The sequence below is a fragment of the Rousettus aegyptiacus genome, unplaced genomic scaffold, assembly GCF_014176215.1.
Source record: "Rousettus aegyptiacus isolate mRouAeg1 unplaced genomic scaffold, mRouAeg1.p scaffold_m13_p_5, whole genome shotgun sequence".
Classification (NCBI taxonomy): Eukaryota; Metazoa; Chordata; class Mammalia; order Chiroptera; family Pteropodidae; genus Rousettus; species Rousettus aegyptiacus.
This window is the reverse complement of record NW_023416308.1, coordinates 88,450,942-88,595,120: the sequence shown is the minus strand read 5'-3', so window position 1 is coordinate 88,595,120 and position 144,179 is coordinate 88,450,942. Positions and strand designations below refer to the sequence as shown.

At 35.7% G+C, this 144,179-nt stretch overlaps 2 protein-coding genes, 3 non-coding genes and 4 pseudogenes across 5 annotated transcripts; 8 read left to right on the top strand and 1 right to left on the bottom strand.

The window, feature by feature from the left end:
- Positions 1–22,362: 22,362 nt before the first annotated feature.
- On the top strand, positions 22,363–23,114 carry LOC107508017 (annotated as a pseudogene).
- A 6,524-nt stretch (positions 23,115–29,638) lies between these two features.
- LOC118603261 lies at positions 29,639–29,745 on the bottom strand. The gene has a single exon (XR_004951143.1). It is a non-coding gene; the product is annotated as a U6 spliceosomal RNA (small nuclear RNA).
- A 20,115-nt stretch (positions 29,746–49,860) lies between these two features.
- On the top strand, positions 49,861–135,978 carry PIK3C2A (phosphatidylinositol-4-phosphate 3-kinase catalytic subunit type 2 alpha). Its single transcript, XM_016139536.2, has 33 exons — positions 49,861–50,002; positions 70,108–71,248; positions 83,948–84,051; positions 89,577–89,734; positions 91,592–91,712; positions 92,450–92,561; positions 93,748–93,827; positions 93,960–94,023; positions 99,714–99,857; positions 101,129–101,177; positions 101,258–101,468; positions 103,062–103,184; positions 104,536–104,703; positions 107,475–107,586; positions 107,964–108,109; positions 110,235–110,423; positions 110,914–111,007; positions 111,493–111,587; positions 111,940–112,120; positions 114,687–114,791; positions 115,930–116,022; positions 117,218–117,347; positions 120,727–120,863; positions 124,452–124,621; positions 125,151–125,307; positions 125,999–126,108; positions 127,946–128,153; positions 129,291–129,415; positions 130,378–130,495; positions 130,581–130,653; positions 130,994–131,106; positions 131,195–131,320; positions 132,851–135,978. The coding sequence occupies exons 2-33, from the start codon at positions 70,172–70,174 to the stop codon at positions 133,031–133,033; spliced, it is 5,076 nt and encodes a 1,691-aa protein (XP_015995022.2). The 5' UTR covers positions 49,861–50,002; positions 70,108–70,171; the 3' UTR covers positions 133,034–135,978.
- LOC118602765 lies at positions 84,065–89,568 on the top strand (annotated as a pseudogene).
- Positions 96,033–96,151, top strand: LOC118603352 (annotated as a pseudogene).
- Positions 135,979–139,093: 3,115 nt separating the features above from the next.
- On the top strand, positions 139,094–142,039 carry RPS13 (ribosomal protein S13). The gene is made up of 6 exons (XM_016139537.2): positions 139,094–139,206; positions 139,351–139,399; positions 139,591–139,669; positions 140,669–140,838; positions 141,246–141,346; positions 141,962–142,039. The coding sequence occupies exons 1-6, from the start codon at positions 139,184–139,186 to the stop codon at positions 141,993–141,995; spliced, it is 456 nt and encodes a 151-aa protein (XP_015995023.1). The 5' UTR covers positions 139,094–139,183; the 3' UTR covers positions 141,996–142,039.
- Positions 140,421–140,510, top strand: LOC118603258. Its single transcript, XR_004951140.1, has one exon. It is a non-coding gene; the product is annotated as a small nucleolar RNA SNORD14 (small nucleolar RNA).
- On the top strand, positions 141,684–141,774 carry LOC118603259. The gene has a single exon (XR_004951141.1). It is a non-coding gene; the product is annotated as a small nucleolar RNA SNORD14 (small nucleolar RNA).
- Positions 142,040–143,798: 1,759 nt separating the features above from the next.
- LOC118603281 lies at positions 143,799–143,919 on the top strand (annotated as a pseudogene).
- The last annotated feature ends 260 nt before the right edge of the window (positions 143,920–144,179 follow it).

The window sequence follows — 144,179 nt, the reverse complement described above, 5'->3', positions numbered from 1 at the left end:
GCCAAAACTTCTGGTCCCTGAATCAACTTGATCCCATAAGGCTTTTTTAATTTTCTTTTTCTTTAATTGAAATATAATTGACACATAACATTAGTCTCAGGTATATATCATAATGTTTCAATATTACTTATTCAATATGTGTATATTGCAAAATGATCACTATAATAAGTCTAGTTAACATCCATCACCATACATAGTTATAATTCCCTTCTGTAATGGGGCCTCTTAAGATTTACTCTCTTAGCAGTTTTCAAATATGCAGTGCAGTATTTTTAACTACAGTTAATATGCCGTACTTTACATCCTTGGGACTTATTTATTTTATAACTGGAAGTTTGTACATTTTGACCACCCTCAACCATTTCACCCAATCCCCAGCCCTGCCTCTGGCAATCACCAATATGTTCTCTGTAACTATGACTTGGCTTGTTTGATTTTTTCCTTTAGATTCTATATATAAGTAAGATCATATGGTTTTTGTCTTTCTCTGTTTGACTTATTTCACTTAGCATAATGCCCTAAAGTTCCATTCATGTTGTCACAAATGGCAGAATTTTCTTCTTTTTGTGGGTAAATAATATTTCATTACATATATACATATGTATGTACACATAACATTTTCTTTATCCATTCATCCATTGATAGAAATTTAGGTTATTTCTATGTCATGGCGATTGTAAATAATGCTGCAGTGAACATGGGGTTGCAGATATCTTTTTTAGTTACTGTTTTCATTTCCTTGGGATAAATACCCAGAAGGAGAAATACTGGATCATATGGTAGTTCTATTGTTAATTTTGGGGGGAACCTGCATACTGTTTTCCATAGTGGCTACAGCAATGTACATTCTCACCAACAAAGCACTGGGATTCCCGGTTCTCCACATCCTTGACAACTCTTATTTCTTGTCTTTTTAATAATAGACATTCTAACAGGTGTGAGATGATATCTCATTGTGGTTTTGATTTACATTTTTCTGACGATTAGTGATGTTGAATATATTTTCATGTACCTGTTTTTGGCCATTTGATTATCTTCTTTGGAAAAATGTCTATTCAGTTCCTTTGCCTACTTACAAATTGAATTATTGGAGGTCTTTTTTTGTTTGTTTGTTTTGTTTTTTGCTATTAAGTTGTATAAGTTCTTTGTATATTTGGATATCAACCCCTTATCAGATATATGCCTTGCAAATATTTCCTCTCATTCTGTAGGTTGCCTTTTTATTTTGTGGATGGTTTCTTTTGTTGTGCAGAAGTTTTTTAGTTTGATGGTACCACTTGTTTGTTTTTGCTTTTGTTGCATTCACATTTGATTTCAAATCCAAAAAGCATTGCCAAGACTGATGTTAAGGAGTATAATGCCTATGGTGAAGTTCTTCTAGTAGTTTTATGGGTTTAAGTCTTACACTCATGTTTTAATCCATTTTCAGTTCATTTTTATGTATGATGTGAGCTAGGGTCCAATTTCATTCTTTTGAATGTCACTATCCAGTTTTCCAAACACCATTTATTGAAGAAACTGTCCTTTCTCCATCAGATATTCTTAACTCTTTTGTCATAAATTAATTGACCATATATGGGTGAATTTATTTCTGGGCTCTCTATTCTGTTCCATTGACTTATTGTTTCTGTTTTTATGGCAATACCATACTCTTTTGATTACTATAGTCTTTAAATATATTTTGAAATCAGAAAGTGTGTTGGCTCTGGTTTTATTCTTCTTTCTCAAGATTGGCTTCAGAAAGGTTGGCTATTCAAGGTTTGGAGTGTTTACATACAAATTTTAGGATTGTTTGTTCTATTACCATAGGGATTGCTTTGAACCCATAGATTGCTTTGAGTAGTATGGACATTTTAACAATATTAATTCTTCCAGTCCATGAACATAGACTATCTTTACATTTATTTGTGTCTTCTTCAATTTATTTTATCTATGTCTTTTAGCTTTCAGTATATGGGACTTTCATTCCTTGGTTAAATGTATTGCTAGGTGTATTATTCTTGATTTAATTGTAAATGGAATTGTTTTCTTAATTGTTATTTCCCATTAGTTTTATTATCGATTCTTTCTTGTTATCCTTTCCCTCATTATCCACCTTAATTTCTCTGGTTCATCAGTAAAATAAGCCCCATACCAATATCAACTTCCTTGTCTTTCTTTCCCTCTGTTGCTCTCACTAGACAAAAACCCAGATGAACCTGAAACATGCCTCTCCTCTCTGTACCAATATAGCTCTACATTTCAGGAGAAATATCATTAGAGCCATGCTTTAAACTCATGGTCACTAACCTCAGACAGACTATCACCACTACCCAGCAATCCTCCAGTGTTTCTTCAGCATACTCTCTCTTACATTCTCTTTGCTCCAGACTTCCCATTCTTCTTTCCCACTCATTTTCAGTTGACCCTAAGTCTGCTTTGTTGAGAATCATCCTTATACAAGTTAAAGAACTTTTATTTTAAAGTAGCGCTATTGACATGTTGAGCCAAATATGTTTTGTTAGGGGGAATTGTCCTATGCATTATAAGATGTTAGCAGCATCCCTGGCATCTACATTCTAGATGCCAATAACACCCACCCCTAGTTGAGTCAATCAAAAATATCTCCAGAAGTTGCCAAATATCCTTTGAGGAATAAAATCTCTCTTAGTTAAGAACCACTGCTTTAAAGCAACAGAAACCAATTTCTAGCTAACTCAAAGAAAAAGGGGGTTCATTGAGAGGATAGTGGACTAACTCATAGACAGACTGAGTGGGAAAAGAATCCCCGGGACAAGAGATTTTTGGGACTTCTTTCTAGAATTGATAATTAGGTTATCTCCTTCTGTCTTTGGGTATTCTTAATTCAATCTAAAATCCTCAGTAGGAAGATCTAAGTCCTGTTTAGGTCAGGTATTCACTCCTGTGGCCTGCAATATAGAGTCTATAATCAGAATCAAGCTAGAAAGAGGTATTCAGCAGGAAAAAGAAATAGCCACCATACTGTCCTCATATTCTGTATTTATATTCAGCTAAAGTGATATAAAACTTGACTACATAGGCTTTAAAAAATTAGTGTTTATTTTTCTATGATAAAAATACATCTGGAGTTAGGTAGTTGTTGGCATTTCTTCAGCTACTAAGCAGTATCATCACAGCCTCTTTCCTTTCCTCAGCTCTAGCTTTTCATCTTCAAACTTACTGAAGGTTGAAAGAAGGCTATTGTACTTCCTGACATTGTGAATCATGAGCACATTTAGAAGTAAAAAACAACACAGTCGTGGGGTCAAGAGGCCACAAAAGGACCTTTAAGTGAGAAGTTCCCTCTCCTTTTATCAGAAAGGAAAGCTTTCACTAAAGTCCCCTCAGCAAACAACCTTTAAGTTCCATTGACCGGAAATAGATTATATGGCTATTCTCTTAGTTACAAGATAAAGGGAAAGTTAGTATCTGGCAAAGGAGAATGCAATAGTCATGATTGGCATAGACTAATCACTATTAATCCCTTGGGTCTAGGCCCATTGATACCAAATTTTGGCTTCTATTAGCGAGAGAAGAGGGTCTAAGCTATTAACTAGTCAACAGTATAGTTTCTGCCACATTTTTCCCAGTGTCGAATCCATAAACCTACATGATTCTGTAACCACTTCCACTTTCTTCCCTTCTGTAACAACAAAAGGTAACCCTTTTACCTGTGTACTCTGAATCCCATTTCCCTCACCTAGTTTTGAAGGACTTTATTTTTTCACCTGGCTATCCCCTTTCTTTCCTGTATCATTGTATCATGAATCTTCCCTAAAAATTGAATCACAATCTAGGCACCCAAACATGCTCTAGGAGTGTTTTCCATCTTTAAAAATTGTTTCCTTGTGGATAGATTAAAAGATGTCATAAAGCAAGTATGGTAAAATGTTATTTATAGAATTTAGTGATATTTACTGCAAAATTCTTTCAACTTTCCAGTACATTTAAGACTTTCATAACAAAATATTGGAAATAAAATTCTTTCCTTGACTCCAAATCACCCCCCAACTTCTTTTCTCTGCTTAGTGTTCTTTCAAATTCCTTAAAAAAAAATTCCTTTCTCTACTTGCTCCCTTCTCTTTTACTATCAGTTTATGCCTATCTGGCTTCTATCTCCACCATTTCTCTAAGATTGTTCTCATTAAGCTCACCTTTGAGTGGATAATTTTCGATCCTCATCTTATTTAACTGTTCGGCAGCGTTCTTTGCTGCTGTCTTTTCTCTCCTTGAAACACTGAATTCTTGGCATCTGATACCACTCTCTTCTATTTTCCTTTCTACCTTTCTAGACACTCTTTTTCAGTCTACTTTGCCCCCTTCTTCTCCATTACCCAGCTTCTAAAAGTTGGAATGTCCCAAGGGTTGGTTCTGGGACCACTTCTCTGTCTACAGCCAATTTTCCACAGAGGCATTGTCAGCATTTTATAGTAGACACTTCTTCATTGGGCAGGATTTCCCATGCATTTCAGGATATTTTACATTTATAGACCTTACCCACTAAATGCCAGTAGTGTCCTGCTTGTTTCTCTAATCAATGTGACAACCCAGATTTCCTTTAAAAAGTCCTAGAGAAGTGATACTGTTCAGGGTTAAAAACCATTCTGTCTCTAAGTGGGTAATCCCAGCCAATAACTTTTAATATTTTATATATATATATATATATATATATATATATATATATATACTCACACACTATCAAATATCTCTGCTCCAAACATCTCTTTTGAACTCTAGCCTGCCTTCAGCTATGTGTATGGAATTTCTGTTTGAATGGCCTATTGTAGAAGCTCAACAAATATTTGAGAAATGAATGATCTAATTAACTATCTTAGCTCCCCTCTTGTCTAAAGCTAAATTCTTTTCTTACCTGTTGTTTCCTGGGGGAGACATGGAGATGTGCTGTTCACATTTCCCTTTGGGAAAGGACTGGCTTCCCAGCTGTGAGGAGTATGGTTAGCTGACAGCCTCCTCCTCATATCTTCGTCAGGGTCCACCTCAGCCAAATATACACTCTCATTCTTGGGGAGGATCCCAGCCAATGAATGAGCAGGGTGGTAATAGAAGGGCCTACATAGAACTAGTCCAACACAGAACTCCACTAACTAGCAATCTTTGCTCTGGAGCTCACCATTGGGCTGGCAGAGACTTTGTCAGGGTGCATCACTGTCTGCAACCTCCTCCTACATAATTTGGCTTCTGCCTCTTTTTCTTTCACAAGCGTTATTCCTGATAAACCTTTTGCACACCTAACTGCCTCAGCACCTGCTTCCCAGAGAACCTAGTCAGTAAATGACATGCACCCAGTTTCTCAGGCCAAAACCCTATGAGTGTTTTCTGATTCTTAGTTTTCCTTCATTCTACATATCTAATGCATCATCAAGGTTCTTCATAATAACCTCTATCTTTCTGTTCAACCTCATTTCTCACTACTCTCTCAATCACTATACCCTAGTTATGTTGATTTTTTGTTCTTGGAAACTATTCCCAGCTAAGGCCTTTGTCCAAGCTGTACCCATTTCATTAGACGACTATTTTTCAAATTTTTCACATGGCTAGATTTTTCTCATTCATTAGAACTCAAATCAAGTGCACTGCCTTAGAAAAACCCGCCATGACTACTCGATCTAAAGTAATTCCTCTCCTTCCCATTATTCTCCTTAATGAATAGTATGTGTGTATGTACATATATATGAAATTTACTTACATATATAGACATATATACATATGTACTTCTTTCATTAATCACTTTTTAAATTTTTATTTTTCAATTTCATTAACTGTTTTTTTGTCTGTCTCTCTCACTAAACCACAAGATCTATGAGAGTATAAAACATGTTTAGTTTGTTTATTACCAAATACGTATCAATACGTATTTGCTGAATGAAAGAAAGAATGAATGAATGAGAATGAAAGGAGAATTATCTAATCATTTTAGGTTCTCCTGTTGTGAGGATTTTTTTCCCCCAGTATGGCAGAGGGATTTTGGCAGAGGGATTTGATTTTCTTTTTTATTTTTCTTTTTTTCCTTTAGAAAGATAATAAAAATTGTATCCTTTTCCTGCTGTTATTATAGTGATGTAACATTAAGAAAATAAATATTAATAAAAGTAAATCATAATATATAGATCCATGTTACAATGACCATAATTTTAAGAGTCCTTTAGCTTAAAAATTAAGCTATCCTGTTTATAATGTTCTAAGAACAATAATCTACTCCTACTTAGCAATTTTCATTTTAAAAAGAATAAAATAGAAACAAACTAGTAGGAAGAAACCTGAAGTATATATTTCATGGATTATAAGAATTTAGTGAGATTAAAGTTCAGTCATTTTGCAGTAAAGGACATTATCAAATAAATATTGGGTGCTACATTAATAATTTTTGTTTCCTTCCAGCAAAAAACCTTTAAAATGTGCCATGACTGTAGTTATATAAATCTTATTCCTAATCTCTGTATTTTTATTCCATGAAGTTAAAAGAAGATAGCTTCTTACTCCCCCTGAAGAATAGGCAGTTCATCCAGAGAAGAGAGTCTCTTTAGAGATCTCCTATAAAACTACTGTGATGAATTTGATCGAAATACTTGGAAAACTGAGTTTATATCTTTTATTCACTTTAAAGAGGTATAAATATAGTAGTTATATGTCCTTCTCTAACTTTTATGATTCTTTTCAAAATCTCTGTTAATGAAGACATAGTCTTCTGACATCATGAACTTTCCCAAACAACCTCATCCTTTTGTGATGTCATACAGATTGTATCTTCCCATTCTCCACTCCAGGTTGCAGCCCTGGGATGATGTTAACATGTGATGTCACAAGGGGATGATACAAAGAAATAGGCAAAAAAATACAGTGGTATGGAGGAATACTCATTCCAAGGTAGTAGGGCAATTCATGTTGTCATAAAGGGTGTGGCCAAGCAACCTTCGATAGAAGGAGAAGATTGTTGATATAGTTCATGATATCACAAGGAAAGGGGTAAAACTTGATGCTTCAATGGGTGGACAAACTCTTAAATCTCACAGAAAACTAGGAAAGTTTTAGGACAAAGGTCACAAACTGGTGCCCAAAGAATCAACCCATAGACATGTTTTGCTGGCTAGTCTTAGTTTGGGTTGGATTTTTTTTCCCAATTAGTTATCACATAGGAGTTTCCATAAAAAAGAAACAGAATTTCTAGCTTCTCTTGAAAATGTCGGAGTTTTGACAACCCTTGACCTATATTCGTACATGGCAGTTACTTTCTCGAGCAAAGTAACAGCTTCCCTCTTTGGATAAGGCATATACTCTTAGTTTACCAGTCTTCATTTAGCCAGCCTCATTCATATTGTCATGTAGCATTTGTAGGCATTTGAGTTTGTGATACTGGTTTGTGGAATTCCGTATAACAAAGAGGTGAGTCAATGTTGAGGAAATATGTTGTAGGATGGAAGGTAATCTATGACATAAGAAGGTATGCAGACCTTGGAAAACTCTTGTGATAAGGAGAGAAGCAGTAGGATTTTATATCCTGCCATTTTATATTCTGCTATCTCAAGAACATTCTTTCTGATCCTGCCACTCTGATCTCAGACCTTTTTGCCTCCATTGTGTAATCAATGTATTTTATTGCATTGAATTGCATTCTATGCATTCAATTGCAGTCTGTGCATTAATCAAGGAATTAATTTATAATATACATTCCAAAAATTCACTAATTTTGGCATAATTCTTGTTATATATTTGTTGTCAAATATCCCCAGTGTCAAACATCCCTGAGTCAGGTTTAAAACAAATCTCATTATACCCAAGTGGTATAAACCATCATGTCTCCAAAGGATAAGATATTCCATAACATCATCTACTATATGTCTTTGGAGCACCTTATTTTCCTTACTGTCTTCATGCCCTAGGTCAGACAGCTTCTCTTCTTAGACTATCTTTCTCTCTCACTAAATTCCTAGTCATTCTTTAAAGAACAATGGAGAAATCACTTCCCCTAACCACATCCTCCTAGCATTAAGAAAGAACTGCTCCGTTAGGCTCTAATAGAATTTTGAAGATGCCTTTATTAAAGAACTTACACCTTTATTACAGAACTGCAGTTCTGTTTTAATTTATTAACTTCCTTAGATGCAATTAAAGAATGTGAGTTACTTAAATACGGTATTTTTGTATATCCAGGACCTGGTATCAAAAGACATTTACTAAATATTTGTTGCATAAATGGTCATAAACAAGTGTGAAAATCTGCTAGGTCAAAAGGTTATGGGGTGGGGTGATGATAAGACATGCTTCTGTGTAATAAAACCTGTCATAAGGGGATGAAACAGAATATGATGTCATGAGAAAAATCTTTGAGAATTTATCTTATGACACTAGAAGTGTTGACTACAACAGGAGGAGGAGCCGGACACTGCATTTAGGCCATTAGGGCGAGGCAAGCCTCTCGGGATTCTTCCCATGTCCAGATAAGCATTAACACCTAGCACAGTGCCTAGAACAAAGTAGGTGTACAATAAAGACTTGTTTAATGAACTAATGAATGCATGGGTCTGGGAATGAGCTAACATTTTCTGGGCTCGGGGCCATCCTATTAGAACTTTGATTCTAATCTGGGTTAGTCAGAAGTGGTTTGGTTTCTATGTCAATCTGGACTGGCAGGCACATAACTATGTTTTGAGTTGGGTTGATCTCTTAACTGAGGACAACACGGTTGTCTATCTATGTTGACACAACTTCAGGTACTACATTGTATTGAGATGGCACTGACTGGGATTCTGATTGGACAGTAAACTAGTTTCTGAACTAATATGCTTGGACTGGTCACAGATCTGATCTTAGATATGGGTTCCAGTTTGGGCTATGGATTAGTTTGGCACTTTCCTTGGCTATAGAATTAGTCTTTGATTGAGATCACGAGCAATTTCAAAACATGGAGTATGCTCATAATTCAAGGATAAAAGAACGAACCCAAATAACTTTCAAATACACTGTTTTGGCAGGTATATACTTAGGCTAAAGATCAAAAGACCTACAAGTAAAATTCTTTTTTAATTTTTATCTTTATTGAAGTATGATTGACATGTAAAAGACTACATATTTAATGTATACAACTTGATGAGTTTGAAGATAAATATACACTCATGAAACCACCATCAAGGCAACAGACCTATCCATCATCTCCCAAAGTTTCCTCCCACCCTTTTTTTATTGTCATTATTATTTTTATTATTTTATTATTATTATTGTTATTTCATATTTCTTATTGTTGTTGTGTGTGGTGAAAACACTTAACATAAGATCTACCCTCATCAAATTTTAAATATATAATACAATATTGTTAACTATGGGCACTGTGCTGTATAATAAGTAGATCATCAGTTTTTATTTATCTTGCATAACTGAAACTTTGTACTCTTTGACCAACAACACCCCATTTCCCTTTTCCCCAGCCTCTGGTAGCCATCATTCTACTCTCTCCTTCTATGAGTCAACTATTTTAGAGTCCATATAAGATCATTCGGTATTTGTCTGGCTTATTTCACTTAGGGTAATGTCCTCCAGGTCCATCCATGTTGTGCAAATGCAGGATTTCTTTTTTTTTTTTTTAAGGCTGAGTTATATTTCATTGTATGTATATACTACATCTTCTTTATTTCTTTATTTATTCATCGATTGATAGATATTTAGGTTGTTTCCATGTCTTGGCTATTTTAAATAATGTTTCAGTGAACATGGCAGTGCAGTTCTCTCTTCAAAATTCTGATTTCAATTTATTTGGATAAATACTCAGAAGTAGAATTTCTGGATCACATGATAGCTCTATTTTCATTTGTTTGAGGAACCTCCATACTATTGATCATAATAGCTGTACCAGTTTACATTTCCACCAACATCCTTGCCAACACTGATCTTTTGTTTTTTAAATAATAGCCATTCTAACAGGTGTGAGATGCCATCTCATTGTGGTTTTAATTTGTATTTCTCTGATAACTAATGGTGTCTGAGCATCTTTTCATATAACTGTCAGCCATTTGTATGTTTTCTCTGGAGAAATATCTATTCAAGCCTTCATTCATTTTTTAATTGAGTTATTTAGTTTTTTGCTGTTGAGTTGAATGAATTCCTTATATATTTTCGATATTAACCCCTTATCAGATATATGATTTGCAAATATTTTCTCCCATTCTGTAAGTTGCCTTTTTACTTTGTGGATGGTTTCTTTTGCTGTGCAGAAGCTTATTAGTTTGATGTAGTACCATTTATTTATTTTTGTGCTTATTGCCTGATATACTTAAATTGCCACATCAAGGAATAATGTCATAAACGCAAGCTCATCAACACAGAGTGAACTTTATTAAAAAGTTACCCATTTTATAGCTTCTTTTCAAACTCAGGTAGTACAAACCAAAGTGCTATGGTCTAAATTATTTGTGTCTCCCAAAAATTCATATTTTAAAATCCTAATCCCCAAAGATGATAGTATTAAGAGGTGGAATCTTTGGGAGGTGTTTAAGTCATAAGGGTGGAGTACTCATTATTGGGATTAGTATCCTTATAAAAGAGGCTCCAGAGAAATCACTAGCCCTTTTCATCACATTAGCACACAGTGAGAAGGTGCCCTCTGTAAATCAGAAAGAGGGCCCTTATGCTGGCACCTTGATCTTGGACCTTCCAGCCTCTCTAACTGTGAGCAATAAATTTCTGTTATTTATAAGCTGCTCAGTCTGTGGCATTTTGTCATAGCAGCCCAAATGGACTAAGAAGATACAGAGCAAATAAAATTAACTTTTTAAGTTTTATCCTGTATTATGCTCTTTAATATTCTGGAACAAACTAACATTTTACTAATGTTTAGGGCAATGGTTCTCAGGCACATGAAGTCAATGCTATTTTATAATAATACCATGGTGTTACTTAAGTTAACACACAATGGATTCATCATTGCTAACTTTAAGTAAATCAATAAAAAAGTTTTTAAAATTTCCTTGTTTTAATTTCCAATGTAAAAATATAAGTGTTAAGGAATCTGGAGACCAAAACCATGAGAATTTTTACTTTAGGACTAACATTATTCTTTTATCTTAAAAAAAAAAAAAAGAAAAGAAAGAAAAAGACAACATATTTGTATTTCTCTGTTACTGTTGCTCCTAGAATAGAACTTTTAACCAAAGTAATTAACTTCTATTATACAGAGAAAACTTGGGGATGGACCAGTGAGAATTGTACCAGTGAGTACAGGAGCATTAAAATACTAGTAGAGTAGCAAAGCTCACAAACACATATTATACAACTTTCTACAGCCATACATATTTTTTTCAACTACTTAAAGTGGCAAAAATGAACATATTTATTAGCATGATCCAAACTTATAGTCTTTCTAGCATATAAAAATAAAAGGCAAAATTACATATATTTAAAACTATGCTTAATAATAATTAATGATTCAGTATTCTACATTACTTAGAAGTTATCTAGGTTTTCAGTGATTACCCATTAATTAACTTAATATCAGTCTAATGTTTTATGTTAAAGAACTTGGAAATTAACTTCAGGTTACTACAAAGTATAATAACTATGAAATAAGTTTATCAGTATAGTGTTTCAATTTATAGTGTTTCAAAAAAAGTTGAAATAAACTTTTATTTCATAATCTTTAGCACGTTTAATGTTTTCCAACCAAAACTACCAGGAACACTCCTGCAGTTGGACAAGTTTGGTTTATAACTCATTGCAATAGGAGAGAATACACACTATGGGAAACAGTGGGGTGGCTCAAGAAAAGGGTATTAGAAAGGACTTACTTATAGGACTTGAGAGTTGGTTGGGTGATTTTGGAGAAGATACAGGAAGTGGGGAGAATCCTATAAATATCTCAATAAATCTTATTCAGAGGGAGAGCAAACTAAAGCAAGCCTAGAGCTATAATTGGTAAAACAGCATCCATCACTTATACTAGCTGGTATAGGGAGATCTTCGGTATTTTACAGCTTAGGCAATGTTCTTGTTTTCTCTGTGTTCAGGCATGATTATTGGAGCAGACTTATTTTTGTCTTAATGAACCTTGATCACAGAGTGACCTTGTCTGGTGTTAATGTTCTATGAAATAGTTCATGTGAAGTAGAACATCAAGACCTAGCTGTGAGTGCCAGGCCAGCTGATAGCAACTCCAAGGCCCAGCAATTGATAATACCAGGCCAGCTCCTGAATCACGAGGGCCTGTTTTTTTTCTTTATTAACATTACATAGAAGTAATGCTAGCTTATTTGGTCAATAAACCTCCACATGTTTAGGAAAAAATAAATTAAAGTAAAACAAAACATATATTTGTATTATACTTAACACTGATAAATCAGAAAAGAGATAGCTATTTTCTAAAACCGAAATTATTAAACGAATCTTCAGAGAATTCAGAGCAAGCCTCCTCAAAATATACTGCTTTGGGCTACTGATTATTTTGAACTAAAGGAACCTGCAATGCAAGATGGGTGCTCTGATGCAAAAAGGATACTCTGATCTCTAATCATCATCTTGGGTCAAGCAGACTTATTCATCTGCAGTGCCTGGCACATGCCTTACCTCCCTTGCATATTTGCACTATTTCTAGTGTTCATCATACTCATCTGGCAGGAAAGAGTCAGACTGAGACAAACATGGGCTTCCACAGGTATTGAGGCCTGAAAGATGCCCTAGAGAGCCCTGGTGGGAGCCACAGCATGGTGTACATTAGCCAGTGGGGAGGACACAGCCTTTGTAGGGAAGAAAAAAAATTTCTAGGGCCTCTGACTTGACCTGAAAATTAAACTGACAAAGATAAATTAATAGGGAAAAAGCATACTAATTTATTTAATATAAGTTTTACATGACACAAAGGCTTTCATAAGAAAAGGAAGACCCAAAGAAACAGTTAGACCTGAGTAGTTTATGCTAGGTTTGATGGAGAGAGGATAGTTGTGAAGGAATATGATAGGTTAAGTAAGGAGTATGAGGTAAGTATAGTAAACTGGGAAAAACTTAGTAAAGCCTGTTCATTAGGACTCTTCTCAGCATCCCTTTATCTTCAGGATAAGGATGTTCCTTTCCTCTGGGTATAGGAAGGGCACCTCTCACATTAGGGTTTTATGACTTATTTCAGGGTAGAAGGGCAAAAGGAAGGTAAAAGTGACCTTATTCTGCTATTTTCTCAAAATTCCTTCAGCTTAAAATATTCAATATGCCATGGTGCCACATTTTAGGATAGTATCAGCCTCAGTGGACCACTGCTGCCACAGCTTTCTAGAAATCCAATAACTCAGACCTCTGAAGATTCTGAGTGGTCACTCAGCCAGAAGACATGGACCTATGTAATTCCTGGCACTCAGACTTGGGAGCTGTCCCTGGAGTCATGTAATGTGGAGGACAGCATGACTGTGTCAGCATGGAAAACTTAATTCCTTAAAATTATGAAAGTTCAATAGTGTTTGACTTTGCCTTTTCTCTGTATTAGTAAGAGAATCCATAGATTGTTTTATTACTATGAGATTCTATGATCAAGAAAGGTAGCAGCTGGCATATAGGCCTAAGTTCCCAGACTACTCCTTTATCTTTGGAGAGAAGGACAAAGCTCCTGTTTGTGAGCCTGGGAAAATTCCCATTTGCAAGGTTGTGTGGTCCTCAGAGTCCCTGGCAAGGAATGAGAAAACTTTTAATCTTAAGGAACATCAAGCTGTCGATTTCTGTCAGAACAGATTCTTTCTTTGACTTCAGAGGCATTACATGATCCCCAGAAAGGTTAGGTAAATATGTGTGTCAAAGATTTTAAAAAGATATGAGCACTTACTGTATTAGATCCTATACTGAACATTTCATGTGTGTATGAGAGAAAAGTGAGTTAGGACATTACCTATGAATTTTGTTCACCACTCGGCCTCCATTTCCTCCAGGGATGAGCATACTTATACAGTCTTCAGCCAATAAAAAGTATAAGACAGTCTGATATGTCATAATCTACAATATATATTATTAAATGAAAAAAAGAAAGGAGAAAAGTACATTTGTGATGACATGGAGTGGGAGCATGCAGGGAAGAGAGTGGGAGAGATGATGCATCTAATGCCTTAGTTTCTCAGCTTCTCAGTTCCTTGAATTATAATTATCTTTCATGAATGTGTCTGGAGGAAACTCTATAATCAATCATGCTAATTGATTTATTCGATTTTGAATTTCTGACCACAATCTTCAAGTGAGTGTTCAGTGGTACCCAGCAACCCTAATAATTTCCCTAGACAATTCACTGCCACACTCCCCTAACATATCATTTAACTCCTCCTCCTTCTCAAATCTGTGATACCCTTTGCCACGCCTACTCTCAGCAGATGACATTGCTTTTTATTGCACTGAGGAAACTGAAGGAACCAAAGAGAATTTCTGTATCCTTTCACCAAGAAAATCTACAACCGACTTTGTCTCTATGTACCTATGTGTTTTATCGTCCCCATTAACAGTGGCTGCTTTATTCAAGCTCCCATCTAAAGCCAATCATTCCATTTGTGTGATGGCTCTCACCCCCTCACATCTAACTGGTTGGACTTAAGACTCATTAAATGGAATTTGAGATCCAACAAATTCAAGAAACCAAGAACTATAAGGAAGCACATACTACAAATTAAGGAAACTATGAGTGGACTCCTAAGTATAAGGCAAGAGTAGAGGCCCCCAAGAATTTCCATAAGAGGATCAACTGGGCTAAGAATCAGGAGGTCTATTAGAGGGTATTGGAAGAGTTGTAATGGCTATTATGAACTTGGGCAAGTTACTTAGATTCATGAACTTAGGAGAGATTTGGGGAGGTCACACACAGTCAAGGCCAGAAGAAAGACCTTTTGACCCTTCTACATACTCTGAATTAATCAGGTTCTTGCAAGCAACGGAAATCAACTCAGCTAAGCAGAGAAGATCTTTATTATAAGAATATTGGTGGTTCGCATAATCCATAAGAGAGCTGGGAAACCAGGATTGGAGGTTCTGCAGCTAGGAAACAAGCGCAAAAGCATTCCCTAGACCTGATCTGGTAAAAACACCACAGCTACCAGTAGGCCCAAACACTATAGCTTGTCATGGAGATTGCTCAGTGGCCGAAGCTCTGACCAGTGGCATAATGAAAATTATTTAAGTCAATTTTTCTCTCTGCTTCTGAAATCTGAAATTTGAGAAAATACTGAAAGATTTGCTGGTTGGCTGCAGAGGGAAATATGAGAAGAAATACCAAGAGAAATGTAAGAGAGACAAAAAAAAATCCCAAATAATGGGGTAATAAGTAACAAAAGAAACAAAATAACCTGAGCCCCAGGCTAGCCTTGCATTCTGAAGGATGGCTGCCCTGAGATTTCTGTGAAATTCTCTTTCCCTTAGTGCTGTGTGTATCCTGCTTGAGTGATAACTACAAAAATTATCAATGTATTAGTTCAAAACTGTCCTTTTCTCTTGCCTCCTAAAAAGAGTTCGGTTTTCTCAGCTTGATTTCCAAGCTTCTGCATTACAGAATCAAGGCAAGGAATAGAGAGACAGATGGAGGAGGAGGAATCTACACCTAAGAGACTGAAATTTTATTTCTGGAGAGCATATTGAAGATAGACTGAAAGAAAGGCTAAGAGCAGCAGAGTCTCCAGCTACACAAACTAGGTTTGAGTTGTTTTATGTTTAAAGTTGAAGATGAGGGGAAAAGTCAGCGAGCAGCTGCCGTAGGGTACTACTGCAGTGGCAGAGATAGGGAGAGGAAATTTTAAAGATTTTTTTTTCTGAATTCTTTTCAATTGTAATTACATCTTGATTGATAGGTTTGTTTCTCATCGTGTGACACACAGAGATCAAGCCAGTTCAATCAGTATGAAGCCTTATTGGCCCAACTAGACCATGAAAGACTTTGTTAGCTGGCTTGCTGAAATCAAGACATTCTTAATTCCCGAAATAATAAGCATTCAATAAACAGTTGTTGTAGTGAACTGAACTATGTCTACTTAACCTCCCTCACTTTATAGCAGTGTGTTCTCGTACAGGTTTCCCTCTCTGGGCATCAATTTCCTCATCCGTAAAATAGGATGCTATGGGAAATGACAGTTGCAGACCTTTATTGAGAGATCTCTCTGTTCCATGTGTTATGTTTTACCTGTGTTGTCCTGTATAATTCTTACAACGATCTGATAGATGGTACTATTATTATTTTCATTTTACACATGAGAAATTTGAAGTACAAAGAGGTTAGGCCTCTTATCAAGGGTTAGTACCAGGATTCAAAGCCGGGTACTCAGCCTCCAAAGCCCCGTACTAACACTCTTCTTTCTCTGTGGTGCCTAAAACGATTATAGCGCCATGCCCACTGCAGCTACCACTCCCTCCAGAGAAGATTTTCTATGGCTTTTCTTTCGATTATCATTAGCTCTAAATTCAAACTCAGTAGTGCGTCTGAATGGCTGAGCCTGAGCATATGCTGGTAAATGAGTACCGGCCACTTTGTTTTTAGAATGAGAAGTGACTCTGCCTCTCTCAAGTCTCACCAAGATTCCCCTGACGTAAGAAGTATGTCCAGGAGCCAAGCAGCTAAAAGGACAAATGTCCACTCTTACTACTTGCTCTGTGGTCTTTTCTTAAGAAGAACGCAAAGTATGGACTTGGCAGAAGACTACCCAGGCTCTGCCACTTACTAGCTGTATGACCTCAGACAAGTTATTTATCCTTTCCATGCCTCAGTTTCCTCATTTGTAAAATAGAGATAACAATAGCACATTCCTCATAGAGTTGTTATGAGGATTAAATGACAACATTTATTTGGAAAGTACTTATATAACAGTGCCGGGCACCTATTAAGTGCTATATAAACATTTCATAAAGATTTGTGAACAATTTCACTATCTAGTTTATCCATTTTTAAGTAATATGTTAAGATTCACTAATGCTAAGTATATAATGATGTTACAATTTCTCTAAGGAAGAAGAGTGAGGAGAGACAGAGTGTATCTACAAAAAAGGATGGGGTTTATTTTTCTCACCATCCCCACTTCCACATCCCCTAGGTGTGTGGAAGTTTTCCTGAAGACACCTAACAGCCCTGTGCATGTGCCTGTGCAGAGGACAGACTTCTGCCCTGGTTCCATTGTAAGATCTCTTTCCACAGCCTGCGTTGCTCTCCTGAGAGCACCCTCCCTTTCAGTTCCCCTTTCTAACTCTGCAGATCTGCTCCTTTGCCCCAGCCCCACCCCACAGCCCTGCACTAGTGCCAGGACCTCCTAGCTGCAGAATGCTTGCCTTGCTAATCACACAGGTCAGCCAGGCATGGCCTCAGCCCTCAGGTTGCTCACAGATGGAGAGGATAAGTACGTGTAATCTTGAAACTAACCACTGGGGCTATCTATGAGAACCTGACTTACTTTCATGTGGTTCTCTAGCATAATTTATAACTACACCTGTGACCATAATTAGCCAGTTATGACTTGTATTAAGCTGCCCAGAAAAATAATCATTTCCATAGAGGATATTATGTTAGACCAACATCTTCTATGGTTTATTCTGGTGTGTTTTCATTTTGATAGCAGAAATGATCACGTCTAGAAAGAATTTTAAGTTGCATGATATTGGAGAAAGTATCCCCAGCTAGAAGTCGGGCCTCCTGGGAGTTTAATCCTAGTTCTGCCTTTATGACACTGAAGTTGAGTCGCTTCACCTCTCTTGTAGGTTCCCACTTCCTAAGACATTCAGTGGTATGGAAAATGGCAATACTGTCCGATGTTCTCAGGATCAAATATAGGCTTCCACTGACTCAATGGAACGCTGGGACTGGATACCAACTAGTCTAATCCCTCATTTTACAGAGAAGAAAATGAGGCCAATAATGATAAAGTGGCTTGCCAATGTCAGATATCTAGCTGAGATCAAAGACTACGTGACAAACTGCAAGCAGGTGCTGAGGCATTTGTTTTACTGCTGGAAGCTGGAGAAAAAAACATTTGCTGTTATTCACCATGCACAATATCAGAACAAGTGATGCTTTGCTTTCACACTTCATGCTTGATGGCTTCAAGGATCAAGATCAATCCTTTCGACCAGAGGAAAAATAAATCCAAGGGAACTTAATTTGTGGCCTATTACTGCTCAAAGTTGAATGTCTGTACTTTTATTCTATTCTGGTTTCTCTATAAGTTTTTAAATGCTAAGATTTATTATTAAAATTTAGAATTTTGATGCCTAACCTTCAGATCATGAATGTTCCTTTCAGCCGGTAAATGGCAATGGAAAGAAAGTCAATCTCATATTTGAATTTTGGTTAATACACTCACAAGCTAGGTAACATTAGGAATGTTACTTAACTTCACTGAGCCTCAGTTACCTACCTCTTAAAAGATGTTAATAAACTCTTAAAAGAGTTCTTATATTTTAGAGATACATACTAAATGAAATGATACGATGATTGAGATTTGCTTCAAAATAATTCAAGTATCGGGGAGAAGATGGTGGGTATACAGTTTAAACAAAACTGTCCATGTGTTGATAATCATTGAAGCCGTGTAATGGGTAGCCAGGGATAATACTACTCTCTAATTTAACATATGTTTGAAATTTTTCAATTAAAAGATGGGAAAATGACCTTATAGGTTTATGTGGAAGTGTTTTAGTCTGGAATAATAGCAGTCATTTTTCAAGCATTTACCACATGTCAAATACCATTCAGAATACTTTACATATATTATTTCATTTAATTGACACAACAGTTGCATGTATTAGATATTGTTATTATTCCCATTTTAGAGAATTTGAAAATGAGACGCAAACAATCTAAGAAACTCACCCATGGTCACATAGCTAATAAGAACCAGAGCCAGCATTCAAATCTTAGTTGGCTCTAGAGTCCATGCTACATTGTCTCTCACGTGATAAGCATTTGAGTTATAGCCAATAATAGCTACAATTTTTGTTGTGTTCCAAACATACTAGGCATAGTCTTAAATGCTTCCTCTACATTATCTCTAATTTGTTCATTTGTTTTCCTTTTATTCTGTCTGCCCACCATTTAAAAGTATCTGTCCTAAAAGTTGGAGAAACAAAATAATCCCCTTGAAGCCATTTAGTTAACAATTAAAAGTATTGGCATAAAGCTAGGTCGGAAATATAAATATAAATATTTCCCAGAGGGGAAAGATTGGCACGGCTTAAAGGAGTAAGACAAACTCTTTTGGATTTGGAGTTTCAGCATCCCATATCCCCTTTGGGAAGTTGATTAAATCCCTGGATTTCCTCCCTCAGAGAAAGCATACATATACATACACAAAACTTTACATTTCATTTCAAGAGGCTTGTGAATCCTCTACAAAATCCTGGCCTAAGTAAGAGGAGGAAGAATATTCCAGGCAGAGGTCACAGGACTATTAGCAGCAGAGAGGTGAGGAGAGCGATCTGCTGGGTGGGCTATTACATATAAGGAAACAGGGAAACCAGACCAGAGAGGTGATGGTAACCGGTTAATAGAGGGCAATGAGGAGCACACTGTGCTTACACTTTGAACCCACCTCTGGGAATTTATTTTAAGGAAAAATTCATATAATCATTATATACAACACTGAAATAGCTACATAAAATAATACGAAAATACCATCTAAAAATAAATAGAAAAAACTGGAAACAACCTAAATTTCAATAATAGAAAAATATTTAAAAATGAGGGTGCTTCAAATTACTGGAATAGTATACAGCCATTAAGCATAATAATTGTAAAGCTTCTGCATAAAAAAATGTCTAGAAAAAGTGGCCAAAATATGAAAATAGGATGAAGAGATTACTGATGTTCTTTCAGTGGAATGCTAGGCATTGTCTAGCAAACAAACCGGAAGTAATTTGATTCTATAATAAGGATGTGCATCTTGGATCGTCTTTCTTTTAATTAGGCTATTTTACAATTCTTTGGGAAAGTAAACTGTAGAAAACTGATGGTAATGCAAAGGATTCTTGCCCACAGAAATACACATGTATTTTGTCTTACATAAATATAATTAATTATGCTCTGTAAAAATATGACCCAAAACATTGTATTTTTTGTCCTATAAGACGTTAATCAGATTTGGATCTCTTAGCAAATTTATGTCAGCATTTCTAATTGCCTGTCTCTCTTTCTCTATTTAACTATTCTTCAAATTCTTATTTGAATTGGTCCTAATATCATACTGATTCTCTTATTAACTAATTGAATAAAATTATGAGTACCTGTATTAGTTATCTATTGCTATGTAACAAACCATCCCAAAACTTAGTGGCTAAAACAGCAGGCATATACTATGTCACAATTTCTGTGAGCCAAGAATCTGTGAGTAGCTTGGCTGGGTGATTCTAGGTCAGGGTCTCTCATGAGGCTAAAGTCTTCCTAAGACTTGCCTCAGGAAGACTCTACTTCCAAGCTCATTCACGTGGCTGTTGACAGGCCCCAAAGGATCTGTCTGTAAACTCACTCAAGTGGGCCTCTTCATAGGGCTATCTCAAGGGGAAGGGATTACACAAGGGTGTGAATAGTAGAAGGTGAATTACTGGGGCCATCTTAAGGGTTGCCTTCCACAACAGATTTCCACAAAAGCTATGCATTTAAGTCTCTGAAAATTATACTTTAACATAAGGGAAAGACTTATGATATAAATTTACATAAAAAGAGCAAACTGTGAAAATGAATATATCTCATATATATACCATTATTTCAACTATAGAAATAATATTATGCATATGGATAAATGCTGAAGCGGGGAGGGGGGGGAGAGAGAGAGAGAGAGAGAGAAAGAGAGAGAGAGAGAGATGTTTAAGAGTATAACAGCTGTATAGGGGTGGAGGCTAAAATCTGGGGTCGTTCATTTTCGCTCATTCATTCTTTTTTTGCTTTCTTTAAAATCATCTGAAATATTATCTGGTGTTTTTTTCCCAACACAAAAGAAAAAAAAACAAAAGAGGGCTAAAACTCCTTGGGACCCAAAATAGAAGGTCTTAAATTCATCAAATAGGAGTGCATCAGGATGAAAGTAAGAATTTTTTAAGTGGGAGAATAAAAACTGCATTTTTCGGGGGAGGGGAGGCGGGGTGAGGGAGGAAGCAATCAAAGGGTAATCACTTGAGATTTGAATATGAAGAAAGAAAATGAAGAGAGAAAAAGTGCTGTGTTGTAAGAATCCTTCTTCTTAGCAAACTTGCTTGAGTCAGAACTATATGCAGATTGGAGTAGTCAAGAAACAGGAGATTCCCTGGGGAGCTGCGGGACTCAGAGTGCTGGAAGCTGTCAACCCCAGAACACCTGTGATCACCTCTAACACATTCTCTCACCAAAGATGCATAAGGAATCCAAGCAGGGAAATGGAAATCATGATGACACAAACTGTGAAAACAGCAATTCCTTTGGAATCTGTTCACTGATTTCATACTGCAGAGTTCAATGACTTTCAGATGCAAAACCACTGCTGCTGCTCCAAAGTCACTTTTGAAGACAATTCTCAACAAAAATACTAGCAAACCAAATTCAATAGCACATTAAAAGATTATACACCATGATCAAGTGGGATTTATACCAGGGATGCAAGAGTGGTTCAACATCCACAAGAAAAAGTAATGTGATTTATTACATCAACAAAACCAAGGATAAAAACCACATGATTATCTCAATAGGTGCAGAAAAAGCATTTAATAATATTCAACATAATTTATGATTTAAAGAAAAATCTCAACAAAGTGGGCATAGAAGGAACTTAATTCAACCTGATAAAGGCTATATATGACAAGCTCACAGTTAACATTATACTCAATAGTGAAAAGCTGAACGCTTTTCCTCTAAGATCAGGAACAAGACAAGGATGCCCATTCTCACCATTATTCAACAAACCATTGGAAGTCCTAGCCACAGCAATCAGACAAGAAAATGAAATAAAAGGCATCCAAATAGGAAAGGAAGAAGTAACACCATCACTATTTGCACATGACATGATACTATATATAGAAACCCCTAAAGAATCCACCAAAAATTTAATAGAATTAATAAAAGAATTGAGTAAAGTAGCAAGATACAAAATTAGTATACAGGAATCTGTCACATTCCTATTCACTAATAAGGAACAATTGGAAGGAGAAATGAAGAAAATAATCCCATTTACAATTGCATCAAAAAAGAATAAAATACCTAAGAATAAACTTAACCAAGGAGGTGAAAGACCTGTACTCTAAAAACTATAAGACATTGAAGAAATTAAAGAAGACTGTCCCGTGGTACTCAGAATGGGGCCCATATGGTATTGTTCTTGGTTCCCAAGGGTATCATGCTAAGTAACCTAAAGGGAAACTTTTGATGTCCTGCAAATAAAGGAGGAGAATGTCCTCCAATTCCTTGCAGCAGGAACCCACTTAGGTGGGACCAACCTTGACTTCCAAATGGAACAGTACATCTGTAAAAGGAAAAGTGACAGCATCTACATCATAACTTTGAAGAGAATCTGGAAGAAGTTTCTGCTGGAAGCTCATGCCATTGTTGCCATTGGAAACCCAGCTGATGTCAGTGTCATATTTTCTGGGAATATTGGCCAATGAGCTGTGCTGAAGTTTGCTGCTGCCACTGGAACCTCTCCTGTTGCTGGTTGCTTCACTCCTGGAATCTTCACTAACCAGATTCAGGCAGCCTTCTGGGAACCAAGACTCCTGGTAGTTCCCAATCCCAGCCCTGACCACCAGCCTCTCACAGAGGCATCTTATGTTAACCTGCCAACCATCACCTTGTGTAACACTCTCTTCTCTGCTATCCCTTACAACAACAAGAGAGCTCACTCAGTGGGTCCGATGTGGTGATGCTGGCCCAGGAAGTCCTGCGCGTATGTGGCACCTTCTCCCGTGAACACCCATGGGAGGTCATGTCTGATCTCCATGTCTGCAGAGATCCTGAAGAGATTGAAAAGAAAGAGCAGGCCACTGCTGAAAAGGCTGAGACCGAGGAGGAGTTTCAGGGTGAATGGGCTGCTCTAGCTCCTGAGTTAACTGCTGCTCAACCTGAAGTCACAGACTGGTCTGAAGATGTTCAGTTGCCTTCTGTGCCTATTCAGCGGTTTCCTACTGAAGACTGGAGAGCTCAGCCTCCCACTGAAGACTAGTCTGCAGCCTCCACTGCTCAGGCCACTGAATGCGTAGGAACAACCAAAGCGGTCTTATGTTGTTCTTCTGCAAACCCTTAAACAAAATGGAAATAAGGTTGATGGAAAATAAACAGTTTCTTAAAAAAAAAAAAAGTTGAAGAGGACACAAATAAATGGATGAATATACCGAGCTAATGGGTTGAAAGGATTAATAGTGTTAAAATGAACCATACTACCCAAAGCACTTTATAGATTTAATACAATTCCTATCAAAATAGTAATGTTATTCTTTTCAGAACTAGAACAAATAGTCCTAAAATTTATATGGAGACACAAAAGACCCTGAATAGCCAAAGCAATCTTTAGAAAAAACAAAGTTGGAGGTATCACACTCCCTGATCTCAAGCTATATTATATAGCTGTAATAACCAAAACAGTATGGTACTGGCACAAAAACACTTTTTCAATAACTTTTCTATGTGATCCTTAACCCCAGCTGTTTATACAATTTTTTTTAAATCACACTTTTCTGCTTTATAGTTTTCCTGAGCCTTCTTCTCATATCTTCACTGGAATGCAGAGGTCAGGGATTGATGTGCTCACTACTAATGTCTAATCGCACATGGATTGACTAACTGTTCTGGTTTGCCCCAGGACTGAAAAGATTCTTGGGTTGTGATTTAGTTTTCAAACCGAGAAAGTACTCAGCAAACTCAGTTTTAACAGTGGAAGTCTCATGTACTGGGAACTCCCTTAGTCCCGCGATTGGTCATCCTCTCAGCTTCTCTTCTCATTGCCTATGTTGATATTGTGTGTGTTTGTGTGTGTGTGTGCACATGCACACTCATGTGTCTGGGTGTGCTATTTCTGTATAGTCAAGGGCTCAGCTGAGCAGAAGAGAGTGAGATGCCAGGTGTACAACAAGCCAAAAATGAAAGTAACAGTCAAAACTTTCATCACTTACTGTGATAGTATAAACAAGAGGCTAAAACCAGAGAAAGTTCTGACTCCCTACTGCTGCATTTTCCCCTCTGGAATATCACAAGTCAGGTGGATAAGCACAGATGTGGGGTTTGGATAGGAATGGGAGAATTAAATGAGGGGTAGGAGTGGAAAAGTACTAAGTACTGAGTATTGAGTAGGAAGGCAGAAAAGTGTCTTCAAGGTTTATCCCACCCTTTGCCTCCATCAATAAGAAGGCCTGCTCTAGAGGACTCAGGAGAGCGCTATTAAGGGGCACCAAAGGAAGGTGGAGCCAGAATACTTTGGAAATTGGAAAGCATTTTTTAAACAGTGGTTTTTTTGGTTTGGAGGTTTTTTGCCTTTGAGCAGCATGGACCTTGCTCCCCCTGCTGGATCTAAAGTAAAATGCTGCTTTAAAAGTCCATTTATGTAAAGCTGAGGAAACAAAACTTGGAACATACTTAAAATAGTATCTAGAGCTTTCATCAAGTTTTTTGTTACAGATGGCATAATTATCGCTGACATCCCAGCATTCCTATAATGACTAGCTGCATAATAATTACAGTTGCCCCATCTATTTGGAGGAAGAGATATGGCTTTGAAATCTAAGTCTAGGACTATAGGCCAGAAAGTCCTGAATCTAAATCTAACTTTGACGACAACTGCAAAAAGTGGCCTCTGGCAAATAATTTAGCTGTGTGTGTGTGTGTGTGTGTGTGTGCGCGCGCGCGCGCGCGCGCACGTGTGGATTATTATTCATTTTTATTTTACTATCTGTGTTAAGGGCATAAGAGTGCTACTAACTTCTCATTACCATTGAAGAACTTGAATGATATCAGTAATCGATTGAGTAGCAAAAGTCTCCTATGTGCACAGAAACATTCGGGGCTCCAGGCAGCAGCCCCCAATCTTTTTGGTACCAAGAACTTGTGCTCCCCAGAGAATCTAATGCCTGATGATCTGAGGTGGAGCTGAGACAATGATGCTGAGCTGGGGACCAGCTGCAAAGACAGATAAAGCTTGTCTTCCTGGCCCACTGCTCGCCCCCTGCTGTGCAGCCTGTTTCCTAACAGGCCATAGTCCGGCACCAGTCCATGGTCGGCAGGTTGGGGACCCTGCTCTAGAAGACCCAAGGACACTACAGTGTTCCTCCCCTCAAGGATCTGTGGGCCTTAAGGGAATGTAGAGGCTGTGTACAGAGCTTCTAATAGTATCTGACATAAAGTAAGTCCTCAACAAATGTTCACATACTTCCTCTTTCTATTCCTGAATCTGGCTTCTGCCCAGGGCTAGAATTCCTGATTTCAGGCCTGATAGAATATTTTCTTAGATGAATTCCTTCCAGTCTTCACTAGACTGTCAATGACATGAGAACTGGGACCAGGTCTTGTTCATGCTCCATTCCGAGTGCCCAGGACTGTGCCTGGTGCATGAAATGTGTTCAGTGACCCTTTCAGGGAAACTAATTCTATTTTTGGCAAAGAAGTGAGCTGAAATCCACCTCCCTATCACTTGCATTCACTAGTTTCTGTCTTACCTAATCTAAGCAGTTCTCAATAAATATAAGCTCCCTTTCTACCTCTTCTTCTTGCCCTTCTGTCATCATTGCCCTCGTGAATATGATAAGAAACTATTTAAATCTCTTACTGAAACCCATTAGCCAAATAATTAAAAACTCATGATGTGATTGAGGCAATTTATCCTTAAACATGAAACAAAGAAAAACCATATGGTGAGTGATTGTGGTCAGAGAGCAATAAATTCAGGAGTTCAGAAAAGGGAACTATCCCTAGAGTATAGAAGAGTCATAAGAGATTTTCTACAGTTCTTGGGCTAGACCATTTATTCATTCATCTTTTTGTTTTGTTTTGTTTTGTTTGTTTTTTATTTGTTTTATTTACTTAATTAGTTTCAAGTATATAGTACATTGGTTAGACATCTACATAGTTCATAAAATTATTCCCCCAATTGCTCCCTATCTCTCCTGGCCCTCCACCTAGCCAACATATTAATGCTGACTGCATTCCCTATGCTGTGCTCCCCATCCCCTTGACCATCTGTCAATTACTAATTTGTATTTCTTTAACCCTTCACCCCATTCTCCCAGTCTCCCAAACCCCCTTCCCTCTGTCCATCACCAAATTGTCCACTACATTTGTGAATAAGTTTTTAATTAGTTTTTCTTTTTGTTCCTTAGATTCCACATATAAGTAAAATCATATGGTATTTATGTTTCTCCATCTGACTTATTTCACTCAGGATAATAACCTCTAGGTTCATCCATATCATTGCAAATGGTAGGATTTCATTTTTTTTTAAATGGCTGAGTAATAGTTCATTGTCTATATGAACTATAACTTCTTTATCCAATTGTCTGTTGATGGGCATTTAGGTTGCTTCCCTATCTTAGCTATTGTAAATTGTGCTGCCATGAATACTGGTGTGCATAGATCTTTATAAATTATTGTTTTTGTTTTCTTTGGATAAAAACCCAGAAGTGCAATTGCTAGGTCAAAAGGTATATCCATTTTTAATTTTTTGAGAAACCTCCATGTTATTTTCCATAGTGGCTGTACCAATTTACAATCCTACCAACAATGTATGAGGGTTCCCTTTTCTCCGCATCCTCATTAACTCCTGTTTTTTGATTTATTGGTGATAGCCATTCTGACAGATGTGAGGTGATATATTATTGTGGTTTTAATTTGCCTTTCTCTGATGGTTAGTGACCTTGAGCATCTTTTCATATGTCTGTTAGCCATCTGTATTTCCTCTTTGGAGAAGTATCTGTTCAGGTCTTCTGCCTATTTTTTAATCGGATCGTTTGTTTTTTGTTGTTGAGTTGTATGAGTTCTTTATATATTTTGAATATTAACCCCTTATCAAATGTATCATTAGTGAATATCTTCTCCCAATCAGTTGGTTGTCTTTTTGTTTTGTCGATGGTTTTCTTTCTGTACAAAACTTTTATTTTGATGTAGTTCCATTTGTTTAGTTTTTCTTTTGTTTCCCTTGCTCAGAGAAATATATCCTATATATATTACTATTAGTAATATCAGAGAGTTTACTCCCTATGTTTTCTTCTAGAAGTTTCATGGTTTGGGGTCTTACATTTAAGTCTTTAATCTATTTGGAGTCTATTCTTATATATGATGTAAGAAGGTGGTCCAGTTTCTTTCTTTTTCTTTTCTTTTCTTTTCTTTTTTTTTTTTTTGGCATGTATCTGTCTAATTTTCCCAATACCATTTATTGAAGAGACTGTCTTTACCTCATTGTATATTCTTACCTCCTTTGTCATATATTAAGTGAGAGTACAGGTGTGAATTTATTTCTGGGCTCTCTATTCTGTTCCATTGATCAGTGTATCTTTTTTTTTTTTTATGCCAGTACCATGCTGTTTTGATTACTGTAGCCTTGTAGTACAGTTTGATATCAGGTGGTGTGATTCCTCCAACTTTGTTCTTCTTTCTCGAGATTGCCAAGGCTATTCAGTCTTTTATGTTTCCATATAAATTTTAAGATTATTTGTTCTATCTCTCTGAAAAATGTCATTGGTGTTTTGATAGGGATTGCATTGAATCTATAGATTGCTTCGGGTAGTATGGCCATTTTAATGATGTTGATTCTTTCTACCCTTGAACACGGTATATGCTTCCATTTATTTGTATCTTTTCCAATTTCTTTTTTCAATGACATAGTTTTCTGAAAACTGGTCCTTTACCTTCTTGGTTAATTTGATTCCCAGGTAGTTTATAGTTTTCGACACAATTGTAAATGGGATTGTTTTCTTAATTTCTCTTTCTGAAAGTTCATCATTGATATGTAAAAATGTCACTGACTTCTGAATATTTATTTTGTAACCTGCTACTTTACCAAATTCATTGATCAGTTCTAACAGTTTTTTGGTGGAATCTTTAGGGTTCTCTCTATATAACATCATGTCATCAGCAAATAATGAGGGTTTTACTCCTTCCTTGCCAATTCAGATGCCTTTTATTTCTCTTTCTTGACTTATTATTGTGGCTGAGACTTCCAATACAATGTCACAGAAGAGTGGTGAAAGTGGGCATCCTTGTCTTGTTCCTGATCTTAAGGAAGATGCTTTTAGCATCCATTTATGAAAAACCTCTCAGCAAAGTGGGATTAGAAGGAACATACCTCAGCATAATAAAGGCCATATATGACAGAGCTACAGCTAACAGCATACTCAATTGGGAAAGGCTAAAAGCATATAATTCCTTGTAATATTTTCTTATAGTCCATTGTATTTCTGTGGAATCTGTGGTTATTTATTCTCTTTCATTTCTAATTTTTTTGAGTCCTCTCTCTTTTTTCCTTGATGAATCTGGCTAAGAATCTGTCAATTTTGTTTATCCTTTCAAAGAACCAGCTCTTGATTTCATAAATCTTTTGTACTGTTTTTCTAGACTATTTCATTTATTTCTGCTCTAATCTTTATTATTTCCTTCCTTCTATTCAATTTTGGCTTTGTTTGCTGTTCTTTTTCTAGTTCTTTTAAGTGTAAGGTTAGATTGTTTATTTGAGCTTTTTCTCATTTCTTGCAGTAGGCCTGTATTGCTATGAATTTCCCTCTTAGGACTGCTTTTGCTGTGTCCCATAGATTTTGAGTTGTTGTGTTTTCATTTTCATTTGTCTCTAGGTATCTTTTGATTTCTTCTTTAATGTCATTAATAACCCATTCATTGTTTAGTAGCATGTAATTTAGCTTCCATGTGTTTATATATTTTCCAGTTTTTTTTATTTCTAGTTTCATACTATTGCAATCAGAAAAGATGGTTGATATAATTTCAATTTTCTTATATTTATTGAGACCTACCATGTGGTCTATTCTAGAAAATGTTCTGTGTGCACTTGAGAAGAATTCATATTTTGCTGCTTTGGGATAAAATCCTCTGAAAATATCTATTAAATCCATCTGGTCTAGTGTATCTTTTAGGCCCATTGTTTCCTTGTTGATTCTTTGCCTGAAAGATCTGTCCATTGGTGTCAATGGGGTGTTAAAGTCGCCTACTATGAATGTATTACTATTGATCTCTCCTTTAATGTCAGTCAATAATTACTTTATGTTTGTAGGTGCTCCCATGTTGGGTGCAGATATGTTTACTAGTGTTATGCCCTCCTGATTTATCAATCCTTTCATCATTATGTAATCCTTTTTTTGTTTCTTATTATAGCCTTTGTTTTAAAGTCTATTTTATCTGACATAAGTATCGCTACCCCTCCTTGTTTTTCATTTCCATTTGCATGAACTATCTTTTTCCATTCCTCTACTTTCAATTGTGAGTGTCATTTGATCTGAAGTGGGTCTCTTGTAGGCAGCATATGCATGGGTCTTGTTTTCTTATCCATTCGGTTACCCTATGTCTTTCGATTGCAGCATTTAATCCATTTACATTTAAAGTGATTACTGATAGATACATTGTTACTGTCATTTTATTATTTATTTTTGTTATTTCTATTTTCTTTTTTACTTCCTCTCTTTTTACAGAAGTGTCTTTAACATTTCTTGTAATACTGGCTTGTTGGTGATGAATTCCTTAAACTTCTTCCTGTCTGGGAAAAATATGGAATGCTTCATGAATTTGTGTGTCATCCTTGTGCAGGGGCCATGCTAATCTTCTCTGTATCATTCCAATTTTAATATATGTGCTGCTGAAATGAGCACTATTCATTCATCTTAAGACCTAGGTGAAGTACAGTACTTTCCCTCATGAATTCACCCTCTAATGGAGGAGACAGATAACTGGCAAGCGAATTAATAAAACAGAGGTAGAGGTGGTACTGTGAAGAAGAAAAGCAGGGTGCTACGAGGGAAAATATGAGGTAGGGTGGGTAGCAGACAAACATTAGCTTTGGAGAGGATGGGAGTCAGGAAGCCTCTCTGAGGAGCCATCAAAAAGGTGCCCATCAGGAAGAACATTCCAGGCTGAGAGAAGAGCAAGATCTGAGGTTCTTGGAGGAAGATTTGGCAATGAGGAGCAGAAGGGTGGGAGAAGAGCTTAAGAAAAAGCAAGGGTGGAAAGGGGTTTGCAATGTGGGTTGGACAAATGTTAGAAGCAGTGGAGTATAAGGGAAGAAAAAAACATGGATTCCAATGCAAAATTAACTTTTATGACAAATATTCATTAATAGTATTTAAGCAACATCTAGCTCAAAATATTTTGTTTATTTTAAGTACTTGAGCATTACTTTAAACATATGCATGAAATATATTCTCAAACATGTAAAGTTTTTATGTTCCCAAAAAGATTTGAAGCAATCTGTAGAAACAAAACAGAAAATAAATGAGTTAAGTAATTGGGGTGGAGGTAGAAGTAAAAGCAAAAAGGAGAAGGAGAATAACCTAGATTCAATTGTTAGAAGTGGCATACAAAAGTGCATATTATACAGTTTTAAACAATAGTTTTATCTGGGCTGTATGTTTGATTCTGACTTCCAGGAACAAAGCAATAGGGAAATATGAACGATTGTGAAATTCAGTGTTCCTATAATAAAAAAATGAAGAAGTTCTTAAGAATAATGTTGCTATCTGATATTAACATCTGAGAGAAATGTTCCTGTATTGAGTCACTCTATGACATACTGGTCAAAGTCCTTAACAGTATCTCCATAGTAAATACAACAGCAAGATTCCTAGGGCCATCTCTTAAAATGACTTCAGTGCATAAAGCCAAAGTACAACTTAATACGAGCAATTTTACAGGGGTCCAGAGGCAATCCAGCTACATAGCTTATTCTAGCAGCTGTAAATCAGAGATAACACTTAGAATGTCCAGAGAAATGGATGTATTATGTATCCTTCAAGTAATCCTCAATGAATATTACTTCTTCACCTGAGCTTTTGATAAATTATATGCAGTAGAGAGTCTGAAGTTATTTCTCTAGCAAGAAACTAGAATTAATAGTTGTTTTGATCATCAATGGAGTTGAAGGTAGGACTGACATTCTCTTAGAAAAGTAAGGAGCCTAGCAGTATGATAGCTTGAAAGGAAAGCCATCCCGTTGCCGTTTTGAAGTGGACCTAACACTTTCCTCAAAAAATAGGTCTAGCCCCACTTAAACACATGGACGAATAATGACTCAGGCACCAAAGTTTTTCCACACACGTGTAGTCAAGATCATTCTAGCCTCTATTAGTTAAGAGAATAATTTATAAATTAGTTAAAAACTTACTTTCCAGGCAACTGCATAGTTTATATGCCATATAAAGCTTTTGGCAATAAATCAATTAAATGTTGGAGGACAGCTACCAAAAACAGTATTTGAATATAAGAAGAGTTGATCTCAAGCCATACTTTCTGACAATAATTATACTTAAAGATTCATAGCCTGCTGAGTGGTAATAATACCATACCTTTAGAAAGAGGCAAAGAATTATATTTCCCTTCTTAAAAAAAAAAAAAAGTCATGCACTGAGCCAATCTAAGAGTGGTTTTAGCCATTAAAAAGTGTATTTTGGGGGCTTTTAGCCCATTATAAAGCATATTTTGTGGGGATAAAAGGGAAGCTTTGGGTTTGAGCCAATAGTTATCTGATCTGTTGGCATGACAGACTGGCTAGCTGGTTACCAAACCAGTTTTCTTTCCTTCCAGACCCACAGTTCAACTACATTTCCCGGCCTCTCTTGCAGTTAGGTGTGTGCAAGTGAGTTCTGACCAGTGGAATTGGATGCATTTCACTTTCAGGCTGGTGGAGTAAACCACAGAGTGGCCTTGGATGCAATATATTAAAGACATTAGACCTTTCTATCAGTCTAGGTCCCTAAACACCCAGCCTCTTATTAGGCTTATGCGAGAAAGAAATAACTTTCTGCTGTGTTAAGTCACTGAGATTTCAAAGTTTATTGTTACAGCAGCTTGTATACAGTCAATAGAGCATTTAAGACAAGTCAAGAATATACTTCTACTTCTGTATACCTCAGTTTCAACTGTAAAATGGAGACATTAATAACACTATCTCTTAAGTTTGCTCTAAGAATTAAATGTGTTAATGCATATAAAGTGCTTCAATAGCGCCTGGCACAGAGTAAACATTCAGTCATGTTACCTATTATTGTTATTATTACAAACCTCCCTAGTAGTATTAAGACGTAGGTTCCATATACATATAACTAAAATTTCCTCCAATTATTCAAATTCTAGTAACAAATGACATCACATTTATGTTATTATTTGCCTTGTACTGCTCTGTACCCCTATCACAGTAGGGCTTTAGTACATTTCTGGGCACCATGGGTTGTTCCACACATTATCTGCAATTGTTCTCTGATCTCCATGTTCTGTGTTAACCATTTTTGAAGTTACTGGGGATCAGTGGGTAGCAGATTGAAGAAGGTTGCCATCACAGTGTGCTGATCCTGCCCAAGGTGGTGCCTCTCATTTGTTCCAGAGCTATAGACTCTCAAAATACCAAGAGATACCTACACATTTGTATCAGTTTTTTTTCCCTCAAATTTGCTTTAATTTTTAAAATTTGTATAATACTTTGCTGCATTTCAGGGAATGTTAGAAACACACTTAAGGAATTATTCTCAGATATCAGAGAACCAGTTTTAATTTATTTAATTTTCCACTGTCAATCAGTAGGCATATGAGAAGGGGTAATCAGTCTACAACACTGAATCCAGGAATTCCTGGTCAATTGCCTGGGCTTCTTTACCTACATTTTGTCCATACACTGGGTTACCACAGTATACCCAGAAACTACTTCTAAGTTTGGCTGACAGGAATTCTTAACCTGAAGTCCATTGACCACCCCAAAATAAGTCCCGAGAAATCCAGGGACAGAATTCAAGAGGCCTTTGGACTTGGGCAAAAAAGGTCACATCTGTATTTTTACTAACATATAAAAGAAATTTAGCAAATCCTTCCATTACTAATGTAAGTAACAAGTCATAATAGTGTTAGTATCTGTGACTTTGTCACCAATAGATACCCCAGTAGATATTTCTATGTCATATTGTAGCAGTTAAAAATATCTTGAAATATCATTTATGCCATGCTACTATGAAATTACGGTAGTCCTTAGATATATATCTTACTTAGTACATTATATCTTACTTAGTACATTAATGAAGGAGCTTGTGTACTACTATAGCAAGTGCTTATTTAATATTTCGAGAACTATATTTCAATATAATTAGCTTCCAGTTGTATTTTAGCTTTGAATGCAAAAACATTACTCTGAAAAAGGAGTCTATAGACTTCACCTCCACGGTACAAAAAAGAAAAACCTGTAGGTTACTGGGTTTGACACATACCTCCACACCCCATGTATTTTCCCTTACTCATGCTCCTCAAAGAGGACTGCAGTGGTGACAAATATTCAGACACATTGAAATGTTATTCCCTAGGACAGCATGGTAGATGATTAAGAGCTTGGGCACTGGAGTCACCTTGCCCTGTTCCACCACTTATTAACTGTGTGACGCAGGCAAGTTACTTAACCTCTCTGTGCCTTATATCTGTAAAATGGGAATTACAATCATCCCTTCTTCATGCGGTTATTGTAAAACATAAATGAGTTAATCCATTAAATCTCTTAGAGGCTAGAACATGGTAAGCTCTCAGAAAATGTTAGCTGCTTTTTCAAGTGCCTATCGTGGGTATTTCTTTATAATATTTATAGGGAGGGGAGAGGAGAAGAGTAAGTTGGGTATTCCTTTTGTGAGTCATATCCTACACATATTACTTTTATGGTGCACAAAATTGATATCTTTTTTTAAAGCACATTAAGCAAAAATTTAATAGTTCTTCCTTGAAAAGTTTGCAGCTTAATTTTATGTTTTATGTATTAACTTTCAACTGAATCTTTTAAAATACTTCAGTGGCAGTACAAATGCTCCCCACCCTTGGTTTACAAAGCAGGGCTTCTATTTAAATAATATTTGAATTTCATGATTCATGCTCATTTCTCAGCCCTTTAAGAGATAAGTTTTGGCTGTGTCATTTTAACTGAGAAGGAGAGGATATTAAATATAAATGGAAGTAAATTCATTCATTCATTCATTCATTCATTCATTCATTCATTTGACAATTATTAAGCTCCTGCTCCATGCCAAGCACTGCTCTAAATGCAGAGGAATTTGTGGTGAACAAAACAAAGTCCCTGCTGTCACTGAGCTTAATTTCTAGTGTGGAAGACAAACAATGAACTAAAATAAATTTTTAAAAGTAGCAGGATATAATTGACACTCCACAGACCATTAAAATAAAGTGATGTTATATACATAAGGACCAGGCGACTATTTTATATTGGGTGGTTAGGGAAGTTCTCTCTAAGGAGATGACATTTAAACAGATGTCTGAATGGCAGAAAAAAGACAGCTTTTTTTCTTTTTTCTTTTCTTTTCTTTCTTTTTTTTTTTTTTTGCCCAAGCAGACAGCATTCCAGGCAAAGGGAATAGCTAGTGTGAAGTCATTAGATAGAACCGAGCTTACCTGTTCCTACTGTTTAGGAATGAAAAGAAGGCCACTGTCACTGGAAAATAATAGACAAGGGACAGAGCCATCCATACAAGAACAGTAAACAGGGATTAGAGAGTGTGAAGCTTTGTAAGTGAAGGCAAAGATTATTCTCAGTGCAATGGGAAGCTACTGTACAGAGTTTTAGTCAGGGGTACAGTGATCTGATTTACCATTTAAAATCGTTCTAATTACTGCAAGGGGTATTAGCTTAGTAGGGCAAGACTGGATATGGAAGACTCGTTAGACAGTGGTTTGGACCAGGGTTACAGCAATGAGATGGCAAGGAAAGGTTAACTTAGGTATTAGGGTATATTTTGAAAGTAGAGCCAGTAGAACTTACTGACTGGGATGTGAGGAAATGAGAAGAATCACAGACAACTCCTTTTGGCCTATGTAACTGGGCTGATGGTACCAATTATTGAGACAGATAAGTGCTGGAGGTGATGAGGGATGAGGAAGTTGGAAAAAGATATGGTGTGATAAGTTGAGAGTTTTTATTTTGTGCTCATCTTAATTTTGAGTTGCCTATGAAACATGAAATGGAAATTTTGAATAGACAGTTACAAAAGTCTAGAATGTAGGGGAGAAGTCAGAGGCTGGAGATATAATTTTGAGAATCATTGGCCTAGAAATGAAATCTAAAACCATGGGACTTGATGAGTTCACCTAGTTAGACAGCATAAACAAAGAGAAAAAAAAAGTTGGAGACTAAGTCTTGGAGCACTCCTACTTTTGGAAGTCTGACAAAGCGGAAGTCGTCAACAAGAGACTAAGAAGTAAGCAGGAATGTAGAAGGAAGGCCAGGTGGACCTGGCATCATAGAAGCTTTGAGAACAAAGCGTTTCCAGGAGAGTGTGCTCACTAATGTCAAAAATTGCTTAGCGGTTTAGAAGGATGAGGACAGACAGTCGACCTAACTTGGGCAAGATGTGGGCCAACAGTGACTTGATTGGAGACATTTTAGAATATAGAGGGGCAAAAAGCCCAGTGGAGTGAGAAAGTAGAGTCAGCAAGCATAGACAGTTCTTTTGACCTTTGCTATAATAGGAAGCAGAGAAATCAGGCAGAAGCTAGAGGGAGTGTAAGGTCAAGGGAGAGTATGTAGGGGAGTTAAATGGGAGAGAGGCTAAGCAGGGAGGCTGTGAAAAGGAAAACCAGACACATGAACTTTGATTTCTGCCCTCAGGGAGTTTATGATCTTGTCTGGAAGAAGTTGAGGATAGCGGTGGTAAAAAAAAGTTTTAGCCTTTGGATTAGATAAAACAGTATCTTAATGCTGAGCACAATGCATTATGGTAAAAACTCAATAGATGGAAGAAAGCTATAATTATAAAACAATTTGAAAACACTCCAAGATGAGAGGTAATGAAGGATTAAACTGAATAATTAGATGTTAGGATATCAGAAAATGGAGAGACTACTGTTACAGTGGCCATACTTTCCAATTAAAAATCAATATTCATCATAAGACGATGGGTTAAAAAAATCTGTTAATATAGTCATATGAAAAATTTTGCAAAGCTCTACAGATTTGAAACATTTTAAACATCTGCTTAAACTATTGCCTTTATTGGAAATATTTATATTCCATATATCCCCAGACACCTGAACCATTTTGAGGCCTCTCTGCCTGTGCTCATACTCCTCTTTCTGCCTGAAGCACCATTCCCCACCTTTACCTGACAAACTCCTGCTCATTCTTCAGAACCACTTCCTCCGTGAAGCTTCCATTGCCCAGCCCTCCCCTCCAGTGGGGTGGGTGCTTGTCCGTTGGCACTTGCTGCTTAATTTTATCATAACTTTTAAAATAGCGTAATGACATTTTCTATTTGTGTACCTTTCATGGTTTTTATCCTGTTCTGTCTTTGGGTTTTCTAGACTGTATGTTTTTCAAAGGCAAGGTCAGATTGTATTCATCTTCATTTTCTTCGTTACCAGCCCAGCTCTGGTTAATCTCAGTGTTTATGGAACCCAACTGAATCTTGTGTTAGGATTAGAAAATCCTGATACATGTCCCTGAAGGACTGATTAATTTAAACACCCGCCACAACTTTGTAACAGGTTTATAACATGAGAAGTAATCAGGACCCCATCCTTCATCACACTTTCTGAGTCTCACAACTCCATATACTTCTTGCAATGTTTTATATCACTTCCAGAAAAAACAAAAACAAAAACCTTGTTCTCTTTTTAAAAAAAAATTTTTTATTCAGTTTCTAATAAAAGTGTATTAGCATCCAGTGCAGTCTAAATATACTCGATGCCAAAATTCCTAAGCTCTTTCACATTTTTTTTTAAATGAAAGTATTACATGGTCATGATTTTAAAAAAAAGTCAATCTGCACAAAAGGAGTCTATAGTTATTACTCACTCCCAGCCTCCTAGGTCCTCTTCATAGACACATTCACTATTATCAGTTTCTTCTGTATCCTTCTAGAGGTATCCTATTACAATATATTCTGTTTTTTAAACATAAATAATAACAGTCCACAGATTATTTGAAAACTTGGCTTGTTCCTTTAACAGAATATACTGGAGGTTATTCCATATGGGAGATTTTTTTTTTTATCAGTGTATCTTTTTAACAGCTGCATATTTTTCCATTTCCCATTTTATGACATAACATTACATATTTAGCCCATTCCTTATTGATAGACATTTAGGTTGTTTTCCCTCTTTTCCTACTATATGATTATTATGAATTAAATTACATTGTTCCCAAAATTCATGTGTTGAAGTCCTAATCTTTAGTATTTTAGTGTGTGGCCTTATTTGGAGATAGGGTTGTTATAATCAAGTTAAAATGAGTTTATTAGGTTGGGCCCTAATTCAATATGACTGGTGTCCTTATAAGAAGAAGAAATTGGACAGAGACACTTAAGAGGGAAAATGGTATGAAGACATGGGGAGAAAATAGCCAAGGAGAGAGGCCTAGAAAAGATACTTCCCTCACCTCTATCAGAAGAACCAACCCTGCTGAAAGCTTGATCTGAGACTTTTAGCTGCAAGTGCTGAGAGACAATAAATTTATTGTTTAAGCCACTCAGTTTGTGATGCTTTGTTATTGAAGCCCTACTAAACTAATACAATAATGCTTCAGTTAATATTCTTACGTATGTGGATTTTTTTTCCTACAAAGATATAAGTATATTGGTAGAATTCATAGAAGTAAATTTATTATCTTCCAACCAACATTTTTCCTCCTCAAAGTTTCCTCAACTAAATCAGTGATATGCCCTAAGTCGCCCTCTTCTGGTCATGGAATGGCCAACAACAGACCTCTGAATACATGAAGTTCTTTCATACTTCGATCTCTTTGCACATTTCCTTTTCTTTGCCTATAATGTCCTTCCTCCTGAGGTGCTCCAATAAACTGCAGTATAACCACTTTGAGTGCTTCCTCTTCTGTAAAACCTTCTGTGGTAGTCAGCCTCCAGGGTGGCCCACAGGGACTCCCACCTCCTAGTATTTAAGCCTTTGTATATTCCTCACCTTTGTGTATTCCCCTCCCTTTGAACATGGACTGGACTTATCGACTCACTTCTAATGAGTTGGGTATGACAGAAGTCATGGGATATAACTTCTGAGATTAGGTTTCAAGAAGACTATGGCTTCTGTCCAGGAATGCTTTCTGTTATACACTCATGTTTTCTCTTGCTATTTTTTGGTTGCTTATGCTGGAAGAAGCCAGCTTCCATGTTGTGAGGCAGCCCTGTGGAGAGGCCCACGTTTCAAGAGATCAAGACCTTCTAACAACCACATAAGTGAAAATGAAAGTGGATTTTTCCCCATTCAATCTTTCAGATGAGACTGGCGGCATATAGAAATCTCATGAGAAATCTTTAGGCAAAAGTACCCACCGAAGACATGCCTGGATTCCTGACCAAAGAAACTGTGAGATAGTATATTTTTGTCGCTTTAATCTGCTAAGTTTGGGCGTAACTTGATATATAGCAATAGATAACTAATATACCTTACATTCGCCCCTCTTCTTTCCCCTGAGCTTCCAAAATTACACCCATCTCTGTTAATGCTCTTACTACACTATATCTAAGTCTCTTTTACCTACTTGACTATTTCCAAGCACAGGAACCCTTGGCATAGTCAGCCTTATATTTATTTACTGTGTTTTACACCAAGTTCAAGCCATCATCATCACTTCCCTACGTTGTTGTAATAACCTCCAAACTGGGCTGCTCAGATCCTCTCTAGCTTCTGTCTAAGCCATTCTCTACCCAGCCCTAAGAAATCTTTTAAAAATGTAGCTTAGAACATTTGAGAAATTAAAATCCTTCTCCTCATTCTTAGGATAAAGACCTAAATTCTGAATACAGTCTTTTAGGCCTAGGGTGATCTGCCTGTCTTACCACTGCATCTAAAGCTACTTCCCCTTTGTTTCTAGTACAATAGTAACATTGGTCTTTCAGTTCCTCAGTTGAAAAATGTTCCTTCCTCTCTCAGTGTCTTTGCACACACTGTTCCCTTTGCCTGGGATACTTTCCCCCTCATCCTCACTCAATTTCTACTTATCCTTTGTATTTCAGCTCAATGTCACTTCCTCAGGGAATGCCTTTCTGCCTTCCATTCGAAATCTAATAACCCTGCAGTTTTCTCATACCATTTATCACAATCGAGATTAAATAATTGCTTAATTAAGAGTCTAATGTTTGTCTCTCTTGTTGGACTCTAAGCTTTATGAGGGCAAGGACACCTTGTCTTGTTCAGTACTGCATTCCCAGCACAGACCATAGTGCCCGACATATTGGAAAAGGGGGCTCGATACTTTTTCCCCCCCAGGCAAACATTTTCTATTCCTTCTACAAATGTCACATTTAATGTTCATCATCTACACATTTAATGTTCTGAGTGTCATTTCTCTATGATGGTGTTATCTACCTTAGGTAATGATTTTTGAGAGGTGGAGACCACATCTTTTAAATTTAAATTGTGTTGAGTTGTTCTTAGAAAAATCCTGAAGATGGTTAAGGGGTAATGATAGTTGTTCAGATCACCAAAACTGGAGTGATGAAGATGAGCGCTGTGAGGCATCCAGTACAGTAATGCAACTAATCCCAGAGAAGCCGACAGGAGCCCTGGGGAGAGTTCTCTTTTCTTTGTGAAGGGCAGGACACTCTGGAATGGGTTTACCCTGAGAAAGGGCCTGTGCATTGGAAAGCATTGCAGTTCCACTAGCATCTAGTAAGCTCTCGCTGGCCATTGCTTGGGTACTCTTAAGTGACTAAGAATCTTTGTGGGGTTGCCTGAGAAAAATTTCCTCTAGGGCATGAAGCATTTCTATAGGGATACCTACCACATTTTGCTCAAATGGAGACATGCACATAAACTCTTGTTTTCCCTAGAAGTTTGTTCAGATTCTAAAGATCTCAAAGGAAAACTTAAAGTTAATGTGGGAAATTGTGCCTCCAACACCAACAAGCCCCACAACAGTCAGCCCCTCATTAATACTAAGATGGCCAAAATGAGGATCCTTCGATACTTCTAAATTAATCTTTTGCATGTACAATTATAAAAAGCTGACTATGTAACTAGGCAGAATGAAAAGAAAGCATTTATTTAATTGGTCTTTCAAAGTTTTAAAATGAGGATTTAGATAAATAGATCTACTTATGATGTCATTCAGATGTCAACCCAATTCTTTGAGGTATTAAAAATGGCTGTCCTTATTTTAAAAGAGGGAGGGTCATTTGGAACTTGACTTATGAAGGATAGATACAAATTGTAAATCCCTTCAAACTCTGTATCCAACTGTTCTTTTATAAACAAATGAATTTTTCTCATGGCTAAAAGGTCTATGTTTGTGTCTATCTTTGTATGTTGTAAATAGTAAATAATTGTCCACATTTGGATGGTTTTGTCAATTAATTTAAAGGCAAGTGTTTACAAGGATTTGATTATTCTAAAATTCTCAGAAATATAGAAACTAACCCAAAGCTTTTCAAGTTTACATGGTCTAAGATTAATCCTTAATAAATAAAAGTCAGCTTAAATTTGTTGTTTTAAGTAAAACAGACATGTCTTTATTTTACTTGGATTTACAAGAAAATAATTATTAATCAGTGAACACAGGTTTTCCTACTTTGGGCTTATCTGTCAATGAAATGTCTTGCGCTTTTGTTGAGGAAGCATATGTTTCTAAAATTATGAAATGTATATGCCAGTAAGGGAGCCTATGTTTATAGAGGCTATAAAATGTCTTCATAAGTTTGACTTCTTAGTTTTCATAAGAAATTGAGGTTCTAAGTGTTAAAATCTCAATATATGCAGGAATAACTTTGTGGTGTTTCAGAAGGACCTCTGGAACACCTCAAAAGATCTGTTTTTTATGTTAAATCACATGGGAAGCAATGTAAAATAAGTGATGAAAAACTTTTAGGGTATATTATATGGGTAAACGATGGCTGTAAATTAAAAAAAAAATAGAGTGTGCTCACTTCAGCAGCACATATACTAAAAAGAAAAAAAAAATAGGGCTATAGGAAATCCAAGACAGCCACTTGGTTCTTTCAGACTCCCTGGAAAAATCCATTTTTTGTTTTTTTCCCTTCGTTCATCACAGTGTATTTAAGCTGGACTTAAATTAAATGAATTTATGAACTGATATTATTGAAAAGAGACATCTTACACTATTGCCAAGGTTTGATAAAGCCACTTTAAGAAAATGCCAACTTGGTAACTGCTATCTGTAAAAGTGCGCTCCCAGGAGACAAAGACTTTGAAAGTTATTGACTGCCACCTGGAGATTTTGTTTTTTAGAAATAATATCATATAAAAAACACTTTCCAACCTTGTTGGAAGGGACCTTTTCAGGCACCTAACCACAAATGGACGTCTACCTTTGTCTGACACTTAATTCCGCCTATGACAGACACCAAAGACTCCTCTAAGATGAGAAGCAGCTAACACTGAAGAAGGACCTGGTTGGGACCCTTAGTAGAGACCTCACAGCACCCTCAGCTCACTTTTCCTTGCCCTAAAGCTTAATAATAGATTGTCCCCTGCGGCTTGACCCAGAGCTTAGAATGTTCCCTGCCACAGAAAATTGCCCTAAAACTTAATGATTAATGCCTTTATGCTTATTGATCACAATCTTTATGGTCTAGCATTCTTTCCAGACTACTCCCATCTTGTTCCTGGGTTGCTAACGCCCTGGAGGACCACATTGCCAGAGGGAAGGCTCCATGAAGTACAACAGACCCTCTGAAATGTCACATAATCCCTGGAACGATGCCTAGATTTTCCCTTAAATATCCTAAACTGGACTGAGGAAGGAAGTCTGTTTTTAAAGGTGTTCACCTGCTGCCTTCTCAGATCATCAGTGCCCCGACAATAAACACTTATTCTAAGTAGCTCAACTCCTGCGTCAGTCTACTGGCTGAGTGTTCCAGGCAACACGAAGCCTAAACTTGATTGTGCTCCAGTTTCAACACCAGAGGTAGACAACTATCCCAAGACGTTGACAAGGCCTGTATACTTATGGATCGATGTTTAATGAGAAACCATTTTGTTTGATTGTCTTTACCTGTTTGCTAAAGATAGTAGTCATAATAATAGTAATACTTGTTTGGATTTTTCTATATAGTTCAACTGTTTATGATTACTGATGTAAATGTTATATTAGATGTGAAATACAGAAAAATGAGATTGATAGCAAAACTTGGATCATGATAATTCAGAGAATAGAAATGATCCAGTGGTGTTTTGTTTTGTTTTGTTTTGTTTACAATGAAGGTCATAAGACCTAACTTCCTTTCATTTGCCTGTCCTTCTTTTTGGGGGGGAAACCCACCCTCAACACACATCCCATGGTATGGTATTGCCCCATCCCCAATGGTCCACCATTTCAACAAGATGATGTTGATCCTGAGACTTCCTAGGAATAAACCTTCTTAGTGCTGTGAGACACACTATCTGACCAAAAGGTTGGTCATCAATACATTCTTCAGATCGAATTGTGGATGAAAAAGGGGTTCTATGGAAAGTAACCCCACAGGGAGATCTGATCATAAATTCCTAACTGGGCAGGTCATGATGGGTAGTCATGACCCAGGCATATAACTTCTTTAGGGTTTATCTTTGCCTTAAGCAAGCTTTGTCCATTATTCTTGTGCAAGTGGGTTAAGGCACCTTTGAAATGCCAGAGTAATCCTTTTTCAAATGTCTTAGAGGCATAACCACCCTCAAGGGAGCACATAATCTTGTTAACTATCCTGTAATCCAATCTCTACCTTGCTTTCTCCCACCTTCCTGTAATTTTCCATAGTTCCCTCCTTAATTCCAAGTGCATAAAAGAAACTGCAAACTGTCATTCTAAGAAGCATTTTTTTTTTCAGTCTGCTGAGCTCTTGCTTCCAGGCTTTTCCTCTATTTGGCTCAAATTTTCATAAAAATTCTCTACAAGTTTGGACGTTCTTATATCGACAGAAGCCAGTGGGAGAAGGGAAATAGAAGAACCAGCTGCCAGCTATATCAGCTATATTCTATTTGGTTCCAAGTGACGGCAGCACCAGTATGCACTTTCGCCTAGAGGTCTGTTTCTGTTGTTTACTCATGCCGTCTTCATATGCCCATTGCCAGGCAGGGAGGGCTACCAGTTCAGATTCTTGATACCTGGCAATTTTTCAATGTTATTTTTTGAGGATCTGGAGAACCACCAATCTTCCTTTCTTCCTATTCTTATTGGGACTCTTCTGGTCTATCATGTGGTAGCAGAGGCTGAGCTAAACTTTTCCTATAATGGTTGAAGGTTGTTCACTTTCTTTCCTACGATAGGTAAGGAAGGGGAGTTTCAGTGTCACTGCTGACCTTGCACAGTGCACCTGCCCTGGCTGGTCACTCCCCTTACGGCCCACCAACCAATCAAAATACACTTTACTGTGAGGAAGTATAGGATGTGTATGAAAGGGAAAGCCCTGATGCGATGGGGGCTTAGCCTTTGAATGTGAATCTGCTGAGCCAGCACTGGCACCAATAAACTCTACTTCCTGCTTATTGCCTCAGTGTCCCATCTCTCTGTCTGAATATACTACAACATTTCTAGGGGCTCGTCAGGGATCAGAGACGGCGAGTTTTAGCTTCTGTTGTCATCAGAATTTGGCCCCCAGGACACTGGGAGAAATGAACTCCTCCTGGTGCCAGCAAACCTGTTGTCCATAGGGGAAAACGACTCTTCCAGTGGACCGGGGCGGTGGCTCCAAGAACACAACAGAACCTGATGAGGTACAGGAACCAGCGCAGGAGCACCGCCTGACAGACTGGTGAGGACCCAGGTCCAGGTATTCGACCTGCCCCTAAAGAGGCAGAAGGGGAGTCTGATCAACTCCTGAGGTCACCCGAGTAGTCTCTGGAGGGAGACAAAACCACGGCCTCTCAGATATTTTGTGTGGAGGGTGATGTTTGAATGACTGGTGCCTGAGTACGCATGAGATACAGCCTGGCTGCAAAGGGAGAGTTGAGCCCTTATCCACGGGTCTGTAGCGAACTTCATATGGCTTAGGGTGGTATCACTGGATCTCTGTGAGGAGTTTGCTCCAGTGATCCAAGTCAGAGTTTTAGACCAATCCACCAATTGCTAAGAGGCACTTGAAATATCCCCGCATGGGAAGAGGCCCAATATGGGCGAAGTGAATCCCTACCAAATATGGGTGGACAAAAGAGTAAGCAGACTTCTTTAGGATGTATGATAAAGAATTTTAAGGAGGGCTTTTCAGGGGATTATGGTGTGAAGCTCACCCCCCTTCCGAAACTTTGTATTTTCTGTGAGATAGACTGGCCCTCACTCAATGTAGGGAGGTCGTCAGAAGGATCCCTGGACAAGGCAGTCATAGCTAGGGTCTATCATGTTATTGTAGGGAATCCCAGTCATTTAGACCAGTTCCCCTATATTGATAGTTGGCAGGATGTGGTCCTGACCCAAACCCCTTGGTTGAGAGCCTGTCTAGAAGAGAATTGCAGAGTTAATGTTGGCCTGGGGCACTGCAACCTCCAAATGCTGACCTAAAGAAAAAAAAAAAACCAATCTTGCCAAGTAAGCCAGAGAATACCCCACCGTCATATACTCCCATTTATCCACCCCTGCCAAGGGCCCTGGAGTAGCTGGCTATGCCCCTGAGATCCTTGTCCGCATGAAAAATCCACCAACACCCTACCCTTATTGACCTCCGTAGATTCTCTGCCACCTCCTGTCCTGACCCCATATGTCCTGAGTAGAACCCAACTGAAAGCAGCAGAAAAATCATACTCCCTCCTTCGCAGAGAAGCCTCAGGCCATGATTGATCTACTGTAATCTATCATCCTAGACACATAAGTCCACCTGGGCCAATTGCTGCCAGGTCTTCTTGACCCTCTTCAATGCAGAGGAACAGCAGCGAGTCACCCAGGCTGCTTTAAAGTGGCTAGAGGAAGCCCCGGCAGGGATCTTGAATGCTCAGGCCTATGCTCTAAACCAGTTCCCTGAGGAGGACCCCCAATCGGACCCCAATGAGGACAGGGGACTCCAGATGCTCAAGAGCTATAAGGAGGCCCTCCTAGGCGGTCTAAAAGAAAGAGGGAAGAAAGCCATAAATATGAGTAAGACCTAGGAGGTACTCCAGGGACCTGAGTAAAGCCCAAGCCAATTCCACGAGAGGCTGTGTAAGGCATTTTACTTTTACACTCTCTTTGACCCAGAGGCAGCCGAAAACCAGAGGTTGGTTAATGCAGCTTTTGTCAGTCAGACCCAGGGGAACATCCGGTGCAAATTGCAAAAATTGGAGGGCTTTGCTGGTATGATCACCAGTCAATTGTTAGAGGTGGGAATGAAAGTGTTCGTCAACTAAGACCAAGAAGCCGGACAGGAGGCAGACTGAAAAATGAGAAGGAATGTGGATCTGCTTGCTACCACCCTGGTAGAATGATCAGGATACTCCTGCAGAGGTGCCCCGATTGGCCAGGGATGAGGCCAGAGGAGAAGGTGACCAGAAGAACTACCTCATTCAGAAATGAGGTTGAGGTGGGACCAGTGCGCTTGTTGCCGCCAAAAGGGTCACTGGACAAATGAGTGTCCCCAACAGTTGGGCAGTTACCAGCCTGCTCCAGGGCCAAGAGGAAAGCCAACACAGTGACCACTAAAGGCCCCAGAAGATGATTTTGTTGGGCTGGATGCCCTGAGAGACTAAGGAGAAGCCATCTACCCAATGCCAGTTTCAGGAATTCCTAGGTGCCGTAGGGTTCCATAGGACCCGATTTCTCTGTCTTGGTGAAACCCCTTTATGAGGCCACAAAGGGGGACAAATGAGAGCTCCTAATGTGGGAACAGCCACTACAAAAGGCAAACCCTCACTAGTGTGTGTGGTTTGGGACTACCTGTCCTCTCCAAACCCTTACATGAACCGGCAGGTGTTGCAGTCAGGGTCCTGACTCAAATGTTGGGAACTTGGCATGGCCTGGTGGCCTATCTGTCACCCAAGCCTGGCCATCCTGCTTGCAGTACTCACAGCCATGGCCCTCCTTGTATCAGAGGCCAATAAACCAACTATGGGGCAAGAACTGATAGTTCGAGTACCACATTATCTGTTGGACCCGGCCAGCCAGACCACGATTGCATTAAAGTCATGGATGAAGTGTTTTCCAGCTGACCTGACTTGACAGACCAGCCCCTCAAGGACCGTGATGTGGAATATTACACTGATGGTAACAGCTTTATAGGGGAGAACGCCTTGCAGGATATGCTGTGGTGACCCTACATTCTACCACTGAGGCAAAACCTCTGCCTAGGGGAACCTCAGCCCAGAAAATAGAACTCATTGCACTGACCTGAGCCCTCCAGCTGGCAGCAGCAGTACGTGTCAATATATATACTGACTTTAAATATGCCTTTCTACATACATGGGGCCTCATCTAAGAAAAAAGGCCTAATAAACTTAGGGAGAAAAGGCATAAAATGTGGAAAGGAGATCCTTGAGCTCCCAGATGTTGTATGGACCCCTAAGAGAGCAGAAGTCATTGCCCAGGACATCAATGCATATGTGCTTGGGGGAAACTGCAAAGTGCATCGCAAAGCAAAGCTTACAGCCTCTGAGAGAGTAACAGAACCAACAACTCTGACTGCTGCCCTGTTCCCCAGTCCCTTAGCAGAGTGGGATCCTGAGTATTCACAGCCACGAGGATGCTTGGTTTAAGATTGAAAATGGGAGTTACCTCTCTAGTGGATGGTGGAAATTTGAAGATGGGTGAATAGCAATTCTTGAGGCCTTATCCCTAGCCTTTGTCAGACAGTTCCATCAGAGGACCCACATCTGCTGAATGCCTCTTGAAACCACACTGGGCCAGTATTTCTACATCCCCTGGCTCTCTAGCATCTCCCAAGTAGTGTGTGAACAAGGTGAGGTATGTGCTCGAAACAACCTATGACAGGGGCCATGAGCCCTTCTAGGAGTCCAGGGTGTGGGAGGATCACCCTTTGAAGGCCTAGAAGTAAACTTCTCTGAGATGCTCCGATCCCGGGGATACAAGTACCTCTTGGTCTTTGTATGTTCATATTCCAGTTGAGTAGAGGCTTAACCCCCCTGGATTGAGAAGGCCTGAGAAGTAGCTAAACTGCTCCTCCAAGAAATTGTTCCTCCTATTGACCACAGAGTTCGGGACAAGTAGAGTGCACAAACAGGACCCTAAAAACTTTATTGGGAAAATTTTGTCAAGCTACATTGGGACGAAGTCCTCCCCATGGCACTATTAAGAATCAGGTCAGCCCCAACCAAGAAGACTGGGTTCTCCCCCTATGAGATTCTGTATGGACGACCATCCCTGCTCATCAAGGGAATATAAGGATACCTAAAAGAAATAGCTGAATTGATTCTGAGACTGCAGTTATAAGCCCTGGGCTCTACTTTGCAACCACTGGGTTAAGAGAAAGGCTGCCTGTTAGTCTGACTACTAAGGCCCTTTCCTTTAAGCCAGGAGATTCGGTGTGGGTCAAGGAATGGATGTCCAACCCTTAACACCTCTTTGGAGGGGCCCATTCACTGTTATCTTGTCCACCCCCACTACAGTAAAGGTTGCCCAAGACAATACTTTGGATTCACCACAGCAGGCTTAAGCCAGTGGCCACAGACTGGGAGTACATTTCAGACTTCACAGAGCACCTTAGGCTAACCCACTGAAAGAAGTCATCGACTGGACTTGCAGCTTGAAAGAACATTGGCCTGCTTTGGTCACACCAGAAGCTGACCAATCGATGTGCAGCAGAAGCCTGAGGACAGCAACACCCCACCAAGATGGCCAACATACCCTTAAGGACTCTGTTTGTCCTAAGCTCACCCTTAAGTGTGACCCCTGAAATGTAAAGAAGAAATCACGATAGGTAGTCAGGTCATACAATATGGACATATCAGCCCTTAGACCAAGAACAGGATGAAGATGATGCTCTCTGACCCAATTTTGGGCCCGAGCATCAAAGCAGGGAATGTGGTAGTGGAGGCTGAGGTAATCATTCACTATAATGGTTAAAGGTTATTCACTTCCCTTCTCATAATAGGTAAAGGACTTTTCAGTGTCACAGTTGACTCCCACAGACCACCTGCCTTGGTCGGTCACTCCCCTTATGACCCACCAACCAATCAAAATACACTTTACTATGAGGCAGTATAAGACATGTACAAAAAGGAAAGCTTCACGGCTCAGCCTTTGGATGTGAATCCTCTGATTAGGTACCTGCACCAGTAATTGCTACTTCCTGCTTATTGCCTTGGTGTCCTGTCTCTCTGTCTGAGTATCCTGCAACAATCAGAGCCTACTAAGTATTGACCATTCAAGAGCTATAAGAAAATAATGAAGTTGGAACTGCAATAACGAATTCACGCAAGCAAAAGCCTTCTGCTGCTGGAACTCAGAGAAAATATTTCTCATAAGAAAAATACAAATAAGTCAAAGTTAATCTCCCAAGACACAGTATTCTCTGAAGGCCTCTTCTTTTCTGAACACTCAGTTCTGGAGCAGAAGCTAGGAAACAGCCCCAAGATAAATTGGTTTCCCCTTCTCTTTTAATCTAAGAGCTGCCAAGTCTAGAAATTCCTCCTTTGATGAGAAGATAAAGCAGAACAATGCTGTGGAACTAAGTGAATTCCTAAGGGACATTCTTCTAGGGTGTGTAAAGCCTGCCTGGAAGTGTGCGTATGGGGTGGGGGGTGGAAAATTGGGAGTAGGAAGTGTGGGTGGACTGGTAGTCACAGTCACAAGAAATAATCATTGCTTCTAAATTTCTACATAGAATAGCAACTCCATCTAGGCATATTTACTATAGCGTTTAGAATGCTTCATCCACTTCTCATCCTCGAGAGAGAGAGAGATGAAAAATATCAGCTTTCTTTCTTTCCTACTATGTGTTGGAAGTAGGTAAGTTCCTACTTCTTTTACAGCCTTCTCATTTTTTTTATTTTTTTTAAACTGAGAATTGCAGTTCAAATCACTTTGGCACATTAGATTGTGAATCTCTGGAAGGCACGGCCCCCCTTCTCTTACTATTTAAGGGACGGATGTAAAAAAAAAAAAAAAAAAGTAAAATGCTACGGATTGGAATAAGAACTCAGTTTGAATCCTGCCCCCAGCTTCACCATCTGTAAATGATACGTTTCCTATCTGCTTAACATGGTTATGTAATTTTTTAATCTAACATTTGCGCACAACCCGTTTTAGAAGCAGAATCTCATTTAATTCTCACTAGGAAGGTATTTTTGAAATTTTAAGTGAAGATACTTTGTAGCGTAGAAAAGAGCCATCCGGCAGGGAGGTATTATTCGGCATCTTCTTTACCTGGCCGTTGTGAGGATTAAGTGAGCGCTTGCGAAAGCGCTTTACACAATTCACGTTATGGGTCACGAATCACACACACCACAGCACCTGCTCCTCCGTGAGGACTCGATAAATGCTGGTTGGGTAAATGATTTTGTATCTTGCCTGCTCCTTTCAGTTTTCCAATCACAAACTAATCGCGCGGCCGCGAATCTGGGAGCTGCAGCCGCAGCGCGCAGTTGCTGGGAGAGGGCACGGAAACAATAGAGTACTTGTGGTTGGCGGGGATTAGGACGCCCAGCTGGAGTCCGCGAAAGCGCCCCAGTTCTACTCCAGGGCTGCCGGGACAGACACCCAGAACCTCCTCGACATTCCCGGAGGGAGTAGGGGAAACCCGACCCTGGCCCCCAACATCACAGCAGGCGCCTCAGCAGACGCGCCCAAGCCCCACCCACTACCTCAGGTAGCTCGTTTGCAGCAGCCAATCCGGAAGAAGCCTGGCGTGGAAGGCGGTGCTTCCCTGGCCGGAAGTGACGCTTTGTGCTCGGCTGGCCGCGCAGTCCGCCGAAGCTTTCGGCCGCGGCTGAGGCGGCTGAGCGGAAAAATGGTTCGGTCAGTGGCGGCTGGGGCGCCTCGGGTTGTGGTGGAGGCGGAGGCTCAGGCTGCGTGAGGTGAGGAGCAGCGAGTGCGGCGGGGCGGGGGCCTGGAATTCTGCTCTGCAAGGGCGGCGAAGTGCCCCGGGGATCCCGGGATGGAAGGGTCCCTTGCCGGGCCCCCGGTTCCGCGGGTGCCCGCCCCTGACCCTCCATCCCGTACTCTTGGCGCTGCCCCAGCCCGACTCAGCTCCCTCCGGGCCTTGCTTCCACCCGGGCCGCCGCCGATTGCCCTGCAGAAGGTGCGAGGGGCCCGCGCCCTTAAACCAGGCCCCTCTTGTCGAGAACGGGGAGAGGGGCTGGGAGTTAGTTCTTTCCCAAAGGGGGTAAGGGGAGGCCATCCGCTTGTCCCTCGGGACAGGGCTGGAGCTGCAGTGGCCGGTCATATTTCCTTGTTGAATTGTTAAGTTCTGGCGAGTGTGCGTGTTGCGCTTCTCACATATGCCCCCTCCCCCCATTTCTTTTCCAATCCTTGCCCCATCTCTTTTCCCCTCCGTGTCCCATCTCAGGCTTTGAGGGCTAATGATCTTTTTTCTTCTTCCTTCCCAGCGGTTGCTTTTTTTTCCCGCGAATCCACTTGCTTTGGGAAGACAGTATTATTTCACTGCGTATTTAGCGCATCATCTTTCTGGGAGGGCGGTCAGATTAACTCCGAGTGACGGAGGAACGATAAATAATTGTAAAAAGCACATACTTATTTTCCTCACTTAATGGTTCGGCTTTAAAAACGAGATTCTTCAGTTGTGGAATTTTTTTTTTTTTTTCGGGGCGGGGAGAGGAGCAGGAATTGAAAAGGGAAATAAAAAGAGAACTAAGTGAGGAGGAAAGTCTAGAGATAACGAACGTGGAAGAAGGAGGCTGTGGTTATTTTTTGCCTATATTCGCCTGATGGACGTTGAGGTTGTAGTTATATTTTTATTTTTAACAGTGGGTGTTGAGAATAAAGAAGGAGGCCTTCTTCTTTGAACAATATTACCTATTAAAGAGGTACCCTAAAATCTTTCCAGGTGGGTGTCACACAGAAAAGTTGTGCTGGGAAAATTGTTTAATATATTGGGACATCAAAGCCAAGATCAGAAAAGACGAAGAAAAAAGAAAGTTATTCTTAGAAGAGTGGGGGAGACATAGTTTCAAGGGGGAAGGCTGCAGGTTAAGAGGTCCAGGAGCTTTGATTCCAGGAAAGACTTTGTACCTTTGCTTCCTTGGCCAGTGGTCAAGTCTCTACAGGAGACTTAGCTCTGCCAGTAGTTGGGATTGTTGCTCTTCTTCATAGTAGTAGATTGACTGAATGGCCTTAGTTGAGGTCTACACAGTTGAAGGTAACTGCTGCTACTTTTTTTTTTCCAAATTAAGTTTATTGGGGTAACATTGGTTAATACAATTAGATAATTTGCTTCTTTAACCTTAAGACAGTCTGAGCACTGGAAAGCATGACTAAATGAGAATAGAGAGATTTTATTATTTAACTCAACTCAAAAGTGATTTTATATAGGTACAAAGCATATAGAGCTTCTTCCACAAGTAATTTTGCCTAAATTTAATAGATTCTAAAGTAATTTTTTTCTTATAAAAATATGTTACTATTTGTATTTTGTATGCATTTTACTTGCAGTATTTTTTGGAAACCAGTATATTTTAATTTTTTCATCTGTAGGTTTCACTGCTTTCTCTGTTTTATGGAATGTGAAAATTGGTATGCTTGCATTTAGGAACTTTAGAAACTATGTAATTAGCAGTATATTAAGCATGTGATTCTTTATTTCTCCCTTAAGCCATGAATGGCTCTAAAATTTTCTATTAATTGAAGATTGCTGCATCAGTTCCCGTGTCCAGGAATCTTTCGTTCATCTTGCACAATGTTTTTTTGCTTAGTAAGCACATTGTTTAGTGAACTTATACCTAATGTGAGAGTTGGATTTCTCAAGAGCTCAGAGTTCATAGCAGCATCAGACCAAACTTTTCAGAGCAGCAGTGCAAAGCACTTTTTTAATGCTTTGTAATTTGTATTTCTTTCATAACAAATTATTCGTTTTAATTATATATTTGCCATATTCCAAAAAGGATTTAATGATAAAGTCGAATGTTTTAGTGCTGTGCATTCACATAGTACATGATTTGATTTGTTAGTTGTACCTCAATAGGGCTAAAAGTTGACCCTCTGAAAGATTTAATTGTTTTCAGAGGCCCTGTAAGGGTGCCTGGCACTGCAGTAGTTCTAGGGATAGAAAAATGAATAAGACAGTGCTTGTCCTGAAGAAGTTCTCTAGTCCATCTGGGGAGATATAAATTGTAACAGTATGGTTATAAGGGCAGTGGTAGATTCAAATCTACTACCAAAAAAGGATGTCATCACCTAGGCTGGGAGATTGAGAAGGAACGAGTGCACCTGATGAGGGCGATGGTGTTCAAATTGAGGCTTAAGGCACGAATTTCTTCTAGTAATGAGGGTGAGATTAAGGCGATCAGGTTCTCGACACTGCTGTGATACTACCAAGCAATGAGATATTAAATAAGCTGCTTAATACCTCCGGTGTCTGTTTTTTGTTTGTTTGTTTGTTTGTAATTTGAGAGTTGACTATGAAATAAGTGCTATCTAGTAGAAATGTTAAATGAGAGCCACATATGTAAGATATTTTACTTTTTTTTTTTTTTTTTGATAAGTCTGAAATCTGGTACAGCACATCTCACTTTGGACTAACTACATTTCAGACACTTAGTAGGTACATTTGTTTAGTTGCTCCCATTCTGGACAGTACACATTTACAGTATGGAAATTCTGCTTTTTAATCTAGTCCTGTTTGAAAAGGAAAAGAAACTATGAGAAATGTTATTACTAGTAATTTCTAATTTCTAATCATTTTGATAGTATTCATACATGATGCTCTTTTTATTGGAATTGTGGTCGTACTTGGAAACGATATTGCTGTAGGATACTTTTCAGGTTGTTCATAGGGTTATGGTTTGGACTAGAAGAAATTTTGTTTTCCTTGTCTCTCTGGTGGAGTATCTTTATTTTGTGCATTTATGTATATTTTGTATTCCTCCTTTTTTCCTGCAATTCGTTGTCACATGTGATGGATTCAAAACACAATGGGAGAGGACACATGGACATTTTAACCAATTAAAAAGACTTATGCAATTTTGAACTACCCTTTGGATTCCTTAAAATATTAAATTCAGTTATATAGATACAAAAACAAATGGGATTTTTAAACATTCTTGATATTAATAGATTTGAAGGCAGTTATTATGGCTAAGCAGCAAGTATTTATCTTTTAACATTGAGAACGCATTTAAGATACTATATAATTAACATCTTTAGTGTTAAACATATGGATAGCTCTGTTAGTCTTACATTACAAAAATTGCACTATTGATGGGAATAAATGATGTATAATTCTGAGTCACTTAATTTGCTATACATTGAGTTTAGTTTTAACGAAACAGACTTATTTTAAACAAGTGCCAGTGACTAACAGTGATAAAATAAATAATATCCTTACATTTGTATTGACTGATGATTATAGCTTAACTAATGCTTTTCCCCTCCACAGGTCTTATTTTCTGTGAAGTAAATAGGGCAGGTATTTTTCTTATTTTCCGAAAGAGGAAAACAAGGCCCATTGTTTAGCATAATACGTTAGAGGCATTGCTTGAACTTACGCATGTCTTAGAATGTTGAACCTAATGTTCTTTTCATTGCATCTCTTCATATACTATTTGAGCGTTCAGATACATAGCACTTATCAGATTTTGGAGTATGCATTAGAGAATGAGTGCTTCCTGCCTTTAGAGAGTTTATATTCCACTTAGACCAGTTAAAACACATATAGCAAAAAGTAGTTATAAAAAATTGTTAATGGGAAAGAAAAGTTGTAAGGGATAGTATAGGTATATTTAAAATACATGAGAGTTAATGAGGCAAGATTTTTGATTTTCGAGTAAAGAGTTTAGATCTTAAATTGTTGCTATAGGAAAAAGGTGATATGTCAAGGCCAGAGTTATTTCAATGCATAGAGAACAACTTGGGGAAAAACTTAGATAAAGGAAAATAAAGCGTAGGTTTAAGGAAGGATTTGCAAGGTTTATTTGAAAAGATAAAGACAGGGCAGAGGTGAAATAAGAGATGAGAATAAGTAGACATTCACAATAAATAATTTAGAGGCCAGTGTTCAAATTTTATATTATTTGGATGATTCAGGAAATCTCAGCACAGGCTGTGAGTGTGTGGCTTGAGTAGTGTGGAAAACGCATTTAAGAGGACTGAAAGAGAGATCGATGACTGTAAATGAGCATCAGAGTAATGTTAGTTTCTGTTGTGAAATGAGTTGGGATTTGATGAGAAATTTGACTAAGAAGAGAAAGGAATAGGCAGTGTTAAAATTGCTTAAAATTTTTGCAGTATGGGAAATCCTAATAGAAACAGGCTATTTTTTTTTTTAAGTGTTTTCCTGTTGAAAGAAATTGGCATTTTACCTTCAGAAAATAACAGTAGAAGCAGGAAGAAATTAAGTATTGTTAAAGTTCTGCTGTGGAATGAGGAAAAAGAAAAGACAAAATCCACTTTCAAGGTAAAAGGGAGAGGAAAATGAGAGGAGACAATAGAGAAGTTAGTGCAGGTATTATCTTGAGATGAACCTGGATATTGATGAGAGAGACAGAAAATCTCTTAGGAAAATACCTGTCTAATTAGGGAACAGGAAAACATTTTTTCAGATATTTTATTTGCAGTTTGAGGAATGATGTGAAATACGTATTCCCCCCCACCCCCAAATAAGCACTGAAGGAGACCTATTATGCTTGTAAGCAAAACCATAGTGCTATGAGTAGCCATAACTAAATTGACTTACTAAGTCGCTTTATATGTGTTCATAATGTAATTTATAACTATTCTGACTCCTCTTTTTAGCGTGTAAGTGTTCTTTAGACTACAGTGCTGAGCTGGAAAAATGTGCTCTTTGGCTTAGACTTCATAGCCTGGTTTCATCTGACTCGATCTCAGAATGACACCAGACTGGAAGTCTATTCTGCCTGTATTGAAATGCAGAACATAACATGTGACTATTTAGTTTTTTTTTCTTTTATCAGACTTATTGAGATAAAATTTACTTACAGTGAAATCCATCTGTTTTAGGTGTACAGCTCTATAAATTATGAGAAATAGTGACAGTGTTAATACTGCCACCCACAAGATATAGACTATTTCTATCACTCCAAAAAGTGTCCTTCTGCCCCTTTGTAATTCCTTGCACTGACCCTCCAGCCTCTGGTAAGAACTGATTTTTTTCATGTTCCTATAGTTTTGCTTTCCCAGAATGTCATATAAATTGGCATCATACAGTATATATAGCATTTTGAGTTTGACTTCTTTCATTAAACACATGCTTTTGAGATTCAATAAGCTGCCTTAAAAAATTAATTTTACAACAGTTACAGATTACAGAAAAATTGTTAAGATAGTACAGAAAAATTCCCATAAACCTTGGACCTAGTTTCCCATTATTTTATGTATGTAAATTATTGACATTTGATAATTGTCAAAAACACAAGATTCTAGAATTAAATTTTTGAAGACAGGAATCGTGTGGTTTCTGTTAAGATGATGACTTTTATTGTACATGACATATAACAAAATTTATTATTTTAACCATTTTTTAAGTGTACAATTCAGAAACATTAATTATTTTCACAAGTGTGCAACCATCACCACCATTTATTTCCAGAATTTTTTATCACCCCAAACAGAAACTACCTATTGAGTTGTAACTACCCGTTACCCCTCTTTCCAGCCCTTGGTAAATGCTAATCTACTTTCTGTCTCTAGATATTCTAGATATTTCATATAGGTGGAATCATGCAGTATTTGTCCTTTTGTGTCTGGCTTATTTAACCTTGCATAATGTTTTCATTCATGTCATAACATGTATCAGAACTTTATTCTTCTTAATAGTTGAATAATATTCCATTGTATATAATATACCACATTTTGCACATCTGTTTGTTGAGGGACATTTGGGTTGCCACCTTTTAGCCGTCATGAATAACGCTTCCATGAGCATTTGTGTACAGGTATGTAAGTATCTCTTTAATTCTTTTGGGGGTATATCTAGGAATGGAATTGCTGGGTCATATGGTAATTCTGTTTAATTTTTGAGGAAACACCACAGTGTTTTCCAGAGTAGCTAGCTGCACCATTTTACAGTCATATCAGCCAACTATAAGGGTTCCAGTTTCTCCACATCCTTGTCAACACTTGTTATTTGCTGTTTTATTTTGAATTATAGCTAGTCCAGTAGCTGTCAAGTGGTATCTCATTGTGGTTTTGATTTGCATTTCCTTAATGAGTGATGACATTAAGCATCTTTTATGTGCTTATTTATTGGCAATAAGCTGTGGTTTTTAATGGTAGGAACATACTTATTCAATAATTGGACACATTTTTAGTACTGTTATATAGTAGGCATTTTAAATATGTTTTAAATTTAATCCTACAACAGTATGGCATATGATTTATGTTTTAAGATAAGAAAATTAAGATAAAGGCAGATAAAGTAGCTTATTTAAGATTACACAGTAAGAAGGAGGTGTGAAATTTGAGCTTGGATCTTGCTATACTACATCGATTTCCCTTGTTTGTTATCACTGTTCTACAGAACTATCAATTTTATGCAGTTGGTGTAATGTGAAAACAAGATTTTATTAGTTGTTGAAACTGATGGAGTTTTGGGGGAAAATTCCAGAAGTATTAGTGTCAGTTTTTCATTATTATTCTCTGTTTGGGGTTTCTCAGTTGCAACTCAATTTTACGTTTTCCTACCTTAAACCATGTTAGAATGGAGGCATATACCATAACGCTTAACACAAAAAGCTTACTGTTAACTTGTCATGTTGGAATTGGATGATGTTAGAGTATATTTAATGATTCATGTTAAATGAATGAGCAATAAAGTAGTCCAAAGTTCAGCAATTATCTCCACAAAGCAGTGCTACTGTTGAGATTCTGAGTTAGATTGAAAACTGCTTTGTCAGTAAAATGTATTTCAACAGGAGCCTCTTGCTGTGACTGTATTCCCCCTTTAGTTGTCCACTTCCCAAATACATACAGTTATGCACATACACAGATATAGAAAGTTGTTCAGGATGAATGCCCTAGTTGTGCATCTTTTATGTGTACAATGTTGCTCATATGGGCCGAAGGTAGTATAATGACTGCTAGTGCTTATTAGACTACAGTGTAGTCCATTGCTTTTTTCCCAAATGGGAGAATTAAGCCCTTTATTAATTGTAATACTTGGGCAAAGAATAATTTTAAGTGTGGTATGGAAATTAAAGAATGTAGGAGCCAGGCCAGGCGCATCCATCTTTAAACTTGTGAAGAAGCTGGAGAAGGCTCTTCTCTTAGCTTTTCCTATGATTCATTCTTTAATTATGTTCAGGTCGTGGCTCCAGTTTCATCTTTTCCCCTGACATAAGAGAAAATCCCTCTATTATATATTTATCACCTTTGTTCTAATCTAAAATAGTAAATCTTGCCAATGATGAAATATTTAAAATTCTTTATCAGAGTTTAGATAATGAAAAGTAAATCTGCTTCATACCACTGGCTCCCCTAAGTCTTCCATTTTTAGGCGCTGACTTAGTAGTTTCTTACCTTTATCACCTCAGCCTGCTAAGATGTCTCTTCCTTACCTCGTCAGACCCCTCGCGTCTGTGCTTCTGATTCTCTTACTCAGCTATACCCAGTACCTCTCTTAGTTCTCTTTACTGTCAAAGAATTGAAAGATTAAATGCCTTTGTTACTTGTAACCCTTACTTTTTTGGTTTTCCACACTTCTGTAAACTGTCCTCTTTGAAAATCACTAATGAAGGTCTGTTGGGGAGAGGAAATGAGGAGTAACTGCTAATAGGTAAAGAATTTCTTTTGGGGTTGGTGAAAATGTTTTGAAATTGTGTAGTGGTGATGGTTGCACAACTCCGAATATTCTAAAAATAACTGAATTGTATGCCTTAAGTGGGTGAAATTTATCCAAATAAAGCTATTCTTAATCACAAGTGAGCTCTTAGATCTAGAGATTTTTTTCAGTGCTTATCTATGTCACCGCCCTGTAGTGTCTGACAATACTGACACTTCCTTGTTAGGGCGCTCTGTTCCCTTATTCTCTGATACCAGTCTTTGCACCTTTCTTATTTTCCTTTGACATTTTGTTTCCTGCTTGTTCGTTAGTGACACTGTAGATTTCTTCCTTGTCTCTTTCTCTTCACTATATGAATTCTCCATTTTACATAGATAACTCCTAAAGATTCATCTCTAGCCAAATTGTTCTGTTGAGCCCAAAGCCTGTATTTCTAATCAACGAGCCTAGTGAACTGTATTTCTTATAAATACTTTAAATAGTAATGTGTTTTAGTCTGGCCAAGAAGGACCATTGAAGAACAATTCAAAGAATACATACATGATTTTCTTCCCTTAGAGAAAGAAATGAATGGTTTATTATTTGGCACATTTAAGATGATTTCCAGATACTTTAAATGAAAATTAATGCAACAAGAGTAGATTAAATATATCTCTTAGGTTAAAATATTTTAAGTATGATATTTTTGTGTACTCTTAAGTATCTTACAGATTACCAAAGACACTCTACAGTGAAGAATTGCTTCCTTATCTGGTCCGTATTAGATTTAATTTAATTTCTTTGTTTAACAAACTTCAGAATGAAAGCTTGCTTGTTTCAAGACTGTTCTAAGTGCTGGGGATACAAATGAACCCAATAGATAAATTCCAGCATCATGAGGTTTACTTTAGAGGGCAAAGATAGACAATAAAATAAGTAAAATATATAGTATACTAGATAGCACTAAATGCTAAGGAGAAGACAAGCCAAATACATAGGCACGGAGTAAGAGAAAGTTGCAGTTTTAATTGGTTTTCAGTGAGGACTTTACTCAGATGTCACCTTCTCAATGAAGAGTCGAAAAAGAGTAGAGAGTGAGCCAATCAACTATCCAGGGGAAGATCAGTCAGAGGGAGCAGAAGAGCAAAGGCTGTGAGTGAGAAGCACAATGTATTTGAGGAACAACAAGGAGACAAATGTTATAGTAGTAGAGAGAGTTACGAGAGAGGTAATGGGGGACCAGCTAGAGTGCCTGGTAGACCGTTTCCAGAATTTTACCTTTTCTCTGAGCAAAATAGGAGCTGTTGAAAGTTCTGAACAAAGGAGTGAGAAGATCTAAGTTTTTCAGAATCACTTTGGCTGCTATGTTGAAATAGTCTGAAGATGGGGGATAAAAGGTTGACAGAGACAGATTGGGAGGTTATTTGATAATCCAGGAAAGAGATTGGTGTAGGACGGTAGCAGGAATGTAATGAAGAAATATATGGATTCAGAAATATTTGAAGGTATAGCCTATAAGATTTTATGTACATATCCCTAATTGTCTGATTGAGCCACCACCAAACATTGCTACCTTCCTGACAAGCGATAAATGAATTAATTTTCTGATTTAATTCAAATAAATAAAATAAATTTATTGGATATACATAGAATGGTTAGAGTGTACAATCATCTTTCTTACTGATAAGAATAATATCCTACTATTAATGTTTAAATGTTTTACTTGTTTTAAAATGCAGTGACTATTTTTACACAAATTGATCATGTTATGTGAGGTGCCCATTAAGTGATTCACAGATGGTGAAAATTTGAGAAACCATCTTTTAGTAAATAATTTTCTTTTATAGTCTTACCCTTTCCCCATATCTCTTAGTGAGAAAGAGTAGTATCCTTAACTTAGCCTGTAGATTGGGAAATGAAAAGGGAAAATACAGCTCTTATTTGAATTTTTTTATATCATTAAAAAGTTTAACTCCTTGTGTTTACACAATTTGCTGCATGTAGGTAAAAAAATCATATACTATTTATAATGCAGGTATTGTTATTTTTTACATATGTATAATATAGCGATGAAAATGTATTTCAACTGTGGGGAGTGGATTATTTTATTGTGAAATAACAATTGCATAAAGCGTATATGATTATTTAACACATAATTGTACAATAAACACTTGTAAAACCAGTCACTGGGTTAGGAACTAGAACACTACTGGTATTCCGGAAGTCCCTGGTGTACTTCTGCCTAATCATAAATCTCTTTCCCTCCCTCTGTGAGTAACAACTATCCTAACCTTTGATAATCCTTTCATTTCTTTCACAGGTTTACTATTACATTCTTAAACAATATAATTAATTGTCTCTCCATTTGCTTAATACTTCTAAATTTTATCCATTTAAAAAAATAACTTTATCAATTGGCATCGCTGTATGAAATTTTATTAAATGAACTGTGATATGGTAAAAAATAAATAAATAATTGGTCTTTGTCTTTGGTTCCTATCATATAATTCTAAAACCATGGGAATCTCTAGAGTGATGAGTGTCTTTTGTATGCTGATGAGATGAGTAGTGTCTGGGACCCCTAGATAGCTTCTGGATGGGGACTGGTCACCAGAAAGACCAAAGTTCGATTAGAGGGTTAGAACTTTAAAGCTACTGCCTGACCTCTGGGGAAGAGAGAAGAGCTGGAAATTGAGCTAATCACTAGTGATTTAATCAGCCATGCCTATGGTAATGAATTCTCCATAGAAACTAAATTGGGGGGCTTGGGAGCTTCCAGTTTAGTGAACACATTGTGGTGCTGGGAGGGTAGCACTTCCAGAGAGACTGTGGAACCTCCATGTATTCCCCCACTCCTGACCTTGGCCTGTGTATCTCTTCCATTGGCTGTTCCTGGATTGTATCCTCTATGATAAACAGGTAAAAATAAGTGAGCTGTTTTCCTGTGAATTATTCTAGCAAATTATCAACCCTGAGTAGGGAACATGGGAACCCTCAATTTGTACACAAGTTGGTCAAAGATGTGGGTAACCTGGAGACCCAGTACTTGTAACTGGCATCTGAAGTAAGGACGGTCTCATGGGACTTAGCCTATAAACCTGTGGAATCTGATAAGTGTAAGAACTGAATTGTAGGACACTCAGTTGGTATCTGGAAAATTGGAAAACTGGATGTTAGTATGAGAAAAAAACCACACATTTGGTATCAAGTTTTGTGAGTAGAAACAGACCATGAACATATAGTTTATTCATGTTTATCTCAGCAGGGTGTGTTCATTTTCCCCTTGTTTCACATCCCTGTTGTCAGTTACTGTAAGATTTAAAATTTTTTTCCCAGTGTCATATGTGTAGTGGTGTCTCACTTTGGTTTTAATACGCATTACTGATGGCTAATATTTCCCTGAGTGCTAATAAGATTGAACTCTTTTTTCATGTTTATTGGCCATTGGATTTCTCTTTTGTGAAGTTTTTGTCTTTGCCCATTTTTTCTTTTAGATTAATTGCCTTTTTACATCATAGAACTCCTATGATTTATCCAGGATTTAAGTCTTTTGGTTATCTGTTTAAAATAGCTTCCTTTCTGTGGCTTGTTTTTATCATTCTCTTGGTGTCTTTGTTGAATAAAAGTTCTGAATTTTACTATAGTCACATTTATTAACTTTTTCTCTTAAAGTTATGGTTTCTGTGTGTTTAAGAAAATTTTCCCTTCTCCAATGCTAAAAACTTTATAGTTTTTTCTTTCAGTTAAGTATTTCGTTTGTCTTGAGTGATTTTTTGCTTAAGGTGTGAAGTAGAAGTCTTTGCTATTTTGGCTTATACATTTTAGAATGGCCTTGTCAAATTTTATTTTACAAGTCCGTTTGAATTTTAACTGGGATTGCATTGAACCTATAGATTTATTTCAGAAGTGGCATCTTTATAAAATTAAGTCTTCAAACTTGTTAGTATAGAAAAATACCCCTTACATTCACATAGTCCTAGCGTTTGTCAGTAAAGTTTTGTAATTTCCCCCACAACATTTTTTTACATGTATTATTAGTTTGTGGATGTCATGTATGTGTTATCGTAAATATTACCTTTGGTGAAATTTGCTTTTCTGATGATTTGTTGCAGGTATATAAAAATGAAATTGATTTTTATATATATCTATCAACCTTGATAAACCCTGACATGTAATTCTATTATCTGCATATTCTTTGGATTTTTTACTTAATCTGTAAATAATTTTGTTTTTTTCTATTCTACTTTTTATTTCTTTTTGTTACCTTTCTGGTGGTGGACATCCTGTTTTTTGTTCGTGGTCAAAGGGAGAGCTTTCCAGGTTTTGCCATTAAGTATGATATTTGTTGTTATCTTTGGTCAGATAAGGAATTTCCCTTCTGTTCATAGTTGGCTAAGAATATCTATTGAGATGAACATATGCTTTTTCTATTTTAATTCTTTAATTATTGATGTGGAAAACTGCATTTTGTATTTACAACTGAGTTTTGTTTAGGACTTTCTGTATTTGTATTCATGAGTAAGATCGATTTATTTTCTTTTCTCACCCTTGCCTGATCTTGTTATCAAAGTAATAGTAGTTTCATAAAAGATTCCTTCTTGTCTTGAACTTACCTTCTTGTCTGTTCTTTGAAAGGGTTTGTGAAAGATTGGTATTGTTTGTTTCTTCCCTATATGAAGCCAGTGAAGCCATCCGACCCTACAGTTTTCTTTGAGGGAAATATTTTTGACTACCAATTTAGTTTCTTTAATAGTTATAAGATTATTCAACTTTATGTTTCTATTTGAGTAAGTTACTGTCTTCTAGGAATTTGTCCACATTTTAAATTTTATTTGCTTAGCTTAATAATATCCTCATGTTTCTAATGTCTGCTGCATCTATTGGATGTCCCTTTTTTATTTTTTTCAATTATAGTTGACATTCAATAGTTTATATTAGTTTCAGGTGTACAGAATAGTGGTTAGACATAATTTATGAATTGATCCCCCCAATAAGTCACCTAGTTACCTACCTGGCACCATACATAGTTATTACAATATTATTAACTTTCTTCCCTGTTCTGTACTTTACATCCCTGTGACCGTTTTGTAAACTGTTTTATTTATTATTGATGTTGTTTATTCCTGCCTTATTTTTTTCTTCACCGGCATCATCAGATATCTTACTAGTGTTTTCAAAAGAACCAACCTTTGTCTTTGTTGATCTTCTGTGTTGTATATTTCCTGTAGCACTAATTTCCTCTATGGTCTTTATTCCCTTCTTCTGCTTTTATTTTGCTGTTATTTTTCTAATTTCATGATGTGGTTGCTTAATTCATTATTTTTTCAACCTTTCCATTTTTCTAAAATCATTAAAATTTACTATAAAATTTCCTTTATCTGTTGTTCTGTATATTTAAAAAGTTTTGGTATGATGAGTGTTTTTCCCATTCTCTGTGGGTTTGTCTTCAATTTAGTATACAGTTAGCTTTAGTGTAACTTTGAAATTGCTGTTGCCTTAATGTGAATAAGGGTAGACATCTTTACTTTTTTTTGAACTGCTTATTCAGACCCTTGATTCCTTTTTCCATATGATCATTTTTCTTTATGAGCTCCCTGTTATGTATTAGTAAAATTAGCTCTTTCTCTGTGATATGAGTAGCAAATATTTTTTCCCAGTTTATTTTTTTACTGGCATTTTTTAGTGATTAAATTATTGTTATTTTACCTTTCAGCACCTAGAACAGTGCCTGGTGCATAGTTATCAAACCACTAAATATTTATGGAAGAAATGGATAAATTCATTAAGTTCTTATTGGCCAAATAAAAGGATTTTTTTTTGATTTGTTTGTTTGTTTTTAATGTTTATGTACCTGAATATTCTCTCATGGCTTCTGGGTTTTGAATCATATTAGGGCAGCCTTCTTTATGCTGAGATTGCGAAGGAACTCTTTTTTCAATGAAGTTTTTTAAAACATTTAAATGTTTAAACTTTTTGTAATTTATCTCTTTTGGCCAATTGTAAACACATTTCTCTATGAAATGTTAACAATTTCCTAATGGAGATTATTTGGAAATTATATACTTTAAAAAGATGAAAGACAGGCCTTAAAAGCTACGTGGTATCTATAGGACTTAAAAAAGTAAAATTTTCTTCTGAAAAATAACTAATAGATATTTTTTGCTCTCTCTTTAATCCACCCGCACCCCTGCTTCCACCCCTGACCTACGGGTGTTGCTGTCTTCCCTTAAGAACTGAATCTCTGAAGGTGGGGCATCTCCTCCCACGTATTCGTGGGGTGCCCCTGGCCTACTAGGAGTGCCCGTCACAAGCGGGGCAGGGCGGGGGGGGGGGCAGTGGGGGACATTCATTGCACCTGGGGCCTGGACCTTCTGGGTGTAAAGCAGATGTGCTAACCACTATGCTATGGAGCCACTCCCAACTAATAGGTGTTTGAGATACTTTTATTGGCCTGAAGGAATGGGTGACTTTTAGAAAGATAAATTTTCCCTTACCATCCAGAAAGTAATGATGCTTTTTTGCTGTGTTTTTCATTCCTTTCCTCATAAATTCTTACCGTGTGTTGTCCGCCAGTCATCTTTGGCTGTGGAGCACTTGAAATGTGGCTAGTCTTGAGTTGAAATATGATAAGTGTCAAATATGTACCAAATTTTGAAGACTTAGTTTAAAAAAAGAAACCGTAAAATAACCCATTCATTTTTAAAATATCAATTACCTGTCAAAATAATATTTTGAATATGTTGGATTAAATAAAGTATATTAAAATTAATTTCATCTGGTTTTTTTTCATTAATATAGCTATAAAAACTTTAAAATTTCATATGTGGCTTGCATTCTATTTCTATTGAACGGTGCTGCTCTAACCCAATCTCACCTAGCACCTGGACTGTCTTCTCTCTTGTTTTGTTGACAAATTTGTATAGTGCCTAACACCAAAGTACTTGGTGTTTCTTTTGTCAGATGAGTTTTTTCTCTCCATGAATCAATAGAGAATATCATCTTGTCTGTTAGATGGAGCACAGATGGAGCCCCCCACTCTCTATTTTAACTTTTCTGTTGCATCTTTCTCCCAGTTTTCAACATAATCTTTTTTCCCACTACTTGTTTATTCTAAATTAATCCACATGATTTTTAAATTTTAGTTGACTTATTAATAAATGAGCTTTTTGAGTTTGTTTTGTTTTGGCATTCGAACTTCTCTTTGTTAAAGGAATGGATCTTAAAGTTCTCTAGTCATTGATGCATGCATTCAGTAACTATACAATAAGTTTGAAGTACAGGATGAATAAAACAAGAATTCATGCCCTCAATGAAATTATAAATTTGCTAGTCATTTAGTGATAAAAAATTAACAGATAAATTAGTGCATGACATAACTAAATAACAAGTATTAACTACTGTGTTCTAGAATTAAAACAATAAAATTCATTAGTGCAGACAGAAATAACCCTAGAATTGAGGAAGAAAGTTGGGATTGGTAACGGATAAGGTATGCTTAGAAACTTAATGATTCCAGATAATTGTTAACGTAAAAATATACGTTAAACTGCCTTGATTTGAGTCCTAATTTTGCCACTTGCTAGCTGCTATAAGCTTGGGCAGATTATATAATGTGTGCTTAAATTTCTTCATTTGTATGGGATAATAATAGTAGCTACTTAACAGAAGGATTGTGAGGATTAAATTAATATAGTGCTTAAAGTTAATATAGTACTTAAAGTAATGTTTGGCATGTGGTGAATTTGCTACAATTTTAACAAATACTTTCTGTGGTTATTATAGTCTTCATATTCTTAATGGTAGCATAATATTCATTTCCAAGGAGGTACAATAATTTATTTTTCTCTGAGATTCATTTTTACTTTAGAGGAGAAATATTTGTATTGTTGAACTCAAATAATTGTTTCTCCATTTTCTTAGGTATCTTGAATTTTAAGATCAGAAAGCATTTACGTGGGTAGCAGGGGTTACTTTTTTTTCTCCTGAGATTTAAATTTAAATTGTAAATGAATGTCTACAGGGAAGAAGCCAAAATCTTTTAAATTAATTCTTTTGGGTCTGCAAATGGTATCCAAAAGTTTGACTGAATAGTTTAATTGCCACTCTTTTGAAGAATTTTTAAGTAGCTAAGGCCTTGTGAACACTGGATTACTTTATGTTAGGAAAGTTTTGGCAGATGGTAAGCAATCATCATTCCAAAACTAGTTCTATTGTCTTTCCCAGCTTGGGTTAGGAGAACATTAGCATTGGAGTTTTCATTTTGAATTAGCATGTAGGAAATTATTTCCTGCTAAATGTTTGTCATCAAATGAAGTTTTATTTTTAAAATTTAATGGAGCATGTCAGTACAGCAGCCTCAGAAAAATAGCTGAAGCACAGGGTTACTTTTGGACAACCTTTTAAATCCTTTATTACCACTTGAGTATACGTGCATGTTAATCTTTTGGAAAACCGAAGTTTGGTAATTAAGCTGCTAACACACAGCTCACTATTATTGACTACTTAAGAGTTGAATTTAACATGTACATATTGCTTTGGGACACAGCAAGCAAATGAAGTGATAATATGAAAAAAATACCACATTCATGGTTAAAATATATTTCAAACAATTTTATACCTTTGTCAGTAAATGAGAGGTAACATTAATTTGGGATAAGTGTGTTCTCCAATGAATAAGCTCATTAAAAAAAATCCATATCCCCCTTTCAGAACAATGTCATATCATTACCAAATAGGGTAGGCAGAAAAATATTTATAACAAATTGATATTATGCTTGTGGAAGATGAATTACAGTTCAGAATCTTTATCTCTTTGTAAAATGTTGTATTGTTTTAATTCATCTGATTTTGTGAAAAATTGCTAGTGTATTATGGTATTCAGTAACAGGCAATTGCACTTGACTCATCTCTCTCACCGTACATTGATATTATGCAACCTGAAATCCCTTCTTCAGGACTGTTAGACCTCATTCTATCCTGTTAAAACACGTGTTTGTTCGTTAAATTAAGTTCTATACTTTTAAAACAAGGTAATTTTAGATGTTGTAGGGAAGAAAGACTTGAACAAAGTAGGCCTCTGCACTTCAGAAGCTTAGTTTAGTCTGTTAGGTAGACATACAGGTTACAGATTCTATGTTAGTAAAGATATTTTTGGTTATTATGAAAGAAAGTAATTGTAAACCAACTTAAAACAAAGAGATGTGTTTATGGGAATACATAAATGAAAAGACTGGCTCTGAACATGGATTGGATCCAGATGCTTAATGTAATATCCAGAATCTGTCTCATTTCATTTAACTTAAGCTTTACTCTCCTTTGGGTTGGATACATTCTCAGGTAGCATCTCCTCAAGTGGTAGCAAAGACAGCCACAGCAGTTTCAGGCTAACATCCTATCAGACTAGCAACCTCTATGATAAGCTTTCTTTCCAATTAGTTTCAGAAGTGCTGGGGTTAACTCTGATTGGCCAGACTGGATCCTGTGGAGGAGAGGAGAGTTGGAGTAAGGATAGTCTGGTCCATCCAGCCTTATTCAAACTAGGTGGAATAAAAGAGAGATAAGTAGTTTCCAAAAAGGAAGTTGTAGATACTACTACCAGAAGGAAGGATGCTGGGCAGGCAAAAACAGCATAAAGACTACACAATATAAAAATTTTTAGTTAAAAAAGATGAGTTCTGATAGAAAGTACTTTAAGAACAGGAGGCTATATTTGAATTGGGCTGTGAAGGACAAGAAGATTTTTTCCCAAGGCAGAATGAATAAAGAAAGGACTTTGTAGGTCACTCATTTGAGAAGTTTGGCAGTGAAAGAATTAAAATGGAGGCTACTAGAGTCTAAGGGAGACTATTGAGAAATTTTGCCCCTCAGTATGGAGAAAAACTTGAGCATTTTTATGTCAGAGGAGCAGAAAAGCAAGTAAAAAAGGAATTAATGCAAAGGAGGGAATCACTATAAAGAAGTAGGAGAATTCAATGGGATTAAGAATGTAAATTGAGGGGCCAGACTCAGAAAGGAAAAGGGAACTGTTCCACTCTCTGAGGACAACTAAAGGAAGGTGGTTGTGGTGGCTGTGATTGTTGAAACAGAAGTTTACTGTTAAGTAGATAAGTAGCTTCAGTGTTGTGTTCTAAAAAAAGAAAAGGTTTATCAGTTTTCTATTGCTGTGTAACAAACTATTCCAAAATGATTTTGTGGGTTAGCAGTTTTGCTTGAACTCAGGCTGGTCTTGCCTTGGGTCACTCATGTGGCTGTGGTCATCTGGACTATGAATGGATGGTCTTAAGATGGTGGTTTCACTCATGTTTGGTGGTTGGTGCTGGCTGTTGCCTGGGCTTCTCTCTCCTTGTATGCTCTCATCCTCTGTGAGCATTCACATGGCGGTGTCTGTACTCAAGAAAAGAAGAGCTGAAACAGTCTGGCCTTTTATGACCTATCCCAGTGTCACTTCTTTCATATTTTTTTTGGTCAAAGCAAGCCACAGGGGCAACTCAGATGAAGTCAAGAAATAGACCCCACCTCTTTATGGGAGGAGCAGCAAAGTCACATTACAAAGGAGGGTATATACTCTAATGGGAGGAATTTTTGCCTATCCCTACCTGCCCACAGCATTTTATTGTGAAAATTTTCAGTCATGTAGCCAAGTTGAAAGAATGTCAAAGTGAATATCCATATACCTACCACCTAGATTCTACTGTTAACTTTTTCCTATACTTGCCTTATCTCATCTTTATCCATCTATCATCCCTCTATCAATTCCTCTTATTTTTTGATACATTTCAAAGTAAATTATAGTCAGCAGTCCTTCCCTCTAAGTTTGTATGTATTTAGCAAGAATCAATATTTGTGTACAGTTTTTTCTTTTGATAAAATGTTTACATACAATGGAGTGTACAGATTTTAAATGCCTAGTTTTGTGGTCTACCACTGAAGGGAAAAATTTGGACTAGCTTTTCAGTGAAATGCCTCAAATTCTGCTGTAGTTGTATAAAAGAATTGGAAAGGATGTTCCCTGAATACCTTTTTCTTCATGTATTCATCGCATGATTTTTTCATTTAGTATTATGTAAACATTTAGGATTTTCATTTGTGTTATATTAATTCGAAGTTACTTTGGGTTTTCTCTGTGTCCTTTCATTAAATATTTTTGAGCATATACCATTGACAAGCACTATTGCTAGAAAAAGGATGTAAACAGGAGCACTCTTGCTTTCTAAGTTTTCAAACTAGGTGTATCTCAAACCACATTAGCTCAATAATAATAGGTGCCATTTATTTAGTGCTTATACTCAAGGCTAATGATAAGCACTTTTAGTTGCATTGTTTCATTTAATCCTTGTAATTTGAGATACTTTCATTTCGGAGGTTAGGAATCTGAGGCACATGGATAAGTGTTCCCTTTCTCAAATTCTTACAGCTTCATAAATCAAGGTGGTGTGACTCCAGAACCCACATTTAATTCATATTGATTAGAAGCAGGGAATGTGCCCTCTGCCACACAGTGGATATCTAATGTTTTAATTGGTCATATTGTTTCACATGGTAATCTTGATCTGAATTGTTTCTCTTAGATAGAAAAGTATAAATTTCTTAAAACTGGTCTGTTAGAAAGTTTAATAAACTACCTTCTAGTCAATGAATAAATATTTTAGCAATTTGAAAAGGAGAAATTTTTGTATTGTAACTATTGGTTTAACTGAAAATAATCAGAAGTGTGACCAAAACTATGGCAAATTCAATCAATTTTTCACATGGTATTTTGATTGATTGGGCTTTGAGCACTTTTATTGCTAATTGGCTTCTGAGCAGTTTAACAAATAGCAAAAGATTAAACCTTTTTGACTTGCTATTTGCATAACAGTAAACTGTCCAAACTCTAACAAATAAGTGACCAGCATGTAAGCCATTTCATGCCAAGAATTCTGCCAGAAGTGCCAGTGATTAACAGTTACCATTGTGACAGCTGAAGTGAAAGCTTGTTGAGTTCATCGTCTAGCTTTCCTCTTAGGTCAGGGAATAGGGTAAAGTAACGTATATCTAAACGTTTTTCTTAACCCAACAGTGAGTATATAAGATAATTTAAAATGTTCCTCTCCCCCAGATTTCACCCACCTGTTCATTTTATTTTATTTGGTAGTACATTTGCAAGTGGCTTTAAGTCCTAACTAAATTAATGAAACAAAATTAATTTGTATTTAAAAAATCTAATTGAATGTTGTTTATTTTTGTGTATAGGTCTTGCTATTTGGGGAGCTACAAGGAAAAAATAAATTAAAGGAAGGTTGGTCTTTAAGTGGACATGGCTCAGATATCCAGCAACAGTGGATTTAAGCAATGTTCGTCTTCACATCTGGAACCACCAAGACCAAAAGATGTGGACAAAGAAGAAGCATTACAGATGGAAGCAGAGGCTTTAGCAAAACTGCAAAAAGATAGGCGAGTGACTATTAATCAGAGAGGCTTTGAATTGTCAGGCAGCACCAGACAAAAAGCACAAGTTTATAACAAACAAGATTATGATCTCATGGTCTTTCCTGAATCAGATACCCAAAAAAGAGCAGTAGACATTGATGTAGAAAAGCTCACCCAAGCTGAACTGGAGAAACTATTGCTAGATGACAGTTTTGAGACAAGGAAAACACCTGTATTGCCAGTTACTCCTGCCCTGAGCCCTTCATTTTCAGCACAGCTTTATCTTAGACCTGCTACTGTTCAGAGGGGACAGTGGCCAACTGGTTTATCTGGGCCTTCGGCTTATACTTTACCTTCTATTTATCAGTCAACTTACAGCAGTAAACAGACTACATTCCAAAATGGCTTTAATCCAAGAATGCCTACTTTTCCATCCACAGAACCGATATATTTAAGTCTTCCAGGACAGTCTCCATATTTTTCATATCCTTTGACACCTAACACATCCTTTCATCCACAAGGAAGCTTACCTATCTATCATCCAGTTGTCAGTCCTGACATGGCAAAGCTGTTTGACAAAATAGCTAGTACATCAGAGTTTTTAAAAAATGGAAAAGCAAGGACTGATTTAGAGATAACAAATTCAAAAACTACAATCAGCAGCCTACAGGTATCTCCAAAGTCTGAAGATATTAGTAAATTTGACTGGTTAGACTTGGATCCTCTAAGTAAGCCTAAAGTGGATAATGTGGAGGTATTAGACCATGAAGAAGAAAAAAATGTTCCAGGTTTGCTAGCAGAGGATCCTTGGGATGCTGTTCTTCTTGAAGAGAGATCACCAGCAAGTTGTCACCTTGAAAGGAAGGTGAATGGAAAATCTCTCTCTGGGGCAGTGGTAACAAGAAGCCAGTCTTTAAATATTCGAACAACTCAACTTACAAAAGTCCAGGGCCAAATATCTCAGGTACAGCCTTTTCTGACTTCTGAAACACAGAATTCATACATGTGTGCATAATTTATTAGGTCAAAAATATTTTTCATTTTAAATCTTGTTGTCTTTGTTCTTAAGTGTACTGTAACAGATTGTGTGTTAAAGGATTAAATGTGTTTGGGCTAATTGAAAAATCGTATGCTATTATCTTTTCTAGGATTATAAATTTTAAAAATCACTAATTAAGGATCAGGCTATTACCGATAGGCATTTAAGGTAATTTTTATCTGTCTCCATGTCTTCCCATTATATATAGTCCTACTTTTTCCTCCTTATCTTTTATTTTTCAAGGTAAATAAGAAATTGTGATTTTTAACCTCATTATAGATAATCTCAGTATATTGTTTTGTTTTTAACCATGAATGCATGAAAGGGAGAATAACTCCAGGGAGACAGGAGAAAAGCCATTTAAAGGATTCTAACACCTATATTGATAAAAGTGAAGAATGGAACTATAGTTTATATGGTATAGTTGCTGAGTTCATATATCTTACTATCTGGAAAAATTAGTTAAGGGTATGTGGGACAGGATGTCTTCTCTCAAAAGAGAGACAGCAGGATTTAGACTTTGCCTTTCCAAATATAGTATACCTAACTGCACATTTGTGTTTTGCTCTTAGAATCTCTGTGGATCCTGGGAATGTTAAGGTTCATTTTCACCTTGATGTGAATTATATCATTCAGCACCTAGGTTACCTTTAGGCATCGAGCATCAAAGAGCATTTATGAAAAAAGTGAATTTTGAATAATTTGGATGAGTTTATGTTGAATTGTTGACTTTAAAAAGCCATTTCGTCTGGGGGAGAAAGAAGCCAAGTATTAAGGTTTCAAAGAAATGATAAGGATATTTTGGATGACACAATCAGAATCCAGAAAAATCTTAACCAGTGTAATGGTTTCCAAATATGTTTTGACTACAGCTCATACCAAGAAACACATGTTATTAAGTTTTCTTAAGCTTTTCAGTACTATTTACAAATTTAGTAACAATCTCTGAACACCTTTCAATTAAATCACAAGTTAATTACATATTTTAAATTGAATCATATGTAAGATTATTTTAATAGTTCATGTTGTCATGGGTTTTGGTTTTGTTTTTACAAAATTACAGTCATTTCAAGGGAGAAAGGGAAACTTTAAGCCAGGAATCATTTAAAAAAAAAAAGTGGGAAGAGAATATACCTGGGATTGGAATTGCTGATAATTCTTGTTTAATGTTTTGAGGAGCCACCAAACTGTTTTCCATAGCAGCTATTCCATTTTACGTTCTCACCAGCACTGTATGAGAGTTCCAGTTTCTCTATACACTTGGCAACACTTGTTATTTTCTATTTTTTTGGATTATAGCCATCCTAATGGATGTGAAGTGGTATCTCATTTTGGTTTTGATTTGCATTTCCCTGATGACTAATTATGTTAAGTATCTTTTCATATGCTTATTGGCCATGTGTTTATCTTTTTTGGAGAAATGTCTATTTTAGTCATTTGTCCATTTTAAAAATAGCATTGTTCGTAGCAGTTTTATTCATAATAGCTAAAAACTGAAAACAACTCAAATGTCGATCAAGTGATGAATGGTCAACAAAAGCGGTGTGTTCATTCAATGGAATATTATTTACCCATAAAAAGGAATGAAGTCCTGATACATGCTCAACATGAATGACCTTGAAACATAAGTGAGTGAGACACAAAAAAGACCATGTATTGTTTAATTCAGTTTATGTGATATATCTAAAATAGGAAAATCCAAAGAAAGCAAATTAGTGTTTACTGGGAGGTAGGGAGCGAGATAAGGAAAAATGGGGAATGATTGCTTAATGGGTAGAGCAGTTTTTTGGGGGGGACAGTGATGGAAATGTTCTTGAATTAGAACATTTAAGTGTTTTAATCATAGTTAGAACCACAAGTAATGGCCACAAACATCCTGAATGTACTGAACACAATGAATTGTACATTTTTAAATGGTTAAAATGATAGATTTTATGCTCTGTGAATTTTACCTCAATTAATTAAAAAAAAAATAACTAAATAAGGAAGGCACGATGCCCCTGATCCTCCTATTCTACTGAAATCAGGTCACTGCTGGATCCATATATGGGTCAATGTTTCTATAGAGATCGTTCTCCAAATGTGGGTCTCCTTTTTATGGGTTAAGCATATAGCATGCGGGCATGTGCTTAACCCATAAGTCTGCATTAGAGATATTAGCTGTTTACAGGAGTCGTTTAGGAAGAGCAGCTGCTTAGAAGCTGGAGAGCTCGAGACCTGTAAAGTTACAGTTTGCTATTAGAGAAAAGGAGGCCCATGGTCCTGTAAATTGCTGAGTGTAGGCTTAGCCTTCTCGTTGGTAGAAGGCAGAGCCTCTGATTGTGCAGGCAACCCAGAGGTTACTTGCAGATAATCCTTGCATTATGCCTCTGTATGCATTCCCTTCTAAAATACGTGCATAGCAGCCACAATACATAGATTATATAGATTAATAAAATATTTTCAAATGACTTCATTATCTCTGTATCTTAAATTCTAACCCTCCCAGCGTTGGAAAGTCATTTATTCATTAAGGAAAACATATTATTCCAGGTGAACTGAAATGACCATTCCAAGTGAACTGCAGTTATCATCTTAAACAAGTCGAGGTTTTTGGGTCAACTAAAATTATTTACTGTCCAGCGATTCTGATTCAAGATTGGAACTCAGAACCTAAGAGCTACATGCTTTTTATCTATGCTATAGATGTTCGAACTAAACTTTTTAAATAGTTACTGGGACAGAATTCCTAAGAATCTTGTGAGGCCAGAGCAACTCATACCTATTGTACAGTTGAGGAAACTGAGATGTAAAGAAATTAAGATATGAATTTTTTCATGTTATAATGGTACTATATTTAGTAAAATGAGCTCTTAGATTTTAGAGATGTATATGGAAGAATTTATACATGAAATGGAAAAAGTATAGCTTTAATGAAAAATAAGGAGCTGAGGAAGGGTCCTTATAGATGAAACAAGATTGGCCATGTGTTGGTAATTGTTGAAGCTGTTGATGGATACATGAGTGTTCATTATATTGGTCTCTCTGCTTTTGCATGTCTGAAAGTTTCCATAATAATAAGTTAGAGGTTAAGAAGAGGGCCACAGAACTATTTGTAAGAAGAAAAGTTAACATGCAAATCCATGCTACTTTTAAAATTCTCCCCCTCTCCTCTCATTTTTTAAAACTAGTAGATAGAACATGCTATTTGGGAAGTAATAAGTTACCTGTTACCAGGAGATAATTGATACATGGGGCAAATAATCAGCCTCTCAAACTCAGTGTATGCCACAGTGTCCTGCAGAGGAGTTTAGGCTGCCTCAATCCTGATCTTATGTGTGTTTGGGGATGCAAGTGGGGTGGAATCTAAGGGGAAAGATAACTGCTTTTTCAAAAATATCTGTAAGTGAATCTGATGCAGCCTACCTGCATCAGCAAAACAAAAATATAGTACCCTGGGTACAGTTTCTTTGCTTTTAAAATTTAATTCTAGCATAGGTTGCTGCTAATGCTTTTGCTGCAAGACTTTACTTCCTTTCCTTGCTGCCCTCTTAGTTTAGACTTCTGGCTCAACTCATGTTTTCTCCACCATTTCCTTTGGTGGGGCAGGGCTTTGATACCCATGTACACCCCCTTTAGTTGTCTCCTTGCATACATCTTTTCCTACTCATTCTAAATATTTGTCACAGTACCATCTTGATATTTTCCTTATTTGGATGCCTTCAGAAAGCATCTTATAGGACTAGTGAGGACAAGTAGTCTCCTACAGATAGAAATTTTCTACTAAGATCTGGGAAATCAGATCACACGGGAGTTACAGAGAACTGCTAGTTGCTCGGACTCTAGGAATTAGTTGGGCTTCTCGGCAAGATCAGTTTTAACAGAAACATGTTCTTGGATTTAATTAACGTTGTTGGGGAAGGATCAAAGAGAAAGCAATTTGGTTATGAGAGACGTGAGTCAAAGCCAAATAAACAAAAACAACATAGCTTGATCAGCTGATTAGAGATTGGAGCTAGATTACTACCGTGTATTACATCACCAGCTTTACTAAATGGCACAATGTTAGAATTTGAGATGGCTTAGGCTACCTGTGCAATTTTAAAGGAGTCTTACTGCAACATGCTGGAGAGATATATAGTTAATCATTTCATTACACCCTGCCCTAGTAAAACCCCATTAATAATTATTTTTGAGCACCACATTCTAAGAGGCACCAATAGTAAGCAAGAGTCTTGAAAAGACTACAGTGCTCAGAACCTAGAAGCTGTGTCATACAAAGAAATGTTGAAAAGATTGAAAATATTTTGCGTGAAGAAAAGAATATGAATCAGAGATACGTCACTCTCTGGAGAGTTTCTTCATCTGTGAAATACAGTTGGTTAGACTAGATGGTTTCTTACATCCCTTTTAGGAATAATATTTAAAGTTTGGAAAGTTGCCATGTAAAAGAGGAAGTTGACTTTTTTTTTTAAAGTTTTATATTTTGAACATAGTTTCTCAAACCAGTTCAGGGAGTAGAATACCTGAATATCACAGTATTCTTATTTTAAAAAAATGAAGTAATGATGTACTAAATATTTTGATATATTAAATATATTAAGTATGTTACTTTGTGCTGTAGTAAGTAGCACTTTGTGCTAGATTTTAATAGCACCAAGTGGTAGCAAGTGCTGAAAGTTAAAATATATTTTGTTGAAAACATAAAATAAAGCAAATTCTATTTGTTTATTATATATTTCTCTCTGAATTGAGAAGTCAATTTAGTAACTTAATTTTAAAATCCATTGTTCCAGAAAGTAGAACAAGGACCAGTAGAGAAGGAAATTTAAGAAGGCAGGTATTAAAATGTCAATCAAGATAATTATTAAAATAGCCTTTTAATAGCGATTCCTTTCGAGCTGTCAGTATATTATTAATGGTCTTTAGTCAGAGGTTTGGTGTGCACCTGTTACAAATGCTGTTAAAAGATTTTTATATTCAGAGAAAATTTCTAAGCCCTTTTATTAACACTAAGATTTCATCATTTTCTTTGTGTACAAGAAGATAAAATTTGGTTTCATTTAGGCCAAAAGGAAGAGTAAACAGAACACTAGTGGTATTGGAAGACCGTGGCACAAACATTGGATGGAGCTTTTAATTTTTCACGTGCCATTCATCTCTATTTTAAAACTTTCCCTCAGATTTATTTATTTTGTTGGGGAGGGGGATAGGGATAAGATTGCAATGTCTGTTTTTTAAAATTACTTTATATACTTAAGTATTCATTTCCTGTAAGAATTTCATGCTTTGTGGTAACAATTCCGAAGGGTATTTTTCTTCTCACTCAGCAAGCTTACTTCCTGTTTCCTTCTAGTGCCTTTTGTTTTGTTAATAATAATCTAAATACTTTAGTTCAAATGTTTTGTGAACAAAACCAGGAAAAGACATACTACTTAAAACTGTGTCTTCTGGCAACTTAAGTTTAAATCAGACTTTTAGTTACTAGCTATCTATTTTGCTATATTGAGCAGATTTTAGAGGTTTTAGTAATGAATAAAATTATTTTCATAGACATAGTTTTGCAAAGTCTGTGTATATTTACTTTCTAAAATTTAATTGTATTGACAAAAACATTTATGTCCTCGTTGACAGAATGTCTACTGTCACTTTAAAGAAGAGGGAAACTTGGACAAAATGAATTTTTCATTGTCTATCTGAATGTAGTACATTATTTAAATAGTTTACTGAAGTCTTTGTAAAATTTTTATAAATTTCAAATAAGGAAGTAACGAACTTTGTTCCGAATAGTAATGTGTGTGTGTGCGTGTGTGTGTGTGTGTGTGTGTGTGTGTGTGTGTAATGCTTAAAGCATATTTATTGAAAACTTCGTGTTTTGTTTTATGTAATTTCTGGGGTAGTATGGCATGAACTTTGAACTTGTGTAGGCATATAGCTTTCCCATATTCTTACAACTGCTCTTGATTAAGTTTTTGTGAATTATTTAAGACCTTCACTGCTTTCCTTAAATGCTTATCTACCCTTTTCCACCTCTCCAGTAGATGACCTCACTACCTTTTTTTTTTTTTTTTTGGTTGAGGCCACTCTTTGTATGCACTTGCCTACCTCAGATTTGCCCTTTTTGGCTTGAGGAAAGAGATATTTTTTCTTTTTCCCAAAACTTAATTCTTTCACATCTTTTTCCTGTCTTTGCAAAGTATTTTCTACCATTATTCTTTTACCTCTTCTTGTTCCAGTCGCCCCAAAGTATTTTTGACCATTACTGCCTTTCTAGTCTTTCACCGTCCTCTACTTTTCCCGTCATACTGCAGAAATGTATTTCTGGTAATGTGAATACTAAGTGCCAATCTAGTGATCGTATTTACTGTCTAGCCTCTTTGCTTCAGTTGCAACAATTGACTATCTCCTTTTTTTGAAACTTCTCTTCTATTGCACTAGTTAAATCTACTTCCTAGTTTTCCTCCTGTGATCTTTGACTCCTTTTCAAAGTTTTGTCCTTGGTTGCATTCAATATCTCTTACCTGTTCTCTCTGTTCAATGCTTTATTCTTGAGGCTTCAACATGCAGAATTTGAAAGCCACTGGTCTAGACTCTAAATGTGGCTCCTTGGCTCTTTATGGTTGAGATTCTATGGTGGTTAATTTTATGTGTTGACTTGACTGGGTGCTCAGACATTTGGTAAAACATCATTCTGGGTGTGCCTAAGGGTGTTTCTGGATGAGATTAACATATAAATTAGTAGACTAAGCAAAGGCAGATTGCCCTTGCTACTATGGTTGGGCCTTGTCCAATCAGTTGAAGGCCTGAATAGAATAAAAAGGCTGACTTGCTGTCGTTAAGAGGAAACTCCTCCTGCCTGAATGCTTATGAGCTGGAACATGGGGTTTTCTTGCCTTCAGACTCAAACCGGAACATCGCCTTTTTCTGGGTTTTGAGCCTAATGGATTTGGACTGGAACTACATCATTGAGTCTCTTGGGTATCCAGGTTGCCAATTGCAGATCTTGGGATTTGTCACCCTCTATAATCACCTGATCTAATTTCTTATAATCATTCTCTCAGTAAATATAGATTATTGCTGTTTTATTTATTTTTTGACTTTTATTTTAAAAATAATTTAAAATTTTTCAATTATAGTTGGAATACAATATTATATTAGTTTCAGGTGTGTACGACATAGTGATTGGACATTTATAAAACTTACGAAGTGAACACCCCAACAAATTCCAGTACCCATCTGACACCATATATAGTTATTACAGTATTACTGCCTGTATTCCTTATGCTCTACTTGACACCCCATGACTATTTTGTAACTACCAATTTGTACTTCTTAATCCCTTCCCCTTTTTCACCTATTCACCGCTACCCACTTCCCATCTGGCAATCCTCAAGATGTTCTCTGTATCTATAAGTTTGTTTATCTTTTGTCTGTTTGCTTATTTTGTTCTTTAGATTCCATATATAAGTGAAATCATATGGTATTTGTCTCTGTGTCTGACTCCACTCAGCACAATATTCTCAGTCTATCCACGTTGTTGCAGATGGCAAGGTTTTGTTTATTTGTTTATTGGCTCAGTAATATTTCATTGTATATATATATATGTACCACCTCTTTATTCATTCATTAATAAATATTCATGGACACCCAGGTTGCCTCCATGTCATGGCTATTGTAAATAATGCTGCAATAAACATGGATACACCTGTCCCTTCAAAGTAGTAGTTGGGGTTTCTTTGGATAAATTTTACCATGTCCTTTGTCTCTTGTTACAGACTTTGTTTAAAGTCTTTTTTTTTTTTTTAATCTGATATAAGGATTGCCACCCCAGATTTTTTTTTCCATTTCCATTTTCATGAAATATCTTTTTCCATTGCTCTACTTTCAGTCTCTGTGTGTCTTTTGATCTGAAGCGAGTCTCTTGTAGGCAGCATATATAAGAGTGATGTTTTATCCATTCAGTCTCCCTCTTGATTGGATTATTTAATCTGTTTTTATTTGATGTACTTTTTGATAGATATGTTGTTACTGTCATTTTATTCATATTTTTAATCTTTTTTCCCCCTTCTTAAAGCAATCCTTCAAATATTTTTTGTAATACTGGTTTGGTGTTGATGAACTCCTTTAGCTTTTTATGTCTGGGAAGCTCTTTATCTATATGGTTCTAAATGATAGCTTTGCTGGGTAGAGTAATCTTGGTTGTAGATCCTTAATTTTCATCACTTTGAATATTTCATGCCAATCCCTTCTGACCTGCAAAGTTTCTGTTGAGAGGTCAGCTGACAATCTTATGGGAGCTCTCTCTAGGTAACTAACTGCTTTTCCTTGCTACTTTTAAGATTCTTTCTTTGTCTTTGTGTCTTAGTATAGGCCTCTTTGGCTTCATCTTGTTTGGGACTCTCTGCTTCCTGGGTTTGTATGTCTGTCTGTTTCCTTCGCCAGGTTAGGGAAGTTTTTCATCATTATTTCTTCTAGTAAGTTTTCAATTCCTTGTTCTCTTTCTTCTTCTGGTACTCCTATGATGCAAATGTTGATATGCTTGATGTTGTCTCAGAGGCCCCTTAAACTATCCTCATTGTTTTTGGATTCTTTGTTCTTGTTGATATTCTGATTGGGTTTTTTCTGCTGTCTTATTTTCTAAATCACTGATTTAGTACTCTGCTTCATCTAATCTACCGTTAATTATCTCTAAGATATTCTTCATTTCAGTTAATGTATTTTCATTTCTGAATGGTTCTTTGTTATGTTTTCTATCTCCATTTTTATGTTTTCTCTTTGTTAAAGTTCTCATTGAATTCATCTACTATTCCCTTAAGTTTATTGAGCATCTTTATAACCAGCGTTTTGAACTCTGCATCTGGTAGATTGCTTATCTCCATTTTGTTTAGTTCTTTTTCTAGAGCTTTTGTTCTTTTCTTTCATTTGGAACATGTTTATCTCCCCATTTTGGCTACCTCCTGGTTTTTGTTTCTATGTATTAGGCAGGGTTCCTAAGTCTCCCAGTTTTAGTAGAGTGGCATTATGTAGCAGGTGTTCGGTGGTGCCCACTGGCAAAATCTTCCCTGGTCACCTGAGCAAGGTACTCTGTGTGTATCCTTTTTATGGGTTGTTTATGCCCTCCTGTTGTACTGTAGTAGTTGAGCCTTAGTTACTGTTTTTCTATCAGTGGGAGGGATTGACCCTTGGGTCAATTGATTGTGAGGACTGGTCAATGAGGGGCTGACCATATGGAGCAGGTTTCACTTTAGAAGGGCTGGGTGCCTGACTAGTCTTACCTTTGGGTGTGTTGTCCTCAGATGCAGCTCAGGCTGGTACTCCAGTTCAGGTTCAAGTATTAGCTGGCCCAGAGCCTCCTGGGAGGGCCCCTGCCACAGACCAAGTTAAGCTGCAGCCTGCACACTGCCCAGGGCCACTTGGCAGGAGTCACCAAGCAATCCGCAGTCGGCTGCTACCTGTACTGGGTTTAGAAGTGCTTTGAGAGGCCAAACCCAGAACTGGGTTGGCTGCTGCTAGTGCTGATCTTGGGGCAGCTCAGCAAGAGGTATGGGGCATGCTGTTTGTTTGGGTTTTGTGAACCTTTGAAAGATTTTAGAAAAGTCTACAGCAGTAGCCAAGAGAGGCCATTTGTATGAAAAAGCTACTAGAGGTGGGCCCACAAGTTGGGTGGGCAGGGCTTCAGGGAATCACCAACGCACGGTGACTGACCAGTGTTAGCCAGGTTGATGAAGATTCAGATATGGTGGCTGCTGCATCTGCACACTGGGAGCAGGGAGGGCTCAACAGAGGAACAATGGACTTGCTAGCTTTTCTGTCTGGGGGAAAGTTGCCCCTTCAGCCCTTGCCCTGAAGCCAGACAATTCATTTCCTCCCCATATGTCCCTGGGGCTTTTTGACCAGCTGCTCTAGCACTGGAGCTCAGAGCAAGTGAGTCCATCAGTGAGTAAGTCTGTGCATGGCCCTTTTAGGGGGAATGTCTGAGACTCCTGCTACCCTTGTCTTACTCAGCCTTAATCTTCATTGGTTTTCATAGACAGGGTTGTGAGGACTTCTCTTTCTGGCATTGGAACCCTTACCTGGGGAGTGCAGTGTGAGGCTGGGTCCCCTTGCTCCCTCAGGGGGACCTCTGCTTCCAAGACATCCCTCCTGATTCTCAACCGCTGCATGTGTTTGTAGGACCAGCTTGTTTTGCGTCTCCGCCCCTGCCAGTTTCTATGTGGCTTCTTATGTATGTTCCCATTTGTAGGACTTCTGTTCAGCCAGACTTCAGGCGACTTCCAATGATAGTAGTTCTGTAGTTTAGTTGTAATTTTGATGTCGTATGAGAGGAGACGAGCATGCCTACCTACTACACCATTGTGACTTTCTTTTTTTCAGTAGTATCCATCCTAATGGATGTGAGGTGGTATTTCATTATAGTTTAGATATTGTTTTTAATAATACTAAAAATTAGAAAAAGATTATTTTATGGATCAAATATTAATGAAAATTACTGCTGTTCTATTTAGAAGGTTACCGAAGGAACTACATAGTATCTTACATTCTTTCAGTGTTTTATGATTGCTATGGCAGATTCATTGATTATATATAAGTGAATTTTAACTTGTTTTTAGAGGGAGCAAAACATTCAACAAATTGAACCAATGGTTGAGCGCTTTCTGAACTGGATATAAATTTACAAAAATATAAAATTCAATAAAATTTGATTCTTTAAGGAGCTTTCACATTAAGATAAATATAAAATAGGATGTAATATGGTGTTTGGTTCAGACTAAGTACTTAGAAGTGCTAGGAGGGAAGAATTGCTTTATACTGAGTAATCATAAAAGGCATTAAAGATAAAGTAGCATTCCATTAGGCCTTCAAAAATTAATAGATTTTTGACTTGTAAGGGCAGTTAGGAGGAAGGCAATGAAGACAAAATTTCAGAGGCAGGACACCTCAATTTGTGTTTTATAGGAACAGGATATGATTCAAGCTAACTGGAACGTAAAAATCATTTGGTAAATTCTGGGAACTGTCATTGGATTAGATCGTGACAAACTTGGAGTGTCAGACCAGAAGTTTTGTTAGAAACATCAAATCTCCATTTTAGAATAGTATGATCTGTTTGCTACAATGCTTGTTTCTGATGTAGCTGATAAATATGAATGGATGTCACTATAATGGGGAAGTAGCATTAGTTCAAACACTATGTTTACCAGCATATTAACATTTTAAAGCAATCAGGAACAAACTTTCTCTAAAGAGAGAGCATTAGTAATATAAGAAAATAGTAAGGAAAACACTGAAAATACTGTAGAAGTATCCTCATTTAGTGAAAATGGTAGTTGGATGAATGGCTTCAAGAACTGTTTCATTTCCACAGTGTTAAATTAAGCTCTCCATTGAAGCAGTTAGTACAGACAAAGAAACTGAGAAGACATTTTCTTTTGCATTAAAAACTTTGTTGAAGAAGTCTGTATCCTAGATAACGTTTTCGAGTTTATTGAAATTGGTCAACTGGAAGCAAATTCCCTCAAGCATCTGTATCACAAATTAGGAATCAGGAATTCTCTAAGGTTAAGGGTTCAATGACCATATACTAGGTGCAAATTTAGAGATTTAACTATGCTAGTATTTTTATAAAGCCTTATTGTCTTAGAGCTTTGATTAAAAGTTACACTGATTTTTAGTAATCTTCCTTAACTCTGTTTTTCCCATAAATTGTAATTTTTAGTTGCAATTTTCTAGAACTTAAGACTTGGTTTTGTTTTTTTCCCTTCCCCAAATGTGTATATTATTTTCTAGCAGAAAGGGCTCTGCCAATATTTTAAAAGAAAAAAATTCATAAAGGAATTATTGTCTTAAATTTTCAGTTTAATTTTCTGACAAAATCTTCTTGTGCGCCATGGTCATTGAAATCTATTACAACTCTTGAAATTTATACACTGTGTTCTGATTCACTTAGTTTTGAATTGAGAGTGCTCCAATCCTAATTTTAATGGAAACTTACATTTGAAATTTGTGCCAAATTAAGTATTTTTATGTAGTAACCAAAATACCTCTAAATGGGCTTTGCTATTTGGCTATGCTTAGATGGTGAATTTATCCTCTAAATGTTGCACGTAAATTTAGGTCAAACATAAACTTAACTTTTAAATGACTATCAGGTTGTTTGTATAAGTTCATTAACATAAAAATACCCACCAACTCCTAAAACAGATTCTCTTACATAAAAAACCAGTTGCTTTCTTGGAATTTGAGTCCTATGTTAAATATAGAATTCTTGGTTTATTAGAGGAGTCCCAAATGGGCTTGATCTCTTCATTTTCTTAAAACAGAGGCTAGTCCTTTAATTTCACTCCACTGTTAACATTCATTTCAGGAAGATTTTGAATGAAATGTCTTTAGCATTCCATTCTTACTGACTTCTAAAAAGAACAACTTATTTCTGCTTTTGAGCAACTAAAACCAATGATCTTTAAAATAGGCTTAGTTGACATTACTTTTACAGGTAGAAGTCCATAATTTAAAACTTTGTTACTGATGTATATTATTTTACCATATCTTTGTACATATTTTTGTAAAAATGCGTGTGTGCTTTACTGCTATTTAGCATTTTGGGGATCTTTTACTTTTAAAATAAAAATACTTTTTTGATTACAGAAAGACCCAAATGGGACCAGTAGTTTGCCAACTGGAAGTTCTCTTCCACAGGAATTTGAAGTACGAAATGAAGAAGTGGCAGCTTTTTGTCGATCCATTACAAAGTAAGAAATTTTTCTTTATAAATTAAAGATTACTTTTTATTAAATGCTTGTTTAAAAATTTAACTTGAAAATTAGCTTAGTGCTAATTATAAAATTAAAAAATTTTTTTGCCCTGTGGCTTAAAATTTCAAGACAGTTAATTGGCACATTAACACAAACTACAGTTGAATTTGTATCCTTACTTTGTTAGGTTTCTGAGCATTTAAAAGAAAAAACTGAGGTCAGACAGTAGACTTCTGATATAGACAATGCCTATTTTTGTTGTAGGGATATTTAGTTTTGCCTTATACTTTTTTAGCATTTAAAATGCTGTATTGCTTATTTAAGAGATATTATAACAGGCAAGATTAGAGGAGCAAATATATTTTCTGAAGGTTAAAAAAAATGCATTTCTAAGATGTTCTTTTAATCTTACATGTGTCTGATATCCTCAGTCTGAGGAAACTGAGACTCAGAGAAGTTACCTGGGTACCAGAGTTTGCTCAGCTAGTCAGTAACACAGCCAGGTCTCCTTTGCCTCTAGTTCAGTGTGTTTTCTTTCCGTTGTGTCACCATATTAGTTGGACTTCTATTACGAGTGCTAGAAACCCATCTTAAACTAGCTTAAATCAAGAAAGGTTATATATTGGTTCACAAACTTTACATATAAAAGAAAGAAGGATGAGACAGAGCTCAGTGAAAGCCAGGTCTAGGAATTCATACACTGTAATTGATCCTAGATCCCTTTTCCTTTTGGACTCTCCTTACCTACTTCCTATCCTTTTCTTCCTCCCTTTTCTCCCCATACAGTTCCTCTTTGCATGTTGGTTTCATTTTCTTCTACTGTTGATGGGGTTTTGATGGCAGGGAATATAGCCACTGATAGCTTAGATTTCATATTCTAACGGTCTTGCCAGCAGAGATTAAAGGGAGTCCTGTCAGCTAGCACTAGATAGAAAAAAACTCACAGAAAAAGTGTAACAACAAACATTTTGGCCAAGGGGATGCGGTATGTTATCAAAAGAGGGGAAAGTAGATCAACACTGGGGGATTTATTCTGAATCCTGTATTTTCCTCAGTGTGGTCTGCTTTAAGCAAAGCCGAGTTTGGGGTTCCTAGATAAAATGATGTATGTACATCATTTTAACGTTATATAAGAGACTTAATAATATTTAACCAGATATTCTAGACTATTGGTACTACTTTATAAAAATTATCTTAATGTTACCTTTTAACTAGCATTTCTTTCCTGTGAAATACCTTAGGGGAAAAAAGAAGAAAAATATCTGTAGAGCCACTTTTCCTTTCTTGCAAAGGTTATTCTTAACTGGATATTTAAAACTCATTTTTCAGTAAAATAGAAAAATGTTTTCATTTAAAATAGAAGAGGCATTTAGATGACTTGGTATGCAAATTACATGTACTAGAAATTACCTACGCCTTTATGCTATTATACCATTATGTGTATTTGGTTAACAATTTGGAAATAATCTGTTATGTGTTCATCTAATTCCTTTAATTCTCCCCAAACAAGCCCTTCATGGTTTCCGCTAGACGGTGTAATGACTATTGATTGCATTTAAGTTGAGCAGTTCTCTATGATCTGCCTTTTTCCCTCATTTGAATCTTTGAGTTATTTACAAAAACTCTGCCAGTAAGCGAAACATCATTATTTTTATTTTACACACACACACACACACACACACACACACACGCACGCACACGCACACGCAAACACACAGTTGTATATGTGAAATCCCAGGTGAACTAAAGAGAATGGGTTCTTTTTCTAATTTTATTATCATTAGTAGAGTATGATTACAACAAATACTTGAGAGCAGTCGGAAGAAAGAGGTGTTTTTGAAGTCATATTCTAGGAACTTCTCTTGTCTCCCTTGTTCCCTTGTGGCCTTGGAGACTGGGGTCAGGAGATATCCCCTGAAGAAATTAATGACTGTTTCTATTTTTTTCCCAGTATGCTCATATCTGCAGTGCATTTTAAAAACAAGTATTTATACTCTTAGCCAATTCTTTACTTTTAGAAATCTTCTAAAATTATTCATTGAATCATTTAAATTCAACTGTAAAAAGATTATAAGACAGTCAGGATAACTGTTTACAGATAAGAGTACTATATAAGAGATTCAGAATTTAGCGCCAGTTCTAGACCTTGTTATTTTTTTGCTTCTGTGAAATTAGGGAGTAGGACAATTTATTTCAAAGGTCTCTTTCAGTTTAAAGCTCTGTAATACTTTGATTTGGGACAGTTCATTATTATTAAATTTTTCTGATTTTTATTTCTTGTTTTCTTTTTTTTCATCCTCATTGTAATTGACAAAGCTTGCTGTTATACTAGTTATCGGTTCAGAAAGAGTTCTGAGAAGAATGTTGGATAGCAGTAGAAGTTTTTGCTGCTGCATTTGTGGTTTCCTAAGATGAGAAACTGTTCTTTAGACTTGTTATCCTGAATAGCCTTCTATTGCTTTTCTTTATATATGGTTGAGTTCTTCATATATGATTGAGGTCTAATAATTATATTCTATAATAGTTTATTTACCCCAAGGTCTCACTATATGTTTTCAAGGATGCTGACTCTATACTTTTTTATAAAGTAGTGTTAATTCAATTAAAACCCTCATTTTTCATCTTTAACTTTTATCAGTTTTCTCTCTTCTGTCCTTCTGATTTTGCACGATTTGGCTCAGTCTGTGTATAACTTTAACTTGATTGAGCACACAGTAGGAAAATAAACTGTACAGGATTTTAGTGTGTGAAGAGAGGTTAAGTTTTCTGAGCTACAGAGTCACAGTAAACAAACCAAGCTGTTTCTTTAGTGGCAATAGGGAAATGGAAATTTTAGAAAAAACTACCGATATAGGTAATTAAGACCATAAAGCTATGTTGGCTTAGAGTGTCCATAAAAATCCTTTATCTCGATTCTTTCTTTGAAAGTGAATTATTTACTCAGCAATTATCTATTTACTTATTTGATTTTGTATGTTTTTGTTACAAACAAAATGAAAAATCTCAACTTTAAAGACTCTATTACCCCCAATCTTATTTCCCCCCAATTTTTATAAAGCAAATAAAACCATGAAAATAGAAGACATCATCAGCTTTATAGAAAAACAAAATTACTGTATTTTTCTAGATTGACTATTTTTCATGTCAAGCAGAGAGAGAAAAGACTCATTAAAAAAAACCCTTTAATTGTGATAAAATATATATAACAATTTATTATTTAATAATTTTTACATATATAGATCTGTGACATTAAATATATTCCATTGTCGTGTAAAAGAAAGGGCATGTTTTAAGAAAAGGAAATGAAGGAGTTTTCCCCTCAAAAGTCAAATTTATTAAATATAATTTTTGTCACTGGAATTTTTGTCTAAAACTTTATTTTCTCAGCTATCATCAGGAATTTGATTTTGTTTTCGTCATCTTTAAAGATTTTTGAAAATCAAAAGCTTGGATGTAGACATAATTCTCTACCATTTCACATATTAGTTAATTGTATGATTTTCTGTGAGTGTCTATTTCATACTGTCGAAAACAGGAGAATACCAAGTAATAGAAAAAAAAATAAGAATCTTAGTCTGGGTCCTATAAAGATCCTGCCATTGTGTTGTGGAGGGGGTAAGCTTTGTAGCAATCAAATATCTGAAGATAATGAAATGTGTCCACATCTTAAGGTGCATTTCCAGTATCAGTTTATTACTTATTACCTTTTTTCATTTACATTTCTTTTAAATATTGGATCCTTTGTGGCACTTAAGATCACAGTGCAGGAGTCAGATTTATTTATTCACTCATTCATTTATTTGACAAGATGTTTATAATGCTTACCATGTACTAGGCCCTTTCTGAGTACTTTAACTATTTAATTCACATTATTGCAACAACCCTATGAGATTAGCAGTGGTTTACTCCCAGTTTACAGGAGAGGATACTGAAGCAACTAGAAGATTTTATAACTTGCCTAAGGTCACACAGTAGTAAATCATAAAATTAAAATTTAAACTCAGGAAGTCTGGCTCTAGAGGCTGTGTACAAACCATTAAACTTGCTGACCCTCCAGAACCTTTCTTTCTATCAACTCAAACTATTTTATTTTGTTTCTATGACTTGATTATTTTAATCTTTACAGAGGCAAAATAGACAGTAGTTTTAGCATTCATTCTGTTTATAGCCCTATGGAAAGCAAATGAGAAAATTGAAACTTCTTATCTCCAGAAAAAAATTAAAGAAGACCCACAAGTTTAAAGAGGTCATTAAATCCTCCTTTGTCTTTCGATAACAGTACTATCTGGAGATGAGCCATACACCAGCTCATGTATTTAAATTCAAACTATATTGCTCCTCTGAATACCTATGAATACCATGAAAACCTTCACAGACAATTCTTACTGTTCCCTGAGTTTTGTAAATAACTTTGAGGGAATAAAGGCCTTATGGCACTATAAAAACCCATTGTGTGTGTCTGTGTGTTATATTTATTTTTTCATTGTTTAACAACCAGAAACAATGTGTAGGGGGAAATGACCTTAGAAAAAAGATTTTTGAAAGACAACAAGCTCTTTTCCTCCCTGGATGCTTTTGAGGGTCAGCTGCTGCTGCCGTCATGAATGACACGGTAACTATCCAGACCAGGAAGTTCATGACCAATAGACTACTTCAATGGAAACAAATGGTCATTGACGTCCTTTATCCTGGAAAGGCACCAGTACCTAAGACAGAAATTCGGAGAAAACTAGCCAAAATGTACAAGACCACACCAGGTGTCATCTTTGTATTTGGATTCCGAACCCATTTTGTTGATGGCCAGACAACTGATTTGGGCATGATTTATGATTCCTTGTATTATGCAAAGAAAAATGAACCCCAAACATAGACTTGCAAGACATGACCTGTATGAGAAGAAAAATACCTCAAGAAAACAGCAAAAGGAACACAAGAACAGAATGAAAAAAGTTAGGGGGAGTGCAAAGGCCAGTGTTGGTGCTGGCAAAAACAAATGAAGTATCCTGCAGTGAGGTGGAGATTGGACAACAGGAGTAAAGATCTGCCAGTGCCTTGATCTGTGGGGGTTGAGCAGTTTCCATGAGAAGATTAAAAACTAAGAACTTTTATGTGGGGGAATAAACAATCTTTTTATTCCTCTGGCAATTATAATTTAGTGCTAATTTGCTTATATTATCAGTGATGCATTAAAAATGTACCATTTGTGTAGTGTAGCAAAAGAATCTGAAGCAGAGAACCTCATTTAATGTTATGTATCCAGTGTGTGCTTGATTAATGTTGATAATGCTACCAAAGATATCTTGGCAGTACTTAATCTCTTTCCTTGGATTCCTTTTATTAAAAGACAAATGCTGGTATTTGGAGCTTTGACAGGGATGCATTCATTGCAGTTCTCAAGAGCTGCTCTAGGATTGGGCAAAGGCACAGAATTGAATGGCTATAAGCACAAAAGCCTTGTTCAGGGCTCTCAAATAAATGTATCCTTTAAAAAAAGAATTTAATTTTTCCTTTCTTGTGAACAGATTGAAGACCAACTTTCCATACACCAATCACTGCACAAATCCAGGCTATTTATTAAGTCCAGTCACCGTGCAAAGAAACATATGTGGAGAAAATGCTAGCATGAAGGTGTCCATTGAAATTGAAGGATTTCAACTACCAGTTACTTTTACATGTGATGGTAGGTTTGTAGTTCCCCAATCATCTTGTTGTGCTCTGATTAGAGAGAAAATGTTTAAAATGTTAATATAATTCTCTTAATAAACCGACCCTGTTATTAATATCCTTTTTGAAAAATGTGTGTGTGTATATGTGGTAAAATACTTAACATTCATTAGTTATCCTTTTCAAAAACTTGGTATTTCCACTTAAGACTAGTTGCAAAACAGTTTACCTTTATGACTACTGTACATACTTCTGTGAAAAATGCTTCACTTTGTTTAATCAGTGGCTCTTGGCCAAGGTCCCAAAGCATTAGATAAAAAGGATACTAAACAGATAATTAGATAGAAAGTCAAATTTTCTTTCTTTCTTTAAGAAGAATGCTAATTTATAAAGAGCAGTCAGTGAAATTGAAATTTCAGTTATTTTGCTAAGCTCCTCTAAGGAGAAGATAATTCTCCTTTGGTTCTAAGTCTTCTTCCCAGACTTGATGTGGATATCCTTTGTAGAGATGTATCCCCAAGAACAATAGGAAATTTTTTGTTATAGTTTTAAAAATTACTTTTATTTTCTTTCATAGCTTATTGTTTTTCACAATGTATATTATTTTAATGGGATTCCAACAGTAGAATAATATCCTATATTTCTGTAGTGCTTTGGCTTAAAAATTATGCCTTTTTTTTTTTTTAAGTGATTATGACTAGGACTATGTTTAGTATTTGGATACTTTCTTTGTAGCTTTGTACTTTTCAAGGCCCTTTGAAAAAATATAAATCTGAAACAAAATGTTAGCCAACTATAACAGTCATTCTTTTAGTTTCTAAAGGAAGAGTTATTCTTTTAAAATATACTTTACAGTTTGTTTTGAACAATCATTTAAGCATGTAGTAAGAATTAATATTAAAATTGAAGGAAAAAAGTCAAAAGGCTTTTTGATTGAAATAAGCATGAGTATCAGTGTTTATACATTGATAGCAAAATGCTTTAATTTGTGTCAAATTTTGACTTGTTATATTAAAATCTGATTTTTTTGTTTAAAAATATTTCAAATGTCTATTGTTTGGTTCTTCATAAATGTGCACATTTATAACAGTACATCTCTGTTAAGAAATGTAACTGTATTATGGTACAAGTAGTTTGTATGTTTAGATGATAAATGTTACCATACATTTGACTATTTAGAAATGTAGCCATTGTATTAGATAGTAGTTTTATGGCCTTTGCCAAGCTGTTAATTTTTGTGAAGTTTGAACCTAGTCATTGTCTTCTAAATTGAATGCAGGAGCTTGAAGTACAGAAATAGGTTACTTTAAAGGTTGACTTAGTTTTTAAAAGAATAAGAATTGAACAGTATTTCCAACTCGCTATATTTTTATTCTTTATTGGAAAATTTACCAGGCAAATGTCAAACATTTAAAATGTTGATTCTTTTTCTTGTAATTTGATTTAAATCATTCCTAGATACTACTAAATGTTATCCTTTTGGAGGCCTCTGTAACAAGGAGGTGGCTTTCTTTGCTTAGATCTGCCCTAATACAGTAACCATTAGCTACATGTGGCTGTTGAGTGCTTGAAATGAGGCTGATAGAGATTGAGATGTGCTATCAGTATAAAATACACACTGGATTTTGAAGACTTAGTTTAAAAAGAGAATGTAAGCTATCTCATCAGTAATTTTTAAATACTGATTATATGTTGAAATAGTATTTGAGATATAGGTTAAATAAAACATTAAAATTAGCTTTACCTGTTTCTTTTTACTTTTTTCATTGTGGCTACTAGAAAATTTTAAATTATACACATGACCTAAATTATATTCCTATTGTATAGTGCTGTCTTAGATTGTAAGTGAAAATCTTGACTAACTCTTTTACAGTGAGTTCTACTGTAGAAATCATTATAATGCAAGCCCTTTGCTGGGTGCATGATGACTTGAATCAAGTAGATGTTGGCAGCTATGTTCTGAAAGTTTGTGGTCAAGAGGAAGTGCTACAGAAGTAAGTTTATTCATTTACCTACTGAGCAACATCTTTGGAAATTTCATTTTTAATAGCTTAAATGATTAAAAAAATTTTAATATCTAAAGTTAAATTTGTATACAAAAATACATAGGGTCCTACTGAATTGATTTTTGGCATCAATACACTTATATTGAGATATACTTTGAGAAGTCATGTCTAACATAACAGAGGAATTTCAGAGATCATTAAGACATGGTATTTCCCTTAAGAAGCTTATATTGTCAGATGGGAAGAGTGGTGGGTAGTTGATTGGTAAATTGGTTGAATTTAATGTATTTTTTTTTTCTTTCTGCAAAGGCTCAGTAGTCACATCGTTATAGACTCCATTTTTCTTTTGTAGCATACACTGTTACTTTATACACAATGTCAGCTGTGATTCCCTTTTAGTCACCTGAAATAATCATTATGACTTTTTCTGAACCAGGTTGTTATTACATCTGCTTTTAGTCTAGTTATTTTACAGATTTCGGTCTCTTAGGCTACTAGAAATGTCCTGTCTCTATTTTTCTCATTTTTTTCTTATCTTTTTCCTTTTTTGCTTTGACTCTTCTCATGTAGAATTATTCTACTTAAATACTTATACTTGGTTAAAAAACTATCCCTGTATTTTACAATTCTCTTCAGTTTCTGATGCAGATAGAATTTTATTCTCATCTCTGTAATTTATAGTTTGAAGAGAATAACACTGATGAATAATTAATATATTTTAATAGTAATCATTGCCTTGGAAGTCATGAACATATTCAAAACTGTCGAAAATGGGACACAGAGATTAAACTACGACTTTTGACCTTCAGCGCAATGTGCCAAAATCTGGCCCGAACCGTAAGTGTTTACCTTATTACTGAATTTCATTTGGTTAAATCTGAATAATTTTGCTAATTAGCCAATTTGCAATCTGTACATTCTCCAAGATTGCTGGGTTAGACCAGAAATGATGAACTCTTTATCTCAATAGGAGTCTTTTCAGCAGATGGGAGATTTTCAATCTTGAAGGTTTGGGTAGCATACGACTCAGAGTTGGAGGCCTAATTGAAAATCAAAGTGGAAGATTTAGAAATTTGATTTGTAATAATTTTACACAGTAATGAGAACGTTAGGGTTAGTCAAGGGGAAATGAGGAAGGAAAGATTTTGAATATGAAATATGGGTTTGGGAGGGGAAAAAGATCCACTGACCTTTGCACCAAAATAAGAAAAATACATCATTTTTCACCATATGAATACTAATTCTTTGTTATAAAAGTACAATACTTTCTTTTGAGGTTAAAGCAAAATAGCATGCAGGAAATGAGGCCATTTTATTACTGTAAAACACTTCATGAATTTTAATCTCTAAAGAGAATTCTTTATTTGGTAGAATTTTGGGTGGGTAAATATCAGTCATTTCCACCTTCTCTTTACTTTCTTAGGTTTTGCTCCTGTGTTAGGTAGAATTTATTTCAATTGGGTGGAAACTATTTTCACAAAACTCAGTACATTTTAGCAATCTTTAGTTCTTTTCAGTTTCTTAAAATTATGTTCTTGAGCCTATTTGTACAGTAAAGACTTATGGTAGAAGAAACCAGCACCTCGTGTATTGAGAATAAGGTGAAGGGAAAGTTGATTATCATTAGAAGAAAAATGCAGACACTCAAATGATCTCTTCTCTATCTAGTTTTCACCCCACTTTTATTTGGCTGTCAGCCATCTTTAAAGGTATTTTCAGCTTTGTATTCTCTCTATATAGAACAGAAGTAGTTTTTGTTTTGGGACCTATTTATATCTCAGAAGCTAGACTTAAAAGCATTTATGTTTTGTCATTTAAAAATCTTTTTTTCAGAATATTGATTCACTTTTTTTTCAGTCAATTGTAAATATTAAATTCTGACAGTGTTTTAGCCTCAGTTCTGAAAAAAATATTTCAGTTTCAAGAATTTCTCATATGCTTAACCATACTTAATTTGGCACTAGAAAAACCAAAGAATGGATTTGATTTTTTGGTAAACATTTGTGTTTATATGTTTGTTTAGGCAGAAGATGATGAAACACCTGTGGATTTAAACAGACACCTGCATCAAATAGAAAAACCTTATAAAGAAGTCATGACAAGGTGTGGCATCTAAAGCTTTAATTACAGGTTTTTAAACTTTGCTTTTGGATGTGACTACATTTGTTTTAGTGAATAAAAAAATCATTTTTGTATATAGTATCTTTCAGCCACAATAACTGTTCCTTATTTCAGACACCCTGTTGAAGAACTTTTAGATTCTTATCACAATCAAGTGGAGCTGGCTCTTCAAGTAGAAGTAAGTCTTAATTTACATTTTGTCATGATGATTTAAAGATTCTTGTTTCTCTTCTTTTTTGAATTCTAGTGTTGTCAGATTAAGTATTTTAGAAGGACTATGTAACCTATATTCTTGATATTGATGTTTGACTTGTTTTCTGACCCAACTTTTTAATAAGGAGTCTCAATAATGCTGAGTCAATGTGCCTACTCTCACTTCAGCTTTATTATTAAGGAACATTCAGTTCAATTCAAAAAGCATTTATTGAATGCTTACTATATACTAGGTGTTAGAATTATGAAAATGGATGTAATCAGAGAATGCCTCATTGAGAAGATGAATTTGAGTAAACCACTGGAGGAGAGGAAGAAACTATCCAATTTTGGGCAGGAGGAGTGTGCCCGGTGTATTTACGGTCCACTAGATCTTTGTAGCTGGAATAGAAGGAGGGAAGGTGGGCGGCAAGAGTGGAAACAAATCATGTAAGATGTTTTCCTAGCCACAGGAGAGACGGTGATGTCTTGGACCAGGATGAATACAGTGGAAGTGGTGAGAAGGGCTTGGATTCTGTGATATATTTTGAAATTAATGTTAGGATGATTTACCGATACTGAATGTGGAATGGGGAGGGGGGAGAAATGGGGGAAGTGAGAAGAAAGAGGGAGAGAGAGGAATTAAGCATAACTCCAAGATTTTCTATCTCACATTTGGAAATCTGGCATTGCCATTTAGTGAGATGTGGAAAACTGTGAGAGGAGCAGATTGGGGATGGAAGTAGATCTGGTATATAATTTTGGACATTATGTTTGAGATAACTATTATTCATCCAAATAGTGATGTTGAATAGGTAGTTGGATATGAATCTGGAATTTAATGGAGGAGGCCAGGCTGGAGATAATGATCTTGGGAGTCATCAGGGTATACATGGTGTTTTCAGCCATAAGATTGGATGAGATCACCTAGAAAATCATTGTAGGTAGAGAGAGGAAAAGAGTTCAAGGACTGAGCTCTGGATATATCTCCTATATTAAATAAAATAAAAAGTCCACATTTCCCTGCTACAACCACCTCACTGTTCTACTTTCCTTGCAGCAGAACTCTTGAGAGTTAATCTGTTTTTGCTGTTTCTACGTTCTCTGTTCCCATTCTCTTATGAACCCACTCTAGTTAGGTGTTCAGTTTCATCACTTCCCTGAAACTACACTTATTAAGATCATGCAGGACTTCCATGTTTCTAATAATAAGTTCTTAGGCTTTATTTTCTCAACTTTTCTATAGCGTTTGATAGAGTTGATTGTTTCTTCCTTGTTGAAACACTTACATGGCCTCTGGGATATCACTTTCTTGGTTCTTCTACTTCCACTGTTCTCACTCTCACTTGTGGCTTCCTCATGATCTCTCCTTACCTTCCTGATGTCTAAATGTTAGAATGTTCCAGGGCTCAGTTCTAGGACCTCGTCTCTTTTCTTTATATTCACATCCTAGGTGACCTCACTTAATCTCTTGTCTTTGAATAACCTACATATGCTGATGACTCTGAAATTTATATATCCAGACTTAACCTTTTCCTTCAACTTTAAATTCAACTCTCTGTTACTTGACATCTCAAATTTAACATATAGAAAACTGAATTGTTTATATTACCCTTCATATCTGTTCATCACCATTCCTTTTTTAAATAAATGTCAACTCTGTCTTCCATCTGTTCAGGCTAAAACCTTGAGGTCATAATTGATTTCTCAAGAAAAAGATCTTTCACATTCTATGTTCAGTCCCATTCTTGTCTACTCTACCTTGAAAATACATTGGGAATGTGACCACTTTTATCTCTCCCAGAGCTTCAGTCCTAGTCAATTATAATAGTTATAATATTTATTTACTGGTCTTTTAGCTTCTACCCTTGCATTTATATAGTCTTTCTTCTATAGACAACAAAAATGATCTTTAAAAAATAAGTCACTAAATGCATTGTAGTATCCTGGATTGCATCCTGGAAAAGGAAAAGGAAATTAGTAGAAAAACTGGTAGTCTATGGCCATGACACCCTGAATGTGCCTGATCTCGTCTGATCTCAGAAGCTAAGCAGGGTCGGGCCTGGTTAGTACTTGGATGGGAGGCCACCTAGGACTACCAGGTGCTATAGGTGTTAAAAAACAAACATGCAAACAAACAAATAAAACCTGATGAAATCTTAATTAAAGTCTGGAGTTTAGTTAATAGTAATGTACCAGTGTTAATGTCTTAGTTTTAACAAATGTAATGTTATATGGGAACTCTCCAAACTATTTTTGCAACTTTTTATAAATCTAAAATTATTCCAAAATAAAAAGCTTATTTTAAAAAATGAAAATAAGCACAGAAAGCAAATGTAAAATAAAAGAAAATCAAAGCCAAAAGATAATTCTTTGAAAAGATTAATTTATAAATTCTTAAAAAATGTTAAATCATGCCACTCTTGCTAAGAATCCTGTTTCCTATCTCACTAAAATTCAAAGCCCTAATAGTAGGCCCTACACATTCTGACCCACTACCTCTCTGGTCCTGGTTTCCTACCTGTTTCCTCTTTTATTCTGGTTGATCTGTAGGTGCCCCTAACTGGGACCTTTGTGCTTATTCCCTTTATTTTTAATGCTCTCCCCCCAGATACTTGCATGGCTTACCATTTTAGTTCTTTAAGGATTGTGTTCAAATATCTTACCAGAGAGCACTTCACTGATCATTTTATCTAAAATAGTGACTATTATATTTACTCCCCATATTTTTTATAGTTTTATTGAGATATAATTTATATACCATAAAACATACCCGTTGGATGCATAGAGTACTCTAAAGAAAATCTCACAACCACACAGATTCAACAGTCTCCAATTTCAGGAGGAACCAGCATGCATACAGTTATATAATTATCACCTCAATTCAGTTTTAGAACATTTTTAATCACTCCTAAAAGTTTCCATGTGCCACTCTGCAGTCATTCTCCATTCCCAGCCCTGGCCCTGAACAATTACTGATCTGGTTCCTGTCTTGATACTTGATAGATTTGCCTTTAACAGAGATTTCATGTAAATGGAATCATACCCTATTTTGGTTTTTATATCCGATTTCTTTTGCTTGCCATACTGATGTTAAGCTCAGTCCATGCTATAGTATATAAGTTGTAAGATGTATCCATAGTTTGTTCCCTTTTTTATTGTTGCATACTTCGATTTTATGGGTATGCCACTTTTTATCTACTCACCAAATAATGACATTTGGACCGTTTACAATTTTTGGTTATTATAAATAATGCCGTAAACATTCATTAAAAGTCTTCATGTGCTGTATGTTTTAATTCCTCCTGGATGGGTTGTAGGAGAGGTCAGGAAGTTATAGAAGTTTTAATTCTTTGTCTTAGTTTTCTAGAGATGTTAGTTTATTTTAATAAAATGAAGTTAGAGTTGCAGTAGGGATTTTGAGGCAAGGAATATTGATTTGGCTTCATATTCATCGGGGAATGGAAAAGGGAGCAGACCAAGAGCAGGTAAAAGGAATGTTGAGTGGTATGCTGGTTCCTGCTGAAATTGGAGACTGTTGAATCTGTGTGATTGTGAGATTTTCTTTAGAAATACTTAGCTGCCCGATAGAAGAAGCAGAGGTCTCTGAGCTCAAAGAACAGGTTTGGTCAGAATGAGGGTATGAGAGAGAGAAGCAAAGGAGAATGTGATAGGGTACAATTCTAGGGTTGAAGATGCTGTGAATTTTCCACATGGACATTTATGTAACTGTAGGTTATTATAGGATATAGGGTAGAAAGTCAGATAAATATCCAGAACAAAAATGTGGAATGTAGTGGGGGAGAAATGACCACATGTCAATGGCAAGGCAGATCAGTCAGTCAGGGCCTAAGTCAGGAGACAGGAACTATAATAGTTATTTGAACAGCTAAATTTAAAGAATCATTAATTACTAAATTGTAGTTAATTATTACAAGGTGAAAAAGAACTTCAAGGCAGGAGTTGGCATATTATAGATGTGCCAAATCTAGCATGTCACATGTTTTTGTAAATATAGTTTTATTGGAACATAGCCATTCTTGTTCATTTATGAATTATCTGTGTCAATTTTCATACCCTAATAATAGCACAGTTGAATTATGACAGAGACTGTGTGGCCCACAAAGCCTAAAACATTTACTATCTAGCCTTAAAAACTTTTTTTTGCCATGCCAACTCTTCTCTCAAGTTTCCAGAAGTAACAAGTGTGAAAAGCAGTTATCAGAAGAATGGATAGTGAAGGAACTCTAAGGATTTATGATAGAGCCTCTCCCACAACCCCAGGCTGCAATTTAACCTCTTTGAAGAGGGTATGGCTATCACAGGAACACACAGGTTGCCTTTGGTAAGGAAACTTGCTGTAGCTGTCAGATTGAGAGAGCATGGCTTGAGGGTGCAGCTGGTGCTCTTCTTTGAGGCATATTGGGCTCCCACCCTGAATTAAAAAATGGAGGACTAGAACCCTGATGAGAAGTACCTTCAGGTTGCTGTTGCCTTTGATTGTCCCTTTGGTGCCCTCTATTGGCAAATCCTAACATTGTGTCAGCTGGCAAAGGAGAAATATAGCGTCTCACAAAATAGAGCAAAGAAGGATGGACTTAGAACTGATAGACAATTAATTGATAATTACATATAAAAATAATGGAGATTAGTATAGGAGAATGACATGAGCCTCAGAACTGGAAAGGTTTTGTATGAAAGTGAGGAGTAAAAGTATGAAATTTAAGCAAAAATGGGGAGCTAAGATGACAGACCTTCAGTCTCTGAGGACTGCAGGATAATTGGGTATTTGAGAAAATGAGGTACTTTCATTTAAGCATGAAGGTTAATGGAACATTCAGTTTCTGGTAGCCAAGCCTCAATGGTGGAAAAGTTTAAATTTTTAAGAGATGGTGTAGTACTGAGTTTCAGCCCATTTTAACATTGACAGTACTTGGCATTTAAGTTTGGTATAAATGTTTGATGAATTAATACATTATATAAGAATGTTTTTAAATGAGATATGCACTTTAAAATGCTAATGGGGGAAGTAGAGTATTTTTAAATCATTCCCATGAGGTAAATGATTTTATAATACATTTGTACATGTATACTTTTGAGTTATGGTGAAATCAACTGTGGTCGAATTGTTCAGAAAGATTGTCCTCAAGCAAATTTTTTCATCAGACAAAACTTTAAAAATGATGGATATGTAGTGCAAATGATGCTTCAGAGTTGACTCACTTCTAGTAACTGTTGCCCAATGTTATTAATATGTGACCAGCCTCTGAAGAACTTGGTTTTTGATAACAAATTTTCACCAGAGGGAAAGAAGCATTGACTTTTTTAATGTGGAAATTATTCCCAATGAGAATAAAAAATCTAACTCTGGTTTTTTAAATGATTTAGTAATTCATTTGTAATTTATTGCTGTTACTTCTGATTCTAATATGAAATTAATGGCATTTGCATATGAATAATTGCATCAGGAAAGTGAAAATTAACTAAGCTTGCTTTTTCTTAGTTTAAACTGTATAATTAAAAAGTTATCTTGTTTCTTTTCTTTTTCATCACAAAAAAGTAAAAGAGATCTGTTCTAAGGCACATCTAAAATGTTCAGTTTCTCATTTTATGTCTGAAATTATTGATTCTTTAAGTTCCATGTACTTATCTTTATTTTACTTTTTATTTTTAAAGAACCAGCACCGAGCAGTAGATCAAGTAATTAAAGCCGTAAGAAAAATCTGTAGTGCTTTAGACGGTGTAGAGACTCTTGCCATTACAGAATCAGTAAAGAAGCTAAAGAGAGCAGTTAATCTTCCGAGGAGTAAAAGTGCTGATGTGAGTATTTTTTAGTAATTAGTATCTTATTACATGCAGATATATGTACTTAAGTGAGCACCTATCACTTAAAGTGGGAAATTTTGCTTCTGCTGCACAAAACGTTGACGTTTAATTTTGGCTTTTACTTTTGAGTTCAGTGGGTCCCTTATTTGGTAATGTAGGAAATTCCTAAGAGGAGATGGGCTGCCTCAGAAGAGCTTTGTGAGAGTCGATATTGAATAGGTGGGTGCTAAACTCTGAATGAACCTTTTGTGTGTAGAGGAGAAACTCTGGCATAAGTGAATTGGTTGGGATGTTAAGGTAAATACTGAGCTTGAAGGACCTGGATGGAAATGTGCATGCCTGCCAATAGGTCAAGTTCTATTTTGGACTATATCTCCTCCTCATTGAAAAGACCCAAGAGCTTCAGTAGTAGTGACTTCCTGCCTCTGAAGCAACCAGGTTGGAAGGCCTCTTGATAGCATACTGTTGCTTTTAGCAAAAGCTCTCCCCTCGGTATTTCCATTGGGATTTAATTGACTCCATTCATGGGGATGTTTGTAGCTCTTACTGGAAAGATAAGAGGCATCAACAAGATACAATAAATTTAAAGTTATGTTGATGGTATGCCCCTCAACAGATATATAAGAGATAACTCAATCCATTTATGTTCACAGAGAACCTATCCATATGGATGGTATACAGAAATTTGGTGCTCTTTTTTCTTATGTGCTTATTTTTAGAAATTAAAAAAATATGTATGAAATCACTTGAAAGTGATCAGTCAACTACTATGGTCTTGATGTTGTCTGAGGTTTCCATTCATTATGTTCATTTGTTCAATAAAGTAGGAGGAGACCTCAGTTTAAAAAACTAAGCACTTTTTTGAGACACTAAATGGTAACAAGAGTTCTGATTTCTTTAAGGATATTCTTATCATGCTAATAAAACAACTAATGGAAAATAAAATACCATATTGGTGTATTTATCACTTTTGGGTTTCAGATTTTAATTGGTTTAATGAGGCAGAGTCTGTTGAATTTGTATATTTTGCATTAATTTTCAGTTACTCTATGATTTTCTTGATACTAAAAAATCATCTTTTTATTTGATAGAAGGTTTTTACTTTCTTTTTTATTGTTTTATTCTATAGATATTTTCGGGAGGTTTCCCCTGGGAAGGAGGTTTCTTTGATACAGCATTTAATTAAATATATTGAAATAAAAGGTAAAAATGTTTATATGACATCATGGGCAATTTTCTGGACTGATATGTATGTATGTATGCAGGTGACTTCACTGTCTGGAGAAGGAGACACTAGCAAGAGTTCAGCTCGGGGTATGTCTTTAAGTTCTTCAAATTTTAGCAATAATTACTGCTTTTTCAGAGAATTATATAAATAATTTCTTTAAATCTAGGCTCACCGAATCCTGAAAATCCTGTTCAAGTGAGCATGGACCAATTAACTGCAGCAATTTATGATCTTCTCAGACTCCATGGAAATTCTGGTAGGAGTCCTGAAGACTGCGCCCAAAGTAACAGGAACATCAAGGAAGCGTGGACCACAGCAGAACAGCTTCAGTTTACTGTCTTTGCTGCACATGGAATTTCAAGTAACTGGGTATCAAAGTACGTAAATGTTCAAAAGAATAGCTCTACCTAGAAGTTATTCTTATCTTATAAAATGTCAGCATCCGTTGTTATCTTGGTATTTATATGGATGACACAAGAATCACCAGCTATGTGTGTGGTTTTCATAAAAATTAAGGAGATGTTTGAAACTATTCAATAAAAGATGTCACTCCCACTACATGCAAAAAAAAAAGGCAGGAATATGTTTAAACTTACAAGGGCAATGGTTGATTAATAAATTATTAGTCAGTTTATGACAGCTACTTTTTGCCCTTTTTTAGAACCGGGATAATTTGAAACAGTGTAATGAGACTAGACTTCACATTTTTTTTCCTTTTCAGTAGTTTACAATTGACTGATTGCTAGGCTTTGAAGTCTATAAGAACACATTTCTTCTATTGAAATTTTAATATGGGTTTTTCTTTTTTGATTTTTTTGTCATAAAGTTTGTCAACTTCAGCTTATTTGGAAATGACTGATATAAACTGAAAAGTCTGAACTGAATATTTTAAATGAAATAGTTTTGAAATAGCTAAATGCTAAAAGGTAAGGTAAAGCTTAGTGAAGAGTTTCTAAACATAAATCTGCTTAAATTGAGCTTTAGAGTAAATAAATAGAATATAAAAAATAGTATAATGACTTAAATATGGTATATTAACTCATTCAATAAATATTTGTTCAGCACCATGTGTGGGCAGTTTTCTTAGTGCTCCTAGGAATCAATAGTAAACAAGGCAGCAGAACTTCTCTGCTCTCCTGGAACTTGCATTTAAATGGGTACTACTGCTGTCTGAAAGTATTTCATTCTTTTAAATAGTTAAAAGAATAATTTCCTCCACATCCTTCATACACATACACATATAAAATGCTGAAGAGGGACAAATGGAGTGAGGTTGAGAAAAGCAATCAAATAGCTAGGGATGTTTTGCGAACTAATGAGGTTAGATTTGAAATATATTTAGAATGATTAATATATTGTATATATGAACAAAGTGGTTAATGTGTAACCCTAGCAGTAAGTTAGAATACTAGTAGAATAGTTTTATTGAACTGAAGACTCATGCCCTGCAAGATTGCCTGATTATATCTATCCAACTCTGTACTTGTGGCAAGTACATCTGCCACAATTGATGAAAGTCTCCTAATAGATTGGGAAGACTGACTCAGTGCAAGACTGACTCAGTAAGCATTAATATGCATAACTGACTCTTATTTCAGTGTTTTAGCAAAGGAAAATGGCACCTAGGGAAGATAATGTTTGTACTCTTCCTAAAATTTACCTAGAAATTAATAATTACTCAGTGTCATTCAACTAAAATATAAAGCTAGTAACTGAGCACAAAATTTAGATAAATTCTCCAGCTGGTATCATTTTGCCCCCTTAGACTGGCAGCTAGGGATCCACGTTCCCTTCTGTACTCCCTTTGCTATACCGCTTCTTTATTTTTACAGAATTTACAATAGTTACATTTCAGATGTTTTTCCATAAATTCAAGTGAATGGTGACCAACTTATTTTAGATAATCATTACTTTTAGGGAAGAGTGGCTATTTATATTATGAAATAAAATTTAACTCTTTCTTTTCTCAGTTATGAAAAATACTACTTGATATGTTCACTGACTCACAATGGAAAAGATCTATTTAAACCTATTCAATCAAAGAAGGTTGGCACTTATAAGAATTTCTTCTATCTTATTAAATGGGATGAACTGTAAGTGTATATTTTTTCAGTATACCCTTTTGTTTACTTTTTCCAGATATGCATCCTAGTTTTTATTTTTATTACAATTTCCATTAAAATCCATTAAATTCTTACCGACATCTTAATGTCTTTATTAGATATGACTCTATAAAACAAATTCTCATTTAAAAATCTGAAATACTCTTTTAAATCTACATGTAAAATTGTAGCAGCATGCCATTAATTCTTCCTAGACCTTGTCAAGTTAAAAATACAAATTTACATATAATTCTAGAAAGATGGTATTTTATAACGTTGCTTAGTTTAGGATTTATTCCGTAACATTGTATATGGGAAGCTTAGTTTTTGGTTAACAGATCTTAAAAAATTATCTTAAGTCCATGTACAAGATAATTTGCACTGTTAATATTTTTTAAATATTGTTTTTAAATAATATTTTAAAGGGAATGCTTTCATTATTTAGGCAGATAGGCAATTGCAGAACTTTTTTTTCTGTTTATTAGTTGGCTTCTAATTTTCCTTTTATTTTTTAAATTATGAAACTAAAACATCTGTGAAATAATAAAAATAATAAAAAAAAATGCATTAGACTAAAAAGTGTCACTTTATTTTCAATACCATCTCATGGCTCCTCAGAGTGACCACTATTGACTTTATGTGTACTTTTAGACCTAAAAAAATAAATCAGTAAACATCTACATGTCTGTCTGTGTGTGCATATCTATCTATCTATCTATCTATATAGATAGATAGATAGATAGATAGATAGATAGATAGATAGATAGATAGATATGCGCACATAACATCCCAAATCAGAAATACTCAGAAACAGGGGACCTCAACCCCTGGGCCATGGCCTGGTAACAGTCTGTGGCCTGTTACGAACTGGAACACACAGCAGGAGGTGAGCAGTGGGCGAATGAGCAAAGCTTCATCTGTATTTGCAGCCGCTCTCCAGTGCTAGCATCATCACCTCAGCTCCACATATCATCAGGCATTAGATTCTCAGAGTAGCACCTGTCCCTGCTACTAAAAAGGTTGGGAACCACTGCTCATAAACACTCATCTAATTTTTCCTAAAGGGAGTAAAAATGACTACTATTATTTTGCCTAGAAATTGACATTGCAAGTCTTAAATAAAGGTGCTAACAAATTTTTTAAGAAAGGAATGTTAATGAAATTTGTTTAAGATTTTCATAGTACATGCTAGCTGAACTTGCTACTTAAGTAAAGGTTACTCAGGATTAAAGATTATATGATAAGTTAAATGAAATACCTAAAATTGTCAGTTTCATTAAAAAGTTAATTTTCATCTTCAATCTAATTTGTTTTTTCTATTAATACATTTTTCCCTCCACAGAATCATTTTTCCCATCCAGATATCACAGTTGCCATTAGAATCAGTTCTTCACCTTACTCTTTTTGGAATTTTAAATCAGAGCAGTGGAAGTTCCCCTGATTCTAATAAGCAGAGAAAAGGGCCAGAAGCTTTGGGCAAAGTTTCTTTACCTCTTTTTGATTTTAAACGGTAAGTGTTACTGAGTCATGATGGTGAGTTAATGTGGACATATCTGCAGCATCAGAATTGACTAGAGAACAGGGTAGGGAACAATGAGGTAGGTATGTGAGGTAATGACCTGCCTCAGTTTTTCCAATGTGATAAAAGGAGGTCATTTCAGAGACACAGATCAGAGGAGACCAAAGTTATTCTACTGTAGTTTGAACGTAACTAGTATTCAAAGGTGCCACTCACTGTTTCAGGAGACAAGCAGCAGCAAAGTTCACTTTTTACCTGTCATTTTATTTAAAGCACTATATTATTGACATAATACTTATAGTCTTTTAGGTACCCTTGATACTACTAAAACAACTCCATTTTTCTTCTTATCCCTTTCCCATCATTCTCAAGGTCCAGAATCTACAACTGGACATTATTCCCTTCTCTTTACCTGACTACCTGACTCCTCTACCCTTATTGCTATGGGCCCCAGGTCCTACATCAGGTCAAAAACTTACTGATCCTTATGGGTAAAGGAATTTTTGAGTTTTGCATCTACTAATAGCCGGTAGGATAGTGTAATTTATCTGGTCTTTCAGCTGACTATTTTAATTTTGTTTTATGTAATAATGTGTTCCATGAGACAATCAAGAATCTTCCTAAATTAAAAAAAATCAATTGAATGAAGGTTGGAATATGTTTCATACAGTACCTGGTAACATTTTGGAGAGTGATAACACATTAGCATATTAAAGTACTTCAAGTTCTACAGTCAACAAGCCTATCGCATTTAATAACACTATCACTGTGATAACAAACACATGGAGTTTACTATGCACTAGCTATTCGTCTACATGCTCTATGTTTTAATAAAATTAACAAAGTCTTATATTCCTCATATAACCCTACGAAGGTAGGTGTTATTATCCTTTTTTCAGTGGGAAAAATCAAAGTATAGAGAGCCTAAGTGACTTGCCCCAGAGCACTTAGCTAATGAATGGTAGAACTGGAATTTGAATCTAGGCTGTCTGGCTCTAGGGTCTGTGTTCTTAACTATTATCCTGTTGCCATTCTCAAACTTATTTGATACACAATGGAAACATTCTGCCCTATCGAACAGTTTGAAAAATGATTTAATAACTGACATTTAACCTACAATAAAATAATTAAAAATTAAGAATGAAAAAATTATGCTAATCTAGTTCTACTTCCTCTTTCCTCTTAAATGGCAAACACAATTTGATTTTCTAGGAATCATTTGTTAAAATCATGTGATGTTTGAAACAGTGATTTCACAAATTTTGTTCTTGAAATATTCTTTTCCCATGTACTTAACAATAACATTTATTTTTTTTCTTTTAGTCATTTTTCCCATATTTGAGGAGGCAGTATAATATTTTTTTATTCTCTGCCTTTTTGTGAGCTAAAATTTTATGTGACACCCAACATAACTCTGAACCACCAAAAGACTAGAGAAAAGCAGGGATTATTAATGATGTGTATTTAGAAACTTTGCCAGATATAATATGTAACTACTCCAAAAACATAGTATTGGCCTCATGAAGGGATGGAATTGTATTTTCAATTATCTTTGATAAATTAATGTCAGGTAATGATTATGTGAGAAAATGAAAGTGATGACCTTACTTGAATCCTTATTCCAATAAACCAACTGTAAAATAAGAGAGAGAGAGTAATTAGGAAAATTTGAACACTGACTAGAAAGCTGGTGATTTTAAGTAATGTCAATTATTTTAGGAGTTGTAATGGTATTGTACTTACATTAAAATAAAACTTTATCATTTAGAGATATATAACAATATCTGCAGATGAAATAATATGATAGGAATTTGCCTATCTAGTTGGGGTTGAGAGTGGTACTAAAAAAAAGAATATAAGAGGAAACATTAAGATTGGAGTCTAATTTTGGAAAGGATATTTGCTGTTTTAATAAAATTAACAAAGTTTAATGAAGTTTATAGTTTCCTGCTTTTATATATCTCATGTTATTTTTCAGATATTTCTTCTGTGTAAAGATATATCAATACCTTTATTGACAAATGTTTTAAATTTAAGTAGGCCATAAAGTGGTAGTCTAGGGCAAGTGTCTGCATACTACACCACACTGCTTGTTTTTTGTAAATACAGTTTTGTTAGAATATAGCACATATTTATTTATGTATTATTCATAATGCATAATTATTGTATAATGTTGAGTTGAATGTAACAAAGAGGTATATCCCAGAAAGACCAAAATATTTACTGTCTGGCCCTTTAGAGAAAAAGTTTGCTGACCCCTGATCCAGGGCACAGATATAACTTCTCATCTCAGATGATTAGTCCTGTGTCACAAGTAGGTACTGGGTTTTCTGGCATGTGTTTTTGTTCTTATGGTAGAAGTCAGGGGGCAGTTCTGTCATCCAGACTACATACCACCTTGAAATGTATTCCTTCGTAGATCTTTAAAGACTATCCTTCCCATTCCTATTTATAGATGTTGTTTTGGGCACAGGTGACTGAGTCTTTGCCCATCTTATGTTCTGTCCTCAACCCCATTTCTCCTAAAATATGTTCGTTCATTCTCCCTTCCTTTGTTCCAGCTCCCACACTTCAGTACACTTACCTGTAGAATCAGTACACAATGGAGAGCAGCTCCTGCTATGTCTTTTTTATATAGAGGACATTTCATAAATGTTTGAATACTAACATTTCAAATTCATTACTATGTGTTCTGAGCTTTGAATTAATTTTTAGAATGAATATCACAGTATTCTTCTATTCTTCTGTTTGTATTCATGAAGGTTTTTAACATGTGGAACTAAACTTTTATACCTTTGGACTTCATCACATACAAATCCAATCCCTGGAACAGTTCCCAAAAAAGGATATGTGATGGAAAGAATAGTGTTACAGGTAACGAATGGTACTTAAATTTAAATTTATTTATAAAAAGTGTATGTATACCATGATTTGGGTTGTTATTAAAGAAGCCTAATTAATCTTGTTTCAATCTTAGGATCTGTTTTCAATTTAAATGTCAATAAACCATTTCCTATTTCTGGGAAACAGTAAAATATGCCCTATACCCATCCTAAGTAATATATGTTCTGTTGAGAATTACCAACAATGGTAATCACTTTCAACAAAAGGACAAGCATTAATTTAATATTCAGTCTAAAATTCACCTTGATAGCTAAGAGAAATCAGTTTTCTTAAAGACAAAGAAGGTAATGTGGTAACTATGTGGCCTGTTCAGCTATAATTTGATCAACTTCTGTTCAAATTTTAAGGTTGATTTTCCTTCTCGTACATTTGATATCATTTATACCACTCCTCAAGTTGACAGAAGCGTTATACAGCAGCACAACTTAGAAACATTGGGAAATGATATAAAAGGGAAACTTCTTGATATTCTTCACAGAGATTCATCATTTGGGTATGTTCCTTTGATTCTGTTTTTACCTGGATATCACCTACAGTGTAAAGCTCAAGTTAATGGTTTATTAAATGCCCCGATTTATTTCATAATTTAGCAATGCTCTTGGTATGGAAAGTTTTTCAATATCTCTTTTTAATGCTATAAAGAGACTATGTGACTACATAAAAGTACAGAAATTTGTACAGGTTAAACTTTTTACATGATCAAAAGGCAAACAACAAATTAGGAACTATATTTATAGTAAATAGCAATAGATTAATTTCCTTAATGTATAAAGAACCTTTTCATATCAGAAAAACCAACAACTCAGTAGTAAATTAAACAAAGAATATTAATAAGTAATTTTTGGAAAAGAAATATAGTGCCTTTTAACTCATTTCCCATTTAGAACAAAAAAGTGTAGCTCACTGCTAGGATTAATTTAATTTTACATAAACATGCTCTTTGAGGATGAAGCAAATCTGACTGGTTTTCAATGTGAAAATAAAATATAAAAACTGTTCTTGGATTTATTCTAAACAGAACTTGTCTCTAATCCTAATGTAACAAATTTATACATAAATCGGATTCATGAAATGAATCTTTGGCTAACAACCGTTCGAGAATAATATTGACATCACATGTAGGAATGCTATGTTTTCTAGGATTTGACGTTTTCATCTTCAAGAATTACTATGTTTTGTAAATGGAAATACCACTACTAAAAACAGAATGCTATAAATAGGATGACGTCATTTGTTTCCAAAGACTATTGATATACTAGAGTGATGCAAAAATAATAATAAAAGCAAGATATTTCATGGCAAACTTTGAGAGTAAGGTTAGGACTAATTCATGAGTTATCTTGGGGTAAATGCTGCAGCCACAAACGCCGCCAGCGGGTAGTTTCAGGGCAGACTGGGAGATGGGTTAAAGATCTGAAAGGATGTCGGCTTCTCAGGAATCAAAGAAATAAATATAATTTAATATAAGATACCATTTCATACATATCAGCTTGTTGAAAATTAGAATGTCTCATATAAAGTATTGATGAGGATAAAGACAAATGGAGATTATACTGTTGGCTGAATTCTAAAAAGGTTTTGGAGAGCAATTTGGCAAAACCTACAAAGATCACAGCATGCATAGTCTATGACCTAGCAAGTCCACTTCCAGTTAGTTGTATAACTTAGAGGAAATCCTTTTATATTTGCTTGTGGAGACAAGAACACTCATTACAGTATGCGTTTGGATTATTGTAAAACTGATAGGCAATGTCTGTCAATAGGGGTTAAATTATTGTATGTTTATCCAAGACAGTACTATATAACTGTTAAGATTGAAGTTATAGTTATGTACTAATATGTAAGATATGTTTAATGAAGAAAGCAAGGAGTAGAATCGTGTATGTAGTATGTTACTAGGTCTACATGTACCTATGTATATGCTTCTATACAACAGGACTCTGGAAGAATATACAAGCTTAGGCAGTTGCCACTGGGAGGGAAATTAGGAGAGAGACTTCAGTGTGCACCTTTTTTCAATATTTGATTTTCTTTCAGTATTCCACATGAATACATTTCAGTGCACATATTACATAGACAAAAGTTGATGGGTAGTAAAATAGTGAAATCTCTTTTTTCACATAAATGTTTTTTATTAAGATTAAATTAGAATCTCCAAAACAAGTCCTTTTCCTTTTGAATATTCAATTGAGCTGTGTAAATCATCTTATAAAATTTTATAATAGCATTTGTGTTTTATATGGCATTTGATTTTACTTATATAAAATGGATGAAATCCTTGCTCTTAGGGTGGTGGCTTTTGCTTATTCAACTCTAATTTCTAGTGTCTGGCATCTGGTTAGAGCTCAATATATTTTTATTATACTGAATTATCCTTCATTTTCGTAAATAAGACTCTTTTCTCAAGGCAGAATAATTTCTTTCTATCCCCAAAATTAGGATAAATGAGTAGTGTTTGCTGTACATTATGCTTTTCTATTCCAAATTAGTATTAATGATTCTACCAAGAAATGGCTATCCTAAAATGAATAAATTTCTTCTTTGTATTTTTAATCATTGAGACTGTAACTGTCATTACGATATCATTGAGGAGTAATTTACTTCTGTTATGTATGCAGACTTTCTAAAGAAGACAAAGCCTTTTTGTGGGAGAAACGTTATTATTGCCTGAAACACCCAAATTGTCTTCCTAAAGTACTAGCAAGTGCCCCAAATTGGAAATGGGTTAATCTTGCCAAAACTTACTCATTGCTTCAGCAGTGGCCTCCATTGCACCCACTGACTGCATTAGAGCTTCTTGATTCAAAGTAAGTCAACTGCCATTATATTTATTTGCTTTGTTTTATTATTGTTAATTTTACCACTAAGGTATTATGTTGTAGGGGTACTTTGTTTTAACATGAAAGCAATTCAGTACAATGTAAATGGTGTAAATGTACATTTCTACAAACACTGTTTTACTGAGGTTATTTAAAAGGCATGTTGTATCATTTAAAACTAATGTAAAGAGAAGTAGGTTGTAAATTTTGAATAATTTGTTATATTTTTGTGATATTGGCCCAAATTAATTTCCATTAAGTTTAAGATTTCTAAATAGTCCCCTAATAGAATTTGTATAGCACATTAAGATTTTCTTCCTAAAAAAAAAAAAAGAAGAAGAAGAAGAAACATACTGCTTTTGAATAAAGAGCTATTTGAGAATTCTTTGGCAGGAGTAGATTAAGATTGTGTTTTCAGGAAATATAGCTTCATTAGAAAGAAGTCATTGTCAAATCTTGTTTTTTGGTACTCTTCTAGATTTGCTGATCAGGAAGTGAGGTCCCAAGCTGTGACCTGGATCGAGCCTATTAGTGATGATGAGCTAACAGATCTTCTTCCACAGTTTGTACAGGTGACTTTTTACTTGGTTACCTGCCCTCCTTACTGAACCCTGAGTTTTTATGAGTAGGGAACTTGCTAAGGGATCCCCTTTCTGTTTTGATTAAAAAGTACTTTGATAGCGTGGGAACGTTGAGGTCCATTGCATTTGGATTTAGTGTGAATTTTTTTCTATTGTCAGCTGCCCCACTCAACTATCATATTTATGTACCTGGATTTTTAATTCTTTGACTTTAGATTCTCAGAACAAACCAGACTTAAGCTTTTCTTTCCTTTTTCTTTACCAGCTATTTAAACAGAGCTATATGTTAGTCCCAGGTCTGTACTTTTCTGCTTAATTTTATTAACTTAGCTTAAGTTAATTCATCTGTTTCATATTTATCAGTATCATCTTTCATCAACAAGAATAAGCTTTATATAATTTTCTTTCGATATTTTTATACTAACAACATAGTATGGGGTCGACCACTAGTAATTCTTATTTTCCTTTATGTGTAGGCTTTGAAGTATGAAATTTATTTGAACAGTTCATTAGTGCGCTTCCTTCTGTCCAGGGCATTGGGAAATATACAGATAGCTCACAATTTATATTGGTAAGATTTAAATTTTCTTAAGAACTTTACTCCTAATCCTAGTATTTATAGAGATAAAATACTCTGAAAGTCTAAATGGTATGCTCAGACTTCTTACTGCAGATACCAGATGTTTTATTGAAGGCATTATAAAGAAGTTGAATTTTTATGTCATTAGAAATAAAACAAAAAATAACAAAACCCTCTGTTGCAAAGATATTTAGCATGTTAGAACTCTATTAATAATGAATAAGTTTTTACTTGCATATACAACTTGCAGTTTTTGGTACCAAAAATTGAACTTGTTAAATTGATTTTTTAGAGATGTTCATCCAGTTTTCAGAAGTGGCTAACAAATATTTTGCTCTATTAGGCTCCTCAAGGATGCCCTGCACGATGCACAGTTTGGTGCCCGATATGAACATATTTTGGGTGCTCTCCTCTCAGTAGGAGGAAAAGGACTCAGAGAAGAACTCTTGAAGCAGACAAAACTTGTACAGCTTTTAGGAGTAGTAGCAGAAAAAGTAAGGCAGGCTAGTGGATCAGCCAGACAGGTATGTAGCCATAAGAGGGAACATAAATATTTGGATATTAAAGGATCTTTACTGTGTTAAATTGTTATTCTTTATTAATAGACATCCAATAGAACTCTAGCTATACCTATGCTGTTTGGGGCAGATGAATTCAAAGGTTGTGTAAAATCTATAGGACACGATTCTACAAACTAACTCTGAAAATTAATGTTGTTTAACTCCCATGCTTGTATTATTCCTTCCTGGTTAAAATTGTTCTCTTAAGGTTCTTTTTCATTTTGCTTTTTAATTTTTTTGTAACCGTAAAAGTAATAAAACTCTAAATTGATGCTAATGTTTAAAAAAGTCAAATGAAGAAACTTATAAAATAAAAAATTAAGACTTTTACAGTTTTGTTTTCTCCCTGTAGGTTGTTCATAGTTTGCTGTACGTTTTCTTGATCATTTTTTATGACTTTACACATATAAACACAAGTATAGATACAAATTTTCGGAGTTTTAAAAGTGTTCCATTTTAACCATTTTAAAGTGTACAATTCGTTGTCTTTTCATACATTCATGATGTTGTGTAACCACCACCACTGTCTAATTCCAAAACATTTTCATCACACTGAAGGAAAGCCTGTACCCTCTAATCACTCACTTCTCATTCCCCTCCCCTGTTGCCTGCCTTGGTAAACACTAATCTGCTTTCCGTCTTTATGGATTTGGTTTTTTTTTACTTAGGCTAATATTCTTGAGGTTCATCCATATTCTAACAGATGTAAGTGCTTCTTTCCTTTTTGTGGCTGAATAACATTCCATTGTGTAGATAATACCACATTTTATTTATCCATTCATCTGTTGATAGACATTTTGCTTCTTTCTACTATTTAGCTGTTATGAAAAATGATGCTATGAATATTTGCGGGTTTTTTGTTTGAACCACTGGTGCTGTTATCTAAAGCAGCTATACCATTTTAGCAATGTATGCAAGTTTCAGTTTCTCCACATACTCACCAACATTTGTTATTTTTGATCACATTTTGGTAGAGCAATCTAATCAGGTGGTTTTTTTTGTTTGTTTGTTTTTTACCATTTTTATATATTTTTTTGAAGAAATTTCTAAGTCCTTTTTTAATTGGTTTGTTTTTGTTTTTGAGTTGTTTTTTATATATTCTGGATACTAGACCCTTATCAGATACACTATTTGCAAATATTTCTTCCACTATGTGAATTCTCTTTTACTTCTCTGATAGTGTCCTTTGCTGCACAAAAGTTTTTAATTTTATGAAATCTAACTTACCTTTTTCATTGCTTTTGATATCATATTTTAAGAATTAGTTGTCAGATAGGTGAAGATGTACACCTATGTTTTCTTCTAGGAGTTTTGTAGTTTTTCTCATATATGTAAGGCTTTGGTCCATTTAGAGTAAATTGTTTCATATAGTATGAGATCAGGGTCCAATTTTGTTCTTTTATATGTGTGGTTATTCAGTTGTCCCAGCACCATTTGTTAAAGAGACTATTCATTCTCACTGAATGATCTGAGCACCCTTGTTGAAATTGGTTTATCATAGATACGCAGATTTATATCTGTACTCTCAATTCTGGTCCACTGATCTAGATGTCTTTCCTTATGCCATACTATATTCATTACTGTAGTTTTGTAGTAAGTTTTGAAATCAGGAAGTATGAGTCCTTCAACTTGGTTCTTTTTCAAGATTATTTTGGCTATTCAGAAGTCCCTTGCTATTCTATATGAATTTTAGGATCATTTTGTCCTTTTCTGCTAAAAGCAGTTGTAATTTCGACAAGTATTCTATTGAATCTGTAGATTGATTTGAGAAATATTGCACTCTTGATACTAAGTCTTCCAGTTCATAAAAATAGGCTGTCTTTTCATTTAGATCTTTAATTTTTTTCTTTTAATTTTATATATGTATATTTTTTACTTCATCTTAGAGAATTCATGTCAGTACATTTAGTTACCCTTTACGTTTCTTAATGGGTACATAATATTACAAGGTATTGTAGTATAAGTTATGAACTATTACCTCTATGTAGGTTGTTCACATATTTTTCTTATCCCAAACAGTTCTTTAATGAACTTTATAAGTTTTTGCCCCTTTGCCACTATTTCCTTATAGAATATTCCTACACGTGAAATAGCTGAGTTAAGAGCCATGTATATTTTTAGTTATGGTAGTTTCTCTTAGATTGCTCTACCAAAAAAATGCCTGTATACACCTTCCTTCCCACCAATAGATTATGAAATATGTGTTTCCCACCCTATTGCCAGTTCTGGATATTATCTTAAAATTTTCATTTGTTAATTTTGCATCTCATTTCTGTTTAATTTCTATTTCTTCATTAGTGAGTTTTATTTAATATGTTAAATATGAACATATGTACTTATCCTCCTATGTTTATAGCCTTTGCCTTGTCCTAATTTTATTTTTATAGTAAAAATTAACTCTCTGTGGCAATAACTCTTTTTGACAATTGAGTGTTTTAAAAATTGGATCCACGTCATAATTTTATTATCTTAAAAATAGGTCTTCATTTTCATTATGTATTAATGAAAATGTATTAATCTCTTTTTCTAGGTTGTCCTCCAAAGGAGTATGGAACGAGTACAGTCTTTTTTTCTAAGAAATAAATGTCGCCTGCCTCTCAATCCAAGTCTTGTGGCAAAAGAATTAAATATTAAGGTGACACATAAAATACTTATAAGTTGATATAACATTTCAAAGTAATGTGTAGGAAGAAGGCAAACGGGCAGGTATGCTTAAGGCAAATGAGGATAAAACCTGCATAGGTTGGTTATAAGTATTTGTGGATGTCTGCATATGATCTATATTTATCTCAGTATATTTTTACCTAATCACCATTCCTGAAAGAATAAACAGTGTAAAATTATTTACTACCTCAAATTAAACTATTTTTTTTTTACTTTGGTATAATAGCTATATAAGAAGCGTATGTTGTAATTTCAATGATAAAACTATTCAACTAACAGGCGTTTCTCCTTCCTTTGGCTATAGAAAAGTAGTTGAATAATCATCACTGAGTTATTTTATTTTGAAGCGGGCTAATCATACAAATACTGGAATTTCTCTACCACGAGTTCAGCAAAGCAGCCAATTAATTCATCCATTAGTGTCATATTTTAAAAGGCCAGGGTACAACTATCAATAATGGAGTTTGAGATTTAAATTTTTCTTTCAAGCTGAATATGGCTGCTCTTCATTGAAATTTAACAACGAGTACCTGACTTGTATAATTATGTCATTTGGGGGCAGGGTGATTATCTTTTTTCCCCCTTCAGTTTTGTTTGTTATTTACCTTTAAATTAGTCTAATTGTCTTAAATTAGTTTTTTAACCAGTTTTATTTTAAAATAAGATTTCATCTTTGCTAATGAAATTGTTCAATTTGTCACTATTTGATTCTATGGCTAATTATTAATTATAATAGTACCATAAATAGAAGAAATAGAGATCTTATTCCAGATTACACTGATTTAGAAGAAAGATAAGAATATACAAAATTTTGTGCTCTGTTGAAGGTCAAACTTTTAATAGTTTTTGTCTCAAATTTGTAAGGTTTTGCTTCTCTGCCTGGAAAGTAATAAATGATCTATTATGCATATATGTTATGTTTAAGTTGTAAAAAGCATTTTTATATACCTCTTATCTGACAGATAATCTAAAAAGAAGTTCACATGCGTTGTTTCATTTGCCATAATTCAGAGGAACAAATGAGAAGAGAAATGCATAGGACAGAAAAACCTTAAACACATTTTTATTCCAGTGTTATTTTTCTAATACTTAATATGTTGTATTCGTAGTCATGTTCCTTCTTCAGTTCTAATGCTGTACCCCTAAAAGTCACAATGGTGAATGCTGATCCAATGGGGGAAGAAATTAACGTCATGTTTAAGGTGAGCAAAATAAAGTTACTTTGTTTTTAAATGAAAATTTAAAAAGTCTTTTCTCAAATTCCTTTTCCAAAAGTTCGTTTATTTAATATTAAATTGAATCATTATGTGAAAGGTTATCACTGACATAAACTGTTCCCAAACTGATAATGGGATAAATACAACGCTGGGCTAGAGCTGTTGCCATGCTGGTCGGGCACGTCATAACTCCAGGCAGTGCCTCTCACACAGACCGTGATGCGAACGGTACCCCCTAGAGTTGTGTAGCGCAAAACTGCAAAACCATGAGCAATGGCGCTGGTTTTTAGAAACATACTGACTTATCTGTGGGAAGCAGCAGGAGTGGAGTACTGCAGAGTAATCTATTGTCACAGTTCTATGCATTGTGACCGTATATTTTGAATGAGGAATGGAGAGTTTTAGTTAATGAGTTTGATTAATGGAGGTTCATAAGGATAGCTTCTCTTGAACAACCTTTGATATACGAAGCAACTTTCTGTATACTTGGATTTGGTTTTAGACTCTTATTTTACTGATGTATTTGCCTTTTCCTAAAACAGTATCATCTGTTTGAATACAAACATATATTGTTTTAATATTCGTTAAGGCAAATCCCCCTTTTATTTTTTTCATAATTTTCCTGGCTAGTCTCAAAAATGTATTCATTATGTACTTCTAAGGTATTTTATTTAATTTAAAGAAGAAAATGAAAACTTGATGCGATTCTAGTTAGAATTAATTTATTTTGGGATGGTTAACTTTTTTATTTAAAGCAAACTTTATTTTGAGATAATTGTAGATTCATAGTTTATTATAAGTAATTGCACAGAGATTGTATGTCCCCTTTACCCAGTTTCCCCCAATGGTGAGATCTTACACAGCTATTTTACAATATCACAATCAAGATTGGCATTGACACAGTCAAGATATGGAATATTTTGATCATCACAAAGATCCCCCCACTTACCCTTTTAAAAAATTGAATATAATGTATATACCATAAAACCCAGCCTTTTAAAGTGTATAGTTCAGGAAACTGAGAAAAGAAGAGGTTAGAATACTGTAGAAAAATTAAAAGGCAGTTCTGTTAATGTCATTTTTCACTTTTTTCACTGTTTCCCCCTTCCCTCCTTCATAGTATATAATCTATTAAGTTTTTAGTAAAGTATAAGTTTAATTTTGTGTCTTTGATTTTAAGGTTGGTGAAGATCTTCGGCAAGATATGTTAGCTTTACAGATGATAAAAATTATGGACAAGATCTGGCTTAAAGAAGGACTAGATCTGAGGATGGTAATTTTCAAATGTCTCTCAACTGGCAGAGATCGAGGTAAATCTGTAAGCTGTGTCTTGGTCCCTTTTTTTGTGCTTGTGAACTTAGCTCAGGTTGTACCTGCCCTAAGGGTCCTGATGCTGGTACATTATGATTTCAGTTGTTTCATATTTTTTTTAGTGTTGCTTTATTGATTCTTTTGCTCATGATTAAATAACTCAGTGAGTAGCTCTAATAAGTGCTTTGCAGTAACCAGCGATATCCATTAATTGACCCGTGAGAACTTTATGGTCTTTAGCTTTTGACTAAAATGAAACAACTTTGATTTCATTTTTGCAAAATAAAATGATTACAAAGTTTTTTTCTGCTAAGAACAAACTTCATCTCATTATTTATTGAATAAGTTTTTTTCCTCACCATGTATGTTAAGTGTGAATAATAATAGTACTACATGCATAGAAATACTGATAATTAAATGAGATAATGAATGTAAAACACCCAGTATCTGATACATATTAGGTGCTCAGTAAATCGCAACCATCACCATTATTCTTATTCAACAAATGTTTGTTGCATATCTAGCATCCACAACTTGCTCATAACATGTAGTGCTTATATTTTTGAGGGAAGCAATTGAAGACATACACAAGTAATTAGAAAATGCCTTAGTAAGCTAACAGCTCTAAGAATTACAAAGGCAATGCTCTGGGGGTTTAAAGGAAAGAAAGCCCACCTACGGTCGGTAGAAATAAATGCTTCACAGATTCTAATCATAGACACTAGGAAGTCACCTGAAAGATTATTTTATCTAATCATCCTTCTAATATTTGCCATTCAGTTTATGCTTAACTGCCTATAGTGAAGGGAATCTCTACATTTCAAGGTAGTCCATTCTGTCCTGGATAGTTCCGGTAGCTGTAGAGTTCTTTCTTGTATTTTAGATGAATGGGAACTAACTCTTGGTGTCTTCTAATCAATCATCAGTTCCAGTTCTGTTCATAGGCTATCATGTAATTAAGTCAGATTCTTCACGATGACTAAAATTATGGAGTCAGATCCTGAGTTCCATATTCTTCAGTGATTTGTCATACATGACTTTCAATTACCTTATCAGCTGATTTTTTTTATTGTAAAGGGCTCAAGTGATTCCTAGTCTCTAAGAATGTACCTGGGTTTTATAGAATGTAGAAGGTTGGGCAAATAGTCACGCATATGGAGCTTATTAACAAATAAAACCATCATTCTTGCTCCTGCTGAATCATGTCTTGGCCATTCTGTACATGTACATTTTGAATCTCAGACCCAAGTGTAGGACCATAACTATTAGCTTTCTTGTTATATTTGAGCCATTACTTTTCAGCCTATTGGGTTCTTTTTAAAGTCTGAGTTTTGTTAGCCATTGTCAAACTTCTTAGTTTGTGTCTTGAACCAATTTGAAGAACATACATTCTGTAGCTTCTGCTAAGTCATCGAAAACACATATTTACTAAGAAAGGGCCAAGCACCAACCTTTTTGGCCTGTCACTAGAGATCTCCCTTCAGGTGATTTGTTAAATCTTTGGGTATTGTATTTTACTTTGTTACTCATCTTCTTCACTGCGTTATCAACCATTCCACATTTCTCCACTTTATCCATCAAGGCAATATGAGAGTCTTATCACCTTTTTCCCTTCAGGTTAGGATGTACAAACTTTATCTTCTCAAACAGGAAATTGGTCAAGAATTTTTGCTGGTTGTTTTTCATATAAGTCTTGTAAGATGAACGTTTTTATCAAGTAAGATTCCTTTACGATAGTCTACTATCTCATTAGATTAGTTTTTCTGTCACACACTTATTTCATATAGTTCAACATCTTTTTCTTCTTATGGAATCCCATGTAACTTTGGAGGCAATCAAATTGCTCTTGTTTTTTACGTTGTTTCTAACTAATGATCAAGTACTTCTTTTGTGTCTCGCCCTGTGCTCAGCTTTTTACTTGTGTTATCTGGCTGTATCCTTATTTTTCCAATGAAGAAATTGCATCCATATCCTCTGAAGTTTTTAATAGGCACCTCAATCTATAATAATCCCTCCCTTCTCCAGACTTAGCAGACTTTAATATTCACCAGATATTTACTGCACGGTTTGTGTCTTTCCTGCTAGATCGATTTTTAAGTTCCCTCAGGTTAGGGACCATATCTTATTCATAGATAGTAGTACTTTGTATATCTTATGAACTTTGGTCCACTGTTTTATACATGATAATTTGTACATATGTATGTTTATGAAATTAGAAATTTATATGTATATTAACAGTTTGATTAAACATAGTTATAGAATCAAGATGCAGGTACTCATTGAAATGTTGTCACTGTGAACTATAAACTAGATGAGATAAGCAAAACAACATAAAAATTCCAAATGAATTCATTCTGCCATATTTGACCAGGCTACTTGGATTATAACCTGGTCCTGCATACTTTGTTTGGGGGTGGCCTGGAGGCCTTGGCCTACTTAGTTTCTCCCAGTCCTTTGTCCAAAGCAGGTCTCTGTATGCATATCTTATTTTAATGCCAGTGCATTGCCTTAATTTTTAAAATATATAAAACTAAATTTTAAATTATATAAATAATATATGCAACATAGTAAAATATCCATATACATGTAATAGAATAAATTGAAAAGTAAGTCTTTCTCTCAGTCCTAGGCATGCTACTCCTATACAAGTGCTACTCCTATGACCTTATGTAGCCTTCTGGGAATATTTTGTGTATATTCTAATATAATAGCTTTTCTTTTAAACATATTTCTCCATCTAGATTTTATCTTTAAAAACATATTTTTGAGATCTTTCTACATAAGCACATAGAGCTCTGCCTCGTTGTATTTCATTGTGTAGATGTCCCCTAATTTATTTGTTTGATACTTATTTTAAAGGAATTATAGAGAGAAAAAAAAATGAGTTATCCAGCCAGGCATTTACATTTCGATTAGGAAAAGGAAACACTTGAGACGTAAGCAAGTTGCAAGGCAATCCTAATCTATTGTTCCTTTTGAAAGACCTTAATGCATTCTGAAACACTGTTACCTTACCCAAATACATGATTAGAGACTTTTTTTTGTGCCTATGTGAAGTAATTTTATTAAAGATGTCAGTATCATCTAATTTATAATTAAAATTGTTATTCTTTGGTTGGGGGGTAGCACATAGATATACATACAGACTACAGAGTCTCAAATAGTTAAATTTAACTTTTACATTATGGGTCTTCTGAAAATAAAAAAATAACTTTGATTGCTGGTGTTTTCTAGCATGGGCTGCCAGACATTTTTCTTTTCTTTTTTTTTCCAATAGTTGCCAGCTGATGCCTTATGTCAAAGATTGAAAGCTATAAAATTTTTAAAGGCTTGCTTATGGGAGACATTTTCACACAGCTTAATGTTTTGTTATTAAAGGCATGGTGGAGCTAGTTCCTGCTTCAGATACTCTCAGGAAAATCCAAGTGGAGTATGGTGTGACAGGATCCTTTAAAGACAAACCACTTGCAGAGTGGCTGAGGAAATACAATCCCTCTGAAGAGGAATATGAAAAGGTGATTAGCATATCTCCTTAACTTTGTCAAAATGGTTTATGTATTATGTAGTTCTTCAGTGCTTTTATTTTCCGCCTCTGGTAATCAGCCATTTAGTCTTCAGTCATGAAAACATCTTTCTCTAAACAAAAAGAATATAAAAAAAAATACATTTAATGGCAGGAATTTGAGTGAAACCAATGCTAAATTACCCAAAAAACTTCCCAAACATGTATTTAGAGTCCAGAAAAACAGATATTTATATAACCCATAATGTTAGATTTCAGAAAAGTCTTGGAAAAAGTTGTGGAAATAAGTAAGAGTGTCTGCATCATGTGGTAGTTAAGAGCAAGATTATGCGCCAGACACTCTGGGCTTGATTTCAGGTCCCAAGTCACTCTCCAGCTATAGATCCTCAGGCAAAGTATTTAACCTCTTTGTGTTTCAGTGATCTCTGCTATAAAATGTTATAGTGTATATTATGGTATTATAATGTATATTATGGCTGTAAAAAATGGTACTGTAAAGTTATTGTGAGAATTAAATGAATTAATATGTATGAAGTGCTACACAGAGTAAATTATATAATTAATAGCTGTTACTATGGGGGGCATCATTTTTGTTTTGTTTTGTTTTATATGGAATTACATAAGAGGAAAGAGAAATCTCTTAGACATAGGTTTCTAATGATCCTAAATTGGCCTAAGGAAGACCCAAAAACACTTTGAATAGTGATGTAAGAAGATCCCAGCTTTGATGTCATTTGCCTAGTTTATATCAGATCATTAATGTATCACATTTGCAGATAGATATGTAAAAATGCTATCTGTTGACCTAAAAAAGTAGAGGAATTTTGTCTTTTGTTGGTCTTTTAAAATGTTTGAGAAACACTTCCTTTCTTACTTTGTGGTTTGGGGAAAGCAGTGCAGTAGATGCCGATACTTGTTAATAGTAATGTTGGCTCTTGTGATTCAGGGTAAGTTGTTTGACACAAAGTAATGGTCAAGTCACATACATCAAGGCCTTTTATGCATTTGGCTCATATGTGCTTTGCTTAGTAAGGGGGACTATAACACAGTGGATTCACGTTGCCTGGGTTTGAATCTTGTCTCTGCCACTTAACAATTATGTGGTCTTAGGCAAATAACCTCTCTGTATTTTATATTCATATGTAAAATGGCAATAATAGTACCTACTCATTGGTTTGTTGTGAGATTTTAAATGGGTTACCATATACATATATACATATACATACTCACACATGTACCATCAAGAGAGTAATAGAGAAACAAAGAGTAATGCAGTGCCTGGTTTGTGATAAATGGTATGTAAACATTTGCTATCATTGTCATCATCATTAGTAATGATTGCTGGGGGGAATTAAAGAATAAAATTAACAACCAAGAATGCTTTATCTAGCAAAGCTATCATTTAGAGTCAAAGGACTAATAAAAGAGCTTTCCAGACAGAAATAAGCTAAGGGAATTTATCAACACCAAGTCAGTAGTGCAGGAAATGTTGGAGGGACTTCTTTAAGAAAAAAAAAATATATATCAAAAACATGAATAAAGAATGGTAATAACTGCATTCCTATCAAGTGCCTGAAATGGAAAAGAATTAAGTGCTCCAGCCAAAAGATAGAGTGGCTGAATGGATAAGAAAACAAGACCCCTACATATGCTGCCTACAAGAAACTTACTTTAGATTAAAAGACACATAGACTAAAAGGAAAGGGATGGAAAAAGATTCTGCCTTGATGGACCTGGAGGGTATTATGATGAAAAATAATTCAGATAAAGACGAATATTATGATTTCACATACATGTGGAATCTAAAGAACAAAACAACAACAATAAAAATGGAAATAAACTCATAGATACAGAGACTATTTTGAGGGCTACTAGATGAGAGGGGTTGAGGGTTGGTGATAAAAGCAAAGGGATTAAGATGTACAAATGGATAGTTACAAAATATACATGGAGATACAAAGTGTAACATAAGGAAAATAGTTAACAATGTAATAAATATGTAAGGGGAAGAGGGGCACTAGATTTAGTGGGGTGATCACTTTGTGAGTTATATAGATCTCAAATCACTGCTTACAACCGAAACTAATATATTATTGTATGCCAACTATAATTGAAAAAAACCTCATTGAATTGTACAGTGTAAATATGAGGAACTCATTGTCTGTTATATTTCAAAGCTGGGTGTTAAAAAGAGTAAAATTAACCACATGGGTATGTAGAGCCATATGACTGCTCTATTCAGAAATGTAGTATCCTAAGAATAAACTAAATGCACATGCTTTAGATTAAAATATTCATTGTACGCATCTTGCTGTATCCTTCTGTGATACTATGTTAGCAATTTAATCCCCAGGACAGGCAGGACTCAAATAAAAGAAGGTTCCCAGCTTTGAGAAACTTAACAAATGACACATGGATAACAAAATACATTAATTGTATTACTGGATGTTTAAAGATATAAGCTGACTTTCTTTACACATGCCTTCCCTACAAGCTGGAAAAAGGGAAAATATTCTTTTATTCTGGTTAATTTTCGTCCCAATGTTACTATTTGTGATAAGCAGCAGAGCCTGTGAAGAGCAAGGTTCCACAAACACGATGCTTAAAAAATGTTCAAATGCAGCACCACATACCTACATAAGGCCTAGTGGCATCTCTGCCTATTAAAAAAATAAAAGCTAGAGAGAAGGGATAATAACTACCTTTAGAAGGGTGAGGGTTTTTTTCCCCAAATATGAAAAGACTGGCTTTTGTTACCATAACCCAGTTTATAAGCTACTGAGAAAATGAATTACAATAGTGTTTTAAAAGAGTGATGAATGACTTTAATCTCTGTAACTCTGCCCCTTTAAAATTTTTTTTCTTTCCTGTCATCATCAGCCTCTTACCTGTAATAAATGTTCTTTGGTTTATTGTTGCTTCAGTCTCTGCCCTTCTTTTCTTGTCCACTCTGAGGTATTCAGCTTTTTTTGTCTCCATGGTGACTTGGATCACTTTTCCTTTGGTCTTTCTTTGGGCACAGTCCGTTCTTGGGCTCTGGACCACTCCACCTGGGGAAGGAACTTTCTCTTCCTCACCCTGCCTGCCATCCGTATCTTTTCAGATATGTAGCCACTTAAATTTTTATTGTAGATAGAATTAGCCATTTTCTGAAACAACAGATACAGTTAACAATTTAAGTTCAAAATAGAAATTAGAGTATATATTTTTCTTGAAGCACATAATCTTAAAGTCTCCTAAACTCCCATGTGCAGAATTATGGGTCAGCTTCCTTTCCTGCCAGCCCCTCAGTTTCTATTTGGGAACTTTTTCATGATTTACATGTCATGACAACCTAAGAAGATGCTGTCGCCAACTCAAACAAAGAAGAAACTTAGAAGACTTTTGTTTTTGATTTTACTGATAATATGTGTCAGCTAATCCGTTAGATTAAATGGAATTTTTCTTCCTGTAAAGAATTATTCAAACATTAATGTGCTTCTTATTAGATAAAAATTGATGCTGCTTTGTCCAATAAAATCCTTTCATTGGACACACAAGTTTTTTTTTTTTTCCTAAAACTTTTATATCTTTATTTTAGGCTTCTGAGAACTTTATCTATTCTTGTGCTGGATGCTGTGTAGCCACCTATGTTTTAGGCATCTGCGATCGACACAATGACAACATAATGCTTCGAAGCACAGGACACATGTTTCACATTGACTTTGGGAAGTTCTTGGGCCACGCACAGATGTTTGGTAGCTTCAGAAGGTACTAGTATTGTTATCGTTGTTGCTGAAGAAGAGGTGCTTCCTATTTCACAAATTAATGTCCCAAACCCTGCCTTTTTTCTTGCTGTTCTTTGTTGCCTTGTAGCGCCCTTTGAGCATAACTGGGGATGAAAAAAGCCCTAAGAGATGACTTTACTACAAGAATGAGTAGGTGTGTGTAACCTTCGCTGAAGTGAATTAATGTGTATTTTATCTAGTTAGTGGTACCTATTGGAAAAGTTCCCATTCGTATAATGGCAATACACACAAAATTTTTCTCTATGTTTGTAACTACTATTTGATCTCTGTTTGGGTTTGTGGACTTGTAAATATCACCATATATAAGTTCTGATGATTTTCCCGAAAATGTGAGTTTTTAAGAATTAGCAAATTCAAAACTGCCTGGTGCTGTTTCCCAGTTGGAAATTGCTATGACTCAGATAGCTTAGCTCAATAACCATGTAATAACAATAACACTGTGTGACTATTTTCCATAAAAAATATCATATTTGTACTTTCTTTTTAAATAGGGATCGGGCTCCTTTTGTGCTGACCTCTGATATGGCATATGTCATCAACGGGGGTGAAAAGCCCACCATTCGTTTCCAGTTGTTTGTGGACCTCTGCTGTCAGGCCTACAACTTGATAAGAAAGCAAACAAACCTCTTTCTTAACCTCCTTTCACTGGTAATTCTGTTCTTTAAAAGGATTTAATTTATTTTATATTAATGCTTCTGTGTTTCAATTTTTTAAAAAGTATCCTTTGTGATTTTGGAATTAAATTTACTAGTTTCAAATGTCAGATATATTATTACCAACATATTTAAAAATTGTTACATGAAGTATATCAGACACCATTTATACAAATTATTAAAAAAAATAAGGTTAAAGTGTAGTTCCTCTGCAGGTGAGGAGGAGGAGTAACCTAAAAGGGCCCTGAGGGGGCCGTCTGGGATGCTGGTAGGTGTTTCGTGTCTCGATCTGGGTGTGTTAAGATTGTGAACATTCATTAACCTGTACACTTAAGGTCTCTGTACTTTTCTGGATATATATTAAGTAAAAAGTAAGAATAAACAAAAAACCCCCACTGTGATTATGACTAAAATTGATGTAAAAACAGAGTGCTAGACAAAGTGTCTGAATTTTACAGCTTTAATTGCATAAACTGACTTTGTGACTTCCAACAATTGACTTCTTTGGCTTCAATTTTTTTTCATTTATAAGAAAATCACTTAGATTTCTAAAATACTAACAACCTCCTCAAAACTGATTGTTTTTGTTTGCTTTAGTTCTGATTACCTGGCAGCTTTTAAGGAAGGGTGGAAAAAAGACTTTAAAAAAATTTAACTTGCAAACTCTTTTTTCTCTCTTTCTATAGATGATTCCTTCAGGGTTACCAGAACTTACAAGTATTCAAGATTTGAAATACGTTAGAGATGCACTTCAACCTCAAACTACAGATGCAGAAGCTACAATTTTCTTTACTAGGTAAGGCATGTTAAATACACAAGTCAGCTTTGCTATGTTTTCCTTAGTATAAACAAATGCTATATCAAAATTCTGATTTATAGGAAAACATTGATTCACAGTATTAGCAAATAGTAGGTTAAAAATTTATTTAGCAAATAAGTATAAAGAATTTGCAACAGAATTTATAATACATTTTTTCCCTCAAAATACGATCTCAAGGTTCATTTAGATATGATTTCAATTATAAACATCTCATTTATGAACTATTTCTGTGAAACATATTTTATGCAGTGCCATATATAAGGGTTTTTTTCCCTAATATGATATCTGTACTAATCTACTTTTGAGGATTCTGCCATAACAGTTTTAATTGATACCTTAAGTGCTTTATTAAAATGGCGAACTCTGCAGTACTGCTGTAGTAAATTGTCATTTAATGTAGTACTTTAAACACATATACCAATGATTGCATTTGAATTTTTTATTATTGCTTTAAAGGCAGGTCTTCCTAGAAAATATGTTCTAAATGTCTGCTAATCAGGTTGCTCACTGGCTAGTACCACCTCATCATAATGCTGGAGCAGGGAGGGGCACACAAGCTTATGTTCTTTTTTTCCTTTTTTCTCTTGCTTTCTTCCTCTCTGTGGAGAAGAGGTAGAAAACACTGGACTGGACTTTCCTAGTCTCAAGACTCTAGGCTGAATTGAATTAAAGGAAGCTGACTTTTGTATAGCCTTCCAAACTAATCTTGATAATTTAGGTATTGATGGAGTCTTTTTTTTTTATTTTTAATAGATTTGTTGGTTCCTTTGGGCAAAGCTGTAAAGCAGGCATATGTTAGTCTGCTTGGACTGCCATAAAAAAATACCATAGATGAGATGGCCTAAACAAAAAAAGTTTATTTTCTCATAGTTATGGAGGCTGGGAAGTCCAAGATCAAGGTGCAGGTGGATTTGCTTCCTGTGAGGGCTCTAGCTTGTAGACAACTGACTGCCTTCTTGCTGTTTTCCTGCATAAAAGAGATAGTATGAGAAAGCAGATTACTTGTCTCTTCTTTTAAGGACACTAATCTTGTTGGATCAGGGCTCTACCCTTATGATATCAGTAACCTAATTACTAAGTTCATATAGCCCTATAGGGTTGAGGCTTCAATGTATGAATTTTGGGGGACACAATATTTAGTCCAAAGCAAAGCAAAAACCTTTGTGTGAGGTTCTGTCACTTTTTGAATCTCTTTTCTCTTTCTGGATTCCTTTATCCTGTTTCTGAGACTTGTTTTCTTTGCTTTCCTTAAATGTTTTATCTAGGCTTGCCTTCCAAATTTATTCCCACCAAATTCCCTCTTCTGTCAAAACTTCTTTTCCTGAGGGAAGTTAGAATTATCTGAAGAAGGACTCTGATACCAGATTCTATTATTTGATAGAAGAGATTTTAAAATATTTGGATTACTCTGGATGCTTCCTTCTATACATGTCTAGTTGTCATCTACCCCATTTATTACAAGGGAATAAAATAATGAAATATTTTTGGCATTATACCAATCATCTTCTGTCCTCAATAGTTTTTAATTCCTATTGGACTCCAGAGGGCTCAAGAAATCCAAACATCGTTTCTTGGAGACAGTGGAGCAGGATGGAATAGCAACTCTTGGGCTAAATTTCTCTTTTCTTTGGGATGAGATATATTTTAACGGGTTTTTGGCCTGTAGAACAAAGAGAATCCTTGGCAAAGTGAAAATCTGCTTAATATTTTAAAAGATTTAATTTTTTTCATCTTTTATTATGTTAAAAGAATTGAGCATGTATATGTTCTCATGAACATTTACTGTTAACATTCTTTCTGATTATTTTTGTAGGCTGATTGAATCAAGTTTGGGAAACATTGCTACAAAGTTTAACTTTTTCATTCACAACCTTGCTCAGCTTCGTTTTACTGGTCTTCCTTCCAATGATGAACCCATCCTTTCATTTTCACCCAAAACTTACTCCTTTAGACAAGATGGTCGAATAAAGGAAGTCTCTGTTTTCACTTACCATAAGAAATACAACCCAGATAAACATTATGTAAGTTTGGTTTTTTGTATTTGTTGTCCTTTCCTACTCCCTTTGCTGACTCTGCTACAAAGTTTCAAACATTTGTTCTTTTCACACTTCTACCTATGATCCAAAAATAAATAAATGTATTTGGAGCATCCATAATTGTTTTTGGTATTTATTTCTTGGTAAATTTGCTTCAAAATCCTGAGACAAATGATATTCATCTTTTCAGGGACAAAACTGAAAGGGTAGTACCTTTTATCTTCAATTTGTTCTTAATTTCAAGGGTAAAGCTTGCTCATTGTAACAAATTGAACAAATACAAACACATATAAAGTAAAATTCTCATTCCACTGTCCAGGGATACAGTATTATATTACAAACACATAGTTTGTTTTTGAAAAACAGGATCTTCAGTGCGCCCTTCCTAGTAGTATAGTATAGCATTATCATCATTTTTTGCTGTTATTTTTTACCATGTGCTAACATTTTTGTCGGATAGTACTTTGCAGCACTCAGTCTTTAAAATTTTTGACAAATTGATGAATTTTAGAAAGTGACTTTACTATTTTATTATTAGTAAATTTTTGTATGTTTGCTGAGTATTTTATCCTAACACCATTTTATTGAGCACTCCATTTCCTCCCCACAATGTTTATAAAACTACCTTTAAATACACTAAGTCTATATATATGTATCCCTGAATTTATTTCTTCTGTAGCTATATCTGACTCTTTATGCATCAGTATTGTACTGATTTTATAATAGTTTATATCCCACAAGCTAAGTTTTCCCTAATATCCCAGTTGCCATAAATTTTGTTTTTTCTTATTACTCTCTTAAATGAACTTAATATTTTCATTGGAAATGCACTAAATTTATAAATTTGGGAAGTACATTTATTATATTTAATCTCGGAAATAAAATGACTTTCACTTTCCAGTTCTTATTTCTATATCTTACAATGGTAAAGATCACCCTTAGAATGTAGTTAGATGTGCTGCAAATAGGATGAGTTTTATATTTGCTCTTTCCTATTGGTGACATGTATATTACCAAGTTAAAAGCACTTGGATCACACATCACTGTCAAGCTATACATTTTCTTTCTGTCAGGAAAAGTTTTATTATGAATCTAATGTATTTGGGTGTGATTTCTTTTCAGATTTATGTAGTCCGAATTTTGAGGGAAGGGCAGCTTGAGCCATCATTCGTGTTCCGAACATTTGACGAGTTTCAGGAACTTCACAACAAGCTCAGTATTATTTTTCCACTTTGGAAGTTACCAGGGTATGTTCTATCTATGTACATTTATCCTTTTTTATAGGAAGAAATTTCTTTATTATCAAGTATGGGTCAAAAGCTTTGTAAGATAACTTAAGACTTAGTAAAGTACTATGGACCATATGTAATTTAATTTTCTTTGTATCACAAGGGTGTAATATAGTACTAGACATAGACAAGTAACAGTTTTTGTTGAATTAGTAAATGAATAAATGATCAAGGTATTAAACTTAAAAAATACAGAATTTTCCAGCTTTCTAATTTTAGGTGAAGCTTTAAATTTGTTGTCTCTACCACAGTAAGCAACACAAGATAATAATTTGGAATCCTGGTTTTAAAAAGTCAGATTTTAAATCACAGCAGAAATAATCTATTATGGTTATACTGAGCTCCTGAAAAATAAAAAGCTGAGGCATTGAGACTGTTAATCGGAATCTTAGTGCTTAGTTTTGTTTCTGATACCCTTTGGAAACCCTCAGTTTTAATGTAGCTAATGACCAGTAGATTTCTTCAAGTTGCTTAAATTCTTCTCATACTAGATTTCAAGAGTAAAGAGGAAGCAAAGTGGGTATCAGGGTTTATTTTCAATATCTTGATTTGGGCTCCATGTCCTTTGTGGATTTTAACTGATATCTAGCTACAATAGCCATGGCTGATTGAGTAATGATTATTTTGGAGGATAAGATCTGCATAAAATATTTGTGAATAATCTTGAGAAGAAATAATATAGCAAATTAGCAAAAGCATGTACCTTATGTACCTATGTTCATAAAAAGATAATGGATACTTAAACTATTTCAGCTCTAGTACTTGGAAGCAAAATCATAAAATTTACTTCATAGTGGATTGAAACTACTTTGTATTTAAGTATATAAAAGGTATATTTTTAAGTAAAATATACTTGATTCTATAAATACTTCCAGATGAAATAATTTAAATCCCCCCCTGTTATTGTTTTTCTTTTATAGGTTTCCTAATAGAATGGTTCTAGGAAGAACACACATAAAAGATGTAGCAGCCAAAAGAAAAATTGAGTTAAACAGTTACTTACAAAGTTTGATGAGTGCTTCAACAGACGTAGCAGAGGTGACTGTCCTAACTGAAAAGTAATATACTGTTTTCGTGCTATATAATATTTAAACTAACAGATCTTTTTCCTGTTCTATCTTAGTGTGATCTTGTTTGTACTTTTTTTCACCCTTTACTCCGTGATGAGAAAGCCGAAGGAATAGCTAGGTCTGCAGGTGAGATTTTTTTCTCTTTATTGATAGTTTATGGCTTCCCTATAGCCTACAAGCCTTTAACTTCTCAGTGAATATGGTAGTGACAGTGGGGTTCCTGGCTATGGTCCAGTGAGAATGGGAGGAGGGTATTTTTTTTTTAAAGCCAGTTTATTTACTTCTAAATATAATTTTCCTAATAGAATGTGATTACCAAAGAATTATATTATATATCCAGTGGTCTACCAGGTTCTTTACCTTTTTTATCACTCCACATGTCATGGTATGGAGTAAAAGCAAAGATTTTTTGTTGCAGCTTGAACCACTGCAAGTAAAATAAAGATGAACATATTTATATTTTCAGATGCAAGTCCCTTCAGTCCTCCTACTCCAGGCCAGATAGGAGGAGCAGTGAAATTATCTGTCTCTTACCGAAATGGTACTCTTTTCATCATGGTGATGCACATCAAAGATCTTGTGAGTGATTATAAATAGTGATGATTATAGAGGAAACCCATTCCTCGGTAGGAAGCATTATTGTTAAGGGAATGCTTTTTCTTTATAGGTTACTGAAGATGGGGCTGACCCAAATCCATATGTCAAAACATACCTACTTCCGGATACCCACAAAACATCCAAACGTAAAACCAAAATTTCACGAAAAACTAGGAATCCAACATTCAATGAAATGGTAAGTTAAAATCATTTCTAAAATTTCCTAGATCTGTTGTTCTGAGATTTAAAATTTTAAACACTTTAAATTGAAATTTTTTAGATATCATTTGCTGAACTACTTATTGTACTAGTAAAGCAAATTGATAGCAGTCCATTGCTGTTTAACAAAGTGATGCAGAATTGAGCCCCCAATCATAGACCTTAGGTTTTAAGAAGATTTAAGGGGCCATTATTCCACTGCCTTTCCAGTGCCTGAACCCCTTCTACAACGTTTTTAAGAAGGGGATGCCCAGTCTGTGCTGAAATATTTCCAGATCATACAATTTGTTTGGGGCAGCTCCAATTCTTAGACTATTTTTTATACTAAGCTGAAATCTTCCCTCCTTGTAGCTGGCATCTGTGAGTGAGTCTCACTTGTACCTGTTGGAACCACACAGAACTATTCTTTTTCTATATGGTAGCCTTTCACATTATTGAAGTTGAAATGCCCTCCTGTTTATTCTTTCGTTGTTGTCGTTTTTATTTCTTATAGTCAAAGATATGTTTTTGCCTTTTCCTGTTTATTCTTTTAAAACATCTTCAGTACCTTTACATTGCTTGATACAATGTAGTTTGAAAATCATCCTCCTAACTTGCTTTGGCCTGCCAATGACCCTCTTAATGCAGAGTGCTCCTAACTGAAAGCAGTAAGCAAAGCATCAGCTGAACAATGTGGAGCAGAACTGTGGCTTTCTTTGCTCAGCTATTCATGGTCATTTATAAACGTAATCATCTATTAAAATCCACTAACCCTGCCTGAGTCAGCTACTTCTTTAGCATAAACACTGCATTATTTGTGGATATTAGTAATATCGGCTTTTTTCAAGTTAGTGTTCTAGTTTCAAGAAAATGAAATGTGGTCAGTTTTTTAGTTCTTTCAGTCAAACAGTATAAAGGACAAAATTAAGGTGATGTTTCTCAGAAGTTATGGTGAGGCTTTCTTGAAAAACACAACCAAAATGTTGAATGTAGTGTTGGAAGGAGCGTAGCTTTTCAACATTCCAGATTTTGCTGTAGTGCATTTATAACTAGTGTGTTTGCATTACATTATGGTTATCAGGAATTAGCATTAAATGGTAAATAAAATCCAACAGAAAATAGATAACAAAGGGAAATTTTAATCCTTCATTTTTTGTTAAATCTAATTGTTATCCCAGCTTGCTTCTTTCCATGCTTTTTTCCCCCAGCTATTAGATCATCTTAATAATGCATGCTGCCTTTTAATTTCTTTTCCCTTATTCATACCTCCATCTCTGAAAAAACATGAGTTTAGTTTTCAGCCACTAATAATTTTCTACTTCATGTATTCCTGTGTCACTCAGAGGAATAATAACACAATCTAAGACTCTTGAAATTAAAATCTGAGACAAATCCCATCAGTTGTGTCATAATTAGTCATTAATTATAGTTACTCTTTGAGCAATAATTTCACTTATGTTTTTACTTAAAATAATCCAAGAAACCAAACAATTTGTAACTTTGTTTGTTTGCTTTGCCTTTGCTGTAGCTTGTGTACAGTGGATATAGCAAAGAAACCCTAAGACAGAGAAAACTTCAGCTAAGTGTACTCAGCGCGGAATCTCTGCGGGAGAATTTTTTCTTGGGTGGAATAACCCTGCCTTTGAAAGATTTCAATTTGAGCAAAGAGACGATTAGGTGGTATCAGCTGACTGCAGCAACCTATTTGTAAGCTAGCGAATTTGTGAGCTTTGGAAGTAAGAACATTTAAAACGTGTGTGCTTGCACACGCGCGCGTGCACACACGAGAACTTTGTATAGTATTTTTATACTTGGATAGAAATTATGAAGTAAATGTACTTGCTGCATTTCAACACACGTGTTGGACCAACAGTCACCTAACATGAATTTGTTGAAGCCATTGCCTTTTTAAGTCATTATATAGAATGCTATAAACCCTAAACTTAATATATAATAAGTCCTAAAAAAGACTTGGAGTTGGTGAAGGATTTAATCCTCTCTTGAGTAATAGCTTTAGTCTGGTCTGTTTTGCATTGTTTCTCACACAGACACAACCTGTTTGTTTCCAGTTTTTGCACCTTCTATAGCCTTTACCACTGTGCGTGTTCACAGACACCAAAGGAAAGGAAAGGTGCAGGATGTTACCATAAAATGCAGCTGCTATTCACAGGGCCGGAAAGCAAAGCACAAATAATAGTTATGTTAAGAACTACTAAGTATCTTATAGAAGTAGGGGGAAATAATATTGATTTATATTATTCATGTCTTTAAAGCCTTTTTCAGAATTAAGTGCCAGTCACTGAAGTTGTAAATAATGGTGCCTTAACTTCATATGGTTCCTGGCACTTCATTCTGATTTTTTTCCTGACTCGATACCTAATTAGTAAGTAGTTTTCACTCACTTTCAACTTACTGAAGACAAGAAACTATGTACATTTACTAGTGTTTTTCCCATAGAAATGTCATTTTCTCTGCTTCTGATGTGTGACATAGTTAAACAGTCAGCCATTTCATTTATGTTTTTGTTGCCAGGTAACTGAGATTCCTTGATGTAGCTAGCTGTACACTAAATTCCTTCATTCCATTATAATCCTACATTTATTCCTAGGAGTATGAGTTGAAGTTTGGTAGTTTCCTTTCCATATATCTATACTCCACTCTCTCATTAAACAAGTGAAAATTGTTTATCCATGTGCCCATTCCTGTTTAGTAGGAGAACTCCATTAGTAGGCAGACTCTTCACAAGAGCCCCAGGACAAGAATTCTAGGGTCCAGACTGAGTATTAATGTAGACTTTTATAGCAAAGTTTGTCTTTTAAGCTGTCTTACTTATATTTGTAAGCATTGTACATTCACATAAATTTCTTAATATAATGACACCCAGAACCATAAGGGACACGATCGAAATTATTCTAAGTAATCATTAAGATTCATTTTTATTCATTCAACTTCACAGCTAGTATGTGTTTAGTTTGGATAAATATATACATATATCAATTCTCATGGCTAAAATAGAAAATCACTTTTTAAATGGTAATAGAGATTGTAGCAATCTAGGTGCTGTGAGATGACAAAATAAACAATGAAGAATACCAAGAAAGGACAATCTCCAATTCAGTTGTCCGGAACAGAATTTTTGTGAACTGTGCAAATAGTTAATGAAAATGGTGATACCTGCAGAACAGAAATAGAAGACATGAGGATGTATCAGTGGGACAGGCTGAAAAAAAAAAAAAAAACTTGAAATTTTTGGTGCCTAACACTATGGTCCATTTTTATGAAACACTCCCCCACACCCCCCGTTAGCATGATATATAAATATCTTTTTTAAAAATGTTCAAATGTGTTGTCTATTTAATACATTAATTAAAATGCAGCACAAAGCACCACCATTTATTTCGTTTTCCCACATAATAGTTAACATTTTCTTAAAGTGTGTAAGTAGCTTTGCAAATGTAAAGAAATACTAGGTGTCTTCACTTAAGCATTTGAGACCTAATTCCATTCCATGAGTTGTTACTTAGCCACTGTAAAAAGAAAGTATGGTTTTTGTAAAAGGTCATTTTTAATTGAACTCAACGTATACTGCCTGTTTGCAGTCAGTTAATGCAGCATCTCTTAACACAAATACTAGAGCTAGAAAATGTGGTGTTACTTTTCAGTTACAAGAAATCTGGATTCTTATTTAAAAGTATATATTATGATTACTGCTGTACAGTTAACTAGAGTTCAGAACAAATGGTAATATTTTAGTTTAACTGTTTTGTGCCTTCTTTGGTCATTAAAAAAACACACACACCCTTTACATATATTTTAATATAAGTTATTTCTTTGTGAAACGCTAATCTTCAGCCCTTACCAAAAAAAAAAAAAAAAAAAAAAATTTAAAAAGGGACAGAGGCGCCTCTTTGCACTACTACTATCAATAGATTTTAAATCAGTTGTGTTTTTGTAACATTTTTTAAAGCTTGCATTAAAGTAAATAAAACAAAAGTTTAAATAAACTGGCCAAGACACTAATTTTTATGTATATCACAATGTTTTATATCTATCTTTATCAAGTAAAAAATAATTATACTACATGTAAGTCCTGCACCAGAAGAATTCTTTCCCCTTGCAGTGTTTTGGGATTTGAAAATAATGGTTTACTCCAAGAACCTATTATTTTCTCTACTGAGGAACCCAATGTAGAACTTGCACTGACTTTTTTATTACTGCCTTTATAAACATCAGTAGGTAGCTAAATGTTAGAGCACGAGTGATCTCTTATGAAGTGTTCTTTTATCTTTTCAAATTAAAGTTGTATATAAAAGTTTTGATATCTTGCCTTAAATTGGTTAACTTTTTCTAGGAATCAAATATTGTGGCATTTTAAAAAAGAAAACATTCAATTTTGATACTTAGACTTCAGATCAAAAGGACTTTAGTCACACTACTTTGATCCATAGATTTACTTACATGCTGTTTGACTAACAGTGCAAGTATGAATGAATATGGCAATTAGTCTTATCTGTAAGAACCAAACCCTTTAATTATTAAAGTAGTGAGTAAAGATGTATATTTTTATTAATAACCTTGCATATATTCATTCAGTGGATTGAATGTGACTTTATAACTGTACTATGATTGTATTAAAATATTTCTGGAATAAAGGAACTCTGTTATTATTTCTTTCCTCGTCACTATAGTAACATTTTGATCCAACACTTTGAGCTCACTGTTGCTGTTCTTTGCATCTCACCCAGGAGTTTATTGGGGTCAAGTAATCCTGAATTTCAGAACTGGTCTGTCAGTTGCCCCTAAAGATGCCCAAATAGTGTCTTATTTTTAAGTGTTGTTCTTCGAAGGTCTAGATGCCACTTTCCTAGAGCCCCGTCACCATTTTATGGAAGTGAAATGCTTTTGTGAGTATGGCCTCTGGTTTTCGGTGGTTTATTTAAATATTAAATAGTGTAGGAACAGCCATGTTATAGACCTATCTACATAACAGGGAAATGTAGATTTTTCTACTACTATACCATAACATGTAAAAGGGTCCAGATACAATTAGAGCCAGTTTCTCTTGGAGTGATGAACTCAGTTTCTGTCAGGGGGAGGAAAAACTTTATTTCACCCCTACTCTTTTGAAACTCTTTATCATGTAAATTTTAGACATATAAAATCAGACAACAGTATAATGAACTCCATGAATGAATCCATCATAAACCTTCAACAATTTTGATTCTATGTTAACTAAGATGTGGCTAGGTGTAGATATCTTTATTTTTTCTATTTAGGATTATTTATGAATCAGTAGCTTCAGTTCTGAATAATTTATTATGGCTTCTCCAGTTTACTACTTCTGTCAACTGTTTAACCTATTCATTGAGGTTTAATTTTGGTGGTCGTATTTTTCATTTCTAGAACAACTATTTGGTTATTTTTGTTTGAATCATGATTCAGTAAAGACAACACTGACAAGATCAATGAGGAAAGTTTTTCAACAGATGGTGCTGGGACAGTTAGATAATCACATGCAAAAGAATGAAGTAGAACTCTTAAAACATATATAAAAATTAGTTCAAAATAGATCAAAGACCTAAACATAGCTAAAATTATAAACTCTTAGAGGAAAACATAGATGTACATCTCTGTAACCTTGGATGAGACAAGGGTTTCTTCAATATGACACAAAGCACAGGCAAAAAAAGAAAGATAAATTGGGCTTCATCAAAATTAAAATTGTACATCAAAGGACAGGCACCATTAATAAAGTAAAAAGACAACATGATGGGAGAACAGTCACAAATTATATATCTGATAAGGGTCTGGTATCTAGGATTATAATATAAAAAACTTAAAAACAACAGAAAGTCCACCTAATTTATTTACAGGCAAAGGACTGAACAGACATTTCTCCAAAATGGCCAACAGTCACCTGAAAAGATGCTCAACATCATTAGTCATTAGGGAAATAAAAATCAAAACTACAATAAGTTACTATTTATACCCACTAGCATGGCTAGAATAAAACGAGTGTAGGAATGTAGAGATGTAGGAATGTAGAGAAGTTTATCGCATTTTGTTTATCTTGGAACCTTCATTCATTGCTGGTGGGAATGTAAAACAGTGCAGCTGCTGTGGAAAATAGTTTGGCAGTTCTCAAAAAGTTATTTATGATACAGAAATTTACGTACTGTGTGTGTATAAAATCTCAAGGAGATTTGAAAACAGGTATTCAAATACTTTGAACACAAATGTTCAGGTCATTATTCAAAATGGCCAAATAGTACAAATGAGCCAAATGTCCATCAACTAAGGCACAGATAAAATGTTATATATCCATACAATGGAATATTCAGCCATAAAAAAGAATGGAGCACTTATATATCTTACAACATGAATATTATGCTAATGGGAGAAACCACGCACAAAAGCTCACATTCCATCTATATGAAATATCCAGAATAGGCAAATCCATAGAGACATCAAATTAGTGGGAGCCAGGGGCTGTGGGGGAGGGGAGACTGGAGAGTGATTGCTTAAAGAGTACAAGGCTACTTTTCGGTGTGATGAAAACTCCTGATTAGTGGTAATGGTTACCGAATATTGTGAACATACTAAAAGACACTGAAGTATGCTTTAAAATGGTTAAAATAGCAAATTTTATGGTTTTTAAATGTTACCTCAAAAGTATAAAAGTTCATATAATCAATTTTTTAAAACCATTTGATCACTGAACCTCTGCCTTTAATAATTGTGTTAATAATGATTTAGGTAGTAGAATTGTAAAAAGTCAAGTTTCCAATTTATAAAAGTTCCCAAAAAAGCATGCCACATATCAAGGCAATAAGGGTTGGCTTAATAAAAGGTAAACACCATTTGATTAAAGTTCAACACACTCGACTACATATCTTATCTGATATTTATACAAACATGGCCAGATAAGGTGAATTAAAAACTAGTGGAAGGTTTAAATATGACAACCAAACCCCTGACATAATAGTTATAATTCCTATTCCATGAATAAATATTTGAGTTGACATTCCTATATCCTTACTAGAAAAGTATGGTCTTTCTAATAACTGATTTTTTTTTTTTTTTTTTAACCAAAGTAGTAGTCTCAAAACAATCCATCATTGGGGTTGGTTACATCATAGACATCCCTCAATTATTCCACTGTAATAAGTCAGGGGCTGAAGGCAATTCATTCCAGCAATGCTTAAAAAATTCATGTGTTTAAGTTACCTGATCCAAATCACACACACACACACACACACGAATCCAGGTAGCCATTACTATTAATTACAGCGTAGCACATATCACCATGGTATTGTACCTAAGAACTTATTAAGGGCAGAGACAGTCGGTATCTAGTGCCAAGGTAAGGACTGGCACTGGTGAATAAACGAACAATTGTACATGGCTGAACTTCAGGCACCCAAATTCGCTTAGGGGTGGGGGCGCAGATAACGGCCTTTCCTAGTACAGGGACTAAGTCCACTAACCCCTGCAGCTGTCTCTGCTCCACGCCCTCTCCCAGTTCAGGATTCCAATCTGTAAGAGCTTGCTTCTGGCAGTACTTTCAGAAGGGCACAGTACCGACTGGAAGAGGACTCAAACTCCCCACTCCAGCCACCAGCCGCCCCAATGACCGATGCATGATGGGATATGTGGTTCCGTTGACAGAGAAATCTGCTACTACATTGAAATGCATTTCGGGATATGTAGTCACGCGGTCCCCAAGAGCCATGCACGCAGCGTAGCTCCGCCTCTCGCACACGAGGAAGCGGGGACGTGTGAGGTCACTTCCTGCGTGCTGGGTGGCTTCCTACGGTTTCGCAGCCTTCGCTCTCTTTTTCGCTGCCTGTCCGCCGCCATCATGGGTCGCATGCATGCTCCCGGGTGAGCTCGGGTTTCCCAGCGGGTTGCAGGGTTGTGCTGCGGGGATGTGGGCGAAAGGAGGGAGTGTGGGCAGCGGGTCCAGGGGATGACCTGAGTTGCTGTGGCACGGGCGGCCACTCACCTCAAGACTGCTTCTTTCCCCAGGAAGGGCCTGTCCCAGTCGGCCCTGCCCTACCGCCGCAGCGTCCCCACAGTAAGTAGCGTGCGGTGACCGGGGGGAGATGGGGGAGGAGGGTACCATTTGTGATTCGGCGGACGTGGCGCCGGGATGGGGCCATAAGGGCCATGTGTGCATGAGGTTCACGACTTTGAGTGGAGGGATCGCTGTGTTTAGGGACCATCCCTGGTTTCTCGATCTAAGGCCGCTTTCTTTTCCACCAATAGTGGCTGAAGTTGACATCTGACGACGTGAAGGAGCAGATCTACAAACTGGCCAAGAAGGGGCTGACTCCCTCACAAATCGGTGAGTGTTTTCTCTGATGTAGCCCCTTCCGCCTGGCCTCGTGTAACTTACTGAAAAAGGCCCCCCGGGGGGTGGGTGGTGGTAAATGTGTTCTATACGTGTTTTAAAAATCTTGTCTTTTTTTCTGTCTTTACTGTTGATGGCTGAGACCTAGCCTTCATTTGTTGAAATCTCAAATTCTCATTCAGAAAACGATAAAATCATTAAAACGTTTGCCAAAATTTAATGAGTATATATACTATGGCCTGGGCACTCTCCTGAGTGCATTGTTTTATGTTGTTCTACATATATTGATCTCGTTTAATTCTGACAGCAATATTTTTCAAGTAAATACTAGTAGTTTTCCTCATCCTAACAGTTGAGGAAACTGACGTACAGTGTAGCTAGATAAGTAGCCCCAAGTCACACCTCTTCAGTGAAGGAGTTGGGATTGGCTACTTAGTGCTTGTCACACTTTTGCCACATTTAGATATGGTTTGAACCTCAGCCGTGTGAGACTTTACAAGTTTATTTGGAGTTGTAAACGGGCAAAATAACTGCTCTTCTGGAGTTTATTATCTAATGGAGGTATCACACACAATAGGAAATAAATAGTAGACTATCCAGTAGTCAGACGTGTTATTTTGAGAATTTTTTTAAAATACATAAAATTTTTAGAAGAAATTCTGATATTAATAAACTGGTTTTAATTGAACAGATATACATAGCAGGAATCTCACTGATAGCAGCTTCTTTATCCTATCCATCAAGCTCACTGTGATGATGGTTTTCCAACATTCGCAGTTTCCACCAGAAGGGTTTTCCTTAGTGTTGGGTAAACCTTCCTTGGATGTCTGAGTGAGCTTGTGGGAATTCTCATGTTGGTTTATGTGATGTATTATAGGAAGCCTCATTTTACAGATAGGAAACTTGAAAAGTGATTTGATCTCAGAACCTTGACATCACATATTCCAGTTTGTGTGTTTGGTGTGGGAATTTATACTTATTATCCCTTGCCAGGTGTGATCCTGAGAGACTCACATGGTGTTGCACAAGTACGTTTTGTGACAGGCAATAAAATCTTGAGAATTCTTAAGTCCAAAGGACTTGCTCCTGATCTTCCCGAGGATCTCTACCATTTAATTAAGAAAGCTGTTGCTGTTCGAAAGCATCTTGAGAGGAACAGAAAGGTAAGAGACTAAGACTGCTTGTACTTATTTTAATAAAATATGATGCATCTGATTTAAATTATCTAAGGTGGCTTAGGGCACAAACTAGTCACACTAATTGCTTTGAAATAAAAATTCAACCAGAAAAGATTTGGGGGTTGGGGGTCTTTGGCTCCTCTAGAGACAGAGTATTAGTTAAAATGTTGAGGTCTTTTATTTGCTGAGTTTTCAAATCCTACTCAGTCTTGCTGGAAACATTAAATTCTCTTTAGAACTTACTGTAGCCTCATGAACTCTGGCTTGTGATTCTTTTACAGGGTAACTGTTTTCTTTAAAGTGTATGGTGTCTATACATTCCTTTGTTAAACAACGTTTGATAATGTTTAGTTGTTTTGGGTGGTTTTCTTGAATTTTATTTTTATTTTTAGGATAAGGATGCTAAATTCCGTCTGATTTTGATTGAGAGCCGTATTCATCGGTTGGCTCGATATTATAAGACCAAACGAGTCCTCCCCCCTAATTGGAAATAGTAAGTATCAACCTTGTTAATCTGAACAGGAGTCAGGCAGATAGTAAATATAGTAGAAGGACTGATAGTAATGTTTTAGGTCGTGGCTATATGGTCAGCTACTCTTTTAATTGTCATTGTAGTGGGAATACAGCCATAGTTGATACATAGACAAATGGGCCATGGTTATGTTCCATTGAACTATTTACAAAAACAAGCAAAGAGCCGTGGTTTACAGACCCCTGATTTAGAACAGGAACAAGCCCTTTGAATCACTTGTACATAGAAAGTGGGTAAGATTTCATTTGGTACCACTGTTCCCAGGTGTTTATGTTGTCTTTATTTTTGCATCAGTTGCTCGCTATGATGATTGGTTTCCAAACATTCGCAGTTTCCACCAGAAAGGTTTTTCCTTATGTTGGCCAGTTCTTCCTTGGATGTCTGAGTGAGCATCTTAATTCATTTTGCTTGAGTGCAAAAAACCGATTGAGGAACTAAGCAGTTCTGTGCATTTAATACCGTTGGGATTTATTTAAGCTGTTTGGAAATAAGTTCATCAGCTTGGAAGTTCTATGGATGAATATGAAGAACCTGTATTAATCCAGTCTTCTCCCCTCCCCTTTTTTTCCTTTTCAGCGAATCATCCACAGCCTCTGCCCTGGTTGCATAAATTTGTCTATGTACTTAAGCAATAAAGCCATTGTTTAACTAGAAGCATATTTTGTGTTTCTTTCCCTTAAAAAATGTGCATCAGTGATTTTTATGTGTTGCTCTTTTTTGATGTAGGAATGTTTCAGCAGAATTAGAACTACATAATTCCACAGGAAGCAATAAGAAGTGGCTAACCATCATAAACATTATTGCATGAGTATAATTTCATCAAGTTGAACAGTTTAACTTCATAGGTGGTTGCTGTATGGCGAGGCTGGAAGAAACTAGGAAGTAATAGTGACCGTTATTTTGTTGTCATGGCAAAAATGTTTCTTGACACGTTTGATATTAAATGCTTAAGTAGAACTGTGATGTTATCCATGGCGTGGTATCAGAAATATACATGAAAGTGTCTGGAGAAGGTACATCTTTAGTATGGAGGGACCTCAGGAGGAAGTCCCTCCTGACTTGGTGGAGAGGTTTTAAGATGAGGAAGATGAGTATGATGATTCATTAAACAGTACAAGCACAGTTCCATCTGGAGCAGAGGAAATGGGAAGAACTGTGAGGTGAACTCAGGTCCCTGAGCCTTGCAACTTTTGGATGGGTTAAGATAAATGTCAGGATATTGGGTATCACTGTTCGAAAGAGGCAATTCTAAACTACTGGAGTGAGTTGTTCAAGGTTGTAAGACCAGCAAATGATAAGTTGCATGTCTGGCTGCTTTACAAAGCCATACTTCTTCGGGATGCAGAAAAAATTGAAGCAGGGCATTTGTATGAACCACCTTCTAAGTTTATATTTAATAATATTAAGTGTTTTACTTAAGCTTTATACTAAGTAGTAATCAAAGTTGTGTTTGAAATCACACGACTAGGCAGAGTCTTTGTATTCAAGAGACCAGTATCATAACTGGCATTGATAACCTGTTGGGTGTTGGGGTCAGGAGGTACAGACACCCAAGTTACCTTGTTTTTTAAGACCATATATTCACCTACCCAGCAGTATGTGTTCTGTGCTGGGTATGCAGGTCCCGTTCCTAGTTCCTCACAAATATGGGAGACAGGTGTGGAAACAGTCTCAGTATCTTGCCCATTTCTTACCTAGTGTTAGATGTAAATTTTTATCCTTGCTGCTTTTGTGTTCATATCTTGAAGTGGCTAACCATCATAAACCAAGAAATGAACTGATGATAAGGCAAACATCTTTAAAAGTGATGAACAAGTAAAACAAGGAAACACACAGCATAATTCTTTGCAAGCCTTACATAGCTAGGCAAGTATTGGATATTGATGGTTCTGGACAAAAAACTAGTCAGCTGTAGGTGGAACATAAGATGTTTCAAATCATCTCTAGATTTTAAATTATAAGGGGTATTTACATAATTAAAATTCTTGCCATCAAATCAACAGAACTACTGCAAGTGTTAGACTATATGTTTCGCTGCCTCAAAAAAGTAACATACTTGATGATAATGTAAGAAAATATAAAAACTTGAGTGTGGGCAGAGGGACCAAACTTGGATTTCAGAAACAGCCCTTCCACTTTCAGGCTGTGTGATTTAGCTGGTCTAGATTCTCAAGCTCTAAATTGTGAGGATTACATGGGTACTTAATACATGGTAGTAGGTAAATGATTCAAGAGACGACAGTTTCTTTACTGAACATCCCTTCATGACCTGCTAATCACACATTTGCACATGGATATCATGCTACATGTATCATTCTATAATCTTTAACTTGTGGATACTTATTCAATATGTTATGTGTTCTAATTTACCTTCTAGTTATCCCAAGATAAATTCCTAGAAATGGGATCTTTGGTGCTTGCTTCGGCAGCACATAGACTAAATCGGAACAACACAGAGATTAGCAAGGCCCCTGAACAAGGATGACACCAAATTTGTGAAGCGTTAAGGAAAGAGGGCTCTTTAGCATATGTTTTTTGTATATTTTGCAAAACTGCCTTTCAAAAGTGTACTGATAAGCACTAAAAATGCATGAGAATGTCAATTCTTCACATCCTTTCAAAATAAATCCTTTTTAATTGTTTAAATATTAAAAGACTGATCCTCATTATTCTGTTTTACTTTGGTTACTGATGAGTATCATGTCTTTGTTGAACTGGCTACCAGTGCCCAATTCCAATTTCTTTTTTGGAACATTGTTATTCTTAACCCTTTATCGTGTGCTACAAATATTTT

What these genes read in the sequence shown, in the direction of transcription:
- PIK3C2A (XM_016139536.2), top strand. Translation starts at nt 70,172, where the DNA reads ATGGCTCAGATATCCAGCAACAGTGGATTTAAGCAATGTTCGTCTTCA. An exon ending in TTCTTAACCTCCTTTCACTG is followed by an intron (nt 125,308 to 125,998) that starts GTAATTCTGTTC and finishes CTCTTTCTATAG; the next exon opens with ATGATTCCTTCAGGGTTACC. An exon ending in AGGAATAGCTAGGTCTGCAG is followed by an intron (nt 130,654 to 130,993) that starts GTGAGATTTTTT and finishes TTATATTTTCAG; the next exon opens with ATGCAAGTCCCTTCAGTCCT.
- RPS13 (XM_016139537.2), top strand. Translation starts at nt 139,184, where the DNA reads ATGGGTCGCATGCATGCTCCCGG. An exon ending in GGTCGCATGCATGCTCCCGG is followed by an intron (nt 139,207 to 139,350) that starts GTGAGCTCGGGT and finishes TTCTTTCCCCAG; the next exon opens with GAAGGGCCTGTCCCAGTCGG. An exon ending in ATCTTGAGAGGAACAGAAAG is followed by an intron (nt 140,839 to 141,245) that starts GTAAGAGACTAA and finishes TTTTATTTTTAG; the next exon opens with GATAAGGATGCTAAATTCCG.